The sequence below is a fragment of the Triturus cristatus genome, chromosome 6 (genome assembly GCF_964204655.1).
Source record: "Triturus cristatus chromosome 6, aTriCri1.1, whole genome shotgun sequence".
NCBI classification, from domain to species: Eukaryota; Metazoa; Chordata; class Amphibia; order Caudata; family Salamandridae; genus Triturus; species Triturus cristatus.
Window position 1 is genome coordinate 1,385,451,875 of NC_140589.1, and position 144,179 is coordinate 1,385,596,053.

The 144,179-nt window shown below is 45.2% G+C and overlaps 1 long non-coding RNA gene across 1 annotated transcript; it reads left to right on the forward strand.

Moving 5' to 3' along the window:
* Nucleotides 1-22,989: 22,989 nt before the first annotated feature.
* LOC146821442 (uncharacterized) lies at nt 22,990-89,826 on the forward strand. Its single transcript, XR_014962717.1, has 4 exons — nt 22,990-23,042; nt 76,985-77,043; nt 85,858-85,951; nt 86,814-89,826. It is a non-coding gene; the product is annotated as an uncharacterized LOC146821442 (long non-coding RNA).
* Nucleotides 89,827-144,179: the final 54,353 nt, after the last annotated feature.

Sequence of the window (144,179 nt, forward strand, 5' to 3'; positions counted from 1 at the left end):
AAAGCATTGACAGTAACCACCATAACGGTGGTTCCTACCATTGCTTTAGAAATGATCATCAGCGACCAAACCTTTTGCTCTGTTGCCCTGGAAGAGAAATGGGCTACCTGCCAAAATATAAAACTTGCCCTTAGCATAATTTTTTTGTGGTGCGTGTTTGAATTGTGGTGGCATGGGAGAAAATATTTCCACATCAGAAGAGGAAGGTGTGTCTCATAGAATGTCGAGGAAGGGCGTCGTTGAATTCTATTTGTATGTGGCGTAAAAGAATAAGAAATCCTCGTTGGTGTCCAGCACCTGTACAGTACCTTAAGAATGCTACAGCCATTTTGTAGTAAGTTCTATCTGAACACGGCACCTCCCATGCGCGCACACATCAGTAACCTCCTCACGTATTTTCACTGCCGCTCTGGACACGTTCCGTGTCCTCACTACGCCATGAATCCTGGGATGTGGTTCTTTTTGTTAGTCTTTGCACAGATGTTGAGTAATGCACTTCCACTACTAATGCTTGTGCATTGTCTCGCCATTTTCTATAGGCTGAAAAGAGGTAACGTGTGCGTCCTGGAAAAGAAACCCTTTGTTTCTTTCTGGTCCAACGGAGTGAATGAACAGCTGTGTTCTTCACAGGCCACTTCAGAGCTGCCATGTCGCGCGAGCCGCACACCCAGGAGGAGCGCGCGCATCAACCAGCGGCTGGCCAGGTGCTGTCCCATTATTCCAGCGCATTCTAAATACACCAAAACCTCTGGGAGATTAGCAGCGTGGCTATTACGAAATATGTAATTCATTTTAAAAAGAGCTTCTACAATAACATGTTTCTTTTGCAGATCAAAGCAATACTTTTGAACTGTTTTAACCTGACTACCCCAAAGCGCTCCTTTTGTGAAGGGAGCTTATATTTTACAGTGAGAGTACAAATAGACCATTACTTTTAAACTGCACTACCCTTTTCATATGGCTGCACAGTACATTAAATGTTACTTATCCGCTATGCTATCATATACATAATCCAAGAGTATTTAAAAAACAGAATCCAAGCTATTGTTAACACATAAGCATTTATTGGGAGGGTATTAACATTCTGCCGACATGTTGTTACTGTTCCTTCAGCAATTTTCTGCACTCACAAAAAGAAGGAGCTTCAAAAAATATAAAACAGGAGCTTCAAAAAACATATAAAAGAGTTCCCCGTGAAGTTTAACTCGGTATTTAGCAGGAAAACGCCAGTAAAGTTCAAATGGCAGAGCCTTTACAAAGAGGCGCCATCGGGAGAGATAAATGCTGCTTGCACAATGCAGGTTTACAAGCCAAAAAGGGCAGAGGGCAAATGGTATTTGTGTAAGCCAGAACTGCTGGCTGCAACGCCGGCAAGAGTGTCTCGAATCAGAACAGAAAGGCCCCAGCGCGTCTCATGCGCGCAACATGTGCCCTCTGCATGCACCTGCCTTTGTGGGGCATTCTGGGAAGAATAGCAGATGAGTGGTCATTACAAAACACATGTTAAACAGGCAGTTCTACGCTTCGTAGAACAAACATCTCAGTGACAGATTTATGGTCCGGGCGCAAACTGTTGTAAAGAAACAATGTGGACGGGTCTTCACCAATGGATGCCATTGTGGGCAAAATGGCGCTGGTAAGCAACTCAACATTCCAGAATCTCAGAGTTATTTTGACATGATGACCTTAGTTAAGTTTCCTGAAAATCGGAAGGCTGTCTTAATTTTAGGTTTAATTGATGTAATATGTTTCCTTGCTTAACACAGGAGTGTCTCGGGACGACAAAATATTTTGCATCTTTCCTCGTGGTAGAATCAATATAGCGATTCGAATAAGAAGCTACGAAAAAGCAAAGTGGACATTTTTTGTTGGCCAGGGTAAAACGTTGTTGAAAATCACTCTTAGCTTCAGTACTTCATAAGGTTATGAAAGTAAGACAAATGTGGAAGTTAAAGTTGAAAAAGTTTATTTTTATGGAAAGTCAAAGCACAAGAAAAAGACCTGATTAGGTTGCTCCTAAAATACATATAACCGATATCATGAGCACTCGGTGGGCGAGTAAAATGCTAATAATTCACACCTGGAAATAGCAGTACGCAGTAAATGTGGTAACACTTTCCCAATTCAGACTCCATAGCTTTAAGAAGTCGAAGATCTGCAACAATGGGGTAGATTTATGTCTCTTTGCGAACGAACAAACATGCCATAGGTAGTCCTGGAATTCGACAAGAGATTCGAGGAGTGCTTGCACTGGTCAATATTTACTCTTGTTATTTTGCTGCTAAGGCCACCCTTGAGAGTGGCACTTTCTCCCCTGGAGTGTTCATTTCGGGGGTGATACTGCCAGAACCAATACAAGTAAATCAGTGTCACTTGACATCATAATTAACCCTGGGCAAAGCACTACGCTACACTCGCGTAGTTTGCGAAGTTTGCGCTACTTCGCACTACGCGAATTGCACGTACCACAGTACAAACACGCATAGCGTATCGTAGTGCAACAGTCATTTTTTGCATGCTTGCGGTCCTCAACGTCAAGCTGGCGACCGCGAGCAAGCAAAATAACATCCCGGCGAGACTTTTTCCTCGTTCGCGTTCAGCAACATCAAGTTGCCAATCGCGAGTGTGGAAAATAAACCTACCAGCGAGATTCTCAACGCGGGGAGGTCAGGTATCTCATTGCGAGTGGTTGCGTATGCTCGCGACCGCTCGCGATGAGAAACTACCAGTCCGCGTTGAGAAAGCTGCTGCTCGAGTAGAAATCTACACGAGCAGCAGAAATCGACCGCTTGCACTGTGCAAGATGCAGTTTGCACTGATTGCACAGTGCGGACAAGCATCCGGCACTGTGCAATCAGTGTGAACAGCATTTGCACAGTGCACTACGCAGTACGCATAGCTCGCGTAGTGCGAAGTGCACTTTGCGTAGTTACGCGTAGCGCTACTTCGCAAACAACGCCCAGGCTTAATCATAATTATGGGCCTGAGACATGGACCCCAGGTTCACCGATGGATTATGTGCACCCAGTTTAACCCTGCAGTGACAGGGTCTGTGGACAAGAGCCTGACCTCAACCATTCTAGCAGTATTGTTATGTGAACAGACACCTGGCCTAATTTTTCCCTATTGTGACTGTGAAGTCTCTCCCCCCCCCCCCCCCCGCCCTGCCCAAAAACTTGGGAGGAGGAGACTTTTCCACCTGCCTGAGGAGGTGAAAACACGACAGAAGGAGATAGGGTATTTTAGAGTGCATTGCTTATTGTTGGACTTGGCCCTTCTGGCAGGTTCACCCCTGAACTTTTTTGCTTTTTATTGGTGACTTGGTGTGGTGATTTTTGGTTTCTGCGCACTTTCCCTGTGTCCCAGAGGAAAGTGCGTGCGCATTCTGAGTGCATGTGGTGAGATAGGCCTGCCCTCCCATAGGAATGCATGGGGAATGTATGTGTCCCTAGTAGTTCCTGATGCGTGGGGTGTGCAGGCCCGAGTTTGGTATGTGCGGACTCGTGTGGTTGAATGCTGCGCGGTGATGTGTGCGGCGTGCATGTACCTAGTGTGGAAGTGCCACTTCTAGAAGTGGGCACTTCGGTGTGCAGTGTGAAATGTGTGCCTTGTCGCGTGATTGGCTGGTCATGTCATGTGACGGGCTAGGGATTCCCCAGAGTCAGGATGAGTCACCCAGTGGTGAATGGGGAGATCAGCAGCTAGATGGGTGGGAGGAGTACACCTGGGTCCTGAATAGGGCAGGGTTTTCCCCACCCCATGCTGGCTCCGCCCCCTGTGGTGCGACTGACAACCCTAGCCCTGCCAGTGAATAGAGTGAGGGGCTGAGCACATCAAGGGTGCTCCCCAACCAGCTGCGACTGGTTTTCCCCCTCACCCTGAACCCAGAACAAAGGGTTTTACTGTATAAAAATGGGGCTGTGTCCCCACAGAAGGTGTTCTCTATCTGGATCCTGCCTAAGGGGGGCTGCTGCTGCTGCTGGACCAGAGGACCGCCACTTGGATTACCTGGAGGCCCAGTGAGCTGGCTCTGGGTCCAGCCCTTGCCCCCCCCACCCCTGCTTGGCTGTATGCAGGGAAGGACCTTGCTGGACTTTGTTTTATCCTCCTAAGCGCTAGGAGCGCTTTATTTGTATCCCTGAGCGCCTGAAAGCGCTTGTTCTGGACTTGTAGCGCTAGGAGCGCTTTGGTTGTGGCCCCAGCGGCGCTACGAGCGTTCACGGGGGGAACCCCGACGTAGGGATTCCCCCGTTTTGGCCGAGATCGAGCGGGTGCCCACCCCGCTGATGGTGCCGGTTTACGTGGCCTGATCCTCGCGGGTGCCTACCCCGCTTATTTTATTATTTCTATCGCGGGTGCCCACCCCGCATACTATCGCCGCCTTAAGGGGTAATTTGCGTATAGCGGGTGCCCACCCCGCGTTCATGTGTTGGAAGCAGGAGCCTACCCCGTCATCGACTTGGTTTTAAGTGAAGACGGGAGCCTACCCCGCCTCAAGGAAATCACCGCCGACTGGCCCGGGAGCCGTAGAAGCACCGTAAGGACAACACCGCGCTGTGATTGGCGGCCGCAGGAGGCGTCCCCTAGCAACCAGATTCGGCCGACCCGCATCATCCGAGACCAAGGAGAAGGCGACCTGGAAGTGGGGAAGGGCGGAGCGGGGCTCTCTTGAGTCCAGAGAGAGCCCGCCGCCCCAGACCATTCGGAGCACTGTCTGCCCCCGTTTCCTCCTTTGATGCAGGCGGGCCGACCAGGAGAGGAGCGGAGTCCCCGGAGAACAGCCCGGTGAGTAGAACAGGGCTGGGGGGACTCCGTGAGTGTGCTGTGGGTGCCGGTCCCAGACCGGCTTACTTCTCGTGCGCTTCCCCGCCCCCTTGGTTCAGTCAAGAGCGCGAGGTCGCTCCCACGAAGGGGGCAGTGTGCTTGAGCCCCCAGAGGCTCCAACGGTTTTAGGCGCATTACTGTCGAGCCTAGAGGGCTCCATCATATGGGGGCATTTCTTTGCTAATAAGAGCGGCCCCGGAAGGCAGTGGGCCGCTCCCCCCGTTATTTAGGAGGCATTTCCTGTTGTAGAGCCTGCGAGGCTCCGGGGGCATTTCGTTTGTGACTGAGTGGCCCCAGATGGCAGCGGGCCACTCCCACCTTGCCCCACAGTGACGTACAGAGCCACGAAGGCTCTAGGGGGCATTTTGTACAGCTAGAGCCCAGGAGAGGCTGCATATTTGTTTAGGAAGGCACAGTGGTGCCCCAGCATCTCTCCAGTTGCCCAGCACTTAGTGGGCAACTGCTCCGTGTAGGTTGTGCTTTGTGCGCGCTGGTTTGCGCAGCCTGCCCAGGCGCGCCCTGACAGTTGGGACACAGGGCGTCCTTGCCCCTTCAAGGCCAGTTGGCCTAGGGACTGCCACAGGTGGTGGCTAATGTAAATTTTGCGCTATTGTTCCTAACCTGCACCTCTGAATGTGTTTTTATGCGACATGTGCCTTGTTCTACACCTCTGAATGTGATGCATTCACATTCAGTCCATAACGATTGGACTCCTGAGGCGGAAAGCCGGGAGCGAGGAAAACGCTGTTTTTTAAAACTTTTAACATTTAATCGTGATACTATGTTCTGATTACCCCCCCCACCTACCTGCACTTTCTGGCTTCTTGAACAGCGCTACACGCTGCAACGACTCCCTTCTTTGGCAGCCATTCTCGAGGGCGCGGCGCGCTAACCAGACACGCCCCCTCGCCAGACCACATAAATAGCGCGCACCGACGCAGGGCGCCGCACTAACGATTGGACTCCTGAGGCGGAAAGCCGGGAGTGAGGAAAACGCAGTTTTTTAAAACTTTTAACATTTAATCGTGATACTATGCTCTGATTACCCCCCCCACCTACCTGCACTTTCTGGCTTCTTGAACAGCGCTACACGCTGCAACGACTCCCTTCTTTGGCAGCCATTCTCGAGGGCGCGGCGCGCTAACCAGACACGCCCCCTCGGTTGGCCACGCCCCCTCGCCAGACCACATAAATAGCGCGCGCCGACGCAGGGCGCCGCACTAACGATTGGACTCCTGAGGCGGAAAGCCGGGAGCGAGGAAAACGCTGTTTTTTAAAACTTTTAACATTTAATCGTGATACTATGTTCTGATTACCCCCCCCACCTACCTGCACTTTCTGGCTTCTTGAACAGCGCTACACGCTGCAACGACTCCCTTCTTTGGCAGCCATTCTCGAGGGCGCGGCGCGCTAACCAGACACGCCCCCTCGGTTGGCCACGCCCCCTCGCCAAACCACATAAATAGCGCGCGCCGACGCAGGGCGCCGCACTAACGATTGGACTCCTGAGGCGGAAAGCCGGGAGCGAGGAAAACGCTGTTTTTTAAAACTTTTAACATTTAATCGTGATACTATGTTCTGATTACCCCCCCCACCTACCTGCACTTTCTGGCTTCTTGAACAGCGCTACACGCTGCAACAACTCCCTTCTTTGGCAGCCATTCTCGAGGGCGCGGCGCGCTAACCAGACACGCCCCCTCAGTTGGCCACGCCCCCTCGCCAGACCACATAAATAGCGCGCGCCGACGCAGGGCGCCGCACTAACGATTGGACTCCTGAGGCGGAAAGCCGGGAGCGAGGAAAACGCTGTTTTTTAAAACTTTTAACATTTAATCGTGATACTATGTTCTGATTACCCCCCCCACCTACCTGCACTTTCTGGCTTCTTGAACAGCGCTACACGCTGCAACAACTTCCTTCTTTGGCAGCCATTCTCGAGGGCGCGGCGCGCTAACCAGACACGCCCCCTCGGTTGGCCACGCCCCCACGCCAGACCACATAAATAGCGCGCGCCGACGCAGGGCGCCGCACTAATGATTGGACTCCTGAGGCGGAAAGCCGGGAGCGAGGAAAACGCTGTTTTTTAAAACTTTTAACATTTAATCGTGATACTATGTTCTGATTACCCCCCCCACCTACCTGCACTTTCTGGCTTCTTGAACAGCGCTACACGCTGCAACGACTCCCTTCTTTGGCAGCCATTCTCGAGGGCGCGGCGCGCTAACCAGACACGCCCCCTCGGTTGGCCACGCCCCCTCCAACCTCCTGTCTTGCTGCTATAAATCATGTGCCTTGGTAGGAAGCGCAGCGGACGAGCGCAGCGGGCGCGTCGATTGCGCGCCGAAGGCGCGCCTAAGGCAAGCCCGTCTGCGCCCGTCCGCGACTGGCCGGGACTAGGGGCACCTCACTCTGCCCCACTCATCACCTACACGCCGGATTTACTCCGTAGCTACCAGGGCCCCTGGCCCATCTCGGCCACAACAAACTTCCGTATCTCTGCTCTTGGCATAACCCCCCCCACCCCCCTTTCTCGCCCTCTTCCCACAGTCGATACTTCCCCCACGATTTGTGAGTCAGTTCCTTTGCCAATCCCTAAAAACTTCACTGCCTTCTACCTCAATACCCGGTCTGCTGTTGCCCATGCGCACGAACTTTCGGTCCTGCTGGACCATTATGCTCCTGATCTCCTTTTCTTAACCGAGACCTGGTTCTGCGATGACTCCCTCCCTGCCCTCCTATCCACCTTACCGGCCTCCTACTATGCCCTCAGGGCGGATCGTTCTTCAGGCAGAGCCGGGGGCGGCGTGGCGGTCATCGCACATACCGATCTCCCCTTTCAAATCCTATCCCTACCTACCATCGCCACCACCGAATTTCTGGTGATCCGCACAGTCTCCACCTCTCCCCCTCTAACCTGCTTCCTCACCTACCGTCCCCCTCAGTCCCCCCTACAGTTTCTCCCTGACTTTTTGGAGGTCCTGGCCACCATTACCGTCAACAACTCCTCCATCTTGCTCCTTGGCGATTTTAATTTCTGGCCCTCTGATCCCGCCGAATGTTCGTCATCAAAGGAATTTTCTGAAACCCTTCACTCCCTCAACTTTATATCTCATGTTCACTCCCCCACCCACATTAAAGGTCATAGGCTCGACCAGATCTGGTCCCTGAACTGCCCTGTGGAATCACTTTCTATCTCCCTTTGCCCTTGGTCTGACCACCACCTGATTTCCTTTCTCCTTCCTATTCTCCCTCCTGTTAAGCCCCTTCGGCCCAAAAACACCTGGGTCCGATCATGGGGCCATGTCAACCTTGAGAATCTCTCCTCCCTCCTTACCTGTTCTCTTCCCTCTCTTCAGGGCCTTACCACCGCCTCCCAGGTTGATGCCATAGAGCAGTGGCTCTCCCACAGCCGCGACTCCGTTGCCCCGCTCAAGCGCATTACTTCCAAACGCGACAAAGACGCCAATCGGTGGTTTAATAAAGAGCTTAAATCCACCAAACTAACAGTTCGCCGCGCGGAGCGGGCTTGGAGGAGAAACTACTGCCCCACTTTGAAACTGGAATACACTAACATCCTGAGCCAGTACAAAAAAGGCATCTTAGAGGCTAAAACTTCTTATTTCTCCTCCAAGATCTTAGCAGCAGAGAACCAGTCCAAGGAGATATTTACCATCGTTCATAACCTGGCGTTCTCGGACAGAACTACTCTAAAACCAGCCCCGTCCGAAGATCTCTGCCTCTCTCTCAACAATTATTTCATTCACAAAATTGCCACCATCAAGGCCAACATCCCTCTTCCTTCCCCATCCTTTGTTGACCCTCAATGTCCTCCCCCCAAAGGCGCACTGATTACCTTTCCCCCTATCACTCGGGAAAGCCTGACCTCTTTGGTGCCTCTGATCAAATCTGGCTCCCCGCTCGACCCCTGTCCTGCCCACATCCTCCGTCACATCTTTGTTTCCTGCCCAGACCCTCCCCTTCACCTCCTCAACAGCTCCCTTTCTCAAGGCATAGTCCCAAGCTCCCTGAAATTCGCGGTAATTGTGCCCATTCTGAAAAAACCTGGGGCTGATCCTTCTGTCCCAGCCAATTTCCGCCCCATCTCCCTTCTGCCATTTTTGGCTAAGGTGCTCGAGCGCCATGTCACCTGCGCTCTGAGTTCCATTGTGGAGAAGCACGGAGCCCTTGCCCCCCGCCAAGCTGGCTTCCGCCCCGCACACTCTACGGAGTCCGTTGTCATGTCGGTTCTAGACACCCTCAGGGAAGGTATGGACACTAATCAGCACCAGGCTCTTGTGCTCCTCGATCTCTCAGCCGCCTTCGATACGGTGGATTACAACTTCTTACTCTCCCGTGTCAGGGCGGCGGGGATCGGGGGGACTGCCCTGGTCTGGTTATCCTCCTTCCTGAGCAACCGCACCCAGGCTGTCCGCCTGGGTGACTTCACAGCGGACATCCGGAAAGTTCCGTGCGGGGTACCCCAAGGTTCCTCTCTTTCTCCCCTCCTGTTTAATTTGTATATTGCCCCTCTTATTTTCTCTCTTCAACAGATGGAGGTCGCCGTATTTAATTATGCGGATGACCTCCAGCTGGTTTTCAATCTTTCCTCTCCCTCTGCTGTTCTTAATTTCCAAACTGTCGTGCTTCATATCAGGGACTGGATGAACCACAACCACCTTAAACTCAACCCTGATAAAACCGAGCTGGTGTTGACAGGTGGTTCTTCCAGTCCCTGGTCCCCTCTTTTTTGGCCCCCCTCTCTTGGTTCTTCCCCTGTTCCTTCTTCCTCAGTTAAAACTTTAGGCATAAAACTTAATTCCCAACTCACCCTTCACTCCCAGGTTAGCTCTGTGGTATCTTCCTCTTTCCTCTCACTGCGTACTATACGCAGGGTGTCCCGCTTTTTCACTTTCTCTGCCCTTAAACTCATCATCTTGGCCATGGTGGTGTCCCGCCTGGACTATGGGAACGCCCTGTATGCAGGTATCCCTGCATACAGTTTGCGTCGCCTACAACAGATACAAAACCAGGCGGCCCGCCTGGTTTTCAACCTCCCTAAATTTCACCATTCTACCCCACTTCTGAAATCACTTCATTGGCTCCCCGTGCGAGCTAGAATCCAATTCAAGCTCGCATCCATTACTTTTCTGGCCCGATCGGGTTTGGCGCCAGCCTTCATCTCCTCTGAGATTGTCTCATACGACCCCACCAGGGCCCTACGTTCCTCCTCCCAGTCCCTCTTCACTATCCCACGCTTCCGGAGAAAGAAGCTGGGGGGATCCAAATTTGCTATCCTTGCCCCCACCCTCTGGAATTCCCTTCCCCTTGAACTTCGCTCCATCACCCTCTACTCACAATTCCGCAAATGCCTTAAAACCCACTTATTCACAAAGTCCTTTGAATAAATGCTCCCTCTGCCCTCCCTGCTTATAACCTCAGTCCCCGTTAGCTATAGCGCCAAGAAACCGCTGGTATACGTGCGCTCTAAAAGTACTTTCAAACAAACAAACAAACATGCATCATGTGTAATGTGCGTTTACCCCTACAGGTATTGTGATACTTAGGTGGTTGTTTTTCTCCTAGTACAGGTGGTGCTAGTGAGGTCCTGATTCCCTGCGCAATATTTTCCTAAAGTGGTTAGGGTTGCGTAGGTGGTACTTACCTGACACCAGTAGTTACTGGTTGTGTGCTACATTTGCTATTTTGTACTACAGTATTATTCCTATGTTCTAAGAGTGCTAATTCCTGACAGTGGTCCATGTGGCCCTGTCCCCTGTACATATAATCCCTTGTAAATTCTGCCCGTGCCTGTTGGCACATTGTAGAGTGTGTGTTTTTATCTAATGTGTTGTGTATAATACAAAGGTTATTTTTATATAATACCTTGTGTGGAGTTTCTTTTGTGGTGGGCCTTGGGTGTTGTTGCTGGGTGCGCGCGCAAACGCTTTACACATTGCCTCAGGGATAAGCCTGTCTGCTCGTGCCAAGCTACCAAGGGGGGTGAGCAGGGGTTATCTTTGGCGTGTACCTTCCTTGCCCTGACTAGAGTGGTGGTTTCTGCCTGGCTTTGGCACAAGCCCTAGCCAACCAGAAATCCCATTTCTAACATTGGTGATCAGCGGTGGGATTTGGACTTGCGTTTGCGCTGTACCGCAGCAGCAACTGGCCGCACTACAAAACTCTGCATTTAGATAAATCACATGGTATAGGGATTATTGTTCTAAGTTTGTTTTTAATTGTCATTTCTTTGGAAATGTGTTTTTGTGCACTGTGAGTTAGGTGTCCCTAGCTCGGGAGGGTAGATCATCCCCCTTAGTGCATTGTGTTTCTGGATTCACCAGAGGGTGGGATCCAGTGGTGGCAGCGTAATAGTGTCCTGTACATTTGTCCCCCGCCCTGCGCCCAGAGTTGGTACCTGTGTCACGTGGTGGTCAGGTTGAGGAATTAGGGGTGGTAGAAACTGCCTTACCAGACCGAGGGGAGGGTTGTGTGTGGATGAATGGTGTGTGGCACTAGGCAACTGAGTGTGAGTTCTCTGGGATAGAGAGCTTGCTGAATCCTTTGTGAATTGTGTACTCCTGTGTTAAACGCAGACCCCTAGGTTCCCTGTGTGATCTTTTCTCTAGAACGTCTGCCAGAATGGAGCCTGCTTTTGATCCCAGTGATCTAGTTTATTACGGTATGCAGGAGTTGGAAAGGTTCTGTAGGGAGAGAAACATAGGGGTGAGAGAGTCAGACACTGTGTACGAACTGAGGAACCACATGATTGGATGTCAAACAGGTGAATGGGAACGTGAGCGCAGGGAGGAAGAAAGGGCCCGGGCCTCACACCTGGAGGGTGGTGGGTCTGTGGGGAGCCCTGAAGATTCAGAAGGAGATGACAGTACCTGGACGCCAGTAGAGAGTGAGGACCCCGTAGGTAGGGAGTCCCTTGCTGGGTCCAGCGTAGGAGCTAGCGCCTCATCCCTTTCCCTGTCCCCTGAGCACAGTGGTAGTTTTCTGGATTCCCCAGTGAGGGTGGAGTCCAGTGGTGGCAGCGATATAGAGTGCAGTACAGAGAGTCCCATTCCCAGTTCCCCGAGTATGGTACCTGTTTCCCAAGAGGAGGAGTATAGGTTGAAATTCAGGGGCAGTAGGAAACTGTCTCACCAGTCTTGGGAGGAGTTTTTGGAGGGATGTAATGAGGCACTGTCCGATTGGGTGGAGCAGAACTCGGAACGTACTTATAACGGCCTGTATGATCTGGTTCTCAAAGAACACCTGCTCAGTTGTTGTGTGCCGGGGTTGCGCCAACACCTGTTGGGGTGTGGATTGTCTGAGCCATTTGAGCTTGCAGAAAAGGCAGACCATTGGGAAGGTGCTAGAGGTCCTCTAGAGTCATTAGTGAGTGATTCCAACAATAGTGGGTCAGAGATCCTCCAGCCCAGCGTGGTGGAGGAGGCTCAGTGTAGCCCAGCTAGGTCCCAGGATAGCGAGGAGGGTGTAGGGGCTCACTGCCTGGCTCAGTGGAGCAGGAGTGAGGGGGTGACCGAGGGTCCCCAGACGCCCAAAACCCTGCCTCAGGACTTGGATGGTTTCATGAGGGAACACCAAGTTGGGGACCTAGGCTATCCTGTTAGTCCACTTGAGGAAGATCTCTTAGTGAGTGGAGGACCAGGAGCGCCTGTAAACAGGGCTCTTGTGGTTCTGGAGTCTGGCAGTACCGCTCCGGTAGGGAGGGTACAGGAGTCCAGCGTGAGTGATTGGGGGATGAGTTCCCCAGTGGAAGAGCCGGTGGGTCAGGGACTTCCCAGTTGGGCTAGGATCCTGTGTAGTGACCAGGGTGACACCACTTCTGTTCTGGGGGATCTCCGCGCACTGTCTGGTGGACAGGGGACGGGAGATCAGTGCCAGACAGACAGTCGCTCGACATATGTGTCATTTGATAGCCTCAGGGGGATGGAGTGGAAATCCCCAGAAGTCCTAGAGTGCCAGGCAATTATTCCACCAAAGGTTCTAGGCCGGAGGTTGGGAGGCCAGGTTCAGGATCAGCCTGACCTGAAGGGTGGGACGTCTGTAACCAGCGTCCCGACCGGTTCTTCTTCCAGAGGTACCGCCCCAGTTGGTAGGGAGCAGGGCTCTGGAAGGGGGTGCAGAGGGTGGGAGAGCCCACCTCTGGCCCCGGTACAACCTGAGGGGTTAAACCCTGGGTTGGAATGGCGTTCTAGGTGTACCCCTTCGCCGGAGGAGGAGGAACCCTAGGAGAAGAGGTGGGGGCAGGAGAGCCTTCCCTGAGACTCCTGGTCCGCCTGAGGGTGTAGACCCTAGGCTGGAGAACCGGTGGCAGTCTAGTCCTGTCTTGCAGAGAGGAAGAGTGGAGAATGGCCGCTATGTGCCAGGGGTTACTACCCTCCACTCTGTGGTTAGGCAAGGACCGGTGGCACCTGGGTGGCCTAGGGCCTGGTCTTGGCCGCGGACAGCTTGGGAGTACCAGTGGGGTAGCCCAGTTGGTCCAGACAGTGGTGTTAGAAAGAATTCCAGGGGTTCACCGTGGCGTAGAACCGGAGGGTGTCCCTGCAGTTGCGGGCCCGCGTCCGTGTTCTATCGCCCCAAGCAGGGAAGTCCATCACGGTGGTGATTGGGCTGCCCTGTGTTTTGGCTGGAAGGGGGTTGTGTTGGACTTGGCCCTTCTGGCAGGTTCACCCCTGAACTTTTTTGCTTTTTATTGGTGACTTGGTGTGGTGATTTTTGGTTTCTGCGCACTTTCCCTGTGTCCCAGAGGAAAGTGCGTGCGCATTCTGAGTGCATGTGTTGAGATAGGCCTGCCCTCCGATAGGAATGCATGGGGAATGTATGTGTCCCTAGTAGTTCCTGATGCGTGGGGTGTGCAGGCCCGAGTTTGGTATGTGCGGACTCGTGTGGTTGAATGCTGCGCGGTGATGTGTGCGGCGTGCATGTACCTAGTGTGGAAGTGCCACTTCTAGAAGTGGGCACTTCGGTGTGCAGTGTGAAATGTGTGCCTTGTCGCGTGATTGGCTGGTCATGTCATGTGACGGGCTAGGGATTCCCCAGAGTCAGGATGAGTCACCCAGTGGTGAATGGGGAGATCAGCAGCTAGATGGGTGGGAGAAGTACACCTGGGTCCTGAATAGGGCAGGGTTTTCCCCACACAATGCTGGCTCCGCCCCCTGTGGTGCGACTGACGACCCTAGCCCTGCCAGTGAATAGAGTGAGGGGCTGAGCACATCAAGGGTGCTCCCCAACCAGCTGCGACTGGTTTTCCCCCTCACCCTGAACCCAGAACAAAGGGTTTTACTGTATAAAAATGGGGCTGTGTCCCCACAGAAGGTGTTCTCTATCTGGATCCTGCCTAAGGGGGGCTGCTGCTGCTGCTGGACCAGAGGACCGCCACTTGGATTACCTCCCTGCCTGGAGGCCCAGTGAGCTGGCTCTGGGCCCAGCCCTTGCCCCCCCCCACCCCTGCTTGGCTGTATGCAGGGAAGGACCTTGCTGGACTTTGTTTTATCCTCCTAAGCGCTGGGAGCGCTTTATTTGTATCCCTGAGTGCCTGAAAGCGCTTGTTCTGGACTTGTAGCGCTAGGAGCGCTTTGGTTGTGGCCCCAGCAGCGCTACGAGCGTTCACGGGGGGAACCCCGACGTAGGGATTCCCCCGTTTTGGCCGAGATCGAGTGGGTGCCCACCCCGCTGATGGTGCCGGTTTACGTGGCCTGATCCTCGCGGGTGCCTACCCCGCTTATTTTATTATTTCTATCGCGGGTGCCCACCCCGCATACTATCGCCGCCTTAAGGGGTAATTTGCATATAGCGGGTGCCCACCCCGTGTTCATGTGTTGGAAGCAGGAGCCTACCCCGTCATCGACTTGGTTTTAAGCGAAGACGGGAGCCTACCCCGCCTCAAGGAAATCACCGCCGACTGGCCCGGGAGCCGTAGAAGCACCGTAAGGACAACACCGCGCTGTGATTGGCCGCCGCAGGAGGCGTCCCCTAGCAATCAGATTCGGCCGACCCGCATCATCCGAGACCAAGGAGAAGGCGACCCGGAAGTGGGGAAGGGCAGAGCGGGGCTCTCTTGAGTCCAGAGAGAGCCCGCCGCCCCAGACCATTCGGAGCACTGTCTGCCCCCGTTTCCTCCTTCGACGCAGGCGGGCCGACCAGGAGAGGAGCGGAGTCCCCGGAGAACAGCCCGGTGAGTAGAACAGGGCTGGGAGGACTCCGTGAGTGTGCTGTGGGTGCCGGTCCCAGACCGGCCTACTTCTCGTGCGCTTCCCCGCCCCCTTGGTTCAGTCAAGAGCGCGAGGTCGCTCCCACGAAGGGGGCAGTGTGCTTGAGCCCCCAGAGGCTCCAACGGTTTTAGGCGCATTACTGTCGAGCCTAGAGGGCTCCATCATATGGGGGCATTTCTTTGCTAATAAGAGCGGCCCCGGAAGGCAGTGGGCCGCTCCCCCCGTTATTTAGGAGGCATTTCCTGTTGTAGAGCCTGCGAGGCTCCGGGGGCATTTCGTTTGTGACTGAGTGGCCCCAGATGGCAGCGGGCCACTCCCACCTTGCCCCACAGTGACGTACAGAGCCAGGAGAGGCTGCATATTTGTTTAGGAAGGCACAGTGGTGCCCCAGCATCTCTCCAGTTGCCCAGCACTTAGTGGGCAACTGCTCCGTGTAGGTTGTGCTTTGTGCGCGCTGGTTTGCGCAGCCTGCGCAGGCGCGCCCTGACAGTTGGGACACAGGGCGTCCTTGCCCCTTCAAGGCCAGTTGGCCTAGGGACTGCCACAGGTGGTGGCTAATGTAAATTTTGCGCTATTGTTCCTAACCTGCACCTCTGAATGTATTTTTATGCGACATGTGCCTTGTTCTACACCTCTGAATGTGATGCATCATGTGTAATGTGCGTTTACCCCTACAGGTATTGTGATACTTAGGTGGTTGTTTTTCTCCTAGTACAGGTCGTGCTAGTGAGGTCCTGATTCCCTGCGCAATATTTTCCTAAAGTGGTTAGGGTTGCGTAGGTGGTACTTACCTGACACCAGTAGTTACTGGTTGTGTGCTACATTTGCTATTTTGTACTACAGTATTATTCCTATGTTCTAAGAGTGCTAATTCCTGACAGTGGTCCATGTGGCCCTGTCCCCTGTACATATAATCCCTTGTAAATTCTGCCCGTGCCTGTTGGCACATTGTAAAGTGTGTGTTTTTATCTAATGTGTTGTGTATAATACAAAGGTTATTTTTATATAATACCTTGTGTGGAGTTTCTTTTGTGGTGGGCCTTGGGTGTTGTTGCTGGGTGCGCGCGCAAACGCTTTACACATTGCCTCAGGGATAAGCCTGTCTGCTCGTGCCAAGCTACCAAGGGGGGTGAGCAGGGGTTATCTTTGGCGTGTACCTTCCTTGCCCTGACTAGAGTGGTGGTTTCTGCCTGGCTTTGGCGCAAGCCCTAGCCAACCAGAAATCCCATTTCTAACACTTATTAACTATACCAGAGAGAAATATTGTCATTGCCAGATTTTGATGGGAGAACTACCAGACTCAATAGGGGATTCTTGCTCTATGGTATACTCACACAAAATCACAAAAACTCATACGGAGGGCCTAAGTGAAACATCTAAAGAAATATGAATAACATAAACAAGCATTTGCATATAAAATAGAATATGAGTAGTTTAAATAAGCATTTGCATATAACACTCTATATTCTCCAAAGGAAAAACCTTTTTCCTGCTGAAAAAATATTTTGCTTTCCTCCTTTTTAACAGTGGTGGTTAATGGAGGCCCTCTGTGTGGTGTGGATGCCCCTGCCTTAAGCTAATTCACTGGTGAGATTGATGCACTTAAGACAGAACGAATGCCAAATGGGGCCCCATAAAAAGCATCCCACTCAGCAGTCTTTTTTTGTTCTGAACAATGAAACCTCCAAAACAGGGGTTTCATTGTTGAGAACTAAAAAACATGTCCCTGACGCACACAGAGTTGTCTCACGAATATTTTTCTATTTTTATGTCTGTAAATGCTAGGTGGTCCTGGTCAGAAAGAAAAGTGGTGTTAGCACCTCCCTAAATGGGAGAGAAAAAAAAAGCTGCTACTGTGACCTGAAAGTCCAGTGGCAGATGGGCTGCTGTGTCAAAGGGTTACAATGGTAAAGTCAGGTGAGACTTTGCCATCTGAATTCTGGTGCTTCCCCTTCCTCTAAATGGGGTCGGAGATTGTTGGGTCGTAGCCATGACAATTTAGGCGGGGTTCCCGCTCTACCAGACTTTAAATGAAGCAATATTTGAATATTTTATTGTAATTTTCATTGTGTGCGCAAAGCCATCTTTTTACATCGGCATACACATTTTTTGGTGAGCGGTAGTGATGGTTTCTGTACTCTGCACACTGGGGCACTACTGACCAGTACTGAGTGTATGTGATTTGATCCCTAGAAACACGGCAAATTTGGCTGATCCTCAATTGACCTATTTAACTTTCCAGTACAACTATGGAATGGGGTGCCAGAAAATTCTAATGGCATGGAAGAAAAATGGCACCTGTGAACTGAAGAACCAATTGTGCCATCTACTAGGCTGATAAGAGAAAAAGGACGTTAGGCCTACACACAAATTCCAACTGCCACAGCTTTTAACCCTACAAATAAACCTGTGATAAGAGCCCCTTTTTTACAGTAAGGAACTCTACTTTTACATATTAAGCAAGTCACCCTTAAATAGGCCTTGTGGCAAAGAAGGAAGAGTGCTAAGTATTTCAAAGTAGAACATGTAAGAATTTCATGTTGGCATGTTCCACAGTAACTCTCCTTTAAAAGCTATTTTCTCTGTGCAGTGCTGCTGCTGTTCCTTTGAGAAAAAATAAAGTGCATTAAAATACAATTTTTCCTATCTTGGTTTGGGATAAGCTAAAGAATTCATTCAACCATGCCACTGTTTTAGTATTTATTAAAAATTAACTGCAATGTTTGAAGTTCAGTGGTGAAATATACAAGAAAAGTAGCTTTTAGAAACTTTGGGCCTGATTACGACTTTTGCGCAATAGCAAAGGCACAATTCCGCCTCTGCTGTGCCAAAGTCGAGCAAGCATCGCCGACCGTATTACGGGTTAAAAATATGTAACTCGCAATAAGGCGGGCGGTCCTTTGCTATTTCCATGGTGGTGCTTGGAAAACAGGCACCAGAATGGGACCAGCAAAAAAGTTCCAGCACGGCATGGACATGGATGCCCATGGCGTGCTGGAACTTTGTGGGGGTACAGACGGGGGGGGGGCACATGTTGTGCCCCCCTGAAAGTATCCCCATGAAAAGGCTGGCGGTCCAGGAGCTCGTAACATGCTGCGCGCGACTGCGTCAGTCTCCGCTCAGCATATTGCATTGTGGCGCTCCTGCGCCACCGCCAGGGAACAACTGTTCCCTGGCACAGCTGACGGTCTACCACTGCAATGGCTGTAGAAGTCATAATAAGGCTGTGGGACACCACTGGTGCAGCACCGTGAGTATGGAGGTCATGAGACCGCCAGCCTGGTAATCAGGCCCTTAGACTTTGTCAGCCTGAAGCTCCAAAATGCTAATTGGCAGTATCCTGCAAGCAGCAGCTCGCTATCAGTGCTTTCCCCTTGATGAGCTGTGAAAATTGCTCCGAGATCTAGGAACTATAGCTTGGGCCTCTTGTCAGAAAGACCTGGGTGGAAGGCATGTGACTCATCCTATTTAGGGAAAGGTAGTTGGGTAATGTTCAGGATCTTAATTATCTTGAAAGGGACTAGGGTGAGACCTGCCTATTCATTGTGATGTTTAAAGTGATACTTGGGAAAAAGAGGCCTTTTGATACCAGGGCACAGTGTAGCCATCCAGGCACCATCCCAGCGAGAGCAGGAGGTGGCCCCAGAATGAATTTGATGTGGCTGAGGAGAAAGGGACTGCTCACTTTCCTAGACACACTCCTGACTAGGAAACCAACCTTCTCCAAAGGGAGAAGCGTTCTGCCATGTTGAATTTCACTTAGTTTAATGCACCATGAGATAGTTTGCAGTAATGCAAAGATGTGCTGCAAAAGAGGGAGGAGTTGACACTGGGAACTTTGTACCTGTTGGAAAGTGAGAGCCCAGTCGTTAAAACCCAAACAATGGCTACAATTCCTACAAAAGTGCCACCTCATCTCCAACTCACCAGAACATATCTGGACATATGGAATAAAAGAAGTCTTTGTGGAGACCTGAAGGGCTGGACCTTGTCCCACTTGCATCCAGGAGCAAGAGGCAAACTCCAAAGATCATTTGGTTGACCAGCTATATGGCTACAGGGACATCAAAAGCTGCAAGAGTCCATTTTCCTGAAGTGAATAGTTGACCTGTTACAAATGGAGTTGGACTGGACTCTGCTGGTGGCTTCCACTGAAGTAAGCCTTGGTTCCTAATTGCTGTCCATAACATCTTGGGATGCTTAGACGTGATCAGGAGGAAGTGGTCCAAAAAGTCTGAAAAGTTAGACATGGGAACATTTGGGGATTTCCATGACCTCTGGAGCTTCAGCGAGGTCTCACGATAAAGGTTTACGATTTTGAACTTTGTTGGTTATAGCTTCAGACTTGCCCTGCTGGAGCATTTTGCGCACCAAAAAAATATTAAAGCCAAAGACTAATCGTGACCAGATCAAAGCTAGAAAAGTATCAAACTGACTCACTTTGAATTAAACAGCTATTCTTGCCAAAAGCAATGGCTTCAGAAGGACCTCGGACAGTAGCCATTCGATTTCGGGTGGACTTCAACAGACAAACCCTCCAGCCTTGCAGTGCTGGAGAATTTCAACTTCTATAAAAAAAGACTGGGTCAGAAGGTGTGGTAAGTTTCTTTTAGGGCCCCCTTATTTTAGCCTAACTGCACGTTTTAGGCCGCATTTGCTTTGCAGAGCCACATATAAAATGTTTATTTTGTACCATGATATTATTTTAGAAATACACTGTACATGTTATTATAATTCAGTTCTTTTTTGGGGGATTCAGTCTGAAAATGCCATACAAGGTCGAACAACATGGTGCTCTGTTTTGCTATGATAGGTCAGCAACATCTCCTAACATTTAGGCACAAAACAAAGGCACAGCTGCTGTTTTTCAACACAGAACTTTTTATCATATGCACAATTCTTGCAGAGGGGAAGGTCATGGAACGGGCTCCTTAGCCATGCGTAAATGTAGTTTTCACTTACGATGCAACCACCTAACTATAAAATACGAAGTATAGGGTCCAGTTCTAATCCTAGAGATCCTTGGTATATTCCTGTGCTTACATTGTAAGGGTTGGCTTAGACAAATATATAATTTGCCATGGTAGGGCTTTTCTTTGTGTACAGTTTGCTTGTTATGTTGAATACCTGTCTCAGTTGTCTATGTTTTTTAATTGCAGCACAATCGCTTCATAATAGAGCACAATGGTTTCAATGAATATTGCAAACTTTCTTCATATTTTTATCTTTTAGTTTATTATGGACATGCATGAGTGAGAAGCAAAAGGTGATGATATGTTTCCATGGTTCCCTTGGGGACTGGAGTGTTGTGTTCTAAGTTGCCAATTCACCTGTTACTCAGGGTAGGTTAGGAGGGCAGGTGGGGCACTGTGAGCCGGTCGGATTTGCACCCATAGGTACTTATGTGGTATGGTGACTCAGTCCCTACATTCTGATGTCCTATGATCCGAGGCACAGTTCTGGTTTCCAAACAGAGTCCCTGCAACAAAGAGAAAATCTTTGACTGATACAACCCACTTGGTGTTTTTGTCTTCCGTGCCATTGCAGTCAGTCTGAAATCCTACTTATATCTCAGTCAACCATGACTAGTGATTTCTGATTGGTGCTTTACTTTTTCTTGGTGCTCTGTGCCCTAAAACCTTAAAAATTGTATCTCTGGTTCTCTTTGCTGGATCTGAATCATTTTTGTCATTTTTCTTATCAAATTGTTCATCATTTTTAGAAATTGATTGTGGGATTTTTATTGTGCTGTGTTATGGTTTTTAATTTGATTTGTTATTTCTAAAAACATAACAAATTTTCATGAAGTCTTTCCACCCTGTGCCATAGCTACCAGGGTTTGAGATTAAGTTTAAATTATAGTAACTGTGTATTTAACCTGTCAAGATTTTGGGACTTATTACTTCAGGTGAACTCACAGCAACCATCAACAACAAGGACCTGATATGTTCGGGCGGCTAATTCTGTTTTGCTTATTGAGTGGGAATAGGAGTTTGCTTTCTCCTTTATATGCTATGTATATTGTCCCTACTCATAGTAGCCCACTCTTTATTGATTCATAAAAACAAAACAAACTCTGAATCACCAGTCACCGTGTCAAACAAAGTACCCTGTACTGTGACAGAGGCACACCGCAAAAAGGTACGGGAATCTAAGTGCAAAGAAATTTTTTGGGGAAAAAATGTGACGGACAAGATAGCACCTCACGTGCGCACCACCAGAGGAGCCTGCTGGTTATTGATTACCAGCCATGCTCACGTGTATCATCATTGGTTTCTATCTTGTAAAAAACAAATAATATAGGTGTCCAGAAAAACCAGTGCACAAATGAAAAAAGTGTTTAAAAAATCACACACAACAACCCTGTGAAAGTAAAATTGAAATAAGTCCCACTGTTACCATCAGGATACTTTTTTATTCACTATTAGTGGGCTTATTCAAATTAAAAACAAACTGCATGTTTGAAGACCATATAATGCTGGGCCGACATGTTTCATTGCCTGTACCTTGTAGTGGCAATTTCTTCAGGGCACTGGTACACTGTCCACCCCTTCTTGACCCTTATTTCAAACACACGGTGACTGTTCAAAACAGAGAAATGGTTAATTAAAAACACACCTTCAGCCAGTTAAACACAATTTCAACTTTTTTCAATGATTCTATCTTGGTTATAGGGGCCACAGCTCATGTGATATTGACCGAGTGACAGCCAACGACCCTCGTACCAGCTAGACACCACATCACCCAGGAACTTTCTAATAATGGTCCTGTTTCTCAAGTAGGATACTTGTGTTATCCAAACTCTAGAAAAACAACACATACTATAGTGGCTTCATTTGCTCTAGGATTTATCAATAGATGTCCCCTTTCGCCTTTCATGGACCAAGCTCAACCTGTCAATGCAATTTCAACAACACTTTATTTTGCGGCCTCCTTAATATTCTATACCCCTTCCTGTTCGGGATATTTATCGTGACTGGTACTGCTTGTTTCCCACACTCTGTACTGCTCAACTGTCGCTTCATATCTGCTTAAAAACTCCTTCGTATCCTTTACCCCTTCACATTCGAAATTCATATCATCATGAGTAACATATATTTACAACTGTTCAAGTGTCGCCTCACTCATTCCTTCATACGGGCTCAAAACACCCGTTTCACGGCAAAAAATTCTAAAGCATGTCCCTACAAACTGCAAACGACCGCCACATAGCAAAGTTTAAAAAAAAAACATATACCCCGTGATTACGTTTCAATGTCCGGGAGGTCTTACCGAAATTCCCATCAGACATGCGCTGCTTCATTCATAACGAGTGTGCGGTTACGCGACCATATTAAAACAAATGTGGCAGGGAACAAGGGCGGAACCAAAACTCCCGCACTGACCAAAGTTCAAAAGCCGCCTCATTCATACCCATACGAACTGCAAGCACCCGCCTCGCAGCCAAGTTTTAAAACGAGCGTTTTCTCGTTTGTAACCGATATGCGGTTACACGGCCTTATTACCACAAATGTAGAAGGAAGCGAGGGCGGAGCCAATACTCCCGTATCACATGACCAGTGTCCTAAAACCGGCGCCATCTTATAATGGGTAAATCCTACTTATAACACTTGGAAGAATACATAAAACTTTTAGTTGCAAGTTGATCATATTCCTAACGATAAAATCAAATTAAAACAAGGCACCACTATTCTATTGGCCTTTAATTGAAACCAATACAGATTTATTAGAAAGCCTTTTTTTCCACAATATCCAAAATGGTGTGTGCATGTTACTCAGCTTTTAGTGCCTTCATAACCAAAATCCATTCATTAACACAGTCCTTTCAAACTCTGTGTCGCGACACGTTACTGTGTCGCCTGCCATGTGTGGGTGTGTCACTCGATGACAAGAGGTCTACTCATCATGCAGGACGCATGTTAGTGACGCAGTACCTGTTCCTGTGGAAGGCGGAAAGGAAGAGCACCGTGCTGCCATTCTCCCACAGGCCTGGCGGTGAGTAAGATACTGCGGGGTGAATGTTGGGAGATAGGGCTGCTGGCTTCTGCCCTCCATTGGGCCATTACAGACACAGACAGGGGTTCTGGGCCCGTTCAGTGGTCTGGATACGCCGCGGGCACAGCCAGGGTCTAGGCCCGTTCCCCGAAATGGCACGGCGCCTCGTGGTGTATGGGGGGGTGGGTGTGATCAGCCTTTGATTAGCTGTAATGGTAAAGCAGACATACACGCCCATGCCTTGGATCCCACCGCCCAGTCTAAATATGTTATGTTATGTTATGTTAGTGCTATTTGTATAGCGCACGGCTGCTCCAGCGAAGGAGCGTCCCGGCGCACCGACAAGGTAGCGAACACAACACAACTGGGGAACAGAAATAATTATTAAGAAATTGGGGAGTGAAGGATTTAACAAAGCTCAGAAAATAAATGAGTTTTAGCGGCCTTGCGGAAGGAGAGCAGGTCACCAAAGGTCCGGAGTTTCAAAGGGAGAGCGTTCCAGAGTGCGGCTGCCCGCACCTTAAAAGAGCGACCCCCCACCCGACTGAGTTTGAACCGAGGGGCTACCGCTAACTCTTGGTCTAGCGAGCGCAGAGTGCGGCCCGGGATGTAAGGGCGCAAGAGTTGGTGCAGTAAAGGAGGTGATAGGCCCTTCAGAATTTTGAAGGAAAGGCACAAAACTTTAAAGTGGATCCGCTGCCTAACGGGTAACCAATGCAAGGCTCGCAAAGATTGACCGGCCGAGCAAAACCTAGGAAGACCTATGATCGCTCTGGCCGCAGCGTTCTGCACTCTTTGAAGTCGGGTTAACTCAGCCTGGTTTAATCCTATAAAAAGGGAGCTGGCATAGTCCAACCGTGCCAAAACCGTTGCTTGCACCACCAATTGACGAGTTGCGGCATCGAAGTATTTAAGGGCAGGGCGCAGATTGCGCAGGATGCCGAAGCAGCAAGCCGCCGTCCTTTTGGTGTGGCCAACGAAGTTGAGGGAAGGGTCCAGCCAAACACCAAGGTTTTTGATCTCCGCAACCGGAGTGGGGGTCGGCCCCAGCTCAGAGGGCCACCAAGTATCTCCCCATAGGTCCGTCCGCTTCCCAAAGATCATCACCTCCGTTTTTTTGGCGTTTAGTTGGAGACAGTTGGACGTCATCCAACCAGCCACCGCCCTGAGTCCTTCTCTGAATCTTGGGGCATCCACCCCAGAGTCCCCGCTGATCGTGACCGCTAGCTGGGTGTCATCTGCGTACGACACCATGGTCATACCACAGAGCTTCACAACCTCAGCCAGCGGCCTCACGTAGATGTTAAACAACGTGGGGCTCAGTGAGGAACCCTGTGGGACCCCAAGAGACAGAGGATGACATTTGGACTGGTAGGGCGGGGACGCCACACAGAAGGAACGATCCCTGAGAAACGAACGGAACCACTGGTGTGCAGTGCCGATCACCCCTATCTCCTCAAGGCGTTGCAGGAGAATGTCATGGGAGACCGTGTCAAAGGCGGCGCTTAGGTCTAGCAAAACAAGCGCCGCCGTTTGACCTGCATCCAGAACTACCCGAAGGTGCTCGACCATAGATAACAGTGCTGTCTCCGTACTGTGGCCAGCCCGAAAACCATTCTGGGTGTCGTCCAGAATGTTGGCACGCAACAGATGACCAGAGAGGGCGGTGTTGACATGCGCCTCCGCGAGTTTGGCTGGCCACGGGAGAAGTGAAATCGGGCGGTAGTTCTCCGATTTTGTAGGGTCGAGAGATGGTTTTTTCAAAATGGGCATTACTACCGCATGCTTCCATTTCAAAGGCACTTGGCCTGATGATAGCGACGTGTTGATTAAGTCGCAAACCGGGCGAGCAAAAACCTGGTCTCTGAACATAGGTGGCTTGAGCGGGTCGTCCGGCGACCCCGACTTAACTCGGAGAGCCAAGGCCGTGTAAGACTCCAAAGAGAGAGAGGGGAGAGAGTCTAGCACCACCTGATCCAACCGGATGGGAGGCCCCATACTGGTTTGTGCAGTGGAGGAGGGGAAGGCCCTATATATGGTCTGGACCTTCTCCAGGAAGAAAGCCGCCAGCGCTTCACAATGAGTATTGGAGCTGATGGAGTTACCGGCCGGCTTCCTTGCCACAAGGTCTTTAAGGGCCTTAAAGATGGTTTTAACAGGATTCCCACTATTGCGAAACTCCAGAGCGTAGTATTCAGCCCGGGTTCTACAAACCGCGCGGTGATAGGACTTGACCGCAGCCATATATAGGGTTTTTTTGCTGCTGTCATACCTCTTCCTCCAGTCTCTCTCTGCACGTCTGCAGACACTTTTCAGAGCCCTCAAATTGCCATCATACCAGGGACTGGGGGCGCAGGAGCCACACTTACTGGAAACCATCGGGATAAGGGAGTCGAGGGCCCTGGTTACCCATCCGCAGAAATGGTCATAACCAGACTCCACGTTCTCCACTGCACCCAGTGGGTCGTCAGTGAGAAGGCGGTGGAGATCTTCCGCCTTTAACTTGCTCCAGCGCCGTCTGGGCATGGCTCGCAGTGGCACCTTAAGTGGGGCTTCATCAAGACTACAGTGAATGGTCACGAGTGAGTGGTCTGACCAGGTCAGGGGGAGGGGGGGGGCCACTGTAACCCCTTCTAAGTTAGAAAAAAAGGGGTCCAGAGTGTGGCCACCACTATGAGTGGGGTCCGAGACCAGCTGGAACAATTGAAGGGCCTCAAGGTCCGCCACCATCCCTCCCACAGAAGAAAGACACAAAGTGTCAAAATGGAGATTCAGATCACCAATGATAGAAAAATTGGCAGACCCTACTGCTAGTGAGCTAACCGCCTCAGGGAGAGCCTCTCGAAATGCCACTGAGCTACCAGGTGGACGGTAAATCAGCAATCCTGACAAGGTAAAATGCGGAGTAACCGCAACCTTGAACAGGGCGCTTTCGCAGCCCTTGATGTTCTGCACACTCCAGGCGCAAGAATAGCACGATTTAACAGCAAGAGCGACGCCACCCCCTCTCGAAGAGCGGTTGAGCGTGTAGATGGAATACTCAACGGGGAACGCCAGATTCAATACCGTAGAATCGGTGTCTTGCAGCCATGTCTCTGTCAGACAAAAGATGTCAGGGGGGTCATTGTCCACAAGATCAGCAATATCCTGATAATGCTTGACCGCCGATCTGATGTTTAAATTCCAGATGGTGAGATGTCGCGAAGAGACCTTACTGCTTATGGCAGGCTGCACTATACAAGACCCCAAACAGGAAGGGGCTTCGAGTAGCCAGCCGCCACAAGCACAGCGATGGGGGCCACACAAAGGGTCAACGCGGACTTCGGCGCAGGGAGGCAGACAGGTATTAAATGCCAGGAGACTATCCCTGGTATACATAAGCATGGTTAGAGATGCACCTGATGTAAATTTCGCCGCGAAGCCAGCGCAACCGGGCGCGGACGGGCGCAGACGGGCAGGACTCTGGCACGACTCCGGCCACGCGAGGACGCGCCCGCTGCGCGATCCCGCTGCGCTAGGGGAGGAGCCTTAAATAGGTGTTCCCAGGCGTCACATGTGCATTCAAGCGCTGTCAGGTGGAAAAGCCTCACTCCACTCACCCCACTCCAAGATGTCCGCCAAAAACGAACCAGGCACCCGCCCTAGGACCAGACCCGCCAAAACGGCGGTGAAGGGGCACAATTTATGGTGCAGGTAAGGGGCAATTTAAAAAAGGGTCAAAATGACCAGAACAGACAAAAAGAATATATAACGTTTTTAAAACAGCAGTTTTACTGCAAAAACGCGCAAGCGCTCTCGCAGCAGCAGCTACCTTGTCAGGGGCTGAAAGCAGGAGGGACTCGCCCTAAATAGGTGTTCCCAGGCGTCACATGTGCATTCAAGCGCTGTCAGGTGGAAAAGCCTCACTCCACTCACCCCACTCCAAGATGTCCGCCAAAAACGAACCAGGCACCCGCCCTAGGACCAGACCCGCCAAAACGGCGGTGAAGGGGCACAATTTATGGTGCAGGTAAGGGGCAATTTAAAAAAGGGTCAAAATGACCAGAACAGACAAAAAGAATATATAACGTTTTTAAAACAGCAGTTTTACTGCAAAAACGCGCAAGCGCTCTCGCAGCAGCAGCTACCTTGTCAGGGGCTGAAAGCAGGAGGGACTCGCCCTAAATAGGTGTTCCCAGGCGTCACATGTGCATTCAAGCGCTGTCAGGTGGAAAAGCCTCACTCCACTCACCCCACTCCAAGATGTCCGCCAAAAACGAACCAGGCACCCGCCCTAGGACCAGACCCGCCAAAACGGCGGTGAAGGGGCACAATTTATGGTGCAGGTAAGGGGCAATTTAAAAAAGGGTCAAAATGACCAGAACAGACAAAAAGAATATATAACGTTTTTACAACAGCAGTTTTACTGCAAAAACGCGCAAGCGCTCTCGCAGCAGCAGCTACCTTGTCAGGGCACATTGAGGACATACCTGACAAGTGAAGACACTGGATATTGAATGGTAGGTGCTTCACTTGAGACCGAGAGTAATCTGGATGGACCATGTGGGATGCTAGCAGCTATCTTCGGATTGTATCAAAGTTAACTCTGAGATACACTAACTACCTCAAAGGGATTGCATGAACAGTATCTACGTGTGATGCATACGAATATGGCTTAATAACCCCTAATAATAGAGAATAAATTATAGAGCCGCTGGACAAGGAGACAGTTGGTCTACTACCCACAAATATGTACACTTGTATATATATTAACGTTCTGCTAAGGAACATTTTAAGATAAGGGAGTTCATCAACTGAGCAAAGATATGAAGTGGGCCGAATAAACATCACTATGCTTTTGTACCACACCCTGCAATAGCCTTTTAATAATGTACCCCACAATTGACTGACTGTGTTAATGTTCACAGTGCTTGCAAGTGTGCATTGTTGGATAATACTGACAAAATTTGAGTTAAAAAAGTACCTAATTCAAAGGCCCACTGTTGTTCATTTACGAGTGCCTTGTGACAACACAGAAATAAATGGACTAGTTTAATTTCTGTTTCATTGTCTTCTACTTGATGCCATTCGAATTATTTTGTGCTATGAAGAGAGCCTTTGATGTGGCTGTTCCACTCTTACAGCAAATATTACTGCAGTCATCCATTATCTGAATTTTTATCCTTTGGGTCGTCATGGCACCGTGTCGCAAAATGATGCATGTCTAAAAAGTGTGTCACCAACATGAAAAGTTTGGAAACCACTGCATTAACACATGCATGGAAACCTTTGCACATAGTAGGAAATAATCTATAAATTTAGGGCCCAAACCCCATCAATAGACCAACGGACAATTAAGCGGGACAAACACCAGCGCCCTGGTGTAATATTTCATAGACTAATCTTATTCCACTCAATATTCTCATGTAATCCAATTTGGTCCGCTTTCTCAAGAAAAATCCAACGTGCCTCCCTTCTGGCTAGCACTTTTTCAATATTAAAGGTATCGCCAAACACTCTCTCCAAGACAACCCAGGTAACAGAGCTTGCGTCATGTCCTGTATTCTTGAAATGTTGCACAAGTCTGGTCGTCAATTTCCCTGCTCTCATCGTGCTAAGATGTTCCTGAATACGAATCTTGAGGTTCATCCTATGTAGTGTAGACCACACGGACAGGTCAGGCGGAAAATCACATTCACTGTGTTGCAGTTAGTGAATTTTGTCAAAAATGGATTACATAACTTACTCTTGAGTCAGTAGACTACTGAAGTAGTGTATGTCTTGCAGGTTTAAGTTGCAACATTTTCCAAATGTAAATCAGAATTACACGAGGAGAGATCCTTTGTGAACTGGATCCAAATCAGGAATACCCTGGCTGCTATCAAGTAGTGGCAAAGGGAAGGCAAGGCAGTTCATGCTTAGCACCACTGACTTCACAAAAAAAACCACTGAAGTTGTTCAGATATTTCTTTGTAGTAAAGTATGCTTGCTTTGATCTAGTATAAGCCATGAATTTTACTTGGTCAAACCAGAGGAGACACTTATGAGTATTTGTATTATCCTTTCATTAAAAAAACATATTTATTTCTCAAAATATACACTTTTGTAACCACAGGCTGATTACAGTAGTTGCAAAGTATTTTAACATGTCTTACAATGTTTCTACCCAAAGTGGTCAGGGTTGCAGACTGTGTTACAATGTTATAGTTTCATAGTATATTGATCATTGGAACGAGTTTTGGGTGGCAAGCGAGGTCAAACATGGAATCAAAAACTTAACCTATAAAAAAACATTTAAAGCTGCAAATTAAAAGTTTATTTTGTTTATGCCTGCCAACCAGGACAACAGAAAGTACAAGGTTTATTCACAAAAAACCTTAAAGCATTGGTTCCACCCTTATGATTCAAAGTGCTCTTCAAACTGAATAATGACAATGATGGTGTTTATCAATTTGCTCTCTAAGCCAAAGCATTCTTGTGCTGCCTTTCTGGTTTGCTGACGCTATGCGGATGCAGAACTCCAGCCACTGAAACCTGGTAATGCTATCAAAATCTGTTGAAATACTATCATTGGAGTGTATTAATAAATTATATGAATTGATGACATATCCTCCGAAGCTTTATTGTTTATTGAGCTTATACAAAGTTTAGAATTACTAAAACATACTGACATGTTACAACTGGTTGTATATTGTTTTAACACAGTCTTATATTTCTATTATTTTTTTAGTTGATCTTGCACTAAATAGATCAGTTACATGTTTTTGTTGCAAAAACACTGGGGTATATTCACAAGAACTTGTCATAACTACCGCAAGAGTAGCTTAACGCAACTCTCAACATCGCAGCCTATCGCGGGAAAATAACCCTGTGTCAACGTGAAATTCACAACAAGGTGGCCCCATGCGATAGTTTGCCGAAATCGCGGCCAATGCATGCGATACAACCACCTCGACGGAGATAAAAACACAAACCCCAATGCCAAAAAACCTGCGATGGGCCAAAGCGCACTAAGAAAACAGTGACAACCAGCGCAAGGGCAGCAATACTCATGCGTAATGCGGGAAAAAGCACAAGAAAAGCATACGGAAAATGCCACAGAAAGAAATACATCAACAGCAGAGTCCCACGGATGCACCCTGACCGACTGCAGAGGACAACATGTACACCACAACTTCCAAGCACCGTGGGAGAACAGAACCAACAGGCACACCGCATGAAAGAGACCAGTGGCAGACAAATCAGAGCCTCAGGAGCAACTCGCCCACCGTGCAGCATAAGCCTAGGCTAAAAATCCGTACCGCTCGCGGAAATTGCGATAATTTGACATTTTTGCGTTCCGCGGAGAGCGCGAAAATGTCAAAATTTCCGCAATCCTCATTTTACCGGAAATTTTTTGCTTGCTCACGCTGTAAAATAATACATTCTCGCCTGCGCGCGATCGCCTTACCTGAATCCCCGCGTTCGCCGACAAGTTTTCCCGATCCGGTCGCGTTCTCCACGAGATGTTGGATTGTTGGTAGCCATTTGCTCTGTCTCGCGACAGTTCGCGCCCGCAGTAACGTCATTCGTCACGCCATCACGTCTTTCTTCTCGCGATTATGCACCGCGAGACAAGTGAAAACAAGATGGCCGCGTCCGCGAGCAACCGCATGGGTAAGTTGACGAGCCGCGACCACGCAGAAAATACCGCGAATGGGCGGGAAAAAAACTTCTGCATCTTCGCCATATTTCCGCGCGTTTGCGAAGATTTTTAACATTTTCGCGATAATTTGCGAAAGTGAATTTCGCAATTTCCGCCCACCCCTAGTGCAGCATACGCACATAAGCAGTAATGCACCTCGACATTGACAACATCCCGGTACAAACAGCAACTCCTCCACAACTGAACACAGGACACAACTGGTTCCGCAAATTGGCACAACATGGCAAATCACAACTGAAACAGCAGGAAAATGTAACATGACAATGTACAAGTACAACCCGTAACCCGCAAATGTGTTTTAACCACACATGCAGTGCAACTGGACATCTTCTATTGTCCCATGATTGCCATGGACGGCCACAATGTGACGTGCTCATGAGAAGTAAGTGTCAATGATGGTGTTCCTACGGGCCATTCCTGCCGCAGCTGCAGTGGGATGTGGGCCACCTGCCCCATCGTCACCATCATCGTCCGGTACCTCTGAAACTGGATCCATGGGGCATCGGTGCGAACACAGTAGTTGTGCAACACACAACATGCAACGATCATCTTGCACACGATGTCCGGGCTATACAGGAGCGTTCCACCTGTGCCATCCAGGCACCTGAAACGTGACATCAACACGCCAAATGTGCGTTCAACGATGCCCCTGGAGCGTATGTGGGCCGCATTGTACTGCCTCTGGGCGGGTGTGTCCGGGTTTCGGAAGGGTGTCATCATCCAGGGGCAGAGTGCATATCCTTGATCACCTGTGACAGTGCAGGGAGAAAAGAGTCAATAATTGGTTTGGCAGAATGTGATGGCAGGCCCACTAATCCAGTGACGCCTGTGCTGGCTGTGTGTGTGGGTGAGTGTAAGCCAGCACTCAGGGAGTAGCTGGTGCTGCCAACAACTGCAACAGTCATCAGGCACTCAGAAATGCAATGGCAGTACAACAAGGGGGAATGACTCGAGTCGCACAGGGCTAGTGGCCCCGGATACACAGCGGCCGACACAGGCCCACCAAGATGGGACACTGACCTGCGGGAGACTGGGGGAGGGTCATGAGGGCAGGGAAGGGTCTCACATGTGTCATGGGTGCCGTCCGCGGAGTGTCACAGGGGAGAATGGGAGGCCTACCCCCAGGGCAAGATGCAGAGGGCACATGCCAGCTGTGTCCAAAAACAAGGCAGATATGAATGCCACAGACCCAGGCTAGACACCAAGTCCCTACCTGTCCGTTGCTGATGACAACCCCCAGGCCACAGGCTCAGACACCAACGATGTTCTGCGGGAGGATGACGGTCACTCATGGCGCACAGGGTTAGTGGCACCATGTGTCGCAGGCTTGCAATATGGAATTATGCCCCACTGATCGAAGGGAGTCTTGTGCTGTGGCCGCTGCCACGGACTTGGGGTCACTGCCATTCAGGACTCAGGACACTGTTCCACATGTGGGACCTACTGGGCCAAAGAGGATGCCGGTGGAGCATGTCAATTAGTAAGAAGTGATGTGGACCAGCGTGGGGGGGCCAGCGATGTTCTGCGGAGGCTACAGAGGTTGCGGGACTGGTGCTTGGTGCTTGCACCGGCAGGTGTTGGGCCCTCTTTGACACACGACGGTGTCGGCAGGTGAGCAGTGCGGCCCTGGTGCACTGGGGCTTGCAGGCCTGGTCTGTGCATCAGTGTCCTGGGGTGCAGCAGGCGCACAGGGTAACAGGCCCCGCTTCTCACAGCGTCGGCCTCGTGGCAGGCTGCATGGTGCCACACTGTCAGTGACATTGGCCTTTCCGGGAGTGGACCACGCCCTGCGCAACAGGGTTTGTCACTACACCCCTGCGTAGCCCTGGCATACCCAGGGCCAACCCACTGCGCTCACGCACACAGGGGGGACGCAGCGTGCGACACTTCCGCTATCTGTCCCACAGCCTGGGGTGACATAGTTGCGTCCACTGCTCACTACTCTCCAGTCACCCGTAGTTGTGGTCTGCATGGGCATATCAGTTGTTTGCATTCCCATGTCTGTCCTGCACATCCAGGCCTCACTTCTCGTTTTGTACATTCCCACTCACCGGTCGCTTGCATCCTCGCACATGGCTGCATTCCGCATCTCCACACGTTCAGCTGTTGTATGGCTGTGGTGCCATGAAATGTCTGTATTGGGTGCAGGAGTAGCCCAGGATGACCATGGAGTGGTGTAGTTGTGTCTGGTAGGTGGTCGTGTAGTTTGACATGTTGCATGTGGTTTGGTCACATGTGCATTCCCACCGTTGTGCTTTGTGTGTTGGTGGCTTTGGGGTGTGTGATGTGTTGATTTGGCACTTACCAACGAGCAGTCCCATTCCATTTGTGCCATCCTGAAAGAGCTGGTTGATGATGGACTGTCGGAAGATGAAGGAATCATGCGCACTGCCTGGGTAGTTGGCGACGACATTGGTGAAATCTCCGGTGGTCCACTATTGCCTGCACATTGATGGAATGCTGACGGCTTTCTGTTGCGGTAGTGGTGTGCAGTATCCGCAGGGGGCACACGTGGGACATGTGTGCAGTCGATTGCCCCAACACGGCCGGGAATCCAGCTATGGCTTAGAAGCCTTGCTTTGTCTCCAGCTGTTCCTGTGCAGTGTTGGGGAAGTGAAGGTACTGGGGTATGAAGCTGAGGATGGCATCCAGGACAGGTGTGATGAACTTTGATAGGGCTGGCTGTGAGACCCCTCCGACTCTGGCAGTTGTTGGTTGGAAGGTACCAGAGGCCAACAGGTGCAGCACAGCCAGCAGCTTTGTCTACGGAGGGATGTTGGTTCTCCGCCGTGTTTGGACCATCAGCCTGTGGGCGATGTGGGTCATGATGCGGAGGATGGTTGCCCTTTTGAGCCTGTAGTGGGCAATGACTTCCTCGGGCGTTAGGTCTGTGAGAGTGGTGCGTTTTCGGTAGGTCCGCTGTCTTACTCTGCGCTGCCTCTGTGGTGGTCCGGGGAGGCAGGCGGGCCCGGGTCCTGAGGGTGGTGGCGGTCCTGGGGGTGGTGGCGGTGGGTGTTGTGGCCCTGTTGGGGCTCCGAGCTGCATGATGAGTAGCACCATGGCGTCGTTTGTTCTTCGGGTGTGGCTGTGTGCGGGGCTCCGTTGCCTACTGCAGGTAGTCATCCGTCTTTACACCTGCTTGAGGCAAGTGTTAAATACCTGCAGCTACCGCTGCTTATCGTGTGGTTTTGACTCGCATCGCGGATCTGACAGTTCATTGTGAAAGACGTGTTGTGTTTTTTTCGTGTGTTTTTGCACGGGAACGCCTACTCTGCATCTCATTAGGGTTAGTTGGTAGTGTCCGCCGTGGAGATAAATTTTGGGGCAGTTATCGCGGGAATACTGGTGATGTCTGCAGTTTGCACCAGCTTGTGATGGGGTGTTAGGTCTATCTCCACTTTTGATGCGTTAAGGTTGAGATAAAGCGGAGATAAGTCCTTGCCCAGATATTTTTACAGCTTTTCCTTTATGAAATTTAAAAGGGAATGAGCTTGTTGTTATATTTCATGAATATGTTTATACGCTTTGGGCTAACATTATAGAAAAGGGCACATTTTACTTTTATAACTTTGTAACAATGAATGGAGTTTATAAAAAGGTATATTTTAACTCTTAAACAAAAATGTCAAATGTTTTTGCATTTTTCTTTATTTCAAGGTCCCTGGGTGTTTGTTGCACATCAAAAAATGCTTACATAATTAGTACCCATTAAACTAGAGTAAATTAATTATTTACAACTTCAACCATCATTGAGGTCACATAGTGTCTACTACAGATGCAATGTAGTAACTGTAATGTAAAAACTTCACATATTTTTGCATACTGTGCTAATTTGGATTTTTAGAATGTGTGTTTCATCTTGTGCATGAGGGTTTTGGTTTATTGTGAGGCATGCAGTCATTGCTGAGTAATCTGTATTTCAAATGTTTGATTGTCATACATTTCAAGAGGATCGAGGATTCGATCCATATTTTTAAAAGAGGCTCATGTACAACTAACTTAACCTAGGCCTGTTGTTCAGACACAAATCCCAGAGTCCTGTTAGATGTATGCTTTTATTATGTACCCCTTGCACAATGGCTGGGTATACCCATAAATGCTGAGGAAGATCCAGAGTGGCAACGGAGGAGCAATGACAGATGGCACATTTGTCTTTCAAGCCATTTTTGCAGTGTTCATTTTTGAAAGGACTGAAAGTTGAACTTTAAAATAGTTTATATGAACTGAGCTAGTGATTTAGGCATGTGCTTTATATCTATAGGATTGTAAAATAGTTATGAAAAATAGAGTAGCTACTAGTGTTTGAGAAGCTGTTTAATTTCCTTCACTTAAGTAATATGGTGAATGAAAATATGTTGGTATATATTTATTCATTTGTTTATTTGTGTTTAATTATCAATGTTTGCATTGTGCATGTTTGAGGTTAATTTACTCACAAAGTATAGCTTTAAAGAAGTTTGCAAGTTAATGCACATGCAAGTATTTTCATTTTACTTGACTAAGTGGAGATATATTTTTTATTACAAAGAGAGTCTCAATTAACTAAATAGTATACTGTTGATTCATATGCACTCAAGTTTATGAGTTAAAACATACCTGTAACTTGGTTCTTCCAATGTATAAAGGTTTCACGATGACTTAGCCTCAATCTAGCGCAGAAAATGAATTTTGTTATTACACCCATAACACTAAGTTCAAGTAAAAAGGGAAAGACATAGATTGAGTAGTAAAGTGTTCTGCTTTACAAAAAAAAAAACACTCACAGAGACCTTACAGTCTATACACCCTAGCAGATGGAGAGATAGGCCACATACATACAATATGGCAACTTAGTTTGACTGCCAACAACTAACGATGAAATAAACAACTAAGCCTAAAAGTCTCTTTAAATGTCCTTATTTGTTTCTGTCTCAGAAGACCATTCCCATGCAGGGGAAACTATTGAACACAAAGACACATTTGAATACTTGCAAGCACACTTTATTGCTGCGTCTTCTCTTATTGATCCAGTCTTTATGAATAGTTGTGTCTTCTCTAGCTTCTTCACCTAAATTAAAGAATCTCTTGTACATTAGTTCCATTGTTTCTGTTAAAGAATGACACACTAGTCAATTATTTCATCTATTTTTTAGAAACATGGACTGATAGAGCAGCAAGAGAAACTTTGTCTGATAATGAGGTATCATCACTACAGAATATTGCAATTCAATCCACACCCAAGACAAGCGCGTTTCTGTCACACTGCGCACCTTTAGTTGCATCCTTTCCTGAATGATGGTGTATCGTGACAGTGTGACTGGATGATCATGTTCCTGCTCTTTAGATTTCTGCAATATACACAAATGAAGCTAGCCCAGAAATCTTCAATGTTGAAATTGAGTTTCTGATTGGCAGAGGTTTGGACCCCGTCCAAGCAGGAACCGCAGTCATAGTCAGGATAAGTCAGATGCACACCATAAATTAACCTTTGCTCATTTTCTGGTAGCCTGGCACAGAGAAGGAAGGCTTAACTGAAGAGGCAATGTGAAAAGTATTTGTTAAACACTTCTAACATTAACATAGTAAAAACACCACAAAAAGACTCCTCAGCAGTTTAAAAAAAATAGATTGTGATTTTATAAATAAAACAAGACAAACACAACAAAAATCCAATAAGTAGAAGTCAAGATGTGAATTTTTAATGATTAAAAGTGAAAAAATAGCGCTTTGAGGCACTAAGCGTCTATGGGGTTATCTGGTCACCCCTGCACCGGGGCAAAGTCAAGAGTTCAAGCTGACCATGCTGGAATGTGGACTGGATACAGGAACCATCCAAGGTCTGCTGAACAAAACTATATTGGTCCTGGTTGCAACAGTGAAATGCTGGGCGAAGCCAAACCATGTGTCGATCCTGCAGTCGAGGTAATACGCCGATTTTTTCCACACAATGATGATAATGCGTCGGTCCTGAATATGAAGCTCCAGTCTGAGGTGGTGGTTCTGATGCGTCGGTTCAAATGGCGATACAATGGTTCCAAGTGCAATGCGCTAGTTCTGATCCTGCAACACTGGTGATGCATTGATTCTGCTCAGACAGCAGCAGATGCGCCGATTCCACTGGAACAAGCATCTGAATCAACTTGCCACGGACCAAGCACATGATCAGGGGGTAAGACTTTGATATCCCTACGTCTTAAAACAGGAGGCAAGCCGGCATGCCCTTGGAGATCACTCAGGATTCAAGAAAGAGTCCAGTTCTTCCTCAGCAGGGCCAAAGGTAGCAGACAGCACGGCAGCACAGCAGAAAAGTAGTTCTTCCAGAGCAGCAGTCCAGCAGTGTGGCTGTTGTTGCAGCAACACAGCAGTCCTTCCACCTGGCAGAAATTTTTCACAGTTCCAGTAGGGTCTGAATTGGTGGGGTTAGAGCCCCAATACTTATACCCAGTTGTGCCTTTGAATTTAAGGTGACTTGAAAGAGGGGATCTGAAGTGCACAGAGGTCCTCCATTCAAGCTCTGGTTTCATTCTCACTACAGGGGGGCATGCTGCCCTATGTGCGCGTACAGGACACTGCCTGTTCAGGTTTAAGTGTCGGCTCCTCCCTCTCATCCTGCCCAGGATGACCCATCAGGATTTCTTACCAGACCTCTTACTTGTAGTATTTCTCTTCACAATGTGCTCGATTAATTTTCTCTTGTGTTTGGTGTTCATAAGGATTCAAAGAAATTTGAAGAAGCATTGGCCCACTAAACTCCTATTTTGATACTGTTTAGGTGTTGGATACATTGCGTGCCCCTAAATCGCCATATTAAATGAATGCCAGTGTAGGCTGGACACTCACTTCTGCAATCCTGGGAATTTTTTAGAGAATATGCCATGCCTACCTGTGTCCAGTGAATTATGTGGCCTATTTCTGGGTAAAGTGCTTGTGTTGTATCTCTTATATCTCTTTCTACTATTAATCTCCTGTGTGCTGCACCTAAGACAAAATAGGACCTCGACTTTGGTCACTTGCCCTTGAAATAAAATTGCTTACCCCATAGGCCACACTGCAATACATTCACTTCACAAAGATGGGCACTCCACTTTGGGCATTAAACGCCAGTGTGGTGAAAAGCGAGTATGTACAGATGTATACAAGCTGACAGGTGAAGTGTAAGGAGATAATTATGTATTTCCTTGTTGTATGCCCAAAATGAAAGCGAGAAAAGAAAGGCATTGTTAAAAACAACAGACTCCACCATCACAGGCCTAGGCAAGACATCCTAAAGCTTCTCTCCCCCGGATGCTCTCGAAGTAAAGCTCCGGAGCTCAGGCATTAACGATGCGTAGTAGGGATTTCCTGTAACAGACACAACACGAATGTTGATTGAAAAAACTAAAGGGCACACGAAGACATGCATATTTGATCCTGAATGGATCCCCGCATGAGCTGCATGTCTTTTAGGCCTTTTCAAGGATGATTAATCAGTATGCCAGTTCAACCTTTATGAGAGTTCTGAATAAGGAAGCTTACAATAAGGTCACTTCCCAGTCTGTCATATATTAAATTAGGTTATCACTAATATTATTTATTATGGACCGCAGCACGTGGTAGAAATTAGGTGCTATGAATAGAAAAAAGACAAAAGAAGAAATCTGGCTCTGCTTGACTTCCTGTTTTATTTTACAGAAATCACACATAAACATCCCATATTTGCTTTTTGTGGGTATTCAGGTGAAGTCTTTGCGGTTCTTGCATATCTTTGCAATTTTGCTACAGACAGCTTCAGATTTTTATCGCAGACAGCCTTGTGTATAATATTACAGAGTGGGTTTTATGTCCGCTCCTTGCACATGATTGCATGTACGTGTGTTTTGGAATTTTTAAAGTGACAACCTAGCTGGCTAGCTAGAGCACTGTACAGGGGAACGGCCTCAGTGGGGATATATGGAGAGGAGGGGTCAGGTGGAGGTAAAAGACCTTGTGAATGGGAGAGAAGTCAGCCTGTCTAAAGTGGTTTCCCTTGAAGAGGTAAGTTTTCAGTTCATTCTGATTTGTCGGGCTGTTGGTTCTGTTCTGAGGTAAGAGGGGATGTTGTCCCAGATCCTCAAGAAATAGGCTGAAAGGACATGTTTTCTTTTTTCACTTTCCTGCAGCAGTAAGTCTCTTAACTTGGGATGTCAGAGCTCCTTTAAGTAACATGTATGCAGTTTTTTTTCCAAAATATGGATGTTAAAGCCGACCTTCCCATCTCCCCCTAGAGATCAACTCAACCCCTTGCTCTTGGACAGGGATGTTAATGAAGACCCAGGCTAAGGGGAGGGGGGGGGGAGGAGAGAGAGAAGAGAGAGGGAGAGATGGAGAGAGAGAGAGAGAGAGTTAAACTATGGACGTCAGGGTCGTCATCTGCAGGTAAGAGAACACAATTACTAAAAGGTGAAGAGCCGAAACAAGCTGAGTGTGAGCTGAAGGCAATAGCAACGAGTCGCAACAAACACTTTTGCCATACAAGGGTACTCTAAAAAGGTGGAATTTAAATAACTGGATTGGCACTATTGACCTGAAAGTGTGTCTGATTGTGCTGGTCCTCTGGTGTTGTGTGCTCACGCATGGCGAATCTTGTTTTTAGGTGCAAGTATACATTTTTCACTGTATTGTGGGCCACCTCTTCCAAGCTCCCACTCTCCTGTGTTTGAGATAAACTTAATGGTAATGGGGATGGTGTCACCAGCCCCACATTGAAATATCTGAGGAAGGTGGGGTAGGAGTGTTAACTGGAAACAGAGGTGATGAGGTTTCATATGTCTTCTATGATATACTTGTGGATTTTCGGTAGTGTAGGAAATGAGGGTGCTGGGTGAGGGGGCTGGAACCCTACCCAAGCATGAACCCTAATTCTTGTCAGGGTGAAACACAAGCAAACCCCTAATCAACCTGTGCATAACCCTCTGGTAGCCTGGCATACAAACATGTGTAGAGCATGTATGAGGCACTTTGAACAGTAAAAAAGTGAAAACACAACACAAGAAAAATCCCGCAATAATTTAGGAAAATAGATTAAAATGTATTAAAATATTTGACACCAAAATGATAAAGGTACAATTAATAGAACTAAAGATATATAAATATAAAGCTATACTTAAAAATAGTGTTTAAAAGCACAAAACACCAACTGTGGTTATCTGCTCACACTGGACCAAGACAAAGTCACAAGTTTAGGCTGATCAAAATAGAGCATGAGCCAGGTACCTTAACTAAGTTAATCCCACAGAGAAATGTACCTTAAATCCGGGTTGCGGAGCATTATGCCGTGCAGCAGCAGTTCCACAAAGTTATATGAGGTCCGTGTTGAGGAGCGTTGTGCAGAGGTGGTTCCGCTGAGCTGCTGGCTTGCCCCAAGGCTGTGTTTCTCTGTGTCAGTTCTGATAAGAAGCGGCAAGGTCCACATCGAGAATGGTTCCGAATAGCTATGAAGGCTGCAATGTGGGCTTGCGTTGAGGCTGCATCGTGCTGCGTCAGTTCCGATGAGGCAGTGCAAAAAGCTGCATCAGGTTTGTGTTGCACTTCATAGGCTCTGATGAGACCACAGTTTGGCTGGCAGAGCACCTTTGGCCCCACTCCTAAGGGTCTAGGACTGGAGGTGCACCATTTGGGGGTGGGGAGTTAGGACTCACAACAGGTAGAGTCCAGGTGCAGGGTCTAGGATGTTTGGAGCCTTTTCTGTTCCTGAGGCTCTGATCAGGACCCCAACCAACTAGCCTTTGGAATCACTCTAGTGGTCCTGTGTTCAAGATACAGGTCCTGTCATTCCCACTCAGGCAGTACAGTAGGCAAACAGCAAGACAGTCCTTCTAGCAGCAGAGCAGCATAGCATTGCTTCTTTGGAGTATTCCGCAGACCCAGAAGTGATCTTAAGAGTTGGGTCCGAGGGTCCACTATTTATGCCTTGTTCTGACTTTGAAATGGGAGAAAGCTTCTAGAGTCCTCCCCCTAGAGAATCCTGAAATGTCCTGCCTCCCTGCCCAGGCCCCAATATGTATGGGGCACAATAGACTGGTGTGAAAGCTGTGAGTGTGCTGTAGCAGAGACTTTGTTATGTTCAAATGTGATAGGTGACAGCCCCTCATTCTGAAAGAGGTGGCCCATGCTGCCAACCCCTATTCCCCCTTTGTCTCCCTGTTTGAGTGGAATACACAAAGACCAACTGCATGCTACACCTAGTCATGTGACCAGGATACACGCTGCAGGCACTACGTGGTTAGGACTAGAAAGTGCCAACTTTCTAAAATTGACATTTTTGAGAATTGTGACTTAAAATCCGACTTTACCATTAAAGCAAGTTTTAAATTACAATCCTTTAGTCACCAAACTTTACATTCCTACCTGCTCCCAATTGAAAGTTATCACTTTTTAAATGTAATATGGTAACCCATTGTTATCCTATGGGAGGAGTAGGCCTCACAGTCATTAAAAACATCTTTGGGATTGTTTCACTACCAGGACGTGTAAACCCTAAAAGTACATGATCAACTTGTTAAATACCTTGCGCTTTGCCTTATGGACCTTTTTAGGGCCTACCTTAGGGGTGACTTACATGTATTTAAAAAAAGAATTTAGGTCTGGCAAAAGGTTTATAGTTGAACTTGTAAAGCACATATGGAAAATGTTTCATTACTACAGATTACTTTTTGGAATAAAATTTGAAGAAAAACAGAAACCATTGTAGGACTCTTACTGTAAGAATAATTAATTTGCTGTGCATCCTGGTTTGGGGAACTTGAGGAGGCTCCAGCAGTTGCATGAACACTCACACACACGGATGGAGCACGCTCCAGGATGGCACATTTAACATTGCCATGAGCATTTCTAAATGGGTTGAAGGATAGTTCATGTTGGTGTGCATTCTACCTTATATTGTGATGAAAGATTTATTGTGCCAGGTTGAAAAGGCAATTTAAGACTGCACACACAGGATGTCATGGCATGCATGAGATGTAAAAGGGCTACATTACAGCAGGCTGAGCTTGATTGCTGATAGCAAAACCATAGGAGTAAAGAGGCACCACAGGGAGTAAGGCATAAAGAGGAAGACCACCAGTCATCATCATGGAGAAAGGACAGGTGACACAGGGAGGACAGCCTGAAGGAAAAAGGAGAGAGAAGAGAAAAGGATAAGCACACAGAAGGTTTGGGAATGTAAGAGGGTGATGGATAAGAGTGATTGTTTATTATTCTATAGACTGGCCTGCCCATCCAGTTTTAAACACTCACCCCAAAATGCAGCTGAATCATTGCCTTTCTCAGATGGTGAAGTTCTTCCCACACGTTTGTGCCGAAATATTGAGCATTTTAATTACATGTAAGGTAAAGGTTTCATCATAACCTATAGGCGCCTTCAGGCTATGATGCTGGCATTAACCTGCATGGAGGGAAATGCTGAAAGGTATAGCAGGGCAGTACCAATGAGAATTAAATAATACCACACAACGTTTAGTCTAATGAGGCTGAACGCATGAGTCACATACTACTGTTCTGAGCCCACTGCAGTTGCCACATGATACAACACACTGGCATGTTGCAGTAGGTTGGAGGGGACGGTCACAGCGCGTCACAGCAGTGGCTATGTTTACTGGCACTCACGTGTAGCACTATCAACACAATTATCAAATCTGGTCATGTCTCACATTTCCTGCGGAGTTAGCTCTGTTTCCTATTTGTTTGGTGTGTATATTAATGAGATGTTATGTGATTTATGAAGAGCTAACTGCACTGTGGCTCTGTTACACAGATGCTGCAAAAATGGATCAAACCTTTACTATTCGTTGAAGTAATTTTTCACACAAACAAATATAAAAAATAAACTTCTGGTTACAGTGATATCCTGAGCTTCTCTAAACCACCTATGTAAATGTTCAATCCTGGAAGAAGGGGTGACATCCGAGACAGGAGGAGGGCAGCGATGACAAATAAGTAACAACAAGAAGTTCAGAGATGAGCCCATTTAAGCAGCTACGTCTAACTGTCATACATGCACTGAGTAATGCTGTTATCTCAGCACCCACCAAACTATCCACAACACTCACTCTTTGGAGTGGACAGGAAGTTGACTGTGAGCACTGTGAGCCACATGCAGTGCAGCTGACTGCAGGCGCAGTGGTTGGTAGGCTGCTGCTGGAAGTGGCACACATTCACATGAAGCCATGGCTTCAGAAAAGGACAATATGTACACAGTATGAGGAACCTGGAACACTTCACCGGTGCATTCCTTCAGAACAGGAGGCACAGGCATGTGATTGATAACTGAGTAACTGTAGGAGCACGTGGGGAGATGAACTCAACACAGGGTTCCTTGTACTGCCATCTAACCTGTAAGCTGATGTGCAACTTCAAGCGCCCTTTCTCATGTCTTCGCTGGGGCTGAGAAGGAATGAGAGGGTGCAACCTCCTTGGTCCAAGGTACGCACGGTCTCAGAGTACATTGGCAGATCCCAGAGTACATCCCCTTCAGATCATAAATCCTTGAAGTAAAGGGGAAGAAGGTTCAGCTATAGGTCTCCCTATTGTACAAATACGGCAGCCATCTTTGAATGTGGCCACTCTTCTGGGATTTGGCAGGTGACTGCTAACATGCTAGTCCTATCTGTGGTCTTAGCAGTTATGCTCCATTCTGAGTGTCTGAGAAGGACTGGGGCTGTGAAGGGTGCAATGCTTGCACACATTTTCAGAGCTTCCACTGATTAACGCTAATACTGCTTATCAAAATATTTGGGCATTAGGGTGGCCGGGGCTCTGTGGGGGTGCCTCTAACAATATGTGTAGTGTGGGCACTTGTGCTCCGACACTGGTCATTTAGTGTCACCACTGGATGACTTTTAAGGGGCAGCAGACTCTGAAGACAATAAAAACCACACACGGCAATTTGCTGTACTGAGGGCTCTGTGTACATCTGCACAGCCTCAGTGATGTCGTTGTTGGAGCCAGGGGCAGCTTCAAAGAGGTGACGTAGCACACAAAGACAATTATTGAAAACATTCCCTCCAAGGACCAGCAACGAGAGTGGTCTATGAGAAGCAGTGGTGATGACAATTACTATGGTGTTGTGTAACAAGGCAATGGCAGCTTGAAATGTGAGGAACTGTCATTACAGCCGCAAGGGGCTTTCATCAATTCCCGCCTATGGAGACGGGGAAGGACACTAATCATCTGTGATATGTGTGTGCTGGTTACAATATGTGATCCACAACCCAGCCAACCAATGTCTGAAAGGAGCTCGCCTAATCAAGAAATTGTAAAATAGCTGATCCAAAGCCTTTTCTCCATCTTATGATTATGCGTGTGTGTGTCTTATGTGTCTTGTGTTTTGTGTGTTGTATCACACAGGCAAAGTTGTCTTAGCCAGACCAAAAAAGCAAAGCTCAGATCAGCGAGGTTTTGAAGCAATAGAATGTTGTTTTGTTTGTAGTATTGAGAGCGAGAAAACCTGGAGATTAATGTTATTTGTGAAGGGTTTCAATGACTTCGGTTCGTGCACTTTGAGTTAGTTTGAGGATTAAGCTACCTGTTTTTATTGTTCAGTATGCATTTTCGTGGGACTGTTTCGCGTGCCAGATCACTGCATCTATCAAAGTTTGTAATACAGGATGAACTTGAGCTGGGAGAGATTCACTCTCCCCAAAATGTGATGAGCGATTGTGGCTTCAAATCATTTTCTCTTGAAAGGGGCTGTATTGTGTGATAAATAGATCAACCAGCCAGACACAGGATGGATTGCCCCGCCTAGGTCAGAATGAGTTGCAATTACAGTATGTTGTAGCTTTCTTCGCAAGACTGGCTTCCCCCCCGTGAGCAGAGAATAGCAGTGTAAAGGGTAGCAATATTTTAATTTCGTGAGAACATGAACCTCCTACGTTAGGTGCATTAAATCCTACAAATGTGAGCAATTAAGTAAATCAAAATATAGATATGAGATAGGCAAAAAGCTGTTGAGCTGCCATCATCTCACTGTCTGACCCAAGATGGCCAGAACATCAATGCCCAAACACCTGATCCAAGCAAGAAAATAAAATACATCATTGGTGAAGGCCTAAAACTTCTTAGGCGCCTAAACCTACATGAGAAGCATGAAAATGCTATCTCTGGTCTCATATTCAGAGATCCTGATTCACAAAAAAGGGTTCCCAGATACTTACAGTCACTCTAAGCACTATCGGGCTTATTTAGGGTTTGGCAGAGCTGGAGGAATGCTGTAAAACAGGATCCCTCCTTTCCTACCAAACAGGGGGCTTTCCCGCTCAATTTAGAATCAGAAAAACCACTGGGTAACTACTGGCGGGCCTCCACTTGCTCTGCTGTAGGATCCCCATGACCCAGGTCCATCCACCAAAGCACTGCTTGTTCACAGCGGCGTCCCTCATTTTTCCTGCCCATGTCCAATGTACGATGCATGGTGATCACAGCAATGGAAAATGATCCATGGCCCTCATACAGAAGAAAAAAAATTCCTGCTGTGAGAGTTTGTTACTGGAAAACAAACACTTTTGCAAATGAGGCATTTTAAACATGGCTCCCTTTGGTTAAACTTCAATGCAGAGAAAGGAAGGTGCATGGTAGTGACTCCCTAAACAGCAGTGACATCCCCGTTGGGAAGCCCTCTGTCAGGGTGGCAGAGGTAATGACCTCTGGTGACCTAGTGGGGTACGGGACCATCAACCAACAACTAAACAAGACCTTAAGTTCTCCAAGTACTAATTTTAGGGTTAAAAAAGTGGTGGACGTGGCCATGCAAATTCCATGGAACATTCACAAATTCTTTAATTCATTGCCATTCCCAATTAATATGGAAAGTGTTTCCCATGCTGGAAACACCCCTAAAACTATTGTTACGAAAGGCAAGCGTAATGTATTTCTAGTGTGGGAAAAGGAATGAAATACCCACAAATGTTAGAGAGGTGTGGGACAATGATTTTGTCTACAGGGGAATATTTTCTCTGCTCGTCCTGAAATATATTGGGGATTCTATTGTGTCTAACGGGATTATGAACCCAGTTATCGAAATGCTCAGTAATTAGCATTTTGTTTGCTATCTGGAAATGCTTTGCAAATATCTACATCTTCTATTGCAATACTCAAAATGTCCATTACTTCAAAACCTTGTAAAAAATGTAAGCAATAAAATCCATTATTTACGATGTAAAATACTAGTAATTTAAATTTGAATGTATAATCTCGACATCTACAGTTGTTCAGTTTTTGGAGGTCTATGATTCATGAATCTCCTCTAAGTCAGGGTTCTTGCTTCTTCTTCTTACGGTGCCTGTACCTCATGTGATCCTGCTGGAAACAACCATTACAACTCAGTCATTACAATGCACTACCTTTACAACGCAGCTGTTACAATGCATTATAAGGTAAGTAATGGGTATTTCTTTGTTTTAGGGTTGGTATGGGTTTTGGGGTTCATGGGGATAGTATTTTTACCCCTACACTATCCAACACTTACCCTACTGTTGCACTCACTGGAGTGGGAATAGTAATGTTTACCCCTACACTATCCAACACTTACCCTACTGCTGCACTCACAGGAGTGGGGATTGTAATTTTTACCCCTACACTATCCAAAACTTACCCCACTGTTGCCCCAAAAGTATTATGCGTTGTAATGGTATGCGCTGTAATGGTAGTTTCTAAAAATGCGTTGTAATGGCATGCGTTGTAAAATCATGCATAGTAATGGTAGTTGCGATGTAAAAACCGCATTGTAAAGGCATGCGTTGTAATTGTTTGCGTTGTAAAGTCATATATTCGGCCCTGCGGTTGATGTCTTGCACAACTCAAGTTGTCTGTGTGGCATGGCAGTGTGGAGGTGGCGGCTGAAACGTGTAATGTGGGCTATTAGTACCTCATTTAGACTCTTACACTCAGAAAGGCAAGTCACAATTAAGCCTGGCATGTCCATATTCAATACCAGTGTTCTTTAATCAAGCTTCTACTTACTTAAATTAAAAGTTAATTGACAGAGTCACGTCTTCTATTCAAGATTACTGCTTTCAGTGCTGGATGTTCTACATCCATTATTTTTCAATCTGTTTTGGAACATCTCAATATACTGTCTGAGTAAATTGTTATATGTATTTATCAAGCAGATGTGTATTGCGTGATTTGTTGCTGTAGTGAAATGGAGCACACTCCCCTGTTGCACATTTTAAGCTAAGGTCAGTTTCACTTTTGCACACTGTTGACCTGCAGTGATATGAAGGATTACACATTTCAAAATGTGCATCAACACTCTTTTGTGAAACACACTGAAAAGGCTGAAGTTCAGCTTTTCCGTTGCCAATAACTCAGTTTCCACTGCATACCTAACTTCTGAAGTAGGATGCGAGATCTACGACAGAGATGGGCCAGGCAGGAGTGAAATAAAAAGCACAGAGTGAACCCGGAAATGAACTGTTTTCTACTTCAGTCATTTTCAAGTGTGAGCTTGAACTGGAAGATGACCTTCTTCCGGGAAAACGAGTTGCCATTTTTCCAGGTTTATTTTACTTTAACAATTACACTGCCATTGAGAAGTGCTTCAATATTTTCAATAAACTTTAGGCATGCTATTAATAGTAGAGATTGGAAGTTATCAGTGTCACAGTAGCAGTGTTACCACCCAATATTGCCTCTTTAATCAGTACAATCCAAACAGTAACTCACATTTTTCTGTAATATTCAAGCTCAGTGAATTTGCAGATGGCAGTGCATTAGTGTATCTCAATACATATAATGGAAGCTATATCATGTATCCAGAAGCACCTGCATGTCTTGGCCTATGGTTTCCACTACAAACACTGTAACCATCCCAAAATAGAGCTCTTGTCAAAGCTTGTCAGTTGACATGTGTGGCCAACCTCAATCCTGATTTGCGTAACCTATAAAAACATGAATTTGTATTTATATAGAAAAGGACACATTTACATTTTCTTCAATGTATTATTGTCAAGTAAGTCAATAGAACAGTTAATGCGTTACCCAAATTTTCTAATGCGGTTGGAGATTTGACTGCTAATTTGATAGAAGAATTGTTTCTATAGAGTGGTGGTTGGGTTCATGACATGGACATGACAATCCTTTTATGAAGTCACTTGAGATGGTTGTGTAGTTCTATTGACTCTTCACGCCACAATGGCTATGAAATTCATTAGAGCACTACAGGCCAGATTGATGGGATTTTCTTAACAAAATATAAACACTTGTCTAAGCAAATGATAGATTTGTATTTTAATTAAATTTGTAATCCCTAAACTAAAAATGCAAACTTTTGCAAATAGTCCATCTGCACATACAAGTTCAAATGCAGGGCACCACTTGTGTTGAAATCTAGAGTTGAGATGTTTGCACTGAACAGGTCCTAATAAGTCACTTGAAAAGAGGAATTAATAGATTTATTTATTTTCTATTTATTGCCTATATTAGTGCATACCTCCCTATGTGTGCATGTTCAATGTAAACTGTGTGACTGTCTACTTGAGCTGAGAGAGTTCTGAATATGGGATGAGAACATGCTGCATTGTATATGAAGTCCTTCTTCATTGTTCAGTATGACAATGAGTGACAGAAGTTAACACAGATTTGGCCAAGGACTGCACATATGCAACACATTTATGATACATTTATGGATATCTATGTAAGCTTGCAGTAATGTTTACTTTGAAACAAAATTACAACTCAAAACTGAAATATCTATACCAGCCATATGGAGAACTCCAGTCCACACACACTCAAACAACTGGACACTTGCATGTGCCCAGTGTAAATTGTGTGACTGACTGCCTTCCTTAAGAGAGCTCTTAGTAAAAAACCATTTCTTACTATTCTTCATATCCCTTCCCGTTAGGGGCGTACACCCTGACTATCTGCTTAATATGCAAAGATTCAGGGACTAAAACTTTCAAACAGGTTTCTTGAATCTCAGTTGTTGGTCATTTGAAGCTTTTTTCACTTCAAGTCGAGGAAAGCTTTATTCGGCTGCTATATAAAACAGTCATAAATGCACAGAGATTAAAAACACAGCATATTATTTACATATAAAAATAGTACAGAAAATTTTACAGTTAAAAAGGGGAGAAACATAATACATATATTGCTATTCCAGTAAGATACTTTTCACTTCAGTTTGGGGAAACATTTTCTTTGTATTGTCACCTAGAACATTTCACAGCATGACATTGCGGAGGCCTGGTCCGGCCAAAGCATAAATGACTCTGCACAACAGAAGCCCAAAAATTGCTGCAGCCTGATTTCAGCCTAAAACCAACAGCAAGAATATACTACATTCAGCTATCACTACAGAGATAAGTTTGTGAAGACTTGTACAACTTTGCATTCTGCTGGAACGAGTCCCAAGATTGACAGAAAAGGCAGCAATGTAATACTTATGATGACTCTATTGAAAAACACAAACATCCTTATGTAAAACTGTTGCAACACCTATGAATCCTTTGGCAATACTTCTAAACCTATATGTCATGTCAGCAGAGCATTAATGTACTACATTGAATTGCATTTTATTGCATTGCTAGAACTAAGCTCTTGGAATGTAGCTAGGAAAGATATAGTGGTTACAGACACCTGTACTGCTGTGAACTCACTAATAAACAACGCCAATCTTTCAAAAGTCTCTCTTGTGCGTGACAGTGCATGTATTATAGCACCGTGAAGTCATTCTTCGTGTGTGTATTGCTTCACAGTGTGTCCTTTGTTTGCATCAATGTGTTTACATGAATTAAGTGTACACAATTTTATCAACTATTGAGTTGGCTGACAACTATAATATCAAATGACACAATTGACAAGATAGTTATGAAAGCTGTGTCAGCAAGTACATTCAGAGCCTTTGGGAAGGTAAACAGCCTTTCTGACGGCTAAAGTCATTTTGTGAGTTACAACTAGAACGCGGCCTTACCTTACCTTAATATCAGGGCCTTATAGAGCAGGGATGTGGGCCAGCAGGTAGACCCACGACCCCAAAGAAAATATACAAGTCATAAAAAGGCTTCTGTGAAATCTTGAGCATTAAAAACAGCATTCTCTTCTGAAAGAAATAACCTGCCTGTTTCAAATGCTACAAACAACTGTTTATGAGCGTGCTTCTGCTTATCACTCCTTAATTACTGGTGTGCATGTGAGTCATCGCTTGTAGCATGCAACAGACATTTTCATTTGTATATTACCTGAATCCTATACCAGCTCTGTACCTCACCTTCAGGTGGGATCTGGGTTTGTTACAGATGTACCAATGTTTTCCAATGTATATTTAAGCTGTTCCAAGCTGCAAACAAGCACATTTATGTAAGCCCTGCCACTAAAATGCTGATTACCTACTCTCTTTTACACTTGGGCTAGATGCGTCTCCCTTGCGCCATGCAAAGGATCACAGGATGCGGCAAAACCTAGAATGAGATTGACACTGCCACGCATGGACACCTTGCGTGGCCCTGGGTGGCTTGGTAAATCTTGAGTAGCGCAAGGAGGCGCAAGTCGCTACCTTGTGTTACTCTGCCCCAAGGAGGCGTTCCATACGGGGGGCATGGGTGTTCCTACGCATCCACCCATGGATTTTCACGCATTCCCAGATTTAGTATGAGAGGCAGACCTGGGATAACGTCAGAATGCTACACATTTCCAGCGAAGGTGTAACGAGGAGAATTTTTTAGTTCTTTTTTCCTCTTTCTAGGTGTGCAGCACTCTGCAGCAGACATAGAAAGACAAAAAAGTTCCAAAGGATTGTTTCTGTGTAGGAAGGTATCCCTTCCTGCACAGAAACAATCCTGCCTGTAACGCAGGCACTGATGCACCATGATAAAAGGGGGCCTGCATTGGCGCTAGGTAGCACATAGTGCGCCAGCGCAAGGAGAGGACAGATATGCACCATATAATGTTAAATATGGCGCATTCCTGCCCTCTCTCTGTCATGCAACGTAGCACAGCAAAGTTATGCTGCATTGCGTGACATTTTGATAAATCTGCCTAACCCTTTCTGTACTATTATTTACGAGTTGTGATGTGGATACACTTTACACAGCCTGAAAGCTGTTCTAGACTCCAAAAAACAAAAATAATAAACAGCTCTGAGCCAGTATATGCTGTACTATTCCTGTAGTATGTCCAAATCACGTAAAACTTTTCTCGGAAGCTCCTGTTTCTATGGAGCATCGTTAAAATGCATTTGATATACGGAGACACTTGGCTGTTGTCTGCATAATCACATTTTAATCAAATTCTTATTCCTTTCCTGTCACTGAAATTATTTCACTAAAACTAAAATGAAGTTAGACGTTAAAGCATATTGAAAACAATCATATTTTTGTAATTAATATTTTGTTTCCTTCAAGATTTCCCCGTAGCTCTCTTTCAAAAACATTCCTTTCAACTTAATGCTTTTGATTAAAGTGTTGTACGGGCAACACTATCATATGAGAGTTCCGCTGTCTAACCTAGCGGAACAAGATTGACAAAACGATCTAGGGGAGGGAGTAATAATCAAGGGGGGCAAAAATATCCATAGGTATATAAATGATGATAAAGTAAAAATAGTCCTTGATAGGATGACCCAAATAAAGATTAGGTCATGGAACATCGCTGGGATCAGGAGGAAGTTAAACGACAAAGAATGGCTGGAAAGTATTACAAATCTCCAAGTATTATGTCTCCAGGAGACATGGCATACCCAAGAGCCATATATTGATGGTTTTGTAACTATTTCAACACTAGCGATACTGTCAGCCTCTGGACTAGCAAAGGGGGGTTTGGAAATCTTTATTTCAACCACAGCACCCATAGAACTCAAAAAGTTGTACACTGGTTCCCCCTTTTTCCAAATTGCTTTACTGACAATGAGGAAGAATTACCCATTTGTAGTGATTCATTTCTATAATAATATTTTCACTGCTACCCGCTACAAAGTTGTGAAGGAATTAGAAATAGCACTGACCACTTTTACAAAGGCGGTAGATCCTGAATATATATGTATATGGATGGGGGTTCTTAACATTAGTAAATGCCATCTTTCTGGAACAAATGTATGTGGTTTTGCAGATATTACTGGGAATAATCTACAACATTTCCCACATGATTGTTATGGGGAAGCCCTAAATGAAGTCCTTTGTAAATACAGCTTAGAGTTACTGCCCCCAAGGGGAGAAGATGGAGCAATAGCTTCTGCTACCTTCCACGGCAGTCGAAGTGCATTGTGTATCGATCACATGATGGTGTCCAGTGCCGGCCTCGCATGCTGTGGTTCGCTAACCACTGAATTTAGCGGATTTAGCGGATTTAGCGACCATGCCTCACTAACCCTGAACATATATGTTACCATAGTCGAGCCTGTGGATGAGTTAATGGTGCCAAATGTAGTGGCAGCTGGGAAAAATACTGTTACCATCAAATGGATGGGCATTGACGAGGATATAATGTTACATAGGGTCGTAAATGACAAGATGGAAACTTTTCTACCTGCACCAATGCTGATGCCTTGCCGGAAGATATCATTACCGCTTATGAGAAAATCCCAGAGGCACTATCTAATAACTTAAGAAAGGAAGTAACACTGAGAAAGAGACAGGCAAATGGTTGGTTTAACCATGATTGTACACGGGCAAAACAGAACTTGGTTAAAGCCCTACATAAAACACCACGAGATAGGAATGAAACTAAGCGGCTTCGACTTCTATTTAAATAAGCGCTAAAAAACAGAATGAGGGAGGTACAAGCGGAGGCCATGGCCAAGCTGAATAAAGCAGCAGAGACCAGAGATTCCACCTTATATTGGAAGGTGATAAATTCACCTCTGTGGAAAGACGATCAAGATCCTATCGTCGAAACAGTCATTGCTCCAAAGGATTGGCTTCCCTATTTTAGTGGAATTTTTAATGTACCTAATAACAAGATAAAACAGCCCTCCCCTATTGCCGTGACACCTCTTGGACAAAATAGATTGGAGGAGGTCACCATGGCAATAAATAGGATGAAGCAGGGAAAGGCCCCTGGACCCAATGAGGTCCCAGCTGATGCATATAAAAAAGATTTAGAGCTGTGGGCACCCATTTTAACCCAGGTCTGTAACACAGCTGCTAATGGTCAAGTTCCGAAGACCTGGATAGATAGTGTTATTGTCTCAATCTTTAAAAAGGAGAACCGATGTGATGCAAGATGCTACGGCCCCATATCCCTTCTGGACTCATCTGTTAAAATTATGGGGAGTATAGTATTGGAAAGATTGGAGAACTGGGTAAAGGATAATAACATCTTGACTGAAATTCAATATGGCTTCAGGGGGGATATGGGGACGGTAGAGCAATGCCTAAACTTACATCTAACTATAAATAAATACACTATGGCAAAGGAAGAAAATATCCATCTATGCTTTGCAGATTTGAGTTCTGCATTTGACTGCGTAAATCATGCCAAATTATGGGAGGTCATGACGGAGATGGGCGCCCCTGCCGATATTATATCATTTCTCTCACAACTATACTCAAGGCTGACATCTAGAGTAAGATATGGAAGGGGAGGGGAATAGCCAACAAATGTTAAAGTATTGAGGGGAATACGACAAGGGTGTGTCATTGCCCCACTTTTATTTTCTTTATATATATGAAAGGAGTCAATAAAATCCTTCGGAACCTCAACACAGATGCCCCAAAAATAGGTGCGAGATCGACCCCTATGCTCCTGTATGCAGATGATGCAGTCCTAATTTCAGGAACTGCAAATGGACTGCAAAAGCTGATTGAAGTGTTTGATTCATACATGGAGCAGAGGGACTTAAAACTAAATCTCACCAAGACGTTTGTGATGACATGTGGCAAAGGTAGGGCTAAGAAAAAGACCCATTATGTCAGGAAACATAAGTTAGCTGAAGTTAAACATTTCTCTTACTTGGGTGTTTTATTCACCGCTAATTGCAACTGCACACCACATCTAGACAATACCAGACTCAAACTGATCAGAACTATAGAGGCGGTTTTTAGATTTTGCAACAAGTTAGGCAGCAAACTCATTTGGGACATGTTAAAAATATACAGTAGCAAATATTTATCTGTGGCTACTTACGGCTCCTTGGTACGGGGCAATGCCAATTGTAATCGACTGCAAACATGCGAAAACTACTTTCCATGCCGTATGCTGGCCGCCCCAAGATCCACTTCAACATATATCCTGCACAAAGAATTAGACGCACTATGTGACTGATCTATTTCAAGTGAGAGTGCTTTGTGATTGGCATAACATTTGGCACAAGGAAGGTTTAAAATTTACTAGGGATGTTATCATGGACTGTCTGGCTCTAGAGAACACAAACAAGATACTTTGGCTAGCTTATATGGACAGCCTATTAAAGAGCATTACCCCCAGGTCCCTCCGTCCTCGACACCGTCATGGACAAGTGAGAGATTTACTATCTCACTGACAGAAAAAAGAACGAAGGAATGCTGGACCTACCCTCCCCCTCCCACTGGGAGTACTTAAGGAGTACCGTCCCAGCATTCCTCCTGTTCTTTTTTCTGTCATCCTGACAGTGTGAGGACGCGGCAGGAGCGTGGGCGCTCCTGCCTTCTTTCTGGATGTGGCGTTGTGGCTGCTGGGTCTTACCTGGATGCCGGCGGCCCTTCGCTGTTTGCCTCTCCCTCCCTGCTGGGCTCGGGGGGAGTGGCGCGGGCCTCTTCATTTCCGGACCTCGCGGCGGTGTAATACCGCGTTGGTTCTCTCCTGGCCCGATGGCCGCCCCTCCCGGCCTGCTGGGCTTGCTGGGGGGCGCGGCCGCGCTGCTCCTCTGATTGGGTGGCGCTGATTCCCCGGCCGGATGTGGTCATGCCTAACTTCCGGTTTTAGAGCGTGGGGACGGAAGTCAGGCGCCTCGTGATTGCCGGCTTTGGGGAAACTCGTTTAAAAACGAGCGTTTGGGGTGAGTACCGCATAGCGGTTGTTATCTCTGGTAATATTGCTGTTGTTGGTGTGTTTTTGTGATGGGAAAACATTCCAGGAAACGTCATCACCGGGAGAGGTCGTCCTCTTCCTCTAGTGCTTCCAGGTCTCCCTCTCCTGCCAGATCCAGGCGCCGTGATACTGGTGCTGATGCGCATATTAAGCGCTTGATCAGGGAGACTTTGTCTGAGATGGGTGATGCTGGATCCCGTCGCAGGTGTCCTGCTCCTGTTTCTTCGGACTCTAGTGGCGATGAGTCTGCGGGTTTGGGAGAGGAGGAGTTAAAAGGCAAATATGTGGACAAGGAGACTATGTCCGCAATTGTGCAGCATGTTAAAGAGAACATGGGGTTCCCTGACGGAGACGCGCCTAGTACCTCTAGGGGCCCTTTGTTGCGACAATTTCAGAGTGCTGCCACTGTCGATGTCCCTGTCCATCCCTTCATCCGAGATGTTTTGAAGCGCGAGTGGGCTGATCCGGATCGCATCCTGATTCCGCGCTTCATGACTAAACTCTATCCTCTGCAGGATATGGCTACTGAACTACCTGATTCGATTCCTATTGACTCATTTGTGGCTAGTTTGGTGGGGCGTACTTCCCTTGCTGAGGATGCTGTACTGAAGGATCCGGTTGACAAGAAGGCGGATGTGGCGCTCCGTAAAGTGTATTCTGGTTCCCACCTGGCCTTACGAGCAGGCATCTACGGGACTTATGTGTCGCAGTCACTGTTGTCTGACCTGAAGTCCCTCTATCAGTCTATGGATAATGCCACGGACTGTTGTGGTTTGCTGGAGCAGATTGAGCGTCAGGTGGAACTCCTATCTGATGTCTCCTTTGACGTTGTGCGGGCTTCGGCTCTTTCCGGGGGAGCTTGTGTGGCTGCACGGCGCAGTCTTGTCCTTAAGGACTGGAAGACTGACTCTGCGCAGAAAGCATGCGCTTTGAGGTTGCCCTTTCAGGGTACTATGTTGTTTGGGGGGGAGTTGGAGGCGAAGTTACACAAATTGTTTAAGGAAAAGAAGCATTCCTCTTCCTTTAAGATCTCTACTACTGCTCCTGTCCCTTCTAAACCCAAATCTTTCTTTCGCCCTGCTTCTCGTAGACAGTTTGTGAGAGGCCAGGGTAGGTTTGCTTCTGGCCGTGGTCGGGACCGTAAGGCTAAATCCCCTCCACCTGCCAAGCCACGTTCCTGACTCTTTGGCGGTGGTTCCCGGGTTGTTGGTTGGAGGGCGGCTGCGCTTCTTCCTGGCTGCCTGGGTTCAGTCTTGTTCCGACGTCTGGGTGTTGGACATCATTCGCCAGGGTTATGTTCTGGAGTTTACGACTCCGCCTCCGGACTCGGGTGTTCGGCCGACTCCTTGGCCTTCGAGTCGCGTAAAGCGGTCTCATCTTTCTCTCGGGCTTCTGGACCTTCTTCGAAAAGGTGCCATTCAGGAGGTTCCCCCGCTGGAGACGGGGTTGGGTTTCTATTCCCTGGTCTTTCTGGTTCCAAAGAACACGGGGGGTTTCCGCTTAATTTTGGATCTGCGGGTTATGAACAAATGGGTGGCCAGAATTCCTTTCCGCATGGAGACTTTACAAAGGATAATTCCGTTGGTACTGCCGGGGCACTTCATGTGTACCCTCGACCTTCAGGATGCGTACTACCATGTACCGATCCATCCTCGGTCCCGCAGGTTTCTGAGGTTTTGTGTTCAGGGACGTCATTTCCAGTTCATGGTCTTGCCGTTCGGTCTCCGGTCGGCGCCACGGGTGTTTACGAAGGTGGTGGCGCCTTTGGTCGCATGGCTTCATCTCCAAGGGGTGATGGTATACCCCTATTTAGACGACTGGTTGATCCATGCTCCATCTCGGGTCCTGTTGCTGGAGGCCAGGGAGGTGGTGTGCTCGGCGTTGCGGGCCCATGGTTTCCTGATCAACTTGCCCAAGTGTCAACTGACTCCGTCTCAGGACATGGTTTTTATTGGGGCCCGATTCCGTTCGGATCTGAACCGTGTGTTCCTCCCCGAACCTCGGGTGACGACGTTGGTGTCCCTTGCTTATCGTTTCTGGTTGGGGGGAGCCTTTCCGGTGCGCCTTTGGTTGCGTCTTATGGGTCTGATGGCGGCGACTGTTTTTACAGTAGCTTGGGCACGGTTTCATCTGCGCCCCCTTTGGGTGTACCTTCTGTCTCTTTGGGATCCCCGGTCCCTCGCTTTGGAGATTCTCATTCATGTGTCTCCAGTGGTCCTCCCGGTTCTTCTTTGGTGGTCTGTGAGGGATCATCTGTCTTTAGGTCTGCCCTGCAGTCTTCTCCTTCTCTGGTCTTGACTTCGGATGCCAGCGCCTTGGGTTGGGGGGCGACCTTGGGGTCTCGCTCCCTTCAAGGTCGTTGGTCCCTCCTGGAGAGCCGCCGGTCATCCAACTGGAGAGAGCTCACGGCGGTGTCCCGGGCTGTGATGGGTTTCCGCGCTCTGTTGCTCGATCGGAACGTGTTGGTGCGGTCCGACAATATGGTGACGGTGGCCTATCTGAATCATCAAGGGGGGATTCGTTCGGCGTCTTTGAATGCGGTGGTGGTGCCCCTATTTTGTTGGGCGGAGGGCCATCTGCTGTCTCTGACGGCGGTTCATCTTCGGGGAGTGGACAACTTTGTGGCGGATGCCCTGAGTCGGTGCTTTCCGGATTCTCTGGAGTTGTCTCTCACCCCGGTTGCGTTTTGGCTTGTGTGCGGGAAGTTTGGGCGTCCCTTTCTGGACCTCTTTGCCTCCCGGCACAATGCTCAGCTCCCTCGTTTTTGCTCCCGGTTTCTGCAGGAGGGTTGCTGGGGGGTGGACGCTCTGTCTCTCCCGTGGCCGACGCGTCTCCTCTATGCCTTCCCCCCCCTGGCGCTGGTTCCCAGGTTTCTGGCCCGGTTGTGTCAGGAGGATCGGGAGGTGGTGGCGGTGCTGCCGTTTTGGCCTCGGAGGTCTTGGTTTCCGACGGTGCGGCTTTTGGCGGTGCAGGGTCCTTGGTTTCTTCCCCTGTCTCCGTCTCCTCTGCGGTCTTCCCCGTGCCTGTCTCTTCTCCGGTTGCGGTTGTCGGTGTGGAGGTTGAAAGGCAGGGTTGGCGACGGCGCGGTTTTCCGGAACATTTAGCGATGGCTCTTCAGCGTTCCCGACGACCTTCTACCCTTAAGGCTTATGATCGTCATTGGGGTAATTTTAATCGCTGGTGTTCTGCGTTGGGTGTCTCCCCTTTGTTCTGTTCCGTGCCGGTTGTCCTTCAATTTTTGTGGGAAGGTTTCGAGAAGGGTTTGGCTGTTTCTACGCTGCGTGCCCAGTGGGCCGCTGTTCGGGCTTTTCGTTCCCCGTGGGGGAATCTTTCGGATGTTGAAGAATTGGTTTCTCGTCTTCTTCGCAGTTTTACTGTTTCCCGGCCTGTGCCTCGCCCTTCCTTTCCCCTGTGGGACTTGCCTTTGGTCCTGCGGGTTTTGGTCGGTCCTCCTTTTGAGCCCTTGGAGACGGTGGATTTAAAGTTTCTCACCCTCAAGGTGGTTTTCCTGGTGGCTGTCACCTCTGCTCGACGTCTTGGGGAGTTGGGGGACTTGATGGCTCGTGCTCCCTTTCTGTCTTTCACGGAGGGTGGGGTTGTCCTCCGCCTGGATTCTTCCTTTGTGCCGAAGGTTTCTTCGCAATTTCACAGGTGCCAGGAGTTGGTGTTGCCCTCCCTGGGCTCTGTCTTGGATTCTCCCGGTGGTCCCCGGTGGTCTTTGTTGGATGTGTGCAGGGCTCTGCGCATTTATCTTGACCGAACTGCGGAATTTCGCAAGTCGGACTCCCTTTTTGTCTCCTTTGGTGCGGCTTCTCTGGGGTGTAAGGCTTCTTCTGTGTCCATCGGCCGTTGGCTGAAGCAAACCATTTCCTTGGCCTACTCGCTGTCTGGTTCTCCTCCTCCTTTGGGGGTTCAGGGTCGTTCTACGAGAGGGGTGGCTGCTTCTTGGGCGGAGGTTCGGGGTGTTCCTCTATCTGAGATTTGCAGGGCTGCCACGTGGGCCTCTTCTAATACCTTCATCAGGCATTATCGTCTCCTCAATCTTTTGGGGGATGATGGAGGTTTTGCATTGGGGGTGTTGAGCTCTGTTCGCTCCTAAATGTTTTTTTCTGCTTATTTCCAATAAATCTCTGGGTTTGTTTGCTATCCTGGTGGTTTGTTGTGTTTTCTGGTATGAATGCCGGTGTTTGCTTTGGTATTTCTCACTTGTCCATGACGGTGTCGAGGACGGAGGGACCTGGGGGTAATGTCCTATTACTTACCGGTAATCTTCATTACTCCGGGTCCCGTAGTCCTCGACACCGTCATGACTTCCCTCCCTCCCTCCCTGTCTGCCGGCCTTCATTGGTGCTTGGTATTTCAGGAGGAATGCTGGGATGGTACTCCTTAAGTACTCCCAGTGGGAGGGGGAGGGTAGGTCCAGCATTCCTTCGTTCTTTTTTCTGTCAGTGAGATAGTAAATCTCTCACTTGTCCATGACGGTGTCGAGGACTACGGGACCCGGAGTAATGAAGATTACCGGTAAGTAATAGGACATTACCAGAGACTTACCTGTAAAAAACCCCACAGCCATATTACAATCTAGTAAGAATGATGTGAAGAAAATATATTTGGAGAGAGGAAGCCAAGGTCCAAGGTAGAGCCGGTATAGAGGAAGTAAAAGTTAGTGTATTTGGATATGCAGCTAAGACCGAGTCACTTGGCCTACCAAATTATTTAGTAAAAGTTACAAACACGCAGGATAGATTTTATTTGCCACGATTGAGGCTGGGTATAGTCCATGAATTGGTGGCTTTCCCCAAACTGAATAAATGGCAAAAAATAGAACATAAATGCCCATGTGAGGGAAAAGCCAACCAAACAACAATGCATTTTATATTGTTCTGTAAGTTTTACAAAGATATTAGAAAATAATATTTACGTCCAATTTTTATCTCACAGAAACTATGGGGCAGATCTATATTGGAGATGCGCCACTTTTACGCCGCCGTTGCGTCACTTTTGTGACGCAGCAGCGGTGTAAACCCTGCGCCACGTTGCGCCATATTTACATCGTGACGCATCTATGGAGATGCGTCACGATGTAAAGCCCTGCGCCACGTAAAACCTGCGTCAGGTTTCACGTGGGCGTGTCGACAGAGGGGGGGGGCGTTCCGTCGCAGGAACGCCCCTGAAAAGTGACTCAGTCAAATCTATAAGATTTGACTGAATCACTTTCCCAACGCTGATGCGCCAAAACCCTGCGCCTGCTTGAAGCAGGCGTAAGGCTTGATGCACCATGTTAGGGATAGGGTAGGTTGGAACAGTGCTGGAGTTGCGTCGCGCTTGCGACGCAACTGAAGCACTGCGCCAACCTTACGCCATCGGATGCGTCACGCATCTGTTTATTCCTGCGCCATGATGCGCCGCATTGTAAATGCGGCGCATCATGTGTGGCGCAAGGGTAAACTTGCGTGACGCATCATTCCTGGCGCATCCTTGCTGATTTGCAGGGATGCGCCAGGAAACATAAATCTGCCCCTATATTTTTTTATAAGGATGCAATGAATTTTATATGTACCCTTGAAAATGAGCTAATCTGTAGTGCCGTTGTTGGGTTTATAATTCGGGCCATACAAACAAGGAAATCCTTAAAGTTTTTAGACCAACTTGTTTATGAAACAGAATGAAGGATGGCTCTGGATATGAGGTATTTCATGATTAAGTGTGATTACTTAACGATGTGGACTGATGAGGTTCTTAACTAAAGATTATTGTATTTTTTTTTTATAAATGTGAATATAAATTTTTAAACTGCATGTACTTTTATGAGTCCAACAAACATTCAAATAACGTTTTTTTATTATTATAATATTATATGAGAGTTCCTACTCTGCTGATAGTGCAGAGGTTAATAAAAAGCATATTTGAAGCACATTTGACTGCGCAGGTTTGCGCATGATTGAAGGCCGCATATTCTTTAAATGGGAGACTTCAATTTAACATTAGTTGAATAAAAACATAACATGATACTGGACACACCAAATTTGAAATTCCTCTTTAGCAGCGGAATATATTTTGCCCATGTAAGTTAAATATGCAATGTGATCAATATGAGGTTTCATTATTTTTTTCCAAGAAAGAATTTGTTGCTACATATCATGACATATATTGTAGTACAACAAAAATACGATTTAAAGAATTATGAATTTTTAATACGCAAACGAAAGAAAACTCTTACTGTAGCGAGATCAGGTAAGACGCACTGTTTGTTGGGTTTTTGTTTGCTTGGGGAGCAAGACAATCTTGTGTATGGCAGGATGGTGGGGCACAACTTTGCAGCACTTTGTCTGCTAGTTTTGCGAGGTTTCTCAAAACCTATGCAAACTTGTGGCTCAGACACCGTCTGGATGCAAGGACACCAGCTCATATCATCATCTATGGTGGATGTGCGAACATAGGGGCATATCAGCAATGAGGCGATAGAAAATTATCGCCGCTTTTGCGGCCGTTTTCGGCCGAAAAGCGGCGATAATTTTATCGCAAAAAATCAAAAAGAGAGTGGACCACTTGTCCTGTGTAGTTAGCTCTGACCGAGAACTTTTTTGAATACGAGGGTACTCTCTACAGACAACGCCACGGTACATCTATGGGCAGCACCTTTGCTCCCAGTGTGGCGGGTCTGTATGTCACTGACTTTGAGCAAAAATACATTTACAATCCCGACAATCCTTACCTGACCAAAGTGAAATTCTGGAAGCGTTACATAGATGACGTCATAATGATTTGGGAAGATACTGCTGAGACTTTAGAAAATTTTCTTGGATGGATCAACTCCAGAGATGAGTGCTTAAAATTTACCTGCACTTTCGACAGACACAAACTTGACTTCCTTGACGTCACTATCTATTCAGAGAACAACCTCCTCCAGACGAAGACGTATCACAAACCAACAGCAAAGAACAGCTTGCTGTCTTACAATAGCTTTCACCCACGCCCTCTCAGAGACAATTTACCATTCAGCCAGTTTCTTAGACTGAAGAGGAACTGTAGCAATCTCCAAACTTACAAAACTCAGGCCAAAGAATTGGGCGAGAAACTAATCAAAAGAGACTACCCAGTGAAAATCATCAGGAAATGCCAAAAAAGAGCCCTGTACCAACCAAGAGAAAATCTTCTACAGACATCCACACGGGCAGAACCAGAGGATCTTCTAACGTGCGTCACCACATATAACACCGTATCCAACACAGTGAAAAAGATTGTGAATAAAAATTGGAGAATCCTAACCTCTGATACTTTACAATGGCCTAAACCAAGGTTTGCGAACAAAAGGACGAGGAACATAAAAGATCTTCTAGTACATACTAGACCAGCTCTGCAAACAACTACAGAAACCATAACAGCAGCATGGAACCTTGCACCGATCACAGGACACTACCCTTGTGGGACGTGCTCAGTTTGCAGCCTAACAAAAGTGACCAAAACCATCCAACTCCTTCCCAATCTGATGTGGACACTTCGACAACATACTAATTGCAATACTACCCATGTAATTTACATGATCACCTGCCCCTGTGACCTTAAATATATTGGAATGACTTGCCGAAAAATAAAATTAAGGATCACAGAACATAAAAGCAACGTGAACTGCAAAAGAGCGACAACCAAAATGAGTAGACACTTCATAGAGAATAACCATGCCACCAGTGACCTAAAATGGGTTGTCCTAGAGAGTTTGAGAACTGTCAACTATAATGCTGAACGTATTTTGTATGAAAAAGAACAACGTTGGATTGACCTTCTGTCCACGGACAAGCAAGGCCTCAACGATAATATCCCATGGTACACTTTGGCCTCATAAGTCTTCCATAACATGAATATTTGAAACAAACAAGGTCGAAGCACCTGATTAACCTTCATCCTTTCTAATTAATCAAGATACGCGAATTACGCATACCAAATATTTATCCCACCATCTGATCTCAGACCCACGAGGGTGTCGCAGCTTCTCCACATCTCGATTAGAGTATCATACTCTAGTCCTGATAGTTTCCTCAGGGAACATCACATATTAACAATAGACCATCGTAAATACAACAAAGTATAATTTCACATCCCTAACAGTAATGTCTTTAACAGATTAATGTATTCAAATTTCATTAAGTAAACATTTTTTAGGAGAGATAAAAAACACACGATTGTACCATGCCAACCACGACAATTTGCCAATCTTTACCGTACAACGCAGAGTCCTTCTTTAGCCTCTATTACCGTTGCACCTCTTAACGGTAAGCCTACACGGACGATTCTGGTTGGGTGTACCGCGAGAAGAGGCAGATGCAGACAACAAACGTGTGAGAATCGGTAAGCTCCGATGGCCGCCGTTGTTTGGAACAACGTCTAAACTGAAGTAAGATCTTTCTAATTTACCTCATTTGTCTTTTTCATTTAATCACAGCAATGAATTCTCGGCCTGCCTCCGGGCATCCTCGTATGAATACTAATAACTCTGTCTAAGGTAAACACGCTTTGACGCATCATTGTAGCATGTTTTTTGAAACACTAACGACTGATTTATTGGAAGATGTGACTAAGCCTATTTTACTTACGTCTTCATAAGCGGCATATCTAGCAAATCGCATTTTACCATATTAATGATGACACGTTTAGTCCATCGCAGGATTATCAACACACCTTGAATGACATTATCCACAGCGCTCTGTATTTTGTATCCACAATGTGTTTACCCTTACCATTACGAACTAGTGAAAATTTTCACAATGATTTCTTAATTTCACCTCGCCAAGATTAGCATCCCTCAATTTCACGTAACCGCCCCTGGCATTCGCCTATTTGCTTTAGATTATCTTTTCCTTCACTTACCTCCCCCCATACCAGTAGTTGCCCTATATGATCTCATGAAGTAGTATTTCATGGTCTTGAATCAAGAAAATTTGGTGAATGTAACCTTTTCTACCTTTTCCAGGTACAGATACTATTGATCTGACCCCCTTACTCAGAACAAGTGATAAGTTCTCTCACTTTAGGAGCGACAAAGCGCCTTCCTATAAATATCGGTCCTGATGAAAGCCTTTAGACCTTTGCAGAAGGCTGAAACATGTTGACCCCTATATCATGAAAAGTACGGCAGACCAGTAACTCCGTCTCACCCCGCACTTCTTTCTTTTAATTCTCTGATCAAGCTTTCAAGAATAAAGTCACTATGGAAACAATGACCAAGAGATTTTAGCTCACTAGATACGAACCCTCTCACATTTTTTGTTTTTCATGTCTGGATACTACTGTTGAACCAGAAGGTCTTCCTCCGGGTGGAGGGCAGCGTACATTCAAAAAAGACCCAATGATGATGCTGCACTAATACACATAAGCGGTAACCCAGTTCATGCCGCCTCTGGTACCTGTGTATAGTTATGAGGGTTCTTTTATGAAGGAACTAACTGAGATAAGACCCTGGCTACACAGGACAAGTGGTCCACTCTCTTTTTGATTTTTTGTATTGAACATAGGAAGCCGAATGGACCACAGCTTCTTTTTCCCTCCCCTTTGATCATTGATAATTTTATCGCCTAATTAGCAAGGTCACGCTGACGCGTGAAACCTTGCTTTAGCACATGAAATCTTAATGCCCAGCTTTGCATCTCTAATGAGATGCAAAGTGGGCGTTCCTGACCTAACATCACAGGAGAAATGTCGCTAAGCGACATTTCTCCTATCATCAAGCCCCACTCTATGAAGAAAAGCCCCACTCTATGAAGAAAAGTAGCGATAACCCCTGTTATCGCTACTTTCCTTACGCCTGCTTCAGGACTGACTTAGCCATGATATCCTATGGAGGGTGGATATCATGGCTAAGTTTGTGAGTCCCTATCAAGAAGCTAACGCCACATTTCGTGAGAATATCGCTGGGTTTCCAGCGATAATCTCACGTTAGGCAGTTAGCGCTAGGATTTTTATCGCTTTTGAGATAAGCGTTGCTAATAGCACGCTATCTCAGCAATAAAAATCCACGCTAGCTGGTGATAATTATCCTAGCGCCAAGTGTGCTTAGCGATAATTATCGCCGGTTGTTGTTGATATGCCCCATAGAGTCTTTGGAGGGAAGTCATGTATTAAAACTATCATTAATATACAATTACCAAAGGATTTCCAAATTGTGGATGAGGCGGGCTTTTACCGAGTGTTTAATCTGTGCTGGTGATTGCAGGTGGGGACCAAAAGCACTTTTTTTTTTAATGGTGCTTAGTTTTCCTAAACAGTCCTTCACCATTAGCAAGAGAGAGGAAAGTACAAAAGGGGGAAAGGAGGAAGAGAAAGACGGAAAGGACTAATCATGGATGAAAAGGAACATGCAGAGTGAAGTAAAGGGACAGGGGATATCTAGTGGTGGATGAAAGATGTATGAGGTGGAATCAAGGCTAGTCAGCTTTGGTTTTCGGCACCCCCGATTTTCATAATGCCTGTTGCGGGCCTCTGACCAAATTTTTGGACCCTCCCACTTATTGTTTCACAAATTAGGCACTTCTTTTAGCCATTATTAGTACTCTGGAAAGAATGTACTCACAGCTTGCACTTCTTGCTAGACTGACTGTATCTCAGCAATGGTAAGATGCAGATGCCCCAGTATGGGATTTGGGTGGACCAAAGTTTCCCATCTATATGCCAAGGAAACATTGACAACAGTCAGAGACAGGTTCCAACTGTTTAAAGGATTTGCTTCTCTTTAATTCATTTATTCAAAGTCATAGTTCACACCTGGTCCTTCTGGTGGACCTGGGCCCATCTCCATATGATTGACAAATTGAAAATGTTGGGATTACCAATAGCTCTTAGTCTGCCTGTTGGAACTGCACAGCTCTGACATCACTGTTCCCTACTGTACCCCAGTCTGTATAATACTTTACCAAATAAAATTAGAGCATTATAATGACTAGTATAAGCCTCAGTGCTGGCTGGTGACATTTCAAAGTGGTGAGGTGTAAAAGTTGGGGATGAATTTTATGTAGCGAGTGAGTCTGGTCGACATAAAGTTATTCATCCCTTGCATCATTCACCCAATAATCCTAAAGGTAGAATGAATATGCACGAAGCGTTGCACTTATGATTAAGTGTTTATTGAAGAAGGAAGCGTGTGGAACAAGCAGCCCACAACCGGTCACTCCGGTGCTCTCGTCGTAACTCTCCAAGTAAACAGTTACAGCAAGTACGACGAGAACGCCAGAATGCGGAGGAAACATTAAATAAATACATCACCCGAGGCAGGCGCACGAGAATAACAAGTTGCTCTTAAAGTGACAAGAGCAACTTGTTATTACAACATCCCCCCATTAATTCATCTATGTTACCATCATCCACTGCATTCATCTGTTCATGCACACATCCATCCATCCTTCTAGAGACTCTCCCCTGCACTCATCCACCCACCCATCCCATGCCAAGCACCCTGCCAGCAGACATTGAGGGCACTCAAACCTTGGGTCTGAGGCTGATTTTAGAAAAGAGAACACAGCACTACAGAGGAATAGAAAGCAGTTTGACAATGTACTTAAAAATGTCCCATCCTCAGATAGGAACCTGATGCCAACTTGTATGATGAATTTGGTGTGTCCAGTTCCTCAAAAGGCAGACACTCAGGGTTAATTAATAGCAGATGCCCTGCGCCACTTGGCTGAGGTAGGTCAGGGTGATAAAAACTCGTGAGGAAAGTATCACACTGGAAGTAACTAACTACAATACTAGGTGGCGATTGGCGTTCACAGGATGCATGGTTTAGGAAAAAGATGCGGTCTATTAACTATGTGACAGCATCTGTGACATGGTCTACTCCACGTCTCCTCAGACCCCAAAATATGAAAGTGCAGTGGCAATAAATTCCAACTTCAAGAACATTAATAAAAAATGAAATAAAAAAGAACACAAAAAAGTAACTATTTGCAGGCCAACTAATGCACTCAGCACAAACCATTGTGGTCAGATTTTAGGGCGCAATGTTACGTCTTACCTCTTGTGAACCCCACCTTCCATAGTGCTGGTAGCATGTCCTGTAAGGGCACACAGAGTGCTGAGAGCAGACATGCCCTGCAGAAACGAGGCAGCCCCAGAGGAGCCAACAGGTGAGAGTAGGCCTGTAGGACAAGTGAAAACACAGTAGGTGACTTCTGTTTCCAACTTCCCTCATGCACAATGCTGTCACTGGTGCTGTGAATGACGGTAAATCAGCGTCATCACGTCACCTTGGAAGAAACAAGACAAATCACGGAGTGGCATTTAAATACACCCACAGGGAGAGTGTTCATGTCTTTAGTGATCCTACCCCTTGCTACCTTCAAAGCCCAGGCCTGAGAACAGAATAGCATTTCCCAAACTAATCCAGGCTTTGCTCTCATGCTTGTTATACTTAATGCTGCATGAGAGCAAATCAAGGATTGGTGGGGACAGGTGATCCAAGCGCTCTAAAGGAGACCAGGAGGGTTCTGCTGTTTTGCTCCTGGCTCCATAATATAGTGCTGGTTCAAGGCCTGAAGTGCACATGTCAGGTTGTCAGTAGTTCGAGACCTGTTCAACTCGACATGCACGCTGGATTTCAGCTACCAGCATTACAAATTACCCACATTGGCCACCTATTTGACTTGTTACACAGCACCCTCGGGCTACAAGCCTAACTTACACAGTGAAAAGCCAGGCACCCAGTCCTAGGAAAGGACTTTTTTCTAAAATTAGGCACTGGGCACCTCACAGGAGGAGCAACGCACCTCCTGCCACTAAAGAGGAACTGCCCCTGACAAGCCTTCTGCTCAAATGTTCCAATGTTTGTCTTTCTGTTTTTCCCATTTTAATTTAGAGCATTCTACCCTTAGTGGATGGAATGTTATAATAGCTCTATAGCCCTTCTGCCTCTGGCTATACCTGTTGTTAAAGGCCCTTCCCCTTGGTATAGATATAACTCGGGTTCAGGGCCATTAGCAACTGTTTTAGGCCTCGACGGCAGGCTATTTGGCTATAATAACTGACTGACGTACGTTTTAGGCAACTCCCTGCCTGCCCTTTTTTATGTGTAGTATTAAGAAACCAAATTTATATGATTCCAGGTTCAAAAACACACCTTTAACACTTACGAAATTTAAGAAGTTTTTTTAAAAAGTGGCTGTACACACCTGTTTAATTAGACCCTGCCAAAGACACGGAGTAGAAACATATTCAAGTGGGAGTATTGTCCCATATAAGATTTCACCCACAGGTGACGAGGTACAAACAAAACAACTATCTGAGGTGCAAACATGTATCAGCTTTATATAACTTGGTTAGCAGTGACTTAAATACTAAACACAATGTATTTGTATGTGTATTTCTGTTGCAAAGTATACTGCATGTGTTCCACGGCCTCTTCCTGCTGAATAGGACCCCATTTTTGGTTCACTTCAGAATGGAATGAACTATACCATGTACTGCATTTTTTTAAAATTAGATGTTCCCCACTAATCAAGCTCATGCTTTTCAGTTTTTACAGTGAATAATCCAAATAGCAACATTTGTCTTAGAAACATTTAATCTTGCTTACACGATTTTAAAGTACAGTGTTTTGGCCAGTGCTTAATTTCAGCTGGTGGCTGGCGGTGGGGGCCACTGGCACACATTTCTAGGGCTGTTGGTGTACACAAGCACTTATTTTTAGAGGTTTTGGCATTTATATTTCCTCATCCAACATTTCCAGAGAGCAAGAAAGGGAAAATGCGCAACAGGGAAAAATGAGAAAGACGCAAAACTGTCATGAAGGGAGAGAGCAGAAACCTGCAAGAGTGAAATAAAGGGGTAGGGAGTGTCTGTAAGTCTCTTAAAGAGGCATGAGGTTGATTCCAGACTATGCAGCCCTGGTATTCTGTGCACTGGTGCTGGCCACAGGCTTCCACGAAAAACTTTGAATTTGTGCACCGGCACTTATTCTTCGTGGTACAAAAGGGGGTACAAAAGGGGGGTGGTGATGGACGGAGCATCAGAACCAATCAAACACTCACACCCAGTCAACAGATCTGGGTTTGATCCATCACCGTTCTTTAGCCCACTCTGCCACCCCAGTTCAGACATGGCCATATGTAAATCAGTCTGACCCTGTGCCTCATGGGAACAGTCCAGCCCGAACTGCCAAGCCATGCCTTCCCTGGACCGGAAACAAGCTTCCTAGGACCGGTTTCTGGCATTTCAGCCGTCTTCAGCCAGGCTTGCTTGAATCCAGTGGCAAAGTTTCAAGGATTCAAGCAAGCCTGGCTGAAGACGGCTGTAATGCCAGAAACCGGTCCTAGGAAGCTTGTTTCCGGTCCAGGGAAGACATGGCTTGGCAGTTCGGGCTGGACTGTTCCCATGAGGCACAGGGTCAGACTGATTTGCATATGGCCATGTCTGAACTGGGGTGGCAGAGTGGGCTAAAGAACGGTGATGGAACAAACCCAGATCTGTTGACTGGGTGTGAGTGTTTGATTGGTTCTGATGCTCCGTCCATCACCACCCCCTTTTGTACCGCTTTGTTCGCCATAAGTTGGCAGGGTATGCTCAGACGTGAGTCCCTTGCTCACTTTGCCACTGGATTCAAGCAAGCCTGGCTGAAGACGGCTGAAATGCCAGAAACCTGTCCTAGGAAGCTTGTTTCCGGTCCAGGGAAGACATGGCTTGACAGTTCGGGCTGGACTGTTCCCATGAGGCACAGGGTCAGACTGATTTGCATGGCCATGTCTGAACTGGGGTGGCAGAGTGGGCTAAAGAATGGTGATGGAACAAACCCAGATCTGTTGACTGGGTGTGAGTGTTTGATTGGTTCTGATGCTCCGTCCATCACCACCCCCTTTTGTACCGCTTTGTTCACCATAAGTTGGCAGGGTATGCTCAGACGTGAGTCCCTTGCTCACTTTGCCACTGGATTCAAGCAAGCCTGGCTGAAGACGGCTGAAATGCCAGAAACCTGTCCTAGGAAGCTTGTTTCCGGTCCAGGGAAGACATGGCTTGACAGTTCGGGCTGGACTGTTCCCATGAGGCACAGGGTCAGACTGATTTGCATATGGCCATGTCTGAACTAGGGTGGCAGAGTGGGCTAAAGAACGGTGATGGAACAAACCCAGATCTGTGGACTGGGTGTGAGTGTTTGATTGGTTCTGATGCTCAGTCCATCACCACCCCCTTTTTCACCACCCCCTTTTGTACCGACTTATTCTTCAACAAATTAAGCACTGACGAATAGCTCTTAGGTAGCGTAAACGTTTAATTTCAATTGAAGGCATGTGTTCGCATCTCGTCAGCCATGTTGCAATGTGAACCTATGCCTAATAGGCTGGCCAGATGAACAGATCTGAAAATCTGTGCTCTCACAAAAACAGTAGCCTCACCTTAAAAACACAGATAACCCAACTTTATTCAAAGGACAAAACTCCTTGAGGTTCATGAGAGACCTATGGCTAACTCGCAGTTCCATTTTCTGCGTTGATGTTCGGTTATTTTATTTATTAGACTGAGGCAGGCACTCAACGCGCATAGTGCTAAATGGGCTTCAGCCCCCCACCCCCCGTCCTGTGTCTCAGCCCGGGCTGCTGCTGCAGCTCGAGCTGCTGGGGGCTCGCCTGGGTTGTGTCCGGAGTCTTATCTCTTGCATCCGAGTTTCTCACAGGTCTTTAAAGACCATTTGCATATTTACATACCTTTATAAACTGGTTACCGAGCCTTAGTTTTTTTTCTGGTTCCAGTACCCCCCGGGCCCCCACTCTGCTCGTGCCTTACATTTGTGAGAATGCATTTCATGAAAAGGAATATAAAGTAAGGTTATCTAAAGAAAAAATCCAACCATTTGTTATTTAAAGAGCCTGCAAAGGCCTCGTCTTGACCCTAAATAGGGGGTTATAAATAAAATAGTATGAATTAATTTGTAATGTGACTTTTCTGTCTTTGTTCCCCTTTAATTATCAGTCATTGACCATTCAGGCAGTTCTAGAACACAATTAAAAATGCTATGTATTTAAATTTGCTGTTCCAAGTATGCCCAGATAAGTGCTGATAATAGGCTTTAGGTAACTGTTTTATTTTTGTACCGTCTGGGACATCAATATAATGAGCTAGCAACCCTAATCATAAGACTGGAAGTTTATTGCAGGATGAGCACAATATTTATTTTCTCCACTCTCGATCCCTGGACCCTGAACAATGCCATAAGAGCAATAATTTAACTTATATCTGAAACCCTACGCCAGCCCTCAATAACATGCTGAGTTACTTCAAATGTCTGGGAATGCACCCTGCATTCAGTCAACTCACTCCTCATTCTGGCCCTTCACCTTCACACTCACCCTGCACTCACAGCGATCACAATGATCACCATGCACTCCCACCATTCACCCACTCACCCTGCACTCACAGTGACCACACTGCACTTATGCCACTCACCATGAACTCACACTTTTCTCCATCCACTTACCCTGCATTCACATGAGCGCACCTCTCACTCTGCATTCACAGTGATCACAGTGCACTCACAATGCACATGCGCTGTTCACCCTGTACCTCACCCTGCACTCACACAAGCACACTACTCACCCTGTACTCATGTGACACTTCTTTCACCTGTCCCCCTCACTGCTCACTCTGCAATCTCACTCAAACAAGCACATCACTAGCAATTTAATCATTTGTCCCACTTTGCACTTACATCTGCATTCAAATCCATATGGTCACCTCACTCACCCTACAGTCACTCCTCTCACCCTACTCTCACACTGTTGCGTCGCTCACCGTGCACTCACAAGGGCACGCCTGTCCCCCACACAGCACAGAGGGTTAATGTGTCTGTTACAAAGAACGTGTACCATGCAGATCACAGAACTGAGTGTGATTAAACTACGGTTAGTCCTATAAAAAAATGAAACTTTGTCAGAAAGGGGCTATAGAGAGATGATGTCCTTTGTTGGCGAGTGCTAGTGAGGGAAATCATGGAGAAGGAGGAAATGGGGGAGGGGCCGCCAAAAAAGACAGTTGGACCGTTCGCGACCAGTGTTAGTGTCAGCCCTGGCTGGGAGTCTTAGCCCCCCCGAAGTTAGGGGCTAGTTGCGCCCCTGGACTGAGAGACACTATAAGTGAACATATATAGGGAAAGAGAACGCCGTTCTATCAGTGATGGTACAGAGGGTGCTTTTTAAAGTCATTTTGGGGCTATGTCCTTTTAATTTCTCGTTTGCTTCCTTCATCCTTAAAATGATTCAGATGCTGTTTTTATTGATTCTGAAATACTTACATTTGGATGCGATCCAATTCAAGCTTTTATCGTTTGTTAGTACAAAGTGTTAATCCCCTCCTGACAAGTGGTGTTCAATGTTGTTCTTCTGAGGCCAAAAAACAAAGGTGTTGATTTTCACTTTCCCATTACTCTGAACTGCCTGTGGGCTTTTCATCGTCCCATGTGCCATTAACAGTACAACGTGTACTGTACATTCTTTGTTACAGCATTTTCTTTGCAAAACGCCCATTGAAAACGTGCAATTTCATAGAACATAGGCACCTAGGTATTCATTTTAAGATTACGCTCTCACTTCCGCTCCTGCTATCAAGCTGTTTAATTGTAGCTTGTCATAGCGAACTGTATACTTGAGCCTGGTAACAATAAAGGATTATATGTGAAATGCGGCAAGAAACTCATCGGGGGTGAACGTGCACCTTACAAATGCGCCTTACGTTACGTTATTGTTAATTTACGTTACGTTACGTTAGGTCATGTCAGGTTGTGTATTGGAGGGTCTGGAGACTGTAAATGGTGCTGACCTCGCAAGAGAGAATGCACCATACCTCCCCGTGTAGTCGGGAGATGGGCACCAATTGTGCTCGAACGGATTGTAAAATCTTAATGAATTTGCGTAGGGAAAATAGGCTGGCACGGAGTAGCACGCATAGATTTAACGTTCTCTCAAATCAAAATCACATGTTATTCCCCAACCCAGCTTGTGACATCCGGGGATAAAACTGCTCAGGGTAATATCATGGCCTCACGGTTACAGTGTTCACCCTGGGGGCCGTATCATAATGGGCTTTGCTGCTTCAGCACACAGTCGAGCACTTGTTTTATGCGCCAATAGTGCATAACGTGAATTCATTTAATCCAATATTCTGAGTTAGTGCTTTTCTTTCAGACAGTGCAGCGTGGAAACAGTGAACAAGGTTTGCTTGCCTCTTTCTGTTTCTGAGTTCGAGTTTCTAGATGGCTGATAAAAATCTTTTTGAGCCCTAACCCAGCCAGTCATACTGTTTAAAGCTTTGAAAATATGATTGACAGGACTGATTGTGAGTTTTAACAGCAAAGATATGCAAATTAGTTAATACATTAAATACTGAACAGCACCTTTTTTAAATGCCAATATGTAAAAAAAAAATTACTCGGTGGATTTACACAGAATCAAAACAAGCACAGTATCTGAGTACAGTAGTACATTCATTTGAACTTTGGTGTAAATCTGTTCAGTGATTTTTGCTTTATTATTTGGCAAATGTTCCTATGGAAAAAACAATGTGAAATGATAGACTTTTTCGCCACACTTAACTTTTTCCCCATGGACAGTTCTTCACAAACCTTAGCATGCCAAAACTAATCTGACTTAGTATGTAGAATGCCAAGTTATATTTAAAACTGCCCATGGGATCAAAAGTTATTAATAAGTAAACAAATTACCTCTTCAATGGAAACGCCATCTCAAACAAAACTACACAGTTCCTAATACCACTGTGTAATATATAAATGTCATCCATCTTAACTGTCCTCAGGATATTGTGATATTTCATCTGCTCCATAGGTTATTATCAATAAACAGACATCGGTTCTGCCATATAGAAGGACATTTCTTCAAAAAAATAAATGACTTACTCCTCTCAGAGGTAGGATCATCAATTAATGATACACAACACACTGAACATAAACGTAAAGACCAACTACAAATGACAACGACTCAAATCAAATTGAAAAACTAGCGGGAGATATATTGAATTGAATATTAAAAATCATATATCGTATGTGACTGAAGACACATCAATGATAATATCAGACCAGACAAATATGCATTATACAATACACAATGGTGAAAATACAAATTTGTGACACAAAAGTGCAACTAGGACAAAAAAGGAACAAATTGTTACACATAAATAACACCAAACAAACTTGTAACAGCGTCCTCATATTTCAGAATAGCACTAAATAGACATGTGATTTCTATTTCATATGCAGCTTTGTCTATTTGGGAAGTGAACGCTTGTAAAATCAATGTCGATGTTTCGACCCCTTATACAAGAGTGTGAGTAAACAGCATCACCGTGGGGTCTTCATCAGGACTGTAAACCTAGAGTGTATATGGCCTGTCTGAGAAAATTCTCAGTAAGATTAAAGATGGTATTACAGATAAATCGCACACTTCTCCAGTGGTATTAATCCAAACCTTAGAGCCTGGAGTATATGGAAAAGAGTCAATCCAGTACATATACCACTGAAGGGCAATCGTATTAATCACTCACATTGGCTTGAAATGAGCACATTAGAACATGGAGCAACTAGTGCTTCCTTGGTTTCTTGGAGCCTAGAGTCTGTGATGAGGAGTCTATCCAAAGTGTATGCCACTGAAGGGCAATCCCGTTAACCACTCTCATTGGCTTAAAATAAGCACAATTAAACAAGGAGCATCTAGTGCTTGCTTAGTTTCTCCGGCATCTTCCTCGACTGCGTGTCCATAGGTTATTATGGCAGGATGATATTTAGTTACTCATTACTGAGATTTTTTCATTTTGTTTAAAAATTATTATTTATAAAATTAAATTATTATGGTTAAATTATTGAATTGATGTAGAACATTTATATTGAAGAGTTAATGTGCTGTAATATTATATTTTCCATTCTAGATTTAAAATAAGCATTTTAAAATATTTCATGAGTATATTTTACATTAGACTCGGATGTCTCCACCTACTGAACAGAGGAGCTGGAGACATGCAAGTCTACACTTATGTGTAAATCTACCCAAGAAATGGTGAAAAGCACAAAAGGGTATATTTACAAATAAGAATGGCACAACCATGTAGATTTACACCAGGTGCAGGAGTGTACATTTATCTTCGTAAATGAGCCTTAATGAATTTATAAATCACTAACTAGACAAGAAAGGAGAGGTAACTTAACAAGATAAATAACAGAAGCAGTGCTTTGAGTAACTTATTGAAGTTGATAATAAAGTTGTATAAAATGATTGACTATAAAGTTCCAGAATTTTATTCCTGATGTTAGAAAATAATTGTTGCTTGTCAGTTAGAAAATAACGGGCATTTACTTTATAGCTGATAATGAAAAGTGTGTTACTTAATTATCAAATTAAACTTTCTTTGTCTATTCTTGCACCCTTTGATACCAGGAATAGCAGTGTCAAAGCTGTGGGTATTATGAGGTACACTGGAGATGTTGATCTTGCTTCTTTATATCAGGTGATGGATCAGCTCAAACTGTGCCTCTGCCTGTCTCTGAATACACGTCTGGGGTGGGTGATGGCTGGGCTTTGTACATTCCCTCTAGCAGCCACACATAAAGGGAGCTCAAGTATGCCTGATGGGCCATTCACATCCTGAAGGGCCATTAACATCCTGATGGATCATTCTGGGCAGGATGAGAGGAAGGAGCTGATACTTGCACCGAAATGGACTGTTACTGTGCCCACACAAAGAGCTGCATACCTCCCCTGTAGTGAGTCTGGAGCCAGGGCAGGAAGGGCAGGGACATTGTGCACTTCAAAGGTCTCTCTTTGAAGTCTCTCTCACTTCAAAAGCACAACTGGGTGTAAGTACTGGACCTCAGATACCACCATTTCAGTACAATTCTGGTCAAGAGGACATTCTGCCAGGAAGATGGGCTGCTGTACTGCTTAAAAGACTGTCCCTCTGCTGGACTCCTGCTCTGCCATTTCTACCATGCTACTTTCCTTGGCTGAGAAAGACTTGGCCTGCATCTCTACATCCTCAAGCACTTGAGTGACTCCAAGGGCTTGCTGGCCTGCCTCCTGATTTGAATTCTCAGGAATATCAAAGAATTCCCTCAACTCTGCAATTTGTGGGACTCTGCTAACTGTGAGTTTACACTATCAAGTGGTGCCAATCCAGTCCTGGGCCCTTAGAAGTGGGTTTTCTGAAGTTTGGCAGCAAAATCCATGCAGCGCTTTATTGTGCCAGTCGGAACCAACACTTCACCTCAAGCGCCGCTGCATCGCCTGGCAAGTACATCCCATCACCAGCTGTGCAACTCGATGATGATGCATCGCCTACTTCCAGCCAAATCGTCAACGATGCATCACCTCCTTGACTCCATGCATCGGATAGTCGGTGTCCTCATATCCTGCTTGTAACTTTGCAAGGTACTGTTTGCGGTGAGCCATGGCTGGCACCTGTTATGCTTGTACTCCATCGCGGTCGGCCTGAACCTTTGGATTTATACCTAGACCTGACCAGACCTAGGCATGACCAGATGTCCCTGGTTGGTGCTTTATGTTTCTTTTTTTATTTATGAGCATTTATTATTTAATGCAAGCAAGGTACAGCAATGTATAAAGAAAAAAAAAAAAAAAAAGAACCAGTAATACAATCCACAAATACAGTTAATGATAAAAAGAAAAAGAAACCAAGTACTTTACTTAGGTCAAAGTATCATTGATCCAGTTCTCTAAAGGACTCCAAAGTTCTTCACCCAACCTTCTCTTTTTCATACTTTTAACTCTATATATGGCCTTTTCCAAATTATACTTAGCAAGTAAACATGCTCTCCAGGTAGGGAAGATGGGAGAGTCTGGACTCAGCCAGGCTTGAGTGATACATGCCCTCCAAATAGACATACAAACAAAAAGAAAATTTGTCTGTCCCACAGATAACTCAAATGATGGCAAACCTATTATTATTAGTTCTCCTGACAGAATAATTGTCTGGTTCATCAATATTGTTAAAAAAGTTTGGATTTCTGACAGTACAGGAGACAAACGAGGGCATGCAAAAAACATATGGAGGGCATCTGCTGCATAAAGTCCGCATCGGCTACACAGTATACCTACAGTAGTTGACCATTTGCTAATTTTGGCAGGTGAATAGTATAGATCGAATAAAGCCATATAGTGCTGTGTGCGTGATCTCCCAGTTATTAGTATTGTATTGGCCAAATCTATTGATTCTTGAATTTTAGTATCAGTTATCCCCAATTTTGCATTCCATTTTTTTTGACAAGACAAAATATCGTCAGGAAGTGAGGCCAAAAGTAAATTATAATATGTGCCGATCTTTTTTTTAGTGAAGAGACCGTCTATCAGAGGAATCCTGATCAGCCGTGATCGAACTGACGGAGAAAAGGTATTGAGAAAACTATGTATCTGCACATATTTAAAATAATCATTACAAGTTAGGTTGTATTTAGTCTCTAACACTGAGAAGGGGGTTAACTGACCGTCCTCACAAAGATCGCCTATACAATTGATACCTAAGTTACGCCAACGTGTCATAACTGTATCCTGAAAAGTTGCAGGAAAGATATTGAATGATTTGAATGGTGTGTACACCAAAATTTTGCCAATACCCATTTGCTTTTTAATTAGCCGCCAAGTGCCGAAAGCAGCACTCAAAACCTTAAACTTTGTTTTTTTGAAATAGCTGGGTTCTACAATTCTCAAAAAACTACCATGACAATCTGTACCCATTGCAAATTCATAAATAGAAGGTGTGTGGCTAGCTGGAATACGTACTCGTGGCCCTATTATCAAGGGTGAAATAAACTGTAGCACTGCAGCCAGATAATAAAAAAGAAAATGTGGGATTCCCCAGCCTCCTCTTGATTTGGGAAGAATCATTTTTTTAAATGACCTACGGTGACCCCTATACCCCCAGAGAAATCTTGCCGACATCCTTTCCAGCTGTTGAAAGAAAGTCAAGGGAAACGGTAGTGGGATTGTTCTGAACATATATAAAAATTTGGGTAAAATCATCATTTTCAAAACGTTGCATCTGCCAAATAAAGATAAATGAAAATGATCAATACGTTCTAAAGATGACTGCGCTTTTTTGAGTATGGGCGTAAAATTAAGTTCAGGAATAGCGCCAACTGGGGATGTAATTTTTATACCCAAATAAGTAGCAGCTGAAACTATATTTAACTGTTCTGGGGGATTCGGTCCTACAAATAAAATTTGTGTTTTTTGTACGTTTAGTCTATAACCAGAAAAGTTACCAAATTGCAATGCAAGGTCTTGTATTACTGGCATTGCCCGCTTAATATCTGTTGTCAATACAACGATGTCATCTGCATATGCAAGGGCTCTATATATTGTAGCAGACACTTGGACTGGTTTTATGTCCTCTGTATTATTAAGTCTATTTAAAAAGATATCAATATAAAGAGCAAAAAGAAGAGGTGAAACAGGGCACCCCTGCCGAGTCCCACGGTTTATACTAAAAGGCAAGGATTTCTTCCCAGCAATACTAATACAGGAAACAGGGGCAGCATAGAGTGCTTTTAGGGCTGTAACCATTTTAAGGCCGAAGCCTTTTCGGATGAGAAGATCCCAGAGGTATGGCCAAGCCACCCTGTCGAATGCCTTTTCGGCATCCAACAGGGTGATACCCAAATCTATGCTTGAGGCGTGGGCCCAGTCCATCAAAGCAATCACTCGTCTGACATGATCAGAGGTATCTCTATTAGGAATAAACCCATGCTGGGAGTGCGAGACTATTGTGGAAATAATTCCCGAAAGACGTGTTGCTAATATTTTAGAATAAATTTTGCTATCGGCATTTAAAAGAGATATAGGTCTATAAGAGGATGGTTGTAAGGGTGGTTTCTCCTTTTTAAGGAAGGCCATAATGATTGATTCACTCCAAGAGGGGGGTGTAAACCCTTTCTGTGCTTCCAAGCATGTTAAGGATAGTGCCTGCTTTAACATATGTCTGAAAATTTTATAAAATTCAAGAGGAATTCTATCCGGTCCCATTGCCTTACCCGCAGGTAGAGAGAGAATAGCTGCTTCTATCTCCTCCCAGGTTATATCTTTATCTAGTGAAGCTTTCAACATAGGCGACAGCCTGGAAAACTCATTATTGACAATGAAATTTGAAAGTGATTCCGTTGAATACGCGGTCACCTCCTCCATATACAAATTTTTATAAAACAAACGAAACACCTCCAGTATTTTGTCTGGCTGATCATACACCTGACCAGATTCATCTTGTATTTTATTTATAGTATTTAGGCTGGCTTTTTGCCGAATTTTCTTTGCCAAAAGATGTCCAGACCGCTCGCCCATCTCATAAACCTGTGTATTGAAAACAGCAAGTTGTTCTGCGAGTTTGGAGGCAAAATTTTCATACAGCCGAGACTTAGATATAGCTAAAGTGGCATTAATTTTCTTAGTATCTAAGGAGTTCTTAATAGCATCCACTAATGCAACCTCACAATCCTGTATATCATTATAATAAGTTGTTAACTTACGCTGGTATTCCCTTTGCCTATTAATTGAATAAGATAGAGTTTCTCCTCTCACCCCTGATTTGAAGGCATCCCATACCATCTGAACAGTCGTTGAACCCATATTAAGTTCAAAAAAATCCTTAATCCATTTTTCCATATGCGCAATGTAGGATGGATCTACTAGCAACCTCCGTTCAAATGACCATGATGTTACTTTGCCAGATAATATAAAATCTGTTTTAAATTCTGTTACTATGGGATTATGGTCCGATATTATTTTTGGAAATATCTCATACTTACAGTTGGATATTAATATAGATGATATGAAAAAATAGTCCAACCGGACAAATTTTTTATGGGGTGCCGAGAAGAAAGTATATCCCGGAAGAGTACTTCTTTTAATGAATCCTACGTCCTGAAGACTAAACTCGGAAACCAGACCATGTAATGCTTTAAAGATCTTCCTTTTTGGACCTGTATAAACTAATTCGTGAATGATATCAAAATCAGGTTCCAAATGAATATTTAGATCCCCGCAAAGAAGAAGCGTAGAAGGCCAATCAGCAAGCTCTACGCTTAAAAAATTCAGCAGATCAGGGTCGTCCGTATTTGGACCATACATGGAGCAAAGCGTCCACGAGGTACATTCTACTACAATTTCAGCTATTATCCAACGGCCATATTGGTCGGTCTTGATTCGTTTCAGGACAGCCAGATTACTTCTACTAAGTATAGCTACCCCTGGACTGTTACTGTGCCCACACAAAGAGCTGCATACCTCCCCTGTAGTGAGTCTGGAGCCAGGGCAGGAAGGGCAGGGACATTGTGCACTTCAAAGGTCTCTCTTTGAAGTCTCTCTCACTTCAAAAGCACAACTGGGTGTAAGTACTGGACCTCAGATACCACCATTTCAGTACAATTCTGGTCAAGAGGACATTCTGCCAGGAAGATGGGCTGCTGTACTGCTTAAAAGACTGTCCCTCTGCTGGACTCCTGCTCTGCCATTTCTACCATGCTACTTTCCTTGGCTGAGAAAGACTTGGCCTGCATCTCTACATCCTCAAGCACTTGAGTGACTCCAAGGGCTTGCTGGCCTGCCTCCTGATTTGAATTCTCAGGAATATCAAAGAATTCCCTCAACTCTGCAATTTGTGGGACTCTGCTAACTGTGAGTTTACACTATCAAGTGGTGCCAATCCAGTCCTGGGCCCTTAGAAGTGGGTTTTCTGAAGTTTGGCAGCAAAATCCATGCAGCGCTTTATTGTGCCAGTCGGAACCAACACTTCACCTCAAGCGCCGCTGCATCGCCTGGCAAGTACATCCCATCACCAGCTGTGCAACTCGATGATGATGCATCGCCTACTTCCAGCCAAATCGTCAACGATGCATCACCTCCTTGACTCCATGCATCGGATAGTCGGTGTCCTCATATCCTGCTTGTAACTTTGCAAGGTACTGTTTGCGGTGAGCCATGGCTGGCACCTGTTATGCTTGTACTCCATCGCGGTCGGCCTGAACCTTTGGATTTATACCTAGACCTGACCAGACCTAGGCATGACCAGATGTCCCTGGTTGGTGCTTTATGTTTCTAAGGGCTATATTTCAGGATGTCCTTTAAAAAGGAATAACTCTGGTTCCACTTATCCGATCTTTGGTGTTTTGGTCTTGTTTTGTTAATTACATTATGCTCTATTTTCCTAACCTGGTGTGGATTATCTTTGTGTGGTGTTTTCAAATTCAAATTCAAATTCAAATAAACTTTATTCGGATAGGCAGTATCCATAAAGTTCTGTGAGCAAACTGCCTCCTTCAGGAAAGAGATTACTCTGAAAATCAAATCCACATTTTTAAGATTAATAATTTCCAAGTAAGCTATTCTGAAATCAGTGGTGGCAGTAGCCTTGAAGAAAGGAATCAGAAACTGTTTAGTATAAATTAAATAAAAATTACAGAAAAATAAAAAGTGTATCATTGATTGATTACTCTGATTACCACAATGTGGGTGGTGTTTTTACTATCTTACTATCTAAGTGCTGCACTAATACATACACATTGCCTCCTAAATTAAGCCTGACTGCTCTGTGCAGAGCTACCTGAGGGTGAACACAGGTTAATTTAGGATGTGAATCTGACTTACCCTGACTAGGATTGTGGTCCCTACTTAGACAAGGTGCATACCTCTGTTAACCAGAGAGGGGTAGTCACTCAACTTACATTGTAAAAGCCCACCTTGAACATTTGTCTTTCTACTATAGTTGAAGATCTGTACGCACTTTGGTTTCAGGGGCTTGTGCATCAATAAGCCATTGGAACCCATGTTTAAATTGTGGCGAATGATTCAAGAGGTTGGCGTTGTTGATAGTTAAGATTTAGTTGGGTGTGGCATGCTCATGGATGGAGTTTGATATTCATGAGTCTAGGAGTCCAAGGGCCAAGGAGTTCCATCTAGGCCAGAGACAACTTGTCTCTTAATATTGCAATTCCTGGGTGCAAAAATACCCATCTTTTCTGTGATGTATACCCTGATATTTGCCTTGACTGTTTTTCCTGGCTACTGAACTTTGTGCACTTTACCCCTGCTTACCAGTGGGGAAGTGCCTATGCTCTTCTTTCAACATGATAAATTTGACATACCCATAATTGGCAGATTTAACTTACCTATATGTACCTAGTATATGATACAAAATGTACCCAGGGCCTGTATGTCATATGTCTCTAGTGGAGTGCAGCACTGATTGTGCCACCCAATAGTATGGAAGTGTAAATAAGAATGAAGGCCTACCATTTGTAGCTTTCTATCTGCCAAATAACCCCTTTTGACAGGTGCACATCTTACTTTTAGCAAAAATTTATATGTCACCCTAAGTAGACCTTATTGCCCATAAGGCATGGTGCATGGTATTTATCAATAGGACATGTAAAAGTTTAATATTACACATATCCTTACAGCGAAAAAGCCCCACAAGCCATTTTCAATATAGCAAGGCTGGCTGTTCTATAGCATAGATACACACTAGGTTGCATTATTATATTTAATAATGCTAATTTTGGTGAATAAACAGCTCGAAATATAATTCAAAGAGTCTTTAATTGTTATTCAAAATCCAATTTACTGATAGAATAGAATGTTAATAACTACTGGGGAAAGGATACTTTTAGGAGGTTACTTTTTGCTGCCTGAACCCTTGGGAGGCACGTTGTGTGAGTTCCTACTGTCACCTAGCAGCTGAATTGCCCCCTTGCTGAGATGTGAAAACTGCTCCCAGAGTAGGATAAAGGCCTTGGATGTAGGGAGGTGTTTCTATTATTCTGGCAGGCTTACCACTAGGGCTGTACCCAGGAACCTAATTAACTTCAAATAGGCCGACCCTGTCACAGACAAATGTTAGCTGGCTCCTGGGCAGGGTCCTCCCTTGTTCCCCCAGTTAGGCTGACACGCATCCATGTGAGAAAGGAGCTGCCACAGAAGTAGTTTAAAGTTATCATGGAGGAAGGGTTGCTTATTTCCCAGGTCACACCTCTTGGGTAGGAACACAGACTCTTCACATGGGGAGAAGAGTTTCAACATCTTAGATTTAGTCAGAGAGGGCCACTGTGGGATTGATTGCTGTAGGGCACATAGGAAGTGCTGTAAAAATAAGTAGGGTTGCCCCTGTGAACTTTTGCCCTATTGGTTAGGAAGGGGGCAGGAGTAGGCACCACCCACAACTTGATGTCAGGCATAAGTGTGGCACCCACAGTACCCTACTCAGAACCCTACTGGACCTGTGGAATATTAGAACAAGTCTGAATCACTGTCTCGGACCTCTAAAGAGTCAAGAAGACTGGGTCTGCTCTCTCTCCTGCACCCAGGATAAAAAGAAGTGGAATTAAAGGGACATAAAGCTGGCCTCCTGGTCAAGCTTCAGGGACACAGCAACCTTCAAGAGTCCTTTCATTCAGCTTCCCAGCTGACCAGTTCCAATTGGCCTTGCCCTGAACCCTGCCCGTGGCTTCTGCTGGAGTGAATTTTGTTCCTGAGGTCCTGGGTCCATTATCTTTGTCAATATGTACTCCTCCTAACATCTCCAGAATCCTTGGACTTGGAAACATTTTTGCTCCAAAGACCTCCGGAGGACCGAATCTAGCTTGCAAAGTCAATCAGACATAGGTGTGATTCCACGGGCAACTTTTCCACAGCAGCAAATTTGGTTTAGTGGGACCTCGTGGAGAAGGTATCTGACCCCATGGAGCCCTCTTTGGCTACGGTCTGCAGCCTTGCCTCGCTGGAAGAATCTGCACTCCAAGAAAGTGACTGAGTCTGAATGTAGAAATCTTCTCTAGGCAAAGGCGCCCAAAGGATCTGGCACTCAAGGGACCTTCTCTGGGCATGAGATTCAAATTTGATTGTTCGTGAAGGTGAGTACTTACTAGCTCAACTAATGCTGCCATTCCTTACAATGGGAATATGTTATGATCTTGAGTTCATTTGAATGTGTTTTTGTCTTCTGCTTAAGTAGCAGGTGAGCCACAGCAAGATATTGTCACCATAAGCAATTCATAGAGAAAGAGTTGGGCAAGGTGGGAAGGATGGCAATGTCAAATGTTGATGAGAGATGTATGAGAACGAGAAGAAATGTTTTTTATGATAATTAAGGACAACTGGTCACTTATAGTTTGTTGGACCATGAGCAAACTGTTGCTTCGCCTACCCCATCAAACATGCGGTTCCCATACCACTGTTTTGAAATAGACGACTGACTGTGTTTCCAATGCAGAGCCTCAGCCTTTTCAGCTGAAGGAAACTTTTGACTTGGAGGCATGCTTACCACTGTGCATTTAGGTCCTAGTGGCAGTCATCCAACCCAATAAAGAAAGGGCAACCACCGTTAGATTTCCTTGCCCAGGACAACCACTCATGTCATAATGTTCCTTAGTTGTGAAAGCAATAGCAAATCAGGGAAAATATTTTTTTGTTTTTCAACAACAAACCTCTGTTTCAGGTCTTGGCCTCTGGAAATTAAAAAACTTTACTGAGCAGTTTCAGCAAACGTGGTGCATGCTCAGCAAAGGTCACGACTTTACTGTGGTTGCCACACCAGTTGGTTGGAGTGAAGCCTTTACAGATCCCTCTGAATAGGACAGGGTGGGGCGTCCTCTGCTGGTCCGGATAGTTTGGGTACAGGTTAGACTTTTTCAGCACTTGGATTTTTGTTCTGCCTTTAGGGGGTTAGGGAAGATGTCTCAGTGAGAGATGTATTGAAAATGTTGAGCAAAGGTCTCATTGTTTCAACTGTGTTTTCATATGATAGAGCTCTTTGAGGGACAAGAAATGTAGCGGGGTCTTTGATGTTCAAGGTATTGAAGTGTATTCACGTGTGTGCATTCGATGTGTTAGGGATAAGCATTTTTTGGGGGAAAAATCAGGCTTTTGGGCTAATAGCATCACAATTCTTTTCCACAATTATTAATGCGCAAAGTGATACTTGGGTTGAGGGGACTGTGAAACCAGATTTTGCTGCATGAGTGGCTCTTTCAATGTTCAGCTTTCGATGTAAAAAAAACTGGATAAATATACATCTCTTTTTGTTTTATTGTGGCTGTCTCAATTAGTGAAAATCATGTTGAGGGAAATTTTAGCCTGGAACCACCTTTCATACAATTTTATCACACACATTTGAAATTTCTTTCTGGTTTTTTTTTTTAGACTAGACTACTGTAAAGGCAGTTGCAATTTCCTGTTCCTGTTATCAAGACTCTTCTTACTGTTTCTTGACTCATTGCACATTTTGGATTTGGGTTCTTGAGGATTCTCTTATCTTTTGTATTATTCAGCCCTCACTTTATTTTAGAAAGTTAGTACATTCTTGATAATATATTCCTGCATGAAGGAATGATGGTTGCATAAAGCATAAGGTGCACCAATAATTGTCCGGTATTTTGACTTATTTTGTTTTTGTTTTATGGAAGAGTACATTGGAAATGAGAACAAAGGCTTAGGTTAGGCTCTTGTGGAGAGTAAGGGACAATTAACATTGTTATACTGGGACTATGGGGTGGTAGAAGCCTAGGGACTTTTTTTGTTAATATTCCACATTTGTGCCCAGATTTACAGTCATTGCCAAAGGGTGTTTTACTGACTAGTCCTTATGTACTAGTCTGCTATAGCCACATATGTTTTCCTAACTTTGGATTCATTTTCGCATTTTTGTTCCTGCTGCGAAATTTCATGACATATTCAAAGAATTATTTGCAATCCATGCCCTGTTTGGTGATGGGTGATGGTGGGAGTGGAGAGGCTCCAGAGCAGGCAGCCATTTCCCTATGTTTTCCATGCCTTTATTCAATATTTTTACGACCGTGCACATGTTTTTTGTTTGCATTTTCTGCTATGGTGCTTGGGGGCATAGTGTTAGTCTGTAAATCATAGATATTATATTTGGAGACCCTGGGCATTGACTGGGCCTAGATATTATTTTAATTATTTCCTATTTTTACATAAATGTCCACCTTGTCTTGAGTGCAATCCACTGATTTTACTTTTCAGACGTTTGTATCATTTTCGCAGTCTCCATGTAGCTTTGTGCAGATGACTAGACACATGGTATTATTGAAATGTTTTCTCATTTATTTTGTCTAAATCTTCAGCTGATGTTTGAGGGACACGTGCATCATTTTTAATTTCAATACATTTTTGTCAGTCACCCTAATGTTCTTTATCCCACCAGGGACCATGGCATGCTCCAAGATTTGAGTTCTGATTTTGATCAAAAAGATATCCATGCCCTGTGGCAGCCTGTCTGTTGCGGTGCTACATAAATGGTATCTATTTTGTCAATTCTCTTAACTTTTACTCTGGCACTTACAATAATGCTTCCCTATTCATGTATTACAGGGCTATTCTATCTCTCTCTCACAATCACAGTCTGTCCACCTCACTCTCTCCTTGCCATAGGCTTCTGTGTGCGGTGGTGTTTGGACAGACTCATTGATTACAAGTAGGGCTCTCGGTTTTATGGTATTTATTTTTTTGACATTTCCGTCTGTATTTATCCATATTTATTTTTTGTCAACTTTATCTGTATTTATCCATATTTATTATGGGTTTTGTGAAAAACAAAAGCTGAAACTGGTATATATCCACATTTATTTAACCAATAAATATAAAGTCATGTTTGAATGCCTGCCAGGTTTCAGTAATATGAACACCAGCAGATAAATCAACGCACTTATATGAAAATATGCACATTTCTGTATCAGCCTTTTGCATATCTACTGCTGTTTAACCCTCTTTACTAAAATTCCTTTCTTTTTTAACCCTCTTACCTATTAATCCACACAGTTATTGGCCTGGCTGTCATGGCAAAGTGTATTTAGAATCACTAAATAAACACCCAATTTCCGTATTTATCCATATTTAAAAATACATACAAACAAGAAAATAAATAGTTTTCTGTCTGTATTTATCTGTAAAAATCAGTAAAACCGGAAAACAGGGAGCCTTAATTACAAGCAATCAATGCAGTTTTTAGTTCTGAAAAATACCTTTAAACGCTTCTCTAGTTTCAACTTTTCATGACGTTTTCATATCTACCTACTATACATGATATTATTAAGAGCTGTGTCATGTGTAGCATTCATTGTAATGGGCAAGTCTGATCATCTTCCTTCTTATTTCTCCTAGCCAACAAGTAGACGAGATGAAGCCCAGAGAGAGAGACCAATTCCCTCACACGGAATTTTCTGTCTCTAGATATCTCATCAACCTGGAACCGAACATGGCACATATGAAATTGGGTTTTGTCTGGAAAGTGTCCAGAGAGTCGTTTCCCATCTCTGAAGAGAGTACCACCACTGCACAGTCTGGCATGAAAGTCTCTTCATTCTTTTGCAAAAGTGGGGATCATAATGTACCCGACGTACCCTTTTTCAGGTAACAAGCGCTGGGAAGCATTTCTGGATTCAATGGCTACCAACAAAACTCATTAGTCCTTCAGACCATAAGTGATGGCAGAATTGTCCAAACAAGCAGAAAATAACAAGAGTCCAAACACCTGAGCTAAGTGCAGAGCTGTATATTTAATGTATTCAGCATAAGTATCATCTTTTACTTCACCTCTTACCCCAGGAAGCTTCATCCCCCTTCAGAGGAAGGTGACAAGGAGTGGACTCCGAGCGCCGTCATGGAAGGCACTGCAATATGAAGCCTCTAGAAAGCCCCGTTTTCTGTCATCAGTTTGAGGAAGATGAGCCTGACATCGTTCATATTAAGGAAAAGCAAACCACATTTATTCGCATTGCTGCAATATCACCACCTGCTTCCATCTTCTTAAAATTAGAACAAAGAGAAGTAAGACCTGGGCCTTAGTAGTACCCTGCCCTGTGCCCACTCCACACATAGTTAGGGATTCCTCCACCATTTAGAACCAGAAACACAAGGAAACTGCAGGATTTGTCATAGTAACGTGCATCCTCAGAAGCAAGGCACACATTGAGGTTGGTAGGCCCATGAACCACTGGAGAAAAAACATGCAATCAAATGGATAGAGAACCAAAGAAAGGTAGTACAACTCCAAAATGCAGGATGAACAAAGTAGATCATGGCGATGATGGTGATCAAGATGATGGTGCACAATGACACCCTGCTAGAGATGTCATTCGGATACCCAGTCCTCCCATTATAGCCAGCATTTGGCATCAATAGCCTACAGCTGGCACAAGCGAAGTCTATGGTTACAGGTAACAAACAATACAACTTTATCGAAGTCAGTATTGGTGGGAGCATCACAAAGAGTCTTCCAACAACTGTCAAGTCTCTGTTATGCTCCACTCTTCCCAATATTGCACACTTCTCCTCAGTGCTGCTGGCAGACAGGAATCGTTGTGCAGTGTGGCCGTGGCCAACGTTGTTTATGGAGGACAGTTTTTTATTTCAAGATTAATACTGGACCAGCTGCTTTATGATGGCCCATACGTGTTCCTGATAGAATCTCTGAGGAATGGTAAGGTTGACCATCTGCAGACACCACTCGGACGCCACCCTTCACCCTGATGTCAAGAAAAGTAGAACAGGAAAGGTGTCAAAAATATAACCAATAAAGTTCTCTAAGGCCTTAATGGTAAGATGAAAAAAAAGGAAGAACATTGGAGCATATCAGCAACACCCGGCGATAATTATCGCTCAGCGCTCTTAGCGTGAGGATTATTATCGCCGGGTAACGTGGATTTTTATCACTGAGATAGCGTGATATTAGCAACGCATATCTCCTCAGCGATTATAATCCTCACGCTAACTGCCTAACGTGAGATTATCGCTGGAAACCCAGCGATAATCTCACGTAGTGTGGCGTTAGCTTGCTGCTAGGGACTCACAAACTTAGCCATGATATCCACCTTCCATAGGATATCATGGCTAAGTCAGTCCTGAAGCAGGCGTAAGGAAAGTAGCGATAACAGGGGTTATCGCTACTTTTCCTGCCTCTATGCTTCACAGCATGGGGCTTGATGATAAGCGACATTTCTCCTGTCATGTTAGATCAGGAACGCCCACTTTACATCTCATTAGAGATGCAAAGCTGGGCGTTAGGAATCCCCACGCTAAAGCAAGGTTTCACGCATTAGCGTGGCCTTGCTAATTAGGCGATAAAATTATCGCCGCTTTTCGGCCGAAAACGGCCGCAAAAGCAGTGATAATTTTTTATCGACAGCTTGTAAATATGCCCCAAGGAACCTAAGGGAGGAAAAAAACGCAACGGCGAAAAATCCTCTTCAAAAACAGAACATAGGGTAGGAAGAAAATTATTAAAACAAACAACAAAATAATGTGGGCAACACGAGAAAGAAAAAGGACAAGGATAGAACCAAGCAGAAGAAACAAACTAATTAAATGCAAGCGGGTGATGAGTAGGTCAGAGGCAGTGTACTCAAAGCGTTGTAACGCAGGAAGGAAAATGTTTACCTTAGTCGACATTAGCCCAGAAGTGCCTGCATTCGCTAGGAATAATATCATACAGAATGCATAGTCAAAATCGGTTGTCGAATCCTCCTTATTGGGCAGACTTATTCAGTGAAATATATTCAACTTCAAGCAAAATCACAAAAGCAATTTGTAATGACTTAATTCTGGAAAAAATGATAATGGTGCATGTACCCTACTTCTTTATGTGTTTATATTTGACTTGCTTTGAAGTTGAACCGAATCATTTCAGGAGAAGCCCTAAACGTTATGGACAAAACCTAGATATTTGCAGGTGAGCACAACAGAAACATATCTTGTACCTATATTTTGCTTAACAATTACCAAATGATATTGTTGAAATTGCAGTATGAGATGCACTTTTCAGTTTCAATAATAAATGGATTGTAACTATCCATTAGAAATAATTTGGACAACTTACTTGCAGGTAATACCATCAAGTGCCTCCACATGACAGAAGAAGCCTTCCAATATATATCACAATTAAGGCTTCATTTAGAAGTTACTACTCTTCTAAAAAAAGTTGCAGATTAGGAAGGGTGCTTCAATTGCACCAACTTTTGAAGTCAATTGTATTATTGAGCTGAGTTCAAAACACCAGTAATGTAGTAATAAAACATTCAACATGAGGGCAAACACTGTGCGGGTTTTCTCATTTTATTGCACTGTATCATTATATTCTATGCCAGACCTATAAATGAGTCCTTAAGCATGTGGCACCACTAGCTTGTGTTGCATTCTTTACCAACTTGCAAGAATTACATTTGCTGAGTTCTCCTATCTGGTACGGTAACCCTTAAAACTGTGATGGGGTCAAATTGAGTGACATTAGAATATAATTAATAGGCAATCCATACTTGAACAAATATAGTGGTTGCTAAATGAGTGAGCCTAAGTTAAAGCTGGTGAGCCCTGAGCTAACCTGGATCCTTACTTGCATGCTCTCTTGTTTAAAGAAAGAACAAGGTGATCCTGGACGGATTCTATCTAGTGGTCCTGTAAAGATGACAAATTACTGTACAAGGTAGCACAGAATGAAGTACTAAACTATGCATCCTAGATTTACTAAACCTTTTGGCGGGTTTGCATCACAAAAATGACACAAACTGGTGTAAAATGTTAAATTTGAATTTACTTTCCAGTACACTTGAGTTGGAAAATAGTCCTAAAGTAATGCAAAGTTGCACTATGCATTATGCTGTAATACTTTGTGCTGATTTGCATCAGAGGGGTGTATCATGGGTGGTACATGGGCATTCCCATGTAGCCACATATTGGATTTTTCCCCAAACCCTATCTACTGACATTGGTAGACAGTGGTTTACGTCAACATTTTACACCTCCTCAATGAAGGCATATCCTTAGAAAAACGTTTTATTTTCTTGGAAAAGTATTAAAGTATGTCTAAGCTGGAAGGGTAGCCTTCCAGTACAAACCCTATGCTACATGTCACCCACACAACCATGCACTTTGTCATAAAGGCGTGTGTGTTTGTGTGTGTGGTGCAGGCATCCAAAAGTGCTCCAGCACAGAGTGAGAGAAAACAAATGCCATTGCTTTGGATTGTTGGCACTGCTCGGCTGTCTCCATTTGACAAAACACAGAAGCACAACTTAGCAGGGGCATAACACAGGTCCCCGCTTCCCGTCACCGCTTCCCTCGCGGTGCGGGTGGGCCCTGAGCTGCACGTGGCCCCCTCAGACCAGTAATCAGGACTGAGCGCTCAGGATTAAATCCGGAGCGGGGGCCCCTCTGTGTACATTGCAGGGGTGCCCCTTAAACGTTTGTTACACCAGTGCAACTTAGGTTGCTCTGTTGCATAGTCTCACTTCTTTGTAGGTCTCGTCTAGGCAGCGCTTGTGCTGTTTCATCCAGTCATGCAGTATTCAGGTACAGACTGTAAGCTCCGCCCTCTCTCTGCCCATCTTTTTAACTGGCTCCTGTCACTGTCCTTTGTAAAAATTGGCCTATGAATTGTTAATAGGCTTATTTGTCCCTCCTTTGAACTTCCCAGTCTTCTGTTGTTACCTCCCATCAGGACACCCCCTGTTATCTGTCTTGTTACTTGGTACCTTTCAATTACAGCCTCCGAGCACTCTTTTGTTAAAGGGACACACTCTCTATTGCAATGTTGTTTTTTTTATTGAACTGGCGCAGCCTGCTGGTGGCCGCACTTTCCTTCTGTTCCTTGGGATCAACTAATGTGGCCGCATGACTTTTTAAAAATGCATTTACTTTTTTTTTTACAATGCCAGCACCTGCGCTTTAGCTTTAAATTGCTTAAGCTAAAACGCGGGAACATCGACTGCTTAAAAAAACAAAAAAATTTGTTCTATTCCTTTACTTTTGAAGCAATTGCGGGACCCGGGCTTACAAGGTTCCAAGCCTAAGTGCGGGTGCCCCCATTGTGACAAAACTAAAATAATAGAAGGAAAAAAAAGCATACAGCCGCCATTTTTTTCTATTTTCTTACTTTTGTTACAATTGCGGCACCCGTGCTTTAGCTGTAAACATTGTAAGCTAAAGCAGGGGTGCTGCGTTAAAAAGTAAAGAAATAGAAAAAAAGACCCTACTGTTTTAATATTGTGAGCTCTTGCTGTCACATTTTCCTTACTTTGTCACTCAGCCTCCCACCTCATATGCTGTTGTCACATTACCCACTCATGCCATGTTGTCAAAGACCCCAGCACTGTTGCTATCCTGGGCCTTCTACCTCCTCGTTCACCATCAGGTGGGGCTGGGCTGCTGGACTTTGCCAGCCAGGTCTGCTGCTTTTCTTTGATTGCAATCTCTCTAGACTGCCTCGGGATGAGCCACCGGCTGCAGCTGCCCAGAGACAGCTAATCAGTGTAACCAGTGTCTGGCCATAGCCCCCTGTGCCTCACACCGATATGGCGGCTGGCAGTGGCCCCTATCATCAAGTCCTCGGCGGGAGGGTAGGCGAGGCCCGGCAGTGTGCCCGTCAGCTACCGATGTTTGTAAAATGGCCACGCTCTTAGAGGGCTGCTCTAGTGCTAGTCCCTCCTGCAAAGGGCGCTGTAGCGCTGATATTTCTGTGTAAATAAACTTTATAGACTTCCATATTGTATTCTTTAATCCGGTTGGTTCTATTTGTAAAATTAGGGCATATGTTCTCCTTTATTGCTACTAGACGACAGCGTGACCGCGGGTGGTGTTTTTTCTTTTTACTTTAGTCAGTCATGAGCAGCCTTGGCTCGGTTTCCTGTTTCCCCTCCCTCCCAGGGCCGTTTCTGTTAGATCAGCAGCCCACCGGCTGGAATAGGTCCCTCAGCTATTCAAAAACAAGCATTTGCAATGCAATAGGTCTCGAATTTAGGAGTGGGGCAAGCATGGGAGTTGGCCTCTCTTACTGCTGGTTGGCTAATAAATACAAAGAGAAACAGGGTTCCGGGCCCTGGTGCCACTGCGCCTGCTGCACAATTGGTCGCTGCATCCCTGGGCTGGGCACTCGCAGTTCATGTCCCTCAGGCCTGGGCCACTCTAAACCAAAGCGGTACAAAAGGGGGGTGGTGATGGACGGAGCATCAGAACCAATCAAACACTCACACCCAGTCAACAGATCTGGGTTTGATCCATCACCATTCTTTAGCCCACTCTAAACCAACCCTGGGAACAAACTCCAATCAGCTTCAGGTCAGTCTTCAAAACAGAATGATACAAGCGGACGACCGAGGAACTAGTGACCATAGCAGTCGACTAGTCCTAGAAGCCCGACTAGGAGGCCAGTCAACAAATCACCTAACCCCCAAATTACAACAAGCAATCAGCCGTGTGGGCTGCTGCTAAGAAAAATGTAGCCTATTAGTCAGGCTCGGACTGAGACCTGGTCTGTCTAGTGCGCCTGCATTGTAGACATTACAAATCTGAAACCAAGCGCTCCGAAGTACTTGGAAGGCAACATGTAAACACTACACAAGATTCTGTTCATAAAAAAAGGAGAATGAAAGAGGAGAGAGGGTGAAGGACGGAGAGGGAGGGGGGCGACAGAAGCTGTGGGTAGAAGTGCTTAGTGCCTTTGGTTAATCGCTGTACACAATGACTGCTGTTATTTATGTGTTTTGTTACCCTGTCACCTCGACCCCCAGACTTCGTGGTTCTCCTGTCTGGGGTTCTAGCTTATGGGGCATCTCCTCTGACTGTGGTATGTAAGGGGAGCGGTGCTGGCTCTTATATTAGGCACTGACATGGACTCCGGACAGAGTGAGAGTCTCTTAGGAAGAGGGGGGCAGGGGTAGGAGGTGGTACTGGGAAGAGGGCAGAGAAGAACAACCCTTGGAAAACACTGCATGTCATGCCCTTCCCGTGAGCGGGTGAGCCATCAGGGTGAGTCAGTGGCAGTCAGCATCGGGGCAGGCATGGAACCTGCCGCACTGCATCTGTCTCTCACCTCTCTGGTCCATCTCGCCTCCCGTTTTACGTTTGGTCCAGAGGCAGCTTTAGTTTTTCACGGGCGTCATGCTATATAAAAACACAAACAAAATAAAAAATGCATATTTATAGACATCAGTGGAGTGGATTCAATCGTCCGCCTTCCTTACTTGGTCTGCACAACTGTCTTTCACATGTTGCTCCCACCCATCACAGCCTCGGGCCGTGGGTCAATCTTTTTCAGCCTCTGGCTCTGTCAATGTCAGCATTTAGCCTCATCACCTGTGCACATCAGCCTAACAAGTAGTGCACTTCACAGTCATGACAAGTCAGATAATACTAGATGGAGCCAGTGCCTTTTTTTCTCACTTTTTATTATATTGTTTATGTTTTTGCCATTTTTGTGTGTTTATATTATATCCTCAGCTTACAGTAATTTAAAAACAATAGTGCCTTTTCCTTGTGCTAATAACAATCATATTTGTGCATTAAGGCTGGAAAGGGTTTCCATATCTTTTTTCAATGTGCACCGGCCTGGTAAGGCTCACCCATACTGTTCTATTATAATCATATTAGCTGGATTCTTTTTTTTTTTGTTTTAAATCTTCTTGTCGGCATATGGCTGCCAGTTTTTTGCCACTCCGAGTTTCCTTTTTTTTTCTTGCAGGTTTTCAAAACACATAAATAAAAGGCATTGTCATTTACAATGCCAATAGCTCAAACTCCCACAAATGCGAGACCTACTGCATTGCAAATGCTTGTTAAATTGTGCCTGAGTCTGAAAAAGAGATCCTAACTGAAGACTTGTCAGGAGAAGATGAAAAGTACACCAGACATTCGAGAAAGGAAAAAGCAATTTATTCACAAAGGTTCTCAAAACAGTAGGAAGAAACAGGAATTATTAGCACAAAATGATATCCAAGAACCACTACACAGCCATGGACAAGTAGATACAAGAGAATAAGCTGCAGGTAGGTGAAGTGTTTGAAAAAGGCTAACTTTTTATAGGATTGTTGGAATAGAATACAGAATTGAAGTTTGAAGGAATATAAGTTTCTCTCTGCTTTTATGTCATGTTGTGATCATGCGGTCCACAAACCACAAAGATTAATGGACAGAAGTGGATAATGAAAAACTCCTAGATATGGGACCACACTAGTGTCTCCAAGATCTGATGGAGGCTGTGGTCAACTTAAAACTGTTAGGGCTTTTCAATAGTGCCACCAGGGAATTCTGTGTCACCTATGCATGTGAGTCACCAAGCCAAGGATTGTGTCAAAGTAGACCAAGCAGAAGAATCCATACAATTTGCTACACCAAGTAACAAAACCTGATTAAACCATAGATAATGTTCCAAGAAATAGTTTAAGCATTCATTCTGTCCATTGGTTTGTGGTAAAAACCATATTAAAATATTTGTCAAAGCCTTTATCTTTCTATATCGAATTGCAAAACAAATAAATATTTGTAAGCCATCATTTGAAACAAGGTTGGAAGGCCACTATTCCAGATGACCATTGGGTCATGAAAAGCAATGCAATTTTTTCTTAGAGGGGATGTTCGACAAGAGGCTGAAATTAACCATTTTGATATCGGTATAAATACACATAGGTGATAATAGTGGTAGAGGAATTGTCTGATGTGATAAAATCTCTAGTTCTCTAGAGAGAATCTGAAGCAGATGCCATACATATTTCTCAGCACATATTGTTCAAGACATTATGTAGTTCTTCATAACCTTTTCAAGAGTAGTCCAGAAAACTACTATGGAAAATTTATTTTCAGACTTTGTTCCTTTAGGCACCTTTGTCATGTGGTGCTATTTGGCTTGGTTGAGAAACGCCATCTTTAGATACTCACGTTCTAATTTACCTTCTCTCAACTTAAACACAATGATATTTACACACATTCATTTGCGTGCACACACATGATAATATCCCTCAAACTCTGCTTGTTTAAAACACCACTTTGTACACACTCTATAAAACACCTTGAATACTCTGTACAAAGGCTGAGTTCAGCACACAAGATGTTTTTATTTGTTTTTGCCTACTCTGCAACAGAGATATCACAATAGAATAAACAATAGCGGCCTGACTGGGGCTTCAGCATGGTAACATGGAGGATTTTTATTATATATAGGACATCAACCCTTTGTTTATTCAGAGGTGCCTTTTGCTGGCACTAAAATATCGTCTATGCCGGAATTCCAGTTCAGCTTATTCCTGTCACCTCATGCGAGGGATGCTCTCCAACTCTACACAAAGATGGGCAGCTTGCTGACATTTACCCACAGGAAATGGGGAGTTAGACCACCCAGACAGGGATTTGGCAGATTCACTCACCTTAGACACAATAGACACAATAGACACAATAGATTTAGAATGGGCTAGGTAGGAGTACACTGTATTACAGTATTCATATGCACGCATATAGTTTTCTGTAATCAGAAAAATGGTTGATTGCTCATGTTTTTCACCATTCTCGTAATGCTAATCACATTATTTAGTTTCCCCTATTAATCATTGCAGTGCTCGTATTTTACTCAAGATTCACAATGCTTCAATAAACACTGAAACCGCATGCTGTGCATTTCTTGATTATCTCTTTGGGTGTGCATAAGTGGCTAAGTGAAAGGGTTCTAGATCTGTTACCATGATTTCCTTGGGGAGTCAGGGTTGTCATTTTCTGAGGTTGCACACACATTTGTTAATCTGTAAGTTTAGGGGTGCAGATGGTGCACTACGAGCAGGACTATATTCTGAGGGGTAATCTGAATCAGTCTCGCACCAGTCCAATGTCTATGATGCCCAACAAATGCACAGTTTTACTTGAGAAAGTACTAGCAGTATGACACCTTAAACCTTATTACATTTTATTTTACATTGTACCCATCACAGGGGTACTACCTGCTCAGGGGAGGATCACTGGTATCTTCTTTCAAGCTGAAGTTGATGAACAAATGATCAATTTTCAGCAAGGTTCCTTAAGTATGTCATCATATGTCTGATACTCCAAAAAAATAACTTTGGAAATGGTTTGGCCTGAGTCAACACTGTCCATTCTCTTTAACTGTGTTTAACAGAATGGGGTCGAGGATAAACTAATAAGTATCTCCAGATAATCTTTTAGAACATAAGGCTGAAACAGTTAAAAGGAACAGCTGTATGGTCAAAATCATCCAGTTCTTCACTTTCATGACAGACAGATTAACTTACAGGACTATCTGAACAATACAAGCAATTAAGTACTTTTTTAGTCCACTAATGAAAATGGAATATAGGTGTCACATGTCCTGGGTTTTGCTTGGATTGTGGTCACAAACGGATATATGCTTCATTTGTCTCTAGGATTTCATAAAAGGCAACCACATAGGAATGAAAACAACTGCCTCTGGTGCCGAAAGAAGAGTGTAGATGCAATCAAAAGACAATTCTCTTTGATACCAGTGGTGCTCAAAACTGATTACCCTGGGGGACAGCCAGTCAGGAACTAAGATGGCCACAGTTATTTGGATCTACTGATTTGGCCCCCATTTTTACAGCTGTGTGTCTGCTCCGATATGCTAGGTGCTGCCATTATGCGTGAGATGCTGGAGGAAGGTGGTAAGCTCATCGGGGCATAAAAAATTGAAGTCAGTTGTGGTAGCACTAATTCCTGTGGTGCCACCACTTTTCCCTGATCTGTGAGCTATGCTGACACATGCAAAAAGAAGTAGCCAGTTGTGGCACTCTGCTTTTGGCCACTCCCCAAAGTGAGAGACGGGGCATGGTCTGAGTGCACCAGCAGGATGTGTGAGCTAGACCATGATAGAGGATGAAATCCTAGAACAAAGCAGTACAGCAGGAGCTGGATTCTGAAGTACTGCTATCTGTGGTGCTTGCAGGAGAGGCTGAGGTGGAGGAACAAATCTGCTTCTCATTAGCCAACAGGCCACAGCCATCTAGTTATTGGGACAGCTTCACTGTCATTTCAGGCCCATCTGGGAATTTTCCATTCTACTGATCCAGCGGAGGTGTGCCCCTTGATAGAGGGTGAGAAGACTCAACTCCCTGCTTTACATGCATCCCTACATGAAAATAAAATGCAATTAAGCCTACCGTATGAATTAATGAAAGAAATTAGGACTGCTTGTTTAATACACTAGTATCTATGAAGTGAAAACTAGAGGTGACACAATCAGGGTTTTTATAGAGAGGAGTTAGGCAGAAGAAATGTCTCTAGAGCTCAATGAGACATGCTGCTTTAAAATAAGTGCAGTGGCTGCTATGGTGAAGTTTGAAGAGAGGATCAAAGTTATTGAGAATTTCTGAAGGGGAAGCCAGCTGAAGTGTCTGGGTGTGCTAGCAGAGATAATAGCAAATTCTATCCCTGCCAAAATGGAATGTGTAATCTTCAACCTATTAGACGTGCAAGTGGGACCAGAGAAAGATGTGGTGAGGACTCCTTCATTTTTATCTTCAGGCTTCCAAAACCTGGAATCAGTTGACTGACACAGTGCAGGAAAGGCAAAAGAGAGGGCAGAAAAATGAGCAGAAAGGCAAAACAGAGAGCAGAAAATGAACAGAAAAGGCAAAACAGAGGTTAGAAAACGAGGAGGAAAGGAAAAATCGAGCAGAAGAGGGCAAAACAGAGAGGAGAAAAATTAGCAGGAAAGGCAAAAGAGAGGGCAGAAGAAAAACAAGCAGAAAATGCAAAACAGAGCAGAAGAAGGCAAAACAGAGAACACTCAGATACTCAAACACCCACTAAAAGACCCACTCAGAGACTGACCTCTCACAGACCCAATGAGACACTCATACACCCACTCACAAACCCACTCAGAGACTTATGTACCCATTTACAGACCAACTCAGACACTCAGATACCCACTCACAGACCCACTTAGACACTCATGTACCACTTCACAGATCCACTCAGACAAACACACCCACTCACAGACACACTCAGAGGCTCATGCACTCACTCACAGACCCACTGAAAAACTCATACACCCATTCACAGACCCATGCACCCACTCACACACCCACTGAGACACTCTCGCATCCACTCACAGACATACTTGGACACTCAGGTGCCCACTTAAAGACTGATTCAGAGACTCAGGCACCCACTCACAGACCCACTCAGAGACTCATGCACCCACTCACAGACCCATTCAGAGACTCATGCACTCAGTCACAGACCCACTCAGAGATTAATGTACTCACTTACAGACCTACTTAGAGCCTCATGCACCCGCTCAAAGACCCACTGAGCCTGACTCACACAATTATGGAGGCAGTCATAAACACACTCTGACATTCACTCAGACACTCATGTACCCACTCAAACACCCACTCAGAACCTCACACACCCACTCACAGACCCACTCAGGGACGTATACCCACACTCACATACCTACTCAGACACCTATGCACTCACTCACAGATTGACTCGTACACTCATGGAGGTACTCACAAAACCACTCAGGCACTCTCAAACCTACTCATAGACCCCCTGAGACACTCACTCAGACACTCATGCACCCACTCAGACACCAACTCAAAGACTCACGCGCACACTCATAGACCCACTCATACACTCATGCACTCACTCACAGGCTGACTCAGGCCCTCATTCAGACACTCATGCACCCACTCAGACACCCACTAAGACACTCATGCATCAACTCACTGACCCACTCAGATACTCATGCACCCTCTCACACATCCAGTGAGACACTTATGCAGCCACTCCCATGCCCACTCAGACAATCACACACCCACTCACACACCCATTTGCATACTCACACACTCACACACCCACTGAGAAACTCATGCACTCATTCACACACTTACTCTCAAAGGTTACAGGCAGGGAATACAATAGAATTTAAAAAACAGTAGAAATTCACAGGAAAAACAAAGGTTACTGTGACATTATAGCTAGGAAATAGAATTAAAAGACCTTAGAAAACCACTGAAGAAAACAAAGGTTACAAGGACGTTATAGATAGGCTTAGATTTTACTTGTACAAAACAATAGAAATTCAGCAGTTATAGTTACCTGAGCTAACTATAACTTACACCTCACAATGCAATGCTTATGACCTCTCATATTACATCACTCATAACATGGTCAGTGGCATCCTTCCTTCCTACCTTGCCCCTTTTCTTTCTTTTCACATTTTTTTCAGGTACTCAGCTAAAGCTGATTCCCAAGATGGCTGCAAACACTTCCTGGTTGAAGTGTTGGTAGGCTATCAGAGCTCTGCAGATCCCTGCACAAGCTCGTTATCATTTGCAAATGAGCCAAAATCGCATATATAAATTTGGATTACCTTTAATTTTTCAAAAACTACCCAACTGATTTACACAAAATAACTGAAAGTATGATCTGTGTAACCAAATCTACCTTTCTACCAAATTCGGCTTAATTCCATCCAGCAGTTCGGACTGTAGTTATGTTCACAGCTCCTATTGGAATTAACATGGGAAAAATACATATACCATATGAACGAATCCTCATGAATACGTGGTGTATATCTTATTGAGATTCCAACATGCTACAGCTTTGAATTTGAATATCGCCTCTATTTTGGTTGTATAGTGTGAGATATATGAACTAGGAGTATCTCCCCACACAAATACGCAATGTTTTCTTTGTGGCTGATATACCGCATGGTAGTAAGCCGACATATATATTTTTTCCATGTCTATGATTTATTTCACAATGAGGATAATCTGTGGGACCAGCTAAACAATGTGGATGTGTATTTAACCGGAATAATTGTCCATTTTTTAAAATTTATTTTGATGTAACTTGCGTCATATATTTCAATTATGATTGACTGGGATTGCAGTATGTTTTCTGTTTCTATGAACTTGTTCCAGTACTTCTATGGGAATTTGAACGTGACAAACTAACTTGATAAAGGCATCGTCGAAACGCGTTGTTTGTGTGCACAATACATTTGTGTATAGTCCTCTGGTGTGGCGCTTGGTCTTTGCTGGAATTCCTGCATCGTCCTTCTACTTTGATTCATAGACGTCTGCTGCAGCCATTGCAGGCATCGGCATCGCTAGGCTGTGGATCGGCGTTCTGCAACACAATCCCGGAAGCAAAAAGTAAAGCGGTTCCCGCCACTCCGCCACAGAAAAGCAGTGATTTGTGCTTGGGTAATCGGGCACTGCAGGGATTGGTCTTGGCGTTTTTTGTGTAGATTCCTAGTCGGAGGGCAGGGGTCTGATCAGATCCCTCATTCCTTTCTCCCCACCTTATGCATGCAACCCGTTATCCCATATGAGAATACGGAGCAGATGCAACGTGGTGTTGTTTACTCAACTACACGCGTCGGAGGACAGATTCTACCATTGAACTGCTTTTAACATGACGAGTGAATGGGAAGCAGTCAGAAAAGCTGTCACTTGCTCCCTCTTTGTTGAAGAATTAGAACCTGGACACAGACCCTTGGGCTCCAACAACACACAAGGAGCAATTGAGCCTTCACTGAAACAGAAATTAACCCTACTCGAGAAACTATCGAAACGAGAGTTAAATAAATGGTGGGAAATTACATCTCTCACTAATTACGTCAAAGTCAATAGAGTCCCCGGAGGCTTGAGGATTTCTATTATTCCAATTTATGAGAACCCTAATCCAGAACTGTTAAAGGAATGGGCCACTTACATGGCTAAAATGTGCAAAGGAATGCTTGAAATGCTGATTAAATATGCCAAATTGGATTTAGAAGCAACTTGTAAAGAATTAGCAGAATTACGCCAGGATTTAGAAAAATAAAAAAATGAGAAGTCTGTGGTTGATTTTATGAAATCATTGGATGGCAAGCTGAAATCATATGAGGATGCAATAAAGGCCAAAAAGCAAAGGAAATTCTTAAGAGACAAGAAAGATTACGCGGAAGGGCATATTCTAACATATGCTAAATGCTTCGATCGGGCACAAAGGAATCTCCAAGCGTTTCAGAAACAAAGTCAACAAGAAGTCCTTTCAACTGGATCAAGTTCTGACCTTAGTTCAGATACGGGGGCACAAAATCTAAGTGTCCCTTTAGGGGTACGCCCATTAACTTTTCGACACAAATTTCAGATTCTGAAACAGAAGAAAGAACAGGGTCTCGACGAGAAAACCACAGTGAGGGGCAGAGGAAGAGGAAGAGGAAGAGGCAAAGGTTCCAAAAAAGGAAGAGGCAAAGGAACCAAAAAAGACTCAGATTAAAAAAGAAAAGAGGAGGGGTACCCTATACCAACGCATTGGATGCCTCCAACAAAAAACTTTAATATGTCAGTCGTTAATTTATCTTCAAGAATGCTGACCAGTGAAGAGAAAATACTCCTACAACTAGGCCTATCATTTTGTCCGAAATATAATATGAACTATGTGGATACCAGCATTGATCTTTTTCGCTATGGAGCAAACTTAAATTGATGAAAATATATGAAATGACTGTTGGACAGAAAAAGAAAGAAGGCGGTAGCAGGAGCATGCTTGATATTGATTCTAATTTATCAATGGAGGATGCTAATCTCATTTTAGACTTACATCAATTGAAGGAGAATATCATGGAGATTCCCAAACAAGATAAGGGCAGGATACTCAAGGAACTTGGTTTTTTCCCCAATTCAGCCAGCCATAGTGGTTTAAAACCTAAATCAGTCTTAAACCCCAATGTCCCCTTTGACAATATTGAAGCTTTCAATGCAGTGATAATCAAAAAAATAGACTCACTGCGTGACCGGCCCCTGAAAAAACAAAGTGACAATTTGACGTCAATACAAAGAAGGGCGCTGACTAATTTAGCCAATGATACAACTATAATTATAAAACCCTCAGATAAGGGAGGGAACGTAGTTGTAATGGATGTCACCAAGTACAATGAGGAAGCATTAAGACAATTGGGAGATATTGACTGCTAAGAACCCATTGGTTGGGAAGAATACAGATCCTCTATCACCACATACCACAAATTTCTAAGGGAATGGTGGGTGGCAGGCTTAATAGATGATGGGGAATGTCACTTTCGAAAAACAGAAAATCCCCGGGTACCCTGTTTTTACCTATTACCCAAAATTCATAAGCATCCTACTAGACCACCAGGGAGACCTATTGTGTTCTCAAATGGAGGACTTTTAGAGAATACATCTATTTTTCTGGATCTTTATCTGTCCCCATTTGATGTGGGTTTGAGTTCCTTTTGCAGAGACAGTACGGATTTTTTACGCCTTGGATGTTTGTTCATTGTACACCTGCATCAATCATATCCAAGGGGTCGAAGTCTGTATGTATTATTTTCGAGGAAGGCACATATCCTTATGGGAACATACAACCATGCTAGAACAAATGATGCTTTACTGCCTGAATCAAAACATCTTTATTTTTAGTAAACAACTTTATCGCCAAAAGTCCGGTTCAGCGATGGGCACCTGCTTTGCCCCCAGCCTAGCAAATCTTTTTCTGGGCTGGTGGGAGGAGCAGGTGGTCTGGGTTGATGAAAATGATCAATATACTGAACACTAGGCCTGGGCTAAATTTTCGTTGCGATAATTTGACATTTTCGCGTTCCGCGGAGAGTGCGAAAATGTCAAAATTTCCGCATTCCGCAGCTTAGCGATAATTTGGTTCTTGCTCGTGCTGTAAAATAATTCATTCTTGCGCGCACGCGATCGCCTTACCTGAATCCCCGCGTTCGCCGACAAGTTTTCCCGATCCGGTCGCGTTCTCCACGAGATGTTGGATTGTTGGTAGCCATTTGCGCTGTCTCGCGACAGTTCGCCCCCGCAGTAACGTCATGCGTCGTGCGATCACGTCTTTCTTCTCGCGATCATGCACCGCGAGAAGAGTGAAAACAAGATGGCCGCGCCCGCAAGCAACCGCATGGGTAAGTTGGCCAGCCGCGAACATGCAGAAAATACCGCGAACGGGCGGGAAAAAAACTTCCGCATCTTCGCGATATTTCCGCGTGTTTGCGGAGATTTTAAACATTTTCGCGATAATTTGCGAAAGTCGCTTTCGCAAATTCCGCCCACCCCTATTGAACACATCCCAATCTGGATCAGGTATATTGACGACCTGTTCCTGATTTAGGATGGGCCGCAAAATTTGTCACATGAATTCATAGAGAAACTGTCAAACAATAAATTGAATTTACCTTTCACATATAAAATCAGTAGTGAATATTGTGAGTTTCTTGATGTCGCGATTAATATCGGCAACAATCAAATGGTTACTAGCCTCTTCAGAAAAAAGACTGCTGGAAATACACTTCTCCACGCTGCCAGTAATCATCCCATTCCCCTCATTAACAGCATCCCTATGGGGAGTTTCTCCGGGCACGCCGTAACTGTAGTTCTGAGGAAGGATATATTAAGGAGCGTAAAACAATGGAACTAAGGTTTGCCCAACACAGCTACTACACTAAAGTGTTGTCTAAAGCAGCCGAAAAAGTAGAGAAACTAACTCGGAATGAAGTGTTATTCCAAAGTAAATCATGTGTCCAAACGACAACTAAGGAATTGGTTCCTCGCATGATTGCCACCTATAATACCAGGTCAGGTGACATTAGGCGAATCATGAAAAAACATTGGAGTCTACTAGAAACTGACCCAGTGATAGGTAAATGTATTGGCAAAGCTCCCCAAATAACATACACAAATTCAGGATCCCTTAGGGACCGGCTGGTCCAGAGTTATCCTAGGGAATCCAAACATGAAAGTTGGCTTAGGTCCCGAAGGGATTTGTCAGATGTGGCTCCTGTAAAGCCTGTAACAAACAGTAGGAGCAGAGACCACTTCATTAGTAGAGGCTCAAACATCAAAAAGATCACTAAACTCATTACCTGTACTAGTGACTTTGTTATATACATCTTACAATGTCCCTGTGGTCTCAGGTATATTGGGAGCACTAAGTTACAGTTAAAAACAGAATTTTGCAGCACATGAGAGCAGTGACCAATTGTGACCTCAGCTACACCGTGGCCAGGCATTTCTCTGAAAAACACCAGACCAAGAGTTCCCTCCTGGAATTCTGGGGAATTGATCGTATCATGCCACACCCGAGGGGATCGAGAGACACAATTAAGGGTAGCAGAATCTAAGTACATTATTGAGCTCCACACTAAGATGCCAGTGGTGTTCAATAGTGGGGAGGAGCTGGCCACCCACATTGGTTTATAATAATCCTTTATAATAATCTTTTAAAACAACCTTTTATAAACCCAAGTCTGTGATCTCTGCATTTCCTAGGTTGACTGACACCTGTAACATTGAGGCTGTTCTTCTGGCTGCAACCTGTATGTAATGTCTCCATGAGCACATCAGTGGCTGTGCAGTTATACAAAATTGTCACTTTTAAGTGGGGGGTCATGAGGTAATAAGGGTAGGGGTAGCACACTATGGATATCACTATTACGATGATCCTTTAACCACTTGGCTGTTTTCAGTCCTAGTGGATGATGTATGCTTTTATATCCCTTTGATTGTTAATTGAATATTATTGAATTGATTCAATGTAACCCTTCGACCATGTATGAAATTGACCATTGTCGTACCTGTTACCCCCACACCATTTCACTGTATATAATTCATTGCACCTTCACACTTCCACTTGCACTTGTACTTGTCATTGGTAATATCTGCACACACGCATAGTAATACGTTCTGACCAGATTATCTCTTCATTGAAACATACAATACTGCAACTTCTTTTATGGGGTACATTACCCGTCAATGCTGGTGTTTGTTGCTGGGATTTTAAAGTTTTTAATAATAGAGTACATTACCCTGGATTGATGATTAAATTCCTTGTCATTGCATGCATATGCACGAATCCTCATGAATACGTGATGTATATCTTATTGGGATTCCAACATGTTACAGCTTTGAATTTGAATATTGCCTTCATTTTGGTTGTATAGTGTGAGAGATATGAAGCTGAAATATCTCCCCACACAAATACGCGATGTTTTCTTTGTGGCTGATATAGAGCATGGTTGTAAACTGACATATATATATCTTCCATGTCTATGATTTATTTCACAATGAGGATAATCTGTGGGCCCAGCTAAACTATGTCGATACGTATTCAACCGGCATAATTGTCCATTTATTTTGATTTATTTTGATGTAACTTGCGTCATATATTTCAATTATTATTGACTGGGATTGCAGTATGTTTTCTATTTCTATGAACTTGTTCGAGTATTTCTATGGGAGTTTGAACGTGACAAACTAACTTGATAAAGGCATCGCCAAACGTGTTGTTTGTGTGCACAATAAATTTGTGTATAGTCCTCAGGTGTGCTGCTTGGTCTTTGCTGGAATTCCTGCATCATCCTTCTACTTTGATATATATATATATATATTCACTGAAAAAAACATTGGTTTCAGGGGCGTTATAGTTAGCTGGACATTTCCCTCGTACAAAACCCTAGAAATTCCCCCGTTATAGTTAGTTCAGCTAACTATAACTCGCGCCCCCGCAATGCACTGCTGATGACGTCACATATTACATCACTCATGACATGGTCAGTGACATCACTGATGACATCACTGATGACATCTGAAATGACATCACTGATGACATCACTGATGACGTCATCCATGTGATAAATTAGTGTATCTTCTCACACCCTTTGATATACTCAATCAAAATTTCAGACGTCCATTCTCAAAACCATAGATACTCCAATACCAATAACTACATACCCACTCTTTAACTCTTAGATCTACACACACATCCACTCACTCACCTGTACAGTCACTCATACTTACAGTCACTCAGTACAGGACTTTCATATGCATTTATACACCTACATAGACACTCACACACCACCAATCATCCATAGAGGTACTCTCACACCTAGTCAGCCATGCAAATAATTAATCACACTCCCATTTACTCACCTATGCAGTTATACACACACAAGAACACTTACTCATAAAAATAGTACCACATTCTTATGCTCTTATACAATCACTGATACAAGCACACACTCATCCATACAGCCACTCTAACAATCACACACTCTCACATATACCCACTTATATACTCTTACACACATATATACTGCCTTTCACATATGTAGTTACTCACACATGTACCACTGAGATATACATTGAATCACTAACACACCCATACATACACTCACCCAACCATACACTCCATCAAAGATGCACTCTTAAAACCATGCACCCATACAATCAGCCACTCACACATGTATGCACAGAGTCACACACATCCCACCCACACAAACACTCAGGCTCCCAACAGATACTCAAACAGATTCGCGGATCCTCCCTGGCCATAGATATCACTAAATTTTAACTCTAATTTTCTCAGGAACTACAGAACGGATTTACACCATTTAAGCAAAAGGCACGAGTCTGAACTGAGGACTACCTCCTTGCCAAATTTGGTGTAATTCCGTTCAGCAGTTCGGGCTGTAGCTGTGACAACAGGTCCTATGGGAAATTGCATGGGGAAAATGTGTTTTGGGACCCCCCTTTTTTCTCGGCTCTCGCTTGACGAATCCCCACAAAACTTTCAGGGTAGGAGTGGAGTGGAGCTGGCCAAAAGTTTGGAAAATTTCGCGAAGATTCATCAACCGGCACCAAAGATATTCCCAATAGAATGTTGCGGATTTCCTATGGAAAATAGGTCCTCACTATAACTATCTACTGGCGACCGCCAGTAGATGATATATATATATATATGTATATATATATATATATATATATATATATATATATGACCCTTTCAAACAACAAATGGGCTCTACTCAATACTCAACCACGTCTAGCAGCTTTTCTTCGCTGGCCTCTACTGACCCAAGTGACGGGGAAAATGGGGCAACCCCAGAAAGCTCAAGGAGGGTTTTTTTAGGAGACATGCGCCTGGTCCTCCAACAACGTCAGTGGGAACGGAACCAACAAACACAACGCCAACCAAGAGGAAGAGGAAGGGGGAAACCCTGGCGACAAAGAAAACACGACGAACAAAAAGAAGGGGACGAAGGAGCAAGTTCTACAACCGAAGAGAGTGGGATAAAAACACGGAGTATGAGAATGAGGAAGGAGCATTGAAAGACGAACTTCATGTCATAAATTTATCCACAAAGGTCTTATCTCAGGAAGAAATCTCTCTATTGAAACGTGGCCTTAATTATTGTCCTACGCAAAGAATGAACCTGGCAAAGACACGGATTGATTTATATTTGTACATCAGGAAAATCAAATTGGCTAAATATTTCATGGAAAATCAAGACAAACCCAAACATACTAAACAGTCAGGAACAGTCAGGAACTCCCACGTCAACTCTCCTGGCTAAAGATTCTGAAGATTTTCTAACCCTATTGAATTTAAATGCAGAAGCAGGCAAAGAAATTTCGCTTGAAATAGCATGCCCACAATTAGACGCAGGCCTAAGTGACAAAAAACCACGATCAAAATTTTACCCCCAATTGCCTCCAGGGAATAAAATTGATCTTTTTCATGAGTCTGTCATCCAAGATCTGTATAAATTACAACATAAAAAATTGAAAGATAACCTCAGCAAAACAGAAAGGGATGCTTTGACCAATTTATCTAAGTCAGAAGACTTTGTTATAAAAATGGCAGACAAAGGAGGCAATATTGTTTTGTGGGACACCAAAATGTACATCGAGGAGGCTCTATCACAACTGAATAAACCAGACTTCTATGAAAAACTGCAGACTAACCCAACTATAGCCATCAAAAGGGATTTGGACAACAAACTCAGAACATGGGTAGCAAAGAATTTGCTAGATGAAGATGAATATAAGTATCTCACGGTGGACTTTCCCGTCATTGCAACCATGTATTTTCTTCCCAAAATACATAAGGATCCCAAAAGACCACCAGGGAGACCTATCTTGTCGGCTAAGGGCTCACTCATGGAACCAGTGGCCAACTTCATTGATCACTTCATCATGCCATATGTAAAAAATCTTAAATCATACATCAAAGACACTTCAGACTGTCTGAGAATTTTACAAGATATAACGTGGTCTAATACTTATTGTCTCATTACCATGGATGTGGTAGCTTTATACACCACGATTGATAACACTCAAGGTTTGAATGCTTGTGATTGGTTTTTAAAAAACAGAAATATTCACTACAAAGAACACAACAGAATGCTATTGGATATGATGGAATGTTGCCTACAAAATAATGTATTCACGTTTGGTGATAACCTATACCGCCAATGCAACGGAGCAGCAATGGGTTTTTCCTTCAGCCCCAGTTATGCCTGCCTGGTAATGGGGTGGTGGGAACAAGAAATTGCCTGGAACTTGAAACACTATCGATATACCAAACACATTGTTACATGGGTTCGGTTCATAGACGACCTTTTAATTGTATGGAATGGCAAGGAGGAAAAGTTTCAGGAGTACTACACAATTCTAAATAACAGCACACCCAATTTGAGATTCACACATAATCTCAGCAAAGAACGAGTTGTCTTTCTAGACATGGAAACTTATGTAAAAGAGAATCGTCTGGCAACGACGCTACATCGCAAAAGTACTGCGACCAACACAACCTTGGAAGCAACCAGTTTCCACCAACCATCAACAATCTCCAGTATACCATTTGGAGAATTTCTTCGAATGCGGAGGATCTGCAGTGAAGAGGCAGATTGGTTAAAACACAGTGGCAACACAGTACAAAGATTCATACAGAGAAAATATCCTAAAAAAAGCCTAATCACAAGTTGGAACAGAGCCAATCAAAAAACCAGGGCAGAATGCTTAATCCCAAAACAGCAAGAACCAGACAACATGGATGAGCCCATAAGACTGATCACAGACTACAGCCAAGAAGCAAAAGATATCACTCACATTCTGAAGAAGAATTGGAAGATTCTAACAATGGACAGCATGTTGGGTGAAAAAATGGGTGGCCACCCAGTGATAACATTCAGAAGGGCAAGAAGTCTGAAGGACCGCCTAACACACAGCCATTTCATCGCCAAACATTCAAAAGAATCTTGGTTACAAACAACGGGCTTCACAAAGTGTTACAACTGCAAAGTCTGCGAAATTGCCAAGCCGACAAAGGATGTGAAGATGGCGAATAATAAAAACTGGCAAATCACGACTTTGATAACTTGCAAGAGCCAATATATAGTTTATGTGGTAGAATGTCCTTGCCCTTTAAGATATGTTGGATCCACCATCTGCGAATTAAAAAAACGTATATTGGAACATGTACGAGCGACCAAAAATAAAGACAGGAACAATGCCATAGCCAAACATATGGAAATACACCACAATGCCAATTGGAAACTTTTAAGATTTTATGGCATTGAAGCAGTACCGATGAGCTCTCGTGGTGGAAACAGGGAAAAAACATTACGCCAAAAAGAATCGTGTCATATTTTAAATTTGCGGTCCATGGCCCCACATGGATTAAACCAATCAGAAGAACTGTACATCCATCTATGAAAGGCACTTTCCCACAGAAAGAGGCAAATAATCATACGTCAAATGCCCAATGGAGGGCATAACCAAAATAAATAATGAGAACAATTGAGTACTGGGACACAATTAAAGGAAATGGAGCATGTAAAACATGTAAAAGAATTACTACAATGCCCCCTAACAGGGCTAAATCAAACCTGTTGTAACAACGGAATATGTCTGAATAGGCAAAAGGCCCACTGGAGGGCTTATCAATTAAGTGAATTGAGCGCTGAAAATACGCAAAAGAATTGTTGCAATGCCCACTATTGGGCTAGATTCAAATCCGTTGCAACAACGAGGAACATTTTTGAACTGGCAAAAGAAACAGATGGACAATAACCCAAAAAAATCAAATGTTAATATGTACCTCTATTGAATGTTCTAATGTGAACTACAAGACCCATAAATCTGTGGGTCATCACAAGGGTGGGAACAGGAAATTGGTGTCAAGGGACTTCCTTCAAATATCTTTATTTAAAACAATTTGTCTAACATTAGTAAAAACGACGACCGTGATCAAGGTAGCGGAGCTTACCGAAACGCGTTGGTCAATCTATTGGTTTTGCTAAACTATGGAATTTTGGAAATAAAGAAAAGTAATTGGAAAGCTGTTGGAGTGCGACCTACTTCTTCCGTAGGGAGGATTTGTTACAATATTGGCGGTTTGGTTCAACCGCGAGGCTACGCACCCGCCGAGCAGCGCCCGGAGCAAAGTAAAACGGAACCACCTGGGAGGATATATATATATATATATATATATGACAGTAGGTCAGTAGGTAGTTATGGTTTGGACCTAGTTTCCAAAGGAAAAGCATTTTTTTGACTTTTCTATATCTTTGGCACCATTTGATAAATCTTCACAAACCTTTCCCCAAAAAATGTGCCAGTGATTCTAGTTGTGCATGGAAATAGATGGGGTGATTCATCAAGCAGAGGCTGAGAAAAAGAGGGGGTCAAAAAAGTGTGTTTTCCATGTTAATTCCTCTTGGGATCTTGACCGTGACTACAGCCTGCAACGCTGGACGGAATTAAATCAAATTTGGCTAATTCTTGGTCCAGAAAGAGTGCTTTTTGTTATTTGGTGTAACGCCATTCAGTAGTTCCTGAGATTTTGAAGGAAAAACAAATTTGTATATCTAGGGATGTCAATCCTCCTTGGATTTGCGAATCCACTGGCCAATAGCAATGCCTTGATTGGCTGGCTGCAACCTGTGAGGAAAGTTGCAACCACCATTTTGCTTATCGAGACAAGGTTCCCAGTGGGGAAAATAAAGTTAAAAAGTGATAGAAGGGGTCAGGGTAGAGCTACCCTGACCCCATGGGACTGAAAGAGGGGTAAGTGAGGAACTCACCATGGACAAGAAATTGTCCCAAAAACTCTTTTTGTTACCCGATTCAGGTGGATTTGGGTGGATCCATGGATCCAGATCCCAATTATGAAAACATATACTCACTCACAGGTCCACACATGTACTCACATCACATACTCACTCACACACTCATTTGCATACCCACATATCCACTCACTCAGCCATGCAGCCAATCATATACCCTCAAAACCAGTCTCACAACCCCTCAGAGACCCACACAGCTTTCACACACTCACTTACACATCCACTTACACACTCACACATCTCTCACACAGACATTCACAACCCATACATGCACTCACACATTTACTCACAGACCTTCAAATTCACTCACACACACACAGCCACCACACGTCTACTCACACACCCACAAACCACTCCCACACCCACTAATAGACCTACACAACCACTCACACTCCCAATCACACACCCATGCAGCCACTCACACACCAAATCACAGACCATCAATACTACTCACACACTCACTCACAGAACTATACAGCCAGTCACACATACACTCGCACACCTACTTACATACCCACACAACAACTCACACACATACTCGCACACACCCTCACACATCCAGATTACATGGACAATATAGTCAGGAAATCGCATTAAAAATCCATAGAAATTCACTGAAAAAAACAAAGGTTAGTCAGACTCAGATTTTACATACAAAAAGCCATAGAAATTCAGCAGTTTAGTTTTAGTTATAGTTATTCCAAGCAACTATAACTCATGGCCTAAGGTAACTATAACTCATACCCACGTGCCCCCCCCTTTAATTAAAAAACAAAAGGCCCTGGGAGATGAGTTCCCCAGTGCCAACCCCCACAGTTCAAGACAGCCCTACGCTGAACTTGGTTAAAAAAACCTTAGCTTAGAAATTCACTGAAAAAACAAAGATTAACCCCTTTGCTGCCAGGCCTTTTCTCCCCCTGTGCTGAGCCTTTTTTTGGCAATTTGGGGTAGTTCACACTTAGGCCCCTGTAACTTTTTGACCACATAAGGTATCCACGCCAAATTTGCGTCCTTTTCTTCCAACATGCTGGGGATTCTAAAGGTACCCAGGGTTTGTGGATTCCCCTGGAGGGGACCCAGAAAATATCCAAAATACAGATAATTTTGGTTTTTTGGGGGAAAAATGGGACAGAAGTGCTGCAAATGAAAGTGTCTGGGTTTTTCCCTACAAATGGTATCAAAAAAGGGTTTGTGGGGCTGAAATCACCATTTTCCCAGCTTTTAGGGAATGACAGACTTTTGTCAGAAAACCAAATTTATCACACAGTTTTGGCATTTTTCTGGGACATAGCCTATTGTTGCCTTCCCCTGACTATGAACACAGCGGTCGTCAGTGTGCTGGTGGTGCTGGCAGTCCAGTGGAAGTCCCTGCATAGGCAACACTTCCATTTTGTAATACGGCAGACAGCTCACCGCCATCGGACCACTACTGCTGGGACAGCAGTCCATGGACAGCCTAACTCGTAATAAGTCCCTAAGTACGATGGGCGAAACTTCTGCTGGGGCTCTGTTTTTCAGAATGACGAAAAGTTCCAATTTACATAATCCTGGCACTATCAAATAAAGTGAGCACTGCAAATGTTAATTTAACCCCTTCGCTGCCAGGCCTTTTCCCCCTCCTGTGCCAAGCCTTTTTTTGGCTATTTGGGGTAGTGCGCGATGAGGCCCCTGTAACTTTGTGACCACATAAGGTATCCACGCCAAATTTGCGTCCTCTTCTTCCAACATCATGGGGATTCTAAAGGTACTCAGGATTTATGGATTCCTCTGGAGGGGTCACAGAAATGTGCCAAAATACAGCAAATTTTTGTTTTTTGGGGGAAAAATTGGAAAAACGGGCTGCAAATGAAAGCGTCTGGGTTTTCCCCTGCGATGTTATCAAAAAAGGGTTTGTGGGGCTGAAATCACAATTTTCCCAGCTTTTAGGGAATGACAGACTTTTGACAGAAAACCAGCATTTTTTACACAGTTTTGGCACTTTTCTGGGACATAGCCTATTTTTGCTATTTTTTGTGCTTTCAACCTCCTTCCAGTTAATGGTAGAAATGGGTGTGAACCTAATAATGGATCCTGGAAAGCTATACATTTTAGAAAATTAGACAATATTCTGAATTCAGCTAGGGGTCATTTGTGTAGATCCATCAAGGTTTCTTTATAGAAAGTAACAGTTAAAGATAGGAAAAATTAGTTGAAAAAAACAGCCTTTTGTGTCAACATTTTCACCTGTAACTTCTTCTAATTATGACAGCTCTTTGAAAGCAATATACTGTTACATCCACTGGACCTTACTGGTTGTGAGGATATATACGACTTGTAGGTTCACCAAGAACCCGACCAACCCAGAGCCAAAAATTGAGCGGCGACTTGCAATGGTTTTTTATTATGTACCGGGTATATAGCAATTATTCTGGGAAAACGTATACATAGGAAAATCGGTATGAAAGACACCTATGTATTTCTGAAATAGGAACAAAATATAGAGTTTAGAAACAGTAGATATTTGCACATTTCCGAAATTGGAAAAACTCATACTAGCATGAGAATTGTCGATAATTTTTCAAAATTACTTTTTTTTTGCACGTTGTCTTTCATTTGGAAGGCAGAAATGCATCAAAAGTCAATAGATAATAACAGTTGCTTTACAAATCTGACTTACCCTAAGTCTCCCGATAACAATGGTACATCACTTGTGTGGGTAGGCATAGTTCCAACGACAGGAAACGGCTCAAAACGCAACGTGAACGCACCACATTTTCACAGTGAAAAATTACCCTTTTTTTGCAAAGTGCCTAGCTGAAGGTTTTGAACCCTAGCTCTGCCGGCACCTAGGGAAACCTAGCAAACCTATACATTTTTGAAAACTAGACACCCAGGGAAATCCAGGAGGGGGTGACTTGACTTGCTTTCACCAGGTTCTGTTACCCAGAATCCCTTGCAAACCTAAAAAAATGCCAAAGAAAACACATTTTCCTCACATTTCTGTGGTGGAAAGTTCGGGAATCTGCGTGGATCAACAAATATCCACGCACTCCGCGTTCCCCAAAGTCTTCCAAGAAAAATGGTATCTCACTTGTGTGGGTAGGCCTAGTGCCCGCGACAGGAAATGGTGCATGCAATGGGGACACACCACAATTTCACAGTGAAAAATGGCCCTTTTTTGGCAAAGTGCCTAGCTGTAGTGTCTGAACCCTAGCTCTACCGGCACCTAGGGAAACCTAGCAAACCTATACATTTTTGAAAACTAGACACCCAGGGGAATCCAGGATAGGGTGACTTGACTGGCTGCCACCAGGTCTTTTACCCAGAATACCTTGCAAACCTAAAAACTGTAAAAAAAAAAACAAATTTTCCTCACATTTCTGTGGTGGAAAGTTCTGGAATCTGTGTGGATCCACAAATTCCCACCTACCCCGCGCTTCTCAAAGCCTTCCGAGAAAAATCGTACCTTACTTGTGTGGGTAGGCCTAGAGCCCGCGACATGAAATGGCGCAAAACACAACGTAGAGACACCACAATTTCACAGTGAAAAATGACACTTTTTTGGCAAAGGGCCTAGCTGTAGTTTTTTAACCCTAGCTCTGCCGGCACCTAGGGAAACCTAGCAAGCCTATAAATGTTTGAAAACTAGACACCGGGGGGGTTTCCAGGGAGGTAAGGCTTGCGTGGATCTCCCAACGAATCCCCTACAAACCTCAAAATTAGCTGAAAGAATCACTTTTTTCACATATTTTTGTGTGGGAAAGTTGTGGCATCATCGGGCTGACACAAATTTCCTACCACACAGCATTCCCCAGGTCTCCTGATAAATATGGGGCCTCACTCGTGTGGAAGGTCCAAGTACACACGGCAGAAAAGGGCACAAAACGTATTGAGGCAACATCAAAATTACCTATCTCAAAACGACCTGGTTTCGCAAGGGGGGTCACCTGGGTTTTTGGCCCCGTGCTTGGCGGCCATCTAGAGAAACCTACCAAACCCACAAATTTCTCAAAACTAGACACCCGGGGAATTCCAGGGAGCTATGGCTTGTGTGGATCCGTCAACGTTTCCTTACCCAGAATCCCCTGCAAACCTCAAATGTAGCTGAAAAAAATCACTTTTTTTGCGCATTTTTGTGTGGGAAAGTTGTGGCATCACCGGCCTGACACATATTTCCTCCGCCCAGCATTCCCCCGGGCCTCCCGATAAAAATGGTGCCTCAATCGTGTGGGAGGCCTAAGTACCCGTGACAGGAAAGGGCCCAAAGCGTATTGAGGCAACATCAAAATTGTCTATCTCAAAACAACCTGGTTTTGCAAGGGGGGTCACCTGGGTTTTAGGCCCCGTGCTCCGCGGCCATCTAGGGAAACCTACCAAATCCACACATTTCTGAAAACTAGACACCTGGTGGATTCCAGGGAGGTATGGCTTTCATGGATCCCCCAATGTTTTCTTACCCAGAATCCCCAGCAAACCTGAAATTTTGCTGAACAAATCAATTTTTTCACACATTTGTGTGTGGGAAAGTTGTGGCATTACCGGGCTGATACAAATTTCCTACCGCCTTGCATTCCCCCGGGTCTCCCGATATAAATGGTGCCTCACTCGTGTGGGAGGCCCAAGTACCTGCGACAGGCAAGGGCCCAAAACATTTTGAGGCAACATCAAAATTGACTATCTCAAAACGACCTGGTTTTGCAAGGGGGGGTCACCTGGGTTTTTGGCCCGTGCTCCGCGGCCATCTAGGGAAACCTACCAAATCCACACATTTCTGAAAACTAGACACCTGGCGGATTCCAGGGAGGTATGGCTTTCATGGATCCCCCAATGTTTTCTTACCCAGAATCCCCAGCAAACCTGAAATTTGTCTGAACAAATCACTTTTTTCACACGTTTGTGTGTGGGAAAGTTGTGGCATTACTGGGTTGACACAAATTTCCTACCACCCAGCGTTCCCCCAGGTCTCCTGATAAAAATGGCGCCTCACTCTTGTGGGAGGCCCAAGTACACGCGGCAGACAAGGGCCCAAAACTTATTGAGGCGACATCAAAAATGCCTATCTCAAAACGACCTGGTTTCGCAAGGGGGGGTCACCTGGGTTTTTGGCCCTATGCTCGGCGGTCATCTAGGGAAATCTACAAAACCCACACGTTTCTCAGAACTAGACACCTAGAGGATTCCAGGGAGGTATGGCTTGCATGGATCTCCCAAAGTTTCTTACCCAGAATCCCTTGCAATCCTCAAATTTAGCTGAAAAAAATCACTTTTTTTGCACATTTTTGAGTGGGAAAGTTGTGGCATCACTGGGCTGATACAAATTTCCTACCGCCTTGTATTCCCCCGGGTCTCCCGATATAAATAGTGACTCACTCGTGTGGGAGGCCCAAGTACCTGCGACAGGCAAGGGCCCAAAACATTTTGAGGCAGCATCAAAATTGTCTATCTCAAAACGACCTGGTTTTGCAAGGGGGGTCACCTGGGTTTTTGGCCCCGTGCTCGGCGGCCATCTAAGGAAACCTACCAAACCTACACATTTCTGAAAACTAGACACCCGGGGGATTCCAGGGAGGTATGGCCTGTATGGATCCACCAACATTTTCTTACCCAGAATCCCCTGCAAACGTGAAATTTAGCTGCAAAAAATCCCTTTTTTCACACATTTTTGTGTGGGAAAGTTGTGCCATCACTGGGCTGACACAAATTTCCTACCGCCTTGTATTCCCCCGGGTCTCCCGATATAAATAGTGCCTCACTCTTGTGGGAGGCACAAGTACCTGTGACAGGCAAGGGCCCAAAACGTGTTGAGGTGACATCAAAATTGCTTATCACAAAATTACCTGGTTTTGCAAGGGGGGGTCACCTTGATTTCTGGCCCCGTGCTCAGCCGCCAGTTAGGGAAACCTACAAAATCCGCACATTTCTGAAAATCAGACATCCGGGGGATTCCAGGGAGGTATGGCTTTCATGGATCACCCAACGTTTTCTTACCCATAACCCCCTGCAAACCTCAAATTTAGCTGAAAAAAAATCACTTTTAATCAATTTTATACCACCCAGCGTTACCTCTGGTCTCCCGATAAAAATGGTGCCTCACTCATGTGGGAGGCCCAAGTACCCGCGACAGGCAAGGGTCCAAAATGTATTGAGGCGACATCAAAATTGCTTAGCCCAAAACAATCTGGTTTTGCAAGGGGGTCCATGACTTTTTGGCCCGGGGCTCGGCGGCCACCTGAGGAAATCTACCAAACCCACCCATTTCTGAAAACTAGACAACCTGGGGATTCTATGGAGGTATGGCTTGCATGGATCCCCAAACATTTTCTTAACCAGAATCCCCTGCAAACCTGAAATTTAGCTGAAAAAATTCCTTTTTTAACACATTTTTGTGTGGTAAAGTTGTGGCATCACCGGGCTGACACAAATTTCCTACCAACCTGCGTTTCCCCAGGTCTCCCAATAAAAATAGTGCCTCACTCGTGTGGGAGGCCCAAGTACCCGCGACAGGCACAGGCCCAAAACATTTTGTGATAGGCAATTTTGGTGTTGCCTCAATATGTTTTGGGTCCTTGCCTGTCGCGGGTACTTGTGCCTCCCACACGAGTGAGGCACCATTTTTATCAAGAGACCTGGGGGAACGCTGGGTGATAGGAAATTTGTGTCAGCCCAGGGAAGCCACAACTTTCCCACACAGAAATATGTGAAAAAAGTGATTCTTTCAGCAAAATTTCAGGTTTGTACTGGATTGTGGGTAAGAAAATGTTGGTGGATCCACTCAAGCTTTACCTCCTTGGAATCCCCCGGGTGTCTACTTTTCAGAAATGTGTGGGTTTGGTAGGTTTCCCTAGGTGGCCGCCGAGCACGGGACCAAAAAGTCATGGGACCCCCTTGCAAAACCAGGTCGTTTTGTGATAGGCAATTTTGATGTCGCCTCAATATGTTTTGGGCCCTTGCCTGTCGCGGGTACTTGGGCCTCCCACACGAGTGAGGCACAATTTTCATCAGGAGACCTGGGGGAACGCTGAGTGGTAGGAAATTTGTGTCAGCCCGGTGATGCTACAACTTTCCCACACAAAAATGTGTGAAAAAAATGATTCTTTCAGCAAAATGTCAGGTTTGCAGGGGATTCTGGGTAAGGAAACATTGGGGGATCCACGCAAGCTATACCTCCCTGGAATCCCCTCGTGTTTACTTTTCAGAAATGTGTGGGTTTGGTAGATTTCCCTAGGTGGCCGCCGAGCACGGGCCAAAAACCCAGGTGACCCCCCTTGCAAAACCAGGTCGTTTTGTGATAGGCTAATTTGATGTCACCTCAATAAGTTTTGGGCCTTTGCCTGTTGTGGGTACTTGTGCCTTTCACACAAATGAGGCACCATTTTTATCAGGAGACCTGGGGTAACGCTTGGTGGGAGGAATTTTGTGTCATCCCGGTGATGCCACAAATTTCCCACACAAAAATATATGGAAAAAATGATTTTTTTCAGCTAAATTTGAGGTTTACAGGGGATTCTGGGTAAGAAAACTTGTAGGTTCCCTTAGCTGGCAGCTGAGCACCAGTTCAGAAATCCAGGTGACCCCCCTTGCAAAACCAGGTTGTTTTGTGATAGGCAATTTTGATGACGCATTAATAAGTTTTGGGCCCTTGCCTGTCACGGGTACTTGTGCCTCCTACATGAGTGAGGCAACATTTTTATTGGGAGACCTGGGGAAATGCTGGGTGGTAGGAAATTTGTGTCAGCCTAGTGATGCCACAACTTTCCCACACAAAAATATGTGGAAAAAGTGATTTTCTCAGCTAAATTTGAGGTTTTCAGGGGATTCTGGGTAAGGAAACGTTGGGGGATCCACGCAAGCCATACCTCCCTAGAATTTCAGAAATGTGTGGGTTTGGTAGGTTTCCCTAGATGGTCTCCGAGCCCGGGGCCAAAAACCCAGGTGACCCTCCGTGCAAAACCAGGTTGGTTTGTGATAGGTAATTTGATGTCACCTCACTAGGTGTTGGGCCCTTGCCTCTCGCGGGTACTTGATCCACCCACACAAGTGAGGTACCATTTTTCTCTGAAGACTTTGGGAAATGCGGGGTGAGTGGAATTTTGTGGATCCACACAGATTCCAGAACTTTCCACCACAGAAATATGAGGAAAATGTGTTTTTTATACACATTTTGAGGTTTGCAAGGAATTCTGGGTAACATAACCTGGTGAGAGCTGGAGAAGTCACCCCATCCTGGATTCCCCTGGGTGTCTAGCTTCAAAAATGTATAGGTTTGCTGGGTGTCCCTATGTGCCGGCTGGGCTAGGGCCCAAAATCCACAGGCAGGCATATTGCTAAAAACAAATCCGTGCCTATTTGGCTTTCTGCCGCCCTGGGGGAATATTAGGGGGTGTGGTTGCCCTGCCCCCAAGGGGGGCCGAAAAACTATGGCTATTTTTTGGGGGGGGTGGGTCATTGGTATGCCCATTCTTTGCAGCCCCCACGCATAATAAAAGCTAGCATAATCGTTGGCGTCTTGTGGGTTTTTTGCCCCCCCGGGGGGCAGATTGGGGGCTACTGCCACCATCTTCCCCCCAGGGGGGCAGACAGGCTGTACTTTTTGCGGGTGGGGGATGGGGGCATTGGCATGCCTGTTCTGGGCAGCCCCCACCCTAATGAAAATTTGCCAAAAAAAATCCCTCGTGTCTAGTGGGCATTTTTTCTCCCCGGGCAGACAGATTGGGGGCTACTGCCCCATCTGCCCCGAGGGGGAACAGGAAGGCTGTAATTTTTGCAGGGGAGGGGTGGGGGCATGGGCATGCCTGTTTTGGGCAGCCCCCACCCTAATTCAAATTTGCCCACATAAAATCCCTGGCGACTAGTGGGCTTTTTGCCCCCCTGGGGGTGCAGATTTGAGGTTAATGCCCCCATCTGCCCTCCAGGGGGGGTAGAAAGCCTACTAGATGCCAGTGACTTTTTTGGGCATGTTTTAATTAGGGTGGCAATGCCCCCACCCTAATTAAAATTTGCCAAAAAAATCCCTGGTGTCTAGTGGGTTTTTTGCCCCCCCAGGGGGCAGATTGGGGGCTACTGCCCCATCTGTCCCTCAGGGGGCAGGAAGGCTGAAACATATGCGGGGGAGGGGGTGGGGGCATGCCCGTTTTGGACAGCCCCCACCCTAAGTCAAATTTGCCCCCAGAAAATCCCTGGCGTCTAGTGGGATTTTTGCTCCCCCGGTGGGGCAGATTGGGGTCTAAAGCCCCCATCAGCCCCCGGGGGGGCAAAAAGTCCACTTGATGCCAGGAATTTTTTTGGGCAAATTTTAATTAGGGTGGGGGCTGCCCAAAACAGGCATGCTAATGCCCCACCCTAATTAACATTTGTCAAAAAAAATCCCTGGCATCTAGTGGGCTTCTTGCCCCCCCGGCGGGGCAGATTGGGGGCTACTGCCCCATCTGCCCCCAGGGGGGCAGGAAGGCTGTACTTTTTGCAGGGGAGGAGGTGGGGGCATGTTTATGTCCGTTTTGCACAGCCCACACCCTAATTCAAATTTGCCCCAAAAAAAATCCATGGCGTCTAGTGGGATTTTTGCCCCCTGGGGGGCAGAAAGGCTGTCATTTTTGTGGGGGGGTCGAGGCATGGGCAGCCCCCCACCACTAATTATACTTTTTTTTAAAAACCAGGTATCTAGTGGGCTTTCAGCCCCCCCCAGGGGGCCAGATTGGGGCACAGAAAGACTGTAATTTTTGTGGCCGGAGGGAGGGCGCATCGGCATGCCCGTTTTGGGCATCCCCCACCCTAATTTAATTTGGCAATAAAAAATCCCTGGCGTATAGGGGGCTACTGGCAGAAAGGCTGTCATTTTTGCGGGGGGGCGGAGGCATGAGCATGCCAATATTGGGCAGCCCCCACCACTAATTATAATTTAAAAAAAATGCCTGGTATCTATTGGGCTTTCTGCCCCCCAAGTGCCGGCAGAAAGGCTGTAAATTTTGCAGGGGTGGGGGCATGAACATGCCCTTTATGGGCAGCCTCCACCCTAATAATTTATGCGCAAAAAACAAGTCCCTGTTGTCTAGTGGGCTTTTTCGCCTCCCGGTGGGGGGCAGATTGGGGGCTACTGCCCCCATCTGCCCCCCATGCGGGTCAAAAAGACTAAATTACACCAAATTCATTTGGGGGGAGCAAAGGCCCTTGCCCAGGGGGCCGCTCCCCCTCCCTGGCGTCCAGTGTTTGGATCCATGCTTGGGGATGGCCCTCCTGGGTAGGGGTACCATTGGAAAGGGGAGGTTCTCCCCTTTCCAATGATACCTCTCCTGTCTTTCTACGTGCCCGGGGGGCTGAGATAACCCCCAGAGCACATAGAAAGTGAAACTGAAATGAGCCGAAAGGCTTATTTCAGTTTCGGTTTCTGTCCAATGACGACAGCACGACATGCGCGCTGATCGTCATTGCACACAAACAAGGGGGGGGGGGCTCGGGAGCTGGGGAAGCTCTAACCCAGCTCCCGAGGCTTTGGGGGAGAAAGAGAAATCCCTCTGCTGTCTGCAGCAGAGGGATTTCGTACCCCTGTCCCTATGACGAAATGGCTCCGTCATGAGCACAGGAGCACCGATGCTCATGACGGAACCATTCCGTCATGAGCATCGAAGGGGTTAAGGTAATGTTATAGTTAGGTGAATTTGTCAGTGACAACATTAACATTTTGAACTGAAAGAAAACACACAAATTCACCAGTTATGGTTAGCAAGTATTCTGAGATATCATTTGTGATGTCATAAATGATGTCATAGAGCATGTCATGAGTGATATCATATGTGAGGTCATAAGCAGTGCATGGTAGGGTGCAGGCTATAATTAGTGCTGCTGACAGTAACTGGTGAATTTCAGGGTTTTTTTCAGTTCAAAACATCCCCACCAGACTACAAACCATCATCGTTGTGGCCTAAAATGAACTTGGAAATAAGGTGTGGATTGGGAGGATGACAATTGGTTACTCAGTATCATGACACACAACCGTTTGGCCAGGACTCTTGTTGGACAATAGACTAGAATAATCAGTCATGAAATTTATGATATTGGGATTTTTCATTGATCAAGCAGGGACAAGGGAAAAAATGGGTCCCTCTGGCCATAAGAGCAAATAAAGGGCAAGAGATGGCAGCACCATTATGAATTCTAGTCAGGTTAAAACAGGTAATTTTCAACTTTTAGCTGTACTACAACACCAATTATGTTTGTTCAATGTAATCCTCTCATTTCATTGCCCTGTCTTATTGGTTAATCCTTGCCATAACAGACATGAACCCTTTAAAAACTGGTTTGGAAAATTCATAAAGTTGCCCTCTGTGATATTTAGCATTATTAGTTTTGAAAAGGCATCTCATCAATATAATAAGGGAATATCTAGCTAGATTATTTTCAGTAAACTACTCTGTTAGTGACATCTGCCAGCTGTAGTATAAAGTTATAAAGTTGCAAGCTTTTACTCAGGGTAATGCATGCCATGTGTTTAAGCAGTGCCAAAACAATATCTGTCATAAAGTAATGTTGGTTCATTTTAATTGTCACATTGTATTGTTGTGTCATGATGGGTTAAAATCATTAAGTGTTGCCCCAGAGAAGTGCATATTAGGTATTTATTTAAGCGGTACCAAACTATTCAAGTTAAACAAAAATTCTCAAATGATTTTTGGAAACAATGGAGACTTATTCAATATAAAAAGAATACACAAAAATGGCCCCCAAAAGATCACAAGAACTGTAGTTTGCAATTTGTAAAAATTTGAGACAAAAAGTGCAAAGAAACACAAAGCAGCAATACAAGTGAATAGTTGCAGTGGATGCAATACAAGTGCGATTTCAGGCTGACCACGATAGATTGGGTGGTCAGGTAAGCACAGCAGGTTGTAAACTTTGATGATGGAGTACCCTTTTCACCAAACTGACACTCTGCCCGCTTTATTTAGAGTTGGGAAGATCATCCTATTTACACCAGCAGGGCCCTCGCCGTCCCAGCCAATGGAAGATAGACACCAATGACCCACTGAATTGGAGACCATTAGAAAAAACTGGTGGCCCCGAACTGAAAAAAAGAAGAATCGACCCCAGATCCTGGAGGAAGGCTCTGAGGTTGTCAGGGTTCTCAGTATTCTGTTTTCAAACTTCTGCTTTGAGAATTTGTTTTTGTGAAAATAAGAAAGTGTGCTGATCAGTCTCATTGAGCAAACGTTTAATGCCTTCAGAGAAACCACAATGGCACTGGCTCCATTGAAGACACAGACATCTTCACCAGGCCAGCATAGATTTCTAAATATGGCGTGCAGTATCACGCTAGGGGAGCTTATGCATTTACCTCTTCTCCCATAGCAAACAGTGGGCTACTTACCCCAACCCTAACTCAGACCATTTTCTGTTTTATGGAATTAAATCACTCTAGCGAGGGATGGGAGGATGCTGTAGGTGGCGAGGTTGCCTCAAAGTTAAATAAATCGAGCCCAGTTTTCCCATGAATCTTTCTGTTTTGGAGACATAATCTCCTAGTGGACAAACATGGAATGAGTTACCACTCAGGTGACTACACCTCGAGAGTAACTTGCCACTTTGGCCCACTCGGAAGTTTTACCATATGATTGGGGACTTTTTTAGAGCTCGAAATCATCCAGTGGGTCAAAGTTGCATGCTGTAGATTGGAAGGGCTCCAACAAGGCTGAATACTTTTATCGTGTACCTTAAAATCTTTCTCAACGAAGTTCTGCTTTTCATGGGCAGCCTCACCAACAGTTACTGGTCCTCTGGAGTTCTAACTTTCTGTATGTATGGGAAAACATCTTCCTCTTAGTCATTGATAAAGCTTGCAGATTTCAAGTCGAGGCTCCTAGAGGCGAGGTTTCACTCCAAGTAACTTTATGTATGTGCTATAATACTTCCTTACCTGGATTACTCCCAGGCGTTCAGAGGAGGTTACTAGGGACTGTGTCTCACTCCAACCAGTGATCCAAAAGGTTCCCGATCTATCTTCTCCAAAGTGGTCGGTTGGATTTTCCACATAGTACTGAGCTGGTCACCTCTCATTCCTCCCATTATGCAGCTGCACACAGAACTTCTTTCTTCTGCTTCTTTACCAGGTCCAGTTATTTTCTGTGAGGCTGATGGTAGAATACCAGTTTTATAATTCACTCTAACTAAAACTTAGTGACAATTGCCAACCCAGCGTCTAAATAATTTTCACAAACCATTTTTTAAGATTTCTCGGTGCATTCTTGCAACCTATCTGGGAGTGCCTTGCTCTGGGGTCTTCCAAGATGCAGCAGAAGCCCAATCATGGTCTTCAGAGCTCCTAAACTCCTTTGAGGGACATCTTTGTGTCATTCAGGAACCATCTTCCAAAAAATTCCCCTCTTTTCATTTATATATAAAATCTCCCTGACTTTGAGCAGACACAATATAGACTAGAAGAATCCCTGTTGAAATCCTTTCTCAAAATAGGCTATGTTTAGTATAAATAGGTTTGAAAAGTCAGACCCCAGACTTGTACTTTGGTATATGATATATGCTCCTGTCCACTAACCGCTTCTACCTTGAAAGGTTGCTGGTCAGTGCTCAATCCTTCCATTCTTCCCGAAGAGCCAGGTCTACTGTATCTAAGCAGGGTGGAATTACGCACCTCATCACTAGGCCAATAAATGCCCAGACGTAATTGTCAGCCCTGCAGAGCTGATTTAATTACTGCTAAAGCTTCGAAGAATCAGAAAACAGGGTTTTATAAAATCATATCACATTTGCTATTTGTTAATATGTATATTACTAGCCTCAGTTATAGAAAATGCTACTTTGAATCATAAGAAGGGTTTCTCACTAGAAAAAGCCAAAGTATGCCTATACAGTGAAATAGCATCTTTCAGCTTACTAGGCTAACAGCATTTTAGCATGGCCGCTTTTAAACATTATGCAGTCAGCGTGTGAGCTACAAAGCGCACTAAGGGGTAACTTGGATAATGTTAAAAGTACTGTTTTCTACATATCAAATAGTATATCATTTGATGTGTGTTGCTGCAGTCTTTTAGGCTGCAGCCAGTCAAGCTACAATGGTAGGTCTGAAACCATGATTTAATTGAAATTCATGAGTGGAGAGTAAGTGTGACCTGCAGCCCAAATGATATTTAACGAGGGCATGGTCTGGCCACGAACAGCGATGGCTGCCTGACTATGGAGCTCCGAGAAGGAAAGGGCCCTGGGCAGCGACAGGGACATCCCAACCGCTGAGGGGGCACCCAAAATTAGTGCCTAATGTGCCAGCCACAAAGCAGTCCCACGTACCGACATCCCTGGGCCGTGGGACGCACCTGGACTGCGGGCTAAGGGAGAGGCCTGCGGCAATGCAGGTGGCCGCTACCCATAGAGAGGCGTGGCGCCTATCTGCGAGACCGGCAGAGAGTAGCTCCCGCCACCGCCAGCCTACCAGCAGCCTCGGGGGGATCAAGGTGCTACAGTTACCCCCCCACCGGCGCTTGGACACTGTTCATACGTCAAAAAGGGGGCCACCGATCCCACCACCCACCAACTGGATCCCCACAGCATGGCCCCACTCTCTGCTGTGCCTCGGACCAGACCAGGAAAATCACTGACAACTGGGCCACGTGGTTGGGGGCATGTAGGGAGGGTGCTGCTGCAGCTTGGAGGATGCACTCCTGGGGAGTAGGGGCGGAACTCCGTGAATCTCCCTGAATGCACGTGGTGCAGTGGGCCACGGCCCGCAGTACGAGACAGGGTCGACCCGGGCTGACTGGCAGAGAGTGATCTCATCAATCTCTGCTGCCTTGGGCATTCCAGGGGGGTAGCAAGGCCTACACCCCCTTCCCCACCTTCACTCTGTATCACTGAAGCCCCTACCTGTCTAGAACTGGTACCCCAGGGGCCGGACTAGGTGTCTGCCACGATGCGGGATTGCATTGCTAGCAGCAGTCCCAACACTCAGAGCCCCACTCTTAGCTGAGGGGTGTGCCTACAGACAATACCTGCCGCGCCTAGCCACTGTGTATCAATAACTGCCTTGCAGGTCCTGCTGCTCCCACCAACTCATCATTAGGACAGAGGTATCCCAGGTAAGGACTCTGACCCCTGCTGCCTTGCTCTCCGGTGACACCGTCCTTAAGCTACTGTATCGAGGGGGATGAAAAGGTGCAGTGGGCCACCCCTTTTGCGCCACCTATTGCCTTGAAGGAGTGCAGAACTCCAATCGTAGCAGTCTCCTTCTGTGTTTCTGCCTTTCTGATTCTGTGAGAACTGGGGCACCCTCCGCCTGCTCCCCCCATGGACAGCCTCTAGACACCTGTAAGGCCTACATCAGAATGGGACATGGCTGCAGAGATGTGTGCGTGAAGCTTGCTCAATAAAGCACAGTCGCCTTACTCTGCTACTCCGCCTTTATGCCTATTGCAGATTGGGGGGACTACTGATCCACGCTCTGCACCCGTACTGACTTAGGGAGTGTGACTGCAGTATCTATGTCACACTAACCTGGTCTGCGGAACTCATGGGCAGCCTGGGGATGCCTTCTGGCAAATCGACAGCGAAGCCGGCGCGCCAGCTCCTCTACACAGAAGCACTTAATCAAGGTTGATTACTAAACAGCACCCAGAATATTACCCTCCCAAGGCCCGGTTCCTCATCTCCTGATATGGCTGCCGCATCAGACGCCACCATGTAACACATGCTTCTTGAAATTTCGGCAGTGGGCTGCAGACTAGAGAGCATGGAGACCACCATCTCTGCCCTGGCCACTGAAACCAAATCCATTAGGACGGACATAATGGGATTCCATACCAGCATTATGGACCTGACCAAGTGTGTCTCCAGACTAGAGGATCGCTTCAACGATACATCGGAGAGAGACCAGGAACTCTAGTATCTTCGCAGCAAAATCATTGACCTGGAAGACAGAAGCCGGAGGGACAATGTTCACTTCTTTGGATTCCCAGAAAATACGGAGGGCCCGGATGCCAAATCCTTCCTGAAGGATACACTCCTGGTTCTCACGGGTCTGACCTTTGACCCTCCTTTGGAGATGCAGAGGGCACACCATGGCGAGGAGATGCCGCTCGTTTGCAGCCACTCATTACCTGCTTCATACGCCACAAACATGCATGTCAACTCATCACCACAGACCGTACTCATGGTCAATACAAGAACGAGGGACATGAGAGCCGGATTTGCAGCAGATTTCTCCAAGGAAACAAACAAACATTGCAAAGCATTCCTTTTTCTGAGGCCCACTCTCCAACAAATGGACATTAAATATGGCCACTTCGATCTGGCGCACTTCAGCATCACCAGGGACGGTGTCTCGAAGAAATTCTTCGATCTCAAAGATCTCTGTTGCTTCCTGGATGGTCTTACCCCTCAGGACATGGACACACACACCTCTGCTCCCAGAGACAATCCTGCTCTACAGTCACTGACAATTCCTGAACCCTCTAGAGAGCCCCACCGGAACTCTGGAGGCTCCCACAACAGGGGAAGGGACCCCGACAGTGCCGCCCGTTTCATGGGAGACAGAATCCGGGCTCTTCAAGCGGTGGTGCAATTAGCACAGGACCAAGACAGAGACAAATTCCATTCCCCTCTGAAGCCATCGCACATAGAAAGTAAGTCGTCCTGAACATGGCATATCCTGACTCTGGGGCGTATCTGCAGCACCGGGACTGTAACGTTGGGAACCGGCAGAAGACCCAGATGGCTGAGTACCTGCTTCTCTACTCATAAGCCTATTTTGTTACATGCTTAAATGTTCTCTTTTATTAATGTTTACCCGCCATGTGCATGCATATTGTTTATGCATCGTTATGTACATTACACACCGTGGCTTATTTGCCAATGAATGCTGCTCTCCCCTGATTTGATCCATACCACCCTGGACATTATTCTCCATCCATCCCGGTGCTGAGCTTGTCATCCTGAGCTCCAGTGACTTGACCTGCTCCGCGATATACCTGCCCCATCCCCCACTGCAGCTTCACCATCTTCCACACTATGCCTCCCTCCCCCCTTTTTCTTCCCTAGCCATTTCCAGCCACCATGCCTCACACACTACCACCGTAATGCTCCCCTCCCCGATATTTCCCTTGGCTCCATATAGTACCCTGGGGTACCGCCCTACCGCCCTAAACACCTCCTCTCCCCCTGGACCTGTACCAGACCAACTTGTCACTCACGCCCTCGATTAGCCACCATCCCCTGAACAGCCTTGATAAGTCTTGATCAGACCCGACACCTACCATGCCCTACCCGCCGGGGTGAGCTCCCTCCCGACACCATGATGGCCCCACAACTCTGTCCCATACCCCCCCTTGCCTACCCCCTCCCTCCCTTGAAATTCTTCTTACCACATGAACAGCATTGGCACAGTCACCAAGCACTCATACGAAGCCCACAGCCCCAAAACTACCACCTCGGATCATTGCCCACACTATTGACCGTGCCTCCTTCCCCCCACCCTTTGCTGAGTGAACAGATGCTCTGATCTCTGATATCACAGAGCGACAAATAGTGGCCTCTCTGCCTACATGATTACCTCCCTCTCAGCCCACCCCAGCTACTCCCCTCCCCTCCCCATCCCTCTCTTTTCCATCTACACTCTCTCTAACCCGCTTCCTTCTTCTACATCTTACTCAATCCCCCCTCTTCTTATATCCCATATCCATAAACACCAATCCCCTGCTCTTGTAGCTCCTTCGCTGCTGCGCCCTCCTTCCGCATCATCTCAAGCCCTCTCCATGCCGACCCTAGCACATAGATGCCCGGACGCCTCACACACACTGCCTTCACCCCATGCCTGCTATGAGTCCTTTCGTGCAATGTGAATGGCTACACATTGCACTTTTTACAGAAAGTGGGGAAAAATACTCTCCTACTTACAAACGAAAAAAAACGACATTGCACTCCTACAGGAGACACATCTTGATGCCTTGGAGTCCGACAAACTCTGGTGTGAATGGGTGGGTAAAGGAATCCACAGCAGCATAGTAGCTCCACCTGCCTCTAAGGGAGGTCAGCCACGGAAATGCGGAGTTGCAATTCTCTTTTGCATATCAATGCCTGTCACAGTTGTAAAAACATGGTCCTATCAATGCGGATGATATACGGTTGCCAAGCTCAAAATGGGAGACAGATACGTCTGCGTGGGGTCAGTATATGCTCCCACAGGGGCCAAGCGCTCCTTTTTCCTTCAACTAAACTGGCTACTTGTAGAGATAGGAGCATCTAGATACATCATAGGGAGCGACTGGAATCTGGCCTGCAACGCTGTATTGGACAAGACAGGACCCTTAGACAAGGGGAATGACGATGATAGGGCCCTGCTAGGTGTAATAGCCCTGGATCATGGCTTGGTAGACAACTGGTGACTCTGTCACCCCGCCGACAAGGAATACACATTCCTATCCCTGGTGCATGGGACCCAATCTAGGTTACACTACTTCTTCGTATCCCACCCTGTGGTTCCAATTGTAGGCGGATCCAGTATACTGCAAGCTGCCCTCTCCCATCACTCCCCGGTCCTGATGACCCTGGACGTGGACCTCGCCTCCCTGGGCCGCAAGCCTTGGCATCTGAATGTCCAGAGATAATGCTCCCCACAGGGCAAAAATTTACTGCACACTCACCTCTCCACCTACCTGGCGACCAACAAGGTTGTCAGTGGATTCCCATTGGACCTTGTGGGTGGCTGTTAAAGCAACCATCTGTGGACAGCTGATGAATGATGCGTCAATAGCTAACAAACAGGCATCACTCCGATGCACCGAACTGGAAACCCAGATTGCCTCTCTCACTCGCCTCTAATCCACTCAACCCTCACTGCCTAACCGTCGCAGCCTAGAAATGGCACACATGGCCCTCAATAACCTCTTCACCTCCAAAGCCGAGTACACTCTCCAATGCCTCAAAGATAGACACTATGAACAGGGGGGAAAAGCAGAACGCTTGTTGGCAGCACAGCTCCGGCAATGAGAAGCCACAATGGCCATCCCCGCTTTACAATCAGAGACAGGGGAGACCCTTACTAGACCCCAAGACATAGTTAATGAGTTCGCCTCATTCTATACGCATCTTTATACGCCAGAAGCTCCAGCCAACTTGGAACAGATATGCACATATCTTGAGGGCAACAAACTTCCTCGCTTGACGGACAAAGGTAGAGAACTCCTAGAAGGGGACATTAGTAGGGATGACATACTGGCAGCCATTACTAATCTACCCTACTATAAGGTGCCAGGTGAGGACGGCTTCCCTGCAGAATATTACAAATGGTACGGTACAGGTGCAATTGACACCCTACATGCTGCCCTATACCAGGCCGAAAGGACAGCCTCCTTGGGTACCCTCTTCAACAGAGCGGTGATTGCGGTTCTACCCAAGCCAGGGGAAGTCCCGCTACTATGTGGCAGTTACTGCCCCATTTCACTCCTGAATAGAGACATTAAAATACTGCCCAGTATCCTAGCTTTGCACCTGAAGAAGGTTATTCCTTCTCTCATACATCACACTAAGGTTGGCTTTGTCCCGGGCCGTTCCTCTAGGAACCACCTCCGCACCCTAACCCACACATTATGGACTGCAAAAGACCTACCGGAGGATGCAGTGGCCCTCTTCCTCAATTCATAAAAGGTGTTTGACCGCATAGACTGGGGATACCTCTTCGCAATTATGAAAAGTTTTGAGCTCGGTGATCAGTTCATCTCCAAGGTCCGCCTACTGTACGACTGTCCCCTGGCTCAGGTCAACTGCCGAGGGTTTTTGTCAGATACCTTTTAAAATCCAGAGAGGCACCCACCAGAGCTGCCCGCTCTCCCCCTTTATATTCCTACTGGCCATGAAACCAATGACCTCTGTCATTCGCCAATCACCGCGGGTAACAGGCATTCCTATCGAAGGCGGCATCTCTAAAATATACCTGTATGCCGACAATATACTACTCACTCTTAGGAATCTCCCATACTCACTACCAGCGCTACTACTAGAAATCATAGACAAATTTACTACCCTATAAGATAAACTGGGATAACAGCGGGCCCTCCCACTTTCCTCGGGCACCACGAAGGCAGCGATCCATGGCAACCCCTTCAGATGGAAGACCTCACGGCTATAATATCTAGGGGTACTGGTCAATAGTGGCCTGGATGGAATGGTGATGGATAACTTGTCACCCTCATAGCACAGATAAAAGCTGATTTCGAGAAATGGTCCCTACTAGGATTCTCCATGTGGGGTAGAGTCCAAGCAGTAAGAATGGTCACGCTGCAGTGTTTTACCTATGTTCTTGAAATGCTGACCATAGTGGTATCCTTGATGACTCTATGATTGATTGATGCACGCATACAGGCCTTTGTCTGGGGCGCCGTCAGCCCCTGCTTGGCTACATCCAAACTTATGGCCTACCGCTCTTGCAGCGGCCTGGGCCTACCATCGGTAGAACATTATACCATAGCTCTACACATCTCGCAGCTCGCCTATTTGGTCCCGGAGACACCAGACCCACCCCAGTGGGTGGCAACCAAAAGGTCACTCCTCAGTCAAGGCAAAGGCCTCGACCCCCTGTATAGAGACCCTACCCCACTTGTATTGGCCCCGCATCCTGTGCTTCAAGCCACATGCAAAGCATGGCACCGTGCACACCGTCTCATGGGCGTCCACCATCACCTACACATCAAGGCACTGATATGGGGTAATGACTGCATCAGAATAGACAGACGGAAGTTTCCCTGGCCCGTATGGAAAGCCTTGAACATACAATCACTGGACCAGGTGATACTAGATGGTGACTTGAAACCTTTTGCTCAGCTACAAGAGGAATTTGGGTTACCTTTGCAGCAGGCGTGGTAATACCTGCAGCTGCAACACTGCCTGCGACGTTGCCTTGGCCCCCGGCCTTGGACACTACCGACTTCTCCGATAGCGGGGTACTTATCACTATGGGGCAGACACAAAGGAGTGATGTCTGGACTCTATAGCACCCTGACAAACCAACTGTTCTTGCAACCCCTCCTACACAGCCTCTGAGCCAAGTGGCAAATGCGGCTGAACTTCACAGCTGAGGAAGAGGACTGGACAGAAATGTTGTAAGCCCTGAATAGGGGAACTCGAGAAGCTCGAGTAAAATTCTGCCTCTTCAAAACCCTCCACGACTGGTACTGGAACCCGACAAAACTGCACAAGGCCGGCCTATTGCCTCACTCTAAAGGCTGGAGGTGCCCGGATATGCTTTATGACCTTCCCCATGTACTTTGCGAGTGCCCTTCTACTCAATCTTTCTGGTCTCACTTCGGGAACGTCCTGGGAGAGACAATTCCCCTTCGCCTACCCATCCAACCCACAGTTATTCTTCTTCATGACACCAGCAACATCCCAGACATCACGCGACCACAGCGCCTCCTCCTTCCCACAGCCTTAGCCACAGCCAAGCTCTGTATCTTTCGGAAATGGAGGTCAGCCACGCCCCCCTCACATAGGACTGGATGGTGGCAGTGATCCAAATGGCATCCAACAAACGTGTTATTTACAGATTACAAGATCTGATAGAGATATTCATGCAAACATGGGCCCCATTCCTTAAATAGACCACACACTAGCTCCCTACGACCCTATACAAAACAACCCGCCCTGAACCATCAACCCACCATCCACAGATAAGAGGGATGCCCAGCCCCGCCATCCTCTTCCTTCTCTTCTTATTATTGCTTATCTGTTCTGCTGCACACCCCTTCTCCTGCCCCTCCCCCGCCTCCCCTCCCTCTCTATCCCCCATTTGTCCTGACCCTCACTTTCTTCACCTTCTCTTTCCTTCTCCCCCCTTACCCCTCCACCTCTTCCTACTGCCTGCCTCCTCCCCCCATCTGACCCCCCTAACCAGCTCTCGGTTGCGTAGACAGATACGCCCCTATTTCCTACCCCCTACCCACCGAGGTTGGTGACCACTTTCTCTTAGACAGCTGATATCCTAACACTTCCTGTGAGTATACAAGCCAGCCTGCCCCTTCTAGCAGTGCATCACCATCATGCCCACCTTAAAATAAGGCTGTATCATTCCTCTCCCTGCTACGTGATACACCTGTTCCCTTGCCTGTCCGATTACCTACACTGACCGATATCTACAATATACCCCACACCTGGACTAGACCAAGGTCTGCCTGCCCCTCCCTACTCACTACCCCCCTCCCTTCCCACCGCCCATCCCGCAACACCCTGCCTCACCTCGCTTGTCGACCCTCCCCACCACGAGATCACCCCACTCTCCCGCTCTGAACATACACTAGTGCGCTCACAGTACGGATCCCACTAGATGACACATGTTAGACAACACCCAAGTAACACCACCAGAAGATCTATTGATGGTTCTGACCTGTCCCACTACAGTTACTGGAGACGTTCTCATTGGTACATGGTTCATGGGTCAGATTTCTCTCACGGCGAAGGACCACGTGTGAGAAGTAGCCCCGGACTTCGTACTCCCAACTTGCCAAATAGGAGCAGACAACCTGGCAAAAGGCGAGTAGCAGGGCCAGTACAGCCAGGATGTGGTGGAGAGGTTGGAGCTCCAACCAGAAGAAGAAAAACCTCCTCGCTGATTGCACAGAAAGGTGAAGGATTTCCCAAGAGGTAGCTGTGGAAGACAGAAGGAGACTGGGCAAGTAGAAGGAAATTAGGATCAATACTGAATGAAATAAGTGAAGTTTGGAAGGATTGGCAAGACTAGAGGATGCAGCAGAAGTAGGAAATGCAGAGACACAGAAACTGGAACAAGATCCAGGAGCCTCGTCTGTGAACACTCAATTGTGAAGCATAAGAAAAGACACCTGTCTCCCTTTTATAGGCATTCTTGTGATTGGATTAATGTTACAAAACCCGGAGTCTGTGCAGAAACCCCAGCGTGACTAAGCATGTGTGGAGACTGAAACACCACTCCGTCACTCATGCAGAGTTCAGCCAGTCTCATGAAGGAAGGAGGAGGGGTCTTAGTGATCGCCACATTATGATGTAGGGAGAATGTCGAATAAACCGGCCATGTCTCAATGGAGAACCAATCTGGATCCCCACGCAGGCTCCTGCTGTTTCATAATTCTGCTGCCGAAGACTCGAGCATGTGTTGCAGGTAAGGTCAACTCTCACAGTCTTTGGGGCCCTGACAAGTACAATACATAGAAATCCAAATGGCTGTGTCCAAAACCCCAGCAAAATCTAACACAATTGAAACTGAGGCACCACTCAAAAAAATGCCCTTTTTTCTCTCTTTCAGTTCTGTGATGTCATGTTTTACAGTCCACAAATTACAGAAGTCTGCTATCCATGTACTACAAAATCGAATCAATGATTGAGGGTAGACAAATTAGCTTGCTATGCTAAGACGCTCCCCGAGTAATTTATAGCAACAGCATCCAAATCATGTAATAATTATCAGACAGGATTCATAATACCCATTTCTGCCAGTTTGTTAGCGACCTTGACGTGCCTTCACCCTTCTTCACCACAGGGAACCTCCATCAGTATCATCTCCTCATTTGACTGACTCACGTACTAGGAGGGCTCCGCCATTATCAACGTAGTTCCAGAGAAACCATCCTGTCTCATATTCCACATTATCCAGCCATATCTCTCTGTCACCTAAAATAATATCTGATTGTCCACAGGTCTGTGAGTGGAGGTTTTCAAGCAGTTTTTGGATTAGCTGCAGCAGTTGCAGTGAATTTATGCGATTACATGGTAGGTGCTTTTTTCACATGATTATGAATTTGCCGCATTTGCCACATAATCCATCATTTGCTGCATAATGTGCTGATTTTAGCCCCCCAAAAAATGGTTACACCGTAAACGGATCAAAAGTTACAAAAAATGTTACAACGTGTTGGCGGGCAGTGGAAAGTCCTTCGGAAAGGTCAACTGTTCATCTTCCAGTTGCTTATTTCTGTACTTGGTTCTGGTACTCATGAGGTGAAATCTTCACCCCGACAGTATTACTATGTGTAAAACTTTCAAAACAAGGAAGTAATACTGCAACAAAGTGCTGCATGATGCAGCATAATTTGCCTTTTCTTGCCGCATAACTTAGTCAACCCTGCCACTTTCATTTGGGGCTCCCCTGCCGCATAATTTCAGTGGTCCTGGCTACCTGTAACATCTGCTCCGGGTGAGGCTCTGCACACTCACCCTTAATTTGTCATTAAACCTTCTCTATCCGCCTCTGTAGTCAGAGTGTTTCTATAATGTCCACATGTTAATGTTCCAATTGATCACACCTCAGAAGCTTGACCAGCCTGGCGTTCCAACTTCTTCACGGAGGCTCAAACCTTGTAAACTTTACATGTGTGTTAAATTGGAGGTGGTTGTAATTGTGATTATGAGAGTGGAGAGTCCGGTGTCAATGAATGCCGAAGCAGCTATCGCCTATTTAAGTTTTTTGCCAACATTAAAATAAACCTCTGTTCACTAAAATCCGGGGCTGGTAATACAAACTACATTGCAATTGGTGGCATTCTCATGATTCAAAGCCAACTAATGTTCTAAAATGATTGTCTTTCTTTCATACTAGTTAGGTTACAAATATATATATATTTAAATGAGAGAAATATTAATTCAGGAAAAACCTTCGATTTGGAGAGCATCGATCATTAATAAGTGGGAGGCATTTTGCCATTGCCTTCTCGGTTTTGGGAATACAAGCAGATGTCTGTACTGCTTTCCTATCCCTTACTTTCTGGTCGATCCCTTGTGCGCTCACAATCTTACACAAAACGCCCAATAACAGAAGAATAGAAATAGAGGATTACATTTCACATAGAAGTACGAGTCCATTTCCTTTTGGCGAATAGCCAGCAAATGCTCCCATCTAGTGGTTAAACGGGGAATAGCATAAAAGTCGAACCGGTTATTCGTTTGTTTCTGCGGGGCTGTTTTATTCTCAAGAAAGTTGTAACTATGATCTGGGTTTGAAATAAAAAAAACAACATCCAATTATTATGTTTTGCAATCCTAGCCCATAGTAAAAAATATCTTATTGCAATAAGAACCCTGTCAGGGCTGCTTGGCCTTTCAGGCATTTATGTCATGACCAGTTGGGCTTCAACAGGGACTCCAGGGTGCTATGATCCCGTTTATTTATTTATTTTTTTAAATCGAGTTTACTTGAAAAACAGTAGGTAAAAAGCGAATGAACATTTACACATATCATCAATAATCAGAACAAAACAGAAGTAATAAATATAAAGCATTAAAAATGTTCGATAACAAAATGAATAGAAGATATGAAAAGATATGAACGTTACGTTGCGAACAACTGTATAATAATACAAGGGGGGGGCAGAGGGGAGAGCAATAGGTAGCATGTTATATCAAATAAAGAAATATAACAATATCTAGTAAACTGTAGACACTATAACAAGAAAATAAAAAAAAGATAAAAACACCTTTTGTCTTTTCTATTGATTTTGAAAAACAAATTTACAAACTTTATACAAATGCAAGGTGAAAAAGAAATTCGAAGTGGTTTCCGTACTTCATCCGGTACAGAGACAATGGTATTAGCAGATGAGGCACAGAGCAATTAATATTTGTTTAGTGGAAGCCATAAAATATCTCTTGTAATACCAAGAGAAATAGGAGTGAATTAATTGGTGTCCAGTCTGTGATGAAATCAAATGGTGTTCCACCAAGACCTGAAAGTAACCTTTTGGGCTTGTTTCCAATTTGATGTAAATAAACAAAATGCAGCAGCCAGTAGTAAATCTATTAATCTAAAACCTGGAATTGAATGAGGCCACTAAGGTGCCAAACTACCTAAGAAAATATTAGTGACGGAAAATGGGATGGCAACATTAAAAATCTTATTAACTTGAGACCAGACCAGTTTCCAAAAATGCTAAATAGTAGGGCATTCAAAATAACATATGTTTAAGATCTGCCGTGGAACTTGATAAGGACCAACATGATGAGGTGGCATCTGGGGAAAAGGATTTTATAGTAGTAGGAGTAAGTAATAAAGAGCAATCAACAAAATAAAGTGTTTCAGTAGTGTTCGCAGCTTGTGTAGTTTTGTGAATTTTAAGCCAAATCTTATGCTAAAAAATAGTAGGCCAACATTCCACCATATCCCTTTCCCCAAGCTGATTCATATTTTGACTTGGCTCTATCAGGGGGTAATTTGTAATGATTTATAAATAACAGATGCTGATGGGTTGTTACTGAGCAAAGGAAAGAGTATGTTAGAAGTAGGTGGAGGAAGGAAAGTGGATGGTAATGTGGAAATGTATTGGTTGAGGAAGTTGCATAAAAGAGTATATTGCGTCTTAGAAGAAGATGGCAAAGAAAATTGTGTTTGAAGATCAAATAAAAGACAGAAGTTGATAACCTGAAAAAAGTTGTGATATCCAACATAAGCCCCTGTATGCCATACCTTCCAACAAAAAAGGATGAAGCTCAATTTGTAGTGCTTTAATATGCCTAATGGATTGCTGTTGAAAATTAGTTATATGCAAGATATGTGATAGGTAAGAGAGGTTTCAAAAGTTTATAGGAATGAGAAAGCACATGAGAGCATAACTGAACTATAGGTGAATTGAAAGCAAGAATCTCTTTAAAGTCAAAAGGGGCAATGAAGGAATTTCTCTAAATATAACCACAGGGGAGTCTGTAAAGGAAGATCAGAAGAAAGTCATAGAGTAGCCTGTTTCACGTATATTAGACGTTAGACGTATATATTTTTTAATGGGGATTGTTAGACCCGGGATCCCTGGTTGGCTGAGGTAGGTACCGTAGGCCAAACAGGGACCCGCGATTCCACATTAGGGAAAGGAAGGACACCTTCTTAGATAGCCCCCGCTCACCCTCTTGGTAGCTTGGCATGAATAGCCAGGCTTACCTTCAAGGCAAATGTGTAAAGTATTTGCAACCACGCTCATAGCAACCCAATGATAACACCACAAATGGACTCCACACGAGTTTCATAAAAACAAGTATAAATTTATATAAAAAGATATACGATAAGACCACACAATATAAATCCAACATATGCGTATTTGTAAAATTCCTCCTGGCCGGTTGTTAGGCCAGCCAGCCCTTGTAATTTCTGGCGATATTAATGAGCACTTCTAAACGTTCCACTGCAGTCCTAATACAATGCTATGCAGTTCACAATGTTAGAATCAGGCACTTTGCAATGTAACAATAATGCAACTCATAATGCTAGAATCAGGCACTTTGCAATGTAAAAATAATGCAATGTGTAACGCAACAATCAGGTAGTTCGTTATGCAGAAATAATGCAATGCGTAATACACTAATCAGGTAGTTTGGTATGGAGGAATAATGAAATGCATAATACACTACTCAGGTAGGTCGTTATGCAGGAAAAATGCAATGCGTAATACGCTAATCAGCTAGTTCGTTATGCAGAAATAATGCAATGTGTAATACGACAATCAGGTAGTTTGTAATACAGAAATAATGCAATGCGTAATACACTCCAGCATCGATCACGGTGCCTCAGGCGGTCTCTCCGCCACTTGTACTACCTCTCCATCAGCCTCTGTCAACAGTTGCCCCCACACAGGTATAATGTGAACAAAAAGTGCAGCTCCGCACTCCTACCCCAGTACTGCCACACCTTTGACAAGTACGGACCGCGATTAAGCCTGGGCAAAGCACTACGCTAAGCTCGCGTAGTTTGCGAAGTTTGCGCTACTTTGCACTATGCGAATTGCACGTAGCACAGTAAAAAAACACGCGTAGCGTAGTGCAGCGGTCATTTTTTGCTTGCTCGCGGTTCTCAACGTCAAGTTGGCGACCGCGAGCAAGCAAAATGACATCCAGCCGAGACTTTTTCCTCGTTTGCGATCAGCAACATCAAGTTGCCGATCACGAGCGTGGAAAATAAACCTCCCGGCGAGCTTCTCAACACGGGGAGGTCAGGTTTCTCATTGCCAGTGGTCGCGTATGCTCGCGGCCGCTCGCGATGAGAAACTACCAGTCCGTGTTGAGAAAGCTGCCGCCCGAGCAGAAAACGACCGCTTGCACTGTGCAAGATGCAGTTTGCACTGATTGCACAGTGCGGATAAGCATCCCGCACTGTGCAATCAGTGCGAACAGCATCTTGCACAGTGCACTACGCAGTTTGCGAAGCTACGCGTAGCTCGCGTAGTGCGAAGTGCACTTCGCATAGCTACGCGTAGCGCTACTTCGCAAACTATGCCCAGGGTTAGCCACGATACGAGCTGAAGCAGAGGCTTGCACTGCAGGAATGGGAGAGGCCGAGAGCATCTCCCTCCAAGCCGGCATCCCACCTAAGGCATCAAAACGTTACCTGGGGGGGCGCAACCTCGCTCTCCTCTCCTCTTCCCGCGACTTGGGCCTCCGCTGCAATCTTTGTGAATTCCGGGCAGCGGGACTCGGGCCCTCCCTCGACGAGGTTGGCTCAAGGTCCTGCTCTGATAACCCAGGCTCGGGCCGGTGGCTCAGCTCCTCCGGGGCTGCCGGTCTGGGCCGCAGATGCTACGAAGATCTCAGGCTGCCACAGGGCACACGCACACAGCGTCGCAGAGACGCCCTTGAGCTTCGGGTGCACGATCACAGGGCACTCCACATGAAGGTCTCATGCTGCACGAAGCACACGCAGACAGCGTCGCGGAGACTCACTTGGACTCCTGTGTGCACAATAACAAGGCACTCTTCACGAAGGTCTCAGGCTGCACAAAGCACATGCACACAGCGTCACTGAGACTCACTTGGACTCCGGTGCACACGATCACAGGACAAGCCTCACGAAGGGCTCAGGCTGCAAAAAGCACACACACACAGCGTCGCTGAGACTTGCTTGGACTCCAGGTGCCCACGATCACAGGGCACTTCTTACAAGGGTCTCAGGTTGCAAAAAGCACATGCACACAGCGTCGCTGAGACTCTCCTGGAAACTTTTGTGTTCCTGAGTTTCCGCAACAGGGAGCCAGCTCACCTCGAGCCCTTGGGGATAAGTACTTCCTGACACAGCAAACAGCAAAGTCTTTTCAAGCAGGGGGACACAGCACACAGCAAAGTCCCTTAAGCCTCTCCTTGGTTAAAGCAGCAAACTGCAGGCCAGCCCCAGAACACACAGCAAGGGTCAGTCCTTTCCTTCAGTCTCTTCAGCTGTTTCTTCCTTGGCAAAGGTTCCTCTTGACCACTAAGTAGCTTCAGTCTTGTTCACTCTTGATCAAGCCATATCTCCAAAGTTCAGGGGCTTCAGCTCTTATAGTTATACCACTAAATGTCTTTGAAGTCTTTGTGTTCAGGGGGCACTGATCCCTGTTCAAAGCAGTTCTGGGTGCCTCCCTGCCAGTGACACCATCTTCCTTTGATTAGTGGAGGTCTGGATTCTCAATCACTCAGCAGGAGATGGGACCCTTGTTTTATGGCAGCAACCCAGGCCTCTTCACCTCTCGGGCTACTCCTCCCCCCTACACTCCAGATGCAGGTCAGCCTGTTGCAGTCTCACCTCCTCCCCTGGGTCAAGACATGCCCCAGATCCTATCACTTTCAAATCCAGACAGTCAGTCCACAACCAGGCAGAGACACACAGAAATGTTAGAGCACAAAAATCCAGCCACTTTTAAAAGAGTGGCTTCTAAACACACAATGCAAAAATCACCTTCATAAAAAGATGTGCTATTACATTGTGAGTTTAGGCACACTAACCTTCACCTCTCCATCTTAAGCCTTTGGGAAGATAGGCTGGAAAACATATTACACAGCCTCCCCATTCTATCCTATGGGCAAGATGGCATTTCCACAGTGAAAAACGAAGTGGAGATTATTTCACTGTCAGGACATGGTACACACCTTAGTACATGTCCTACCTTTCACATGCACTGCACCCTGCCCAGGGGTTACCTTGGACCTACCATAGGGGTGTCTGAGGTGCATAGAAAGGAAAGGGTAAGGTGTGGCAAATGGATGCAGTTTAACAAACTGTGCGCAGGTACTGCAGTGGCAGGTCTGAGTTCCCTGTTTAAGGGTACTTGTGTGGTTGGCACAATTAGTGCTGCAGGCCCAGCAGTAGCATTTGCATTACCAGCCCTGGCACACATAGTGCACTTTAATAGTAAGGCAAACACACCAATCATGGACAACCTAGTACCATTACACTTTACACAGGGAGCACTTTCATTTTGACACTGATTAGCAGTGGCAAAGTTTCCAAAGCATATAAATTGGCCACACCATGTCAGAAAAAAGGTCTAGAGGGAAAGCAAAAAAGTATAAGGAACTTTAGCCAAAAAGGGCCAAGTCCAACAGGTATATAGCGATATGAGGAGGTTTCCTTTTCCAAAGAAATTGTAATAAAAGAGAGTCTATCCTAACCCACAAAGATAAAAAAGTGGATGCCATCGGGCAATACTATCACTTAAAGACTTGATAATAGAAAAAGAATTACGTTTTCAAGTTTCTTAAATGGACTTCGAGAACCATGAACCGAGGTGTATTATCTTGGTGGGTTGCCAGGCAAACCCTGTGTGTGTGAAAAGTTGTTTGTTATACAAGACAATCAAAGGAAGTACCTCACAGTTATCAGCATTAAGTCGATATCCTGACAATTGAGAAAAAGTAGTCACTTGCAGAAGAAAAGGGGGAAGGGAAGTTGTAGGGTCAGAGCAATAAAAAAGAATATCGTCAGCATACATTGACACCTTAATTTGGTGTGACCCAGTTGAAAAACCTGAAATGAGTGTCTAATTTTTGTTAAAAAGGGTTCAAGTACTATAATAAACAAAAGAGGGAATAGTGGACAACCTTGACGAACACCTCTGAAGTAAGGAAAGTAATCTGAAAAAATATCATTAACAAAAAAGCCAGCTTTAGGACCTGTATAAAGCAAGGAAATTAGAGCAATCAATTTGGGCGGAAAACCAATACACTTTAATATCTGGAACATAAAGTCCAAACAGAGATGATCAAAGGCTTTTCCGCATCCGAAGCAATAGCAAAGGATGATCCAGCGTAGAGGCTTTGTTTAGGATGTTGAAAAGAGCCCAAGTATTATTTGAAGCCAATAAACCCTTTATGAAACAAGACTGTTCAAGACCTATTAGATCAGGTAGGATAGGGTTGATACGTAAAGCCAATATCTTTGCAACAATTTTGTAATCGGTATAGAATGATAGATGGGACGATAATGCTTGCATTGTGTGGGATCTTTATTATCTTTAAGAATTGAACAAATCATGGCATCCTGAAAGGAGCCAAGAGAAACCCCTTCAGTGGCATAAAAGATTTCCCTCTACGTGGGACAGAAACTGGATGTATGATGTTACAACGCATGCTTTTACAACGCATGCTGTTACAACAAAATTTTTACAACGCAAATGCAGTGACAACGCAAGTCTTTACAACGCAAGTCTTTACATCGACTTGCACTAGATGGCGTGCTAACATTAAAAAAGTGTAATTTACTATTCTAACTCCAGTCCACGTAACAGTAGGGAAGGTGTTTGGATAGTAAACTACACTATTTTTAATGTTAGCACGCCATCTAGTGCAAGTCGATGTAAAGACTTGCGTTGTAATGGCATGCGTTGTCAATGCATTTGCGTTGTAACAGTTTCGTTGTAATGGTAGTGCGTTGTAAAAGTTGCGTTGTAAAGGTTGTTCCCCACAGAAACTACATGGGATATCTCTGACAATGAAATATCAGCCCCATAGGGATCAAAATCAATATGATAGGAGGGAGGAGAGGTAATAGATTGCAAATATTTAATCAAATTTGATTTTAAGGGTTGCATTTTTGGAGAATATATAAGTGGTATGAAAAGTAACAAATTCATATCAAATATCCTTATCTTTAAAAAGGGTAGCTTCTGAACCTTTTTGTAGTGATTCAATATTGGTTCTATCTTTCCTATTTTTAAATAGTTTTCAAGTACTTTACCCATTTTATTTTGGCCACCATAATAATGTGCACTACTTTTCAACCCGAAATTGTAGGCAGTATTTGTAGTTAATTCATTTTGGCTTCAATTACTTGTTGTAAAGAAGTCTCATCATTAGAATGGTACAAGGCTCGTTTTAATTTCTTAATACTAGTAAGTAATTGGTATGATTGGAATTGAGTATACTTTTTCTTTTGTGAGACAAAACTTATTATAAATACTTTGGCCACTGCCATAAAGGAATCTCAAACCATTGCAAAAGAAGTCAGGTGTGTTGTTAATAGTAAAAAAATTTAGAAGCAAAATAGTCAAATAGGAAGGTGAATTAAGTGTCCAAAAGAAGTGAGTTATTAAAACGCCATCTACCTGAATGTGGGAGAAAGGGATGAGATCAAGGTCTGTACAAACTGGTGCTCGATATGAGTATAAGTCCTAAGTCAGATTGAAGAATATGTTGAGCCAAGGATTTACTAAGGAAAAGATAATCTATACAGGATTGTGAATGATGTGAGTTTGAATAAAAAAAGGTGTATTCCCGGAGATCAGGATGACATAATCTCCAACTATCAACTAGTAATTTACGTTGAATGACAGATCTGAACTGTGAATACATTTTAGTATGAACAATTTTAACTTTTGAATTTCTATTGAATACAGAATCATGAATTTGAGTGAATCACCACCAAATATTATATAATCGTCATCATACATTGTTAACGTATCAGATATTTTTGTCCAAAAAATCAACCAAAACTGGGCAATAAGCCTTAAAAATTGTTAAATGTATATTATCAACCAAGAGTTTAACAACTAGCCAACGACCGTCAGAATCGGACTCTTGGAAGACAACAGTGACTTGAAGTTTCTTGTGACAAGGGATAAGTACACCGTTTTTTCCCTTTAGACTGTGAA